Source organism: Ostrinia nubilalis, chromosome Z, assembly GCF_963855985.1.
Source record: "Ostrinia nubilalis chromosome Z, ilOstNubi1.1, whole genome shotgun sequence".
NCBI lineage: Eukaryota > Metazoa > Arthropoda > Insecta > Lepidoptera > Crambidae > Ostrinia > Ostrinia nubilalis.
The window spans coordinates 27,055,929-27,161,034 of NC_087119.1; the positions used below are offsets into that span (position 1 = coordinate 27,055,929).

The 105,106-nt window shown below is 39.5% G+C and overlaps 4 protein-coding genes and 2 long non-coding RNA genes across 7 annotated transcripts; 4 read left to right on the forward strand and 2 right to left on the reverse strand.

Annotated features, from left to right (window-relative positions):
• The first annotated feature begins 2,327 nt into the window (after positions 1-2,327).
• Positions 2,328-72,370, forward strand: LOC135086969 (uncharacterized). Of its 2 annotated transcripts, none has more exons than XM_063981816.1 (4): positions 2,328-2,610; positions 64,354-64,442; positions 69,878-70,131; positions 71,227-72,370. In XM_063981816.1, the coding sequence occupies exons 1-4, from the start codon at positions 2,423-2,425 to the stop codon at positions 71,407-71,409; spliced, it is 714 nt and encodes a 237-aa protein (XP_063837886.1). In that variant the 5' UTR covers positions 2,328-2,422; the 3' UTR covers positions 71,410-72,370. The 2 variants fall into 2 exon arrangements, with proteins under 2 accessions (XP_063837886.1, XP_063837887.1); XM_063981817.1 differs by having other exon boundaries at positions 2,329-2,610; positions 69,878-70,065.
• Positions 19,026-20,590, forward strand: LOC135086980 (uncharacterized). The gene is made up of 2 exons (XR_010260652.1): positions 19,026-20,171; positions 20,260-20,590. It is a non-coding gene; the product is annotated as an uncharacterized LOC135086980 (long non-coding RNA).
• On the reverse strand, positions 20,578-22,552 carry LOC135086959 (uncharacterized). The gene is made up of 3 exons (XM_063981796.1): positions 22,066-22,552; positions 21,646-21,851; positions 20,578-21,518 (listed from the first exon to the last, which is right to left on the reverse strand). The coding sequence occupies exons 1-3, from the start codon at positions 22,395-22,397 to the stop codon at positions 20,614-20,616; spliced, it is 1,443 nt and encodes a 480-aa protein (XP_063837866.1). The 5' UTR covers positions 22,398-22,552; the 3' UTR covers positions 20,578-20,613.
• A 1,313-nt stretch (positions 72,371-73,683) lies between the features above and the next one.
• On the forward strand, positions 73,684-77,550 carry LOC135087069 (heparanase-like). Its single transcript, XM_063981913.1, has one exon. It carries the CDS (start codon positions 73,746-73,748, stop codon positions 75,285-75,287), a length of 1,542 nt encoding a protein of 513 aa, XP_063837983.1. The 5' UTR covers positions 73,684-73,745; the 3' UTR covers positions 75,288-77,550.
• Positions 77,551-86,561: 9,011 nt separating this feature from the next.
• On the forward strand, positions 86,562-88,471 carry LOC135086539 (uncharacterized). Its single transcript, XR_010260518.1, has 2 exons — positions 86,562-87,285; positions 88,263-88,471. It is a non-coding gene; the product is annotated as an uncharacterized LOC135086539 (long non-coding RNA).
• Positions 88,472-88,699: 228 nt separating this feature from the next.
• Positions 88,700-104,217, reverse strand: LOC135086538 (locomotion-related protein Hikaru genki). Its single transcript, XM_063981273.1, has 10 exons — positions 103,995-104,217; positions 101,877-101,968; positions 101,665-101,767; positions 101,130-101,218; positions 99,387-99,546; positions 96,858-97,031; positions 95,777-95,911; positions 95,007-95,150; positions 92,217-92,426; positions 88,700-89,204 (listed from the first exon to the last, which is right to left on the reverse strand). The coding sequence occupies exons 1-10, from the start codon at positions 104,077-104,079 to the stop codon at positions 88,945-88,947; spliced, it is 1,452 nt and encodes a 483-aa protein (XP_063837343.1). The 5' UTR covers positions 104,080-104,217; the 3' UTR covers positions 88,700-88,944.
• Positions 104,218-105,106: the final 889 nt, after the last annotated feature.

Here is a 105,106-nt window from a genome sequence, read left to right on the forward strand (position 1 = left end):
CACCACAACCAGCCCACCTGACGAAACCACTCGGCCGGTTTCGTCAGTTAAACTTGATTTTACAGAAAACTGTTGCGTAATTAATATTTAACTGTGTATTTTTTTACAGGTAGTGTACTTGTTTACACCTAGGTTCAACCCAACCCATGATTTAAAGGATAATTGTTCTATGATCTGAGATTTTGATAGAACGCTTTGCAGTGGAAAGTAAGCTTCATTGTTTTATAGGCTGTTTTTGGCGTAACAAAACCACCCTGTAAGTTAAGAATGCTGCCAGTTAAAACTTGAGTTAGGCTCGAATCAACACGTGGCTTTACTGAAAAGATCGGTCGGAAAAGGATCGGTGTTTCAGAGAGGTAATCGATCCAGCTAGGGGATTTCTTAGAACTTTGTCCAATCGATTGCGATGACTATTCCGTGAAATGAAATAGCACTCAAAGATTGGTTTGGAACATCAATTATAATCTTGAATTTATAATAGTTCTTGGATATTCATTAATTTTTGTTTCGACCTATGCCGTCTAATTCTGGAAGAATGTCCATGGATTTCCACAACAATGGTAGGTAGTTACTGCGTTGCCAGGTGTTCTCGACACCTTCACCAGATCGTCGGACCACTTAGTAGGAGGCCTGCTTACTCTACGTTTTCCGGTTGGACTCGTCACTCGAGAACTTTTCTGCATGAACCTTTAAGATCTATTTCAATAAAATTGTTTGTTATTGTTTGTTTAAAGTTTTATAGTCGGCGTGGAAGTGAAGTGTATTCTGTGGCTCACAGTCAAAGCTATTGTATGATGTTATATAAGATCAATATTTGAGTCAGAGCGTAATAAATATTTATTTAAATGGTTTTATTAGCAAATAGCAAGTCTGCGCGGACGCAGGTCTTAGGTCATCGTGACGTCATCGCGGAAGCCTCGCTTTCCAAATCGAAAGCGAGTGGCGAATCGAATATGCCCATGGCTATATTTAGACGTTTGTTTCCTCGTACATCCACTTGCGAAAGAGCCTGTTTATAATCACTTCCTCGGACTCGTTTAGATTTTTCCTTGGGATTCTATCTCAAAGTATTGCATGAGTAAAACGATACAAGCATTAGGTAAAACTTCACGGCTATAGACATTACCTACTGTAATTGCGTTCTGCGGAGCGGTCTTTCTTTGCCCTTTTAGGCCATAACATACCTAACCGGTATTTTCTTATTTTCCTACAAAATGTAAACAAGTGAACTTCAGCCGAACATTAATCAACCCACAAACACCTTTTAGCCACAAAAAAAGTACTATTGAGTTTTTTTCTTTCTTTAAATAAAAAATAGGTTTAATTTCAATAGCTTATCAGGGCCTAAGTATTTCTAATAGGCAAAAGCCGTGGAGAGTGGTTAAGGTCAGCGTGGCCTTTACCCGCCCAGAGTCTGCAACTGGAACTAAATTAATTAAATTTAAACGCGTAGAATAAATGGGAGAATGTTTATATTCTTTCCCACAAGAACAACTTGATGAAACAAGAGCTGGTAATGCTTCATTATCATTATAAACAAAGTCATGCGTCAGCTAGTAAGTAATAGACCTCGGTAAATAAGAATTTAGAATACAGACTTACATTAACAAACCATCGTGTGTTCTACCCCTAATATTCTATTTTATCCAAAACTATTCGTCACCATCATCATCAGCCTAATTGAATTCTTCAGGCAGATTCACCGCACTGCTGGCTGGATATAGTAGGTCGGTATAGGTCATCTACAATACTGCAATCTGCACGTCACTGGGCGCATCCTCATCTGCCTACTCAACAAAACGTAACTTGTAAGTTCTGTGGTAAAAACTTACATTTCATGGCAACTTACCTACCTTCTTTCCCCAACATCATGAATCCAAACTTAAAAGTTCAAAGTTTATGTTGATATTTAGGTATAACTTGCGATTACAAGTTATAGTGAGTGAGTTTTTGTAACCTATTATAACCTAACACGTCAAACTTTTTGATACTGCTACCAACTAGGTACGATAGTAGATAAAACGCCTTGCTCTTTTTTCTTAGGATATATTTCGTATTAATTATACTAATTGTCAAGTTACGGATACTCAATGCAAATTGTCATGTCGAATTTAATAAATTATTTTTAAGTTAGCAAGTTTCAGCAAAAGTGGAACACTCCTCGGGCTAACGTCATCGTCGCGTGGCATCGTGAGGAAGCGACGCGGCACTCGCTCGCCCGCGGAGCAGCCGCAAGCCCTGCCGTCTCGCTCCGATGTACCTCCGCCGCGACGCGCGAGCAAGACGGAGCACCACGCTGACAACGCAAACTTTACTCGAATTCCAAGTTGGCGATCCGACACAACCCGTTCAGTCGTTCCCCGGCACCGGCACTGAGCGTCCGCGTTTTCCTCTCCCAAAACTAACTTTTCGTAAGTTCGACATGACGTTACGTTGCGTCCTCGCGGTGTTGGCGCTGGCCTGCTCCGCGCTCGCGGGCCAGGAGGTCACCGAACTCAAGGTGGACGTGGTCAGCGTGCCCGAGGGCTGCACCACCAAGTCCAAGCACGGCGACATGCTGACCATGCACTACACCGGCACCCTGGACGACGGCCACAAGTTCGACTCCAGGTAAGTGCACATTCGCAGCTTCCTCAGCGAGTTGCAACTCTATGCTGGCGGGCGAAAACCTCTTTTACCGTGTGAGAGCTGCAAAGATATTTATCTGTGGCCGGTAGTCTTAAAACTTAAAAAACTGCGAGAAACTTGAGCTGAGTTTTCCATGAAGTTGTTAATTTAAGTAGGGCATGCTACGTGCATATTTCAACAGGTGCGCATTATTTTGGATTGGGCTCGGTCGTGCCTTGAGGTTCCTTAACCTCATGATTTCTAAATATATCGTTGTTTTGCCACGTTAGTGGAATCAGTTGACACGGTTTGTTGTGGAGATGAGCGTGAGCCGTGAGCGCGCGGGTCTCGGAGGATTCCGGCACAATTCCGGTTTCTCGCGAATATCGTGGATGCGTGAATGAATGACTTGTGAATTTAATTGTTGACTTAGCATTCGACACCGCGTCCGCTTGACCTGATTCACGTAGGTGGACGACGACATTCAGTTTGCTTATCAAGACAGAACTGATTTTAACCGAATCATCAATCATTTCTTTCGTACATAAAGACATTTCTTACGATGATTCCTTACTAACGTGAAGTAAATTCCAATTGGTTTTACAAGAATTTAAAGAAGAAACTGCGGAGTATTTTTTTGTTACTAATCACCATGCTTAAGGCTAAGCTTTAATGAATTATTCTACAAGCGAATAATTAAATGCACTCTTTTACGAGTATTTGTTTCTCGGATGAATAACTTACAAACTGATACCTACCGAAGTAAGGTAGGTTGTTTAAATGCACTTAAATTAAATGTAAAACGATAACACAACATGATACCTATAACCAATTTATTGATGACCGACAAAATATTTTTTTTAAAGTGATCATCATATCGTAACTTCCAAGGGATTTGCATTGTCTCTAATCCATGTGAACGGGTTTCTAATTGGAAAAGGTTCTTTAAAGGTTAATCGCCTCCAAACATATAATAGACATTGAATTATTTCTGCAGTTTTGGAAATTAAACACACTACCTGCAAAATGCTTTAAAAAATACTCAGTAACTAAATACGTTTCAAAGTAAAACCTTTTGCAAGAGATATAAAAGACATCAAAAGTTCAATGCAGCGTAGTCATAATCAAACAAAACTGATAAAAAAATAAAATTATCTTAATGATGTTCCGTTTTAGCTCCGGGCACATCCTAATAGATAAAACAGTTCGCTGGCAATGTAATTAACGATATATTTACTGCAGCCGCATACAAAAATAACTTTTACAAATATGTTTTTCAGGAGTTGGTTTAGGAGATGTATTTTTGACACACACATGACGAATTCCAATTCTCGCTCACATCATTACTAATTCGCAGAATGTATTAATGATTAAGAAACATCCCACTAGAGCTGCGGACAACCTATGCCTTTTTACAAGCTTTTATTTAATTTATTGACCGCCTTCTTCGATCCCCTGGACAACTTGTGCTCTGCGGTTTTACAGAGCTTTATCAGCTTCGGAAAAATGATATTGTGATTCTAACCATAAATTATCAGAAGTACCTATAAATTGCTACATTGTTGAGTCTGTCATTCCTCCTCGGTCACTGTGTATGACTGTAGCCGTGGGTCAGCACGTCATGACCTGGGTCGCACTCGTACGTGTCATCTAAAATGCCAATTAGCTATAAATTCAAACAGCGGGAGCTATAAAATGTTTTCGTTATTGCCCGATAAAAATAAATATACATGCCAATACTGAATGACCTATTTAATAATAGCATTCAGCTTTCCATTCTATGAATTGATGACCAGCCGTTTGTATTTTAACAAAACATCAATCTTCAACGTGAATTGCTGTTCCATGGAAGTCGGGACCGTGTTCAATGCGCGGAACAAGATTCTTGTTCCATGTTTATTTTATCAAAAAACATTCGGTCGCCTCTGAAACCAAAGGAACTAAAATATTCCCAGTTCTGCGAATCGAGGGAAACAATTGGCCCAATGTCCCTACAAATGGTCACAATAAAATAGCTGCCTTCCCCTTTCCACGTGACGGAGACGACGGCAATTGGACCTTCGTCGGGTTTATTGTCGGATCGGAGAGGTGCGCGCTCCGCACAAACAATGATGTCATCGACGTAAACTGCCTTTTTGCTGCTGAGGTGAACGAAGAGTGTTTCATCCACCATCGTACACAATGCCTTCTCACGTCACACCTGTCAGTGATGCTAAACATAATGTTTATTCACTAGGTACTAGGTAATTCTATTGCAAATGACAAACACAGTTTCAAAAAGCATTAATGAAATATGCAAATCTCGCCATAAGAGCAAACTAACTTCGAGCTGGTATTTTAAACCATTTTGCTGAATCTTTTTCCAGATGTCGTCATAAAGTCCTTTTGAGGTGTCACATAAGGAATAGTTAGTTATATTAGCAGCTAGAACGGTTGGAATACGTCTCCATCATTTGCATTTTAAATCCAAATTTCTGCAACGAAGCAGTCACGTTTAGGTTTTATGAGAAGATAAAGATATCCCTCACCGCTAAGAGCAATGAACAGCCTGTCTCATAAATAATGGAATATTAATTTCATTTTATCAACTACTCAAAACTGCGGGAAAGTTGCCCTATCCCGAAAGTGGCCGGGACAAAGTGCGGGACGCAGGACAATGTAGGCGTCGGATAAATAAATTAATTTATTAAACCGAGCAGTTGTGAAGTTCCTCGCAAGAAACTGCAAAATTGGAGTTCATACATTCTGGGCGGCGTACACACGATTTTCGCGAGCGTGATTAGGCAATGAAAAGTTTCGTATAGCGCGGTGAAGTTTCGTTATTATTATGGGCTTGAGAATTTAACCTTTAATTGCCGGGCGCCTCGCACCTGCCGAGCCCTCTCCCTGCGGTTACCACTTTATCGTTCTTCTTCGCGCTCCGGCGAATATTTTTCTCCCTTCCACTCGCTGCTCCTAACCGTAAAATCTGACGCGATTTAAATAAATTAAACAGAGAAAGTATCATCTCGCTCGTAACACTTACACCATAAAGTTAAATTGTAAGCGAGCAGACGCTTCAAAGTCTATTGCGAAAAGATCTTAGACTCCGTTAAAAATGTATGTGATAAAGAAAAACTGAGCGTACCCGGCAGCCGTAATGACGGAACTGTGTTGCGATTAGAGGTGCGTCAAAAATTCAGCGCGTGTCATGAGGCGGCATGACCCGCGCGTGTGCACCGACCACGCGCTCGCGCCTGGTGAAGACAGCAGAGTGTACATTTCTGCTGCTACATAGCACCTATTTATTACTCGTACAACTATATCGTACATAAACTGTCACCGAGTGTTTAGCTTGATAGATTGATGATCATCGAAAGGCCTCAAAGGGGCGCAGCGCTCGCCCCATGTGACACGTGAACGGTGATGATGTGGTCGTGTTACGAAGTGACATGAAATTTTTCTCAAATTCCGAACTAGGTACGTAAGTAATGTTTGCATACCTACCTACTCGTACTTTCTAACTAGTGACAAGTCACGCATGCCACACGCCACGTCACGCCACGTGGGCAGACTTAGGCCATAAATATGCGGCACAGCGTTGCCGACATTTTTATTACACATTTGAAAGAAAAATAAACCAATGGGTTAATGTAAACATAACTGGTCGAATTTAAAGTTTAATAAAGTAGTAAGTAGTAAGATTCATATTCTGATTTGAAGTAGGTATTTTGTGGAAATTAACATAAAAATAAGTTCGCGTTAAAGAGAGTTTGTTTCTTTACTTGCCCCGCAATTGAACACACGATTCGGCGTAATTAAGTAGTTAATATTCATGCCCGCTCGGTCTGCACTTTCCGTTTTATAGTGATACAATGTTAATGTTGATAAAAATTCAAGTGTGTTGTCCGCGGGAGGGAGGGCCAAGTTCCACTTTCTACCAGATTATCATAATACAGGGCGGTTCATTTCTTATGAATGGCTGTCTGTCTAAATAAGATTGAAATCTTAAAGACTGCGTCACGTAAAAATATTGTATTTTTTGTGTTTTCTCTTGAGACCTAAGCTTGGTCTTTAGTCTCCAGAAATATTTAAAAAGTTTCTCTATCCATGAGGTTGTAGATCCTGGCTACACAGGAGTTGCAGTGGTGGGAACGAGAGGCGGGAATAGTCCCGTTATCCATGAGGTTGTATCCATCCTAAACACCCTGTACAGAGCGGGTGCTGCGGCCGTTACTGGCAATTCGGCAACTTTTAATTGTGCGGAACCGCCAGCGACACTAATTACCAACGTTTTTAGCTGCATTTAGAAACCCTGATGGGTAAATCGGAGTTTTTTACATTATAATTGCAGCTCGCGAAACTTTGCGACCAAACTACAGGGGATAATGGGCTACTTCCCACCACATGTCACTTGTAAAGCTCCAAATTTAGAAGCTATTCTTATTGTTTGTTCCTTTTCGCTCTATATCCGAGTGAAACAGTATTTTTATTGATTTAATGATATTATACATGCGAATGACATGAATGTTATTCTCATGATAAATGAAAGCATAACCAATCCAATCAAATGAAATTCTATGGGCATTTAATAATTCGAGCAGTAGGTACCAATATTATGGATGAATGAAAAAACTTCTCCAAAGTTAATTTACCAGGGTAATCCAATTCGTGATACACCTTGAATTTCCATTTTCCGCTGCGATGTCAAGAGCTGTCCAAGGCAGAGTGCATTATGCGAGTTGTCCGTAATCCCTGTGGCCGCGTCTCCCCTGCTCCTCGGATATCACAACTTACGGTAATCCTGTTAAACTTGCCCTGGGAGCTTGACTCACGACTAATTTTACTGATCAACCCTTTGCAATTGAAAATGCAGTTCAAAACTGTTTCAACCTCAGATCATTAGGATCTGAGGTTTCAACTTACTCGTAGTGTGATTGTGAGATAGGTACATCTCAATTTATTTATTTGTTAAAGTTACACGAAGATTTTTGCAACAATAAGTTATTTCCATTGAAAAACTAGGACAAACTCTCAGAACAGGTGTTCGGTCTCAGCCATTAGTGGTGAAAAGTAAGTTGCAAGATTTCCTACTCCTAACAACATTCTTTTGTTCGAGAGTCTAATTAATTTGTTGAAAACATTTATTCTAGGTAATTAGAAAACAATGGTATCGCTGTTCACGCGTAAGATTGAGGCGCCTCCACGAGCTTTGTAGCATTCGTTCAACAAAGTAGGTGCGTCCCGGCAGAAGTTTTGTTTCCACCTGGAAAGTTTCATTGCGATGTTAATGTTTGATGCGCCCGCGCAGGTGGAAGCTCCTGAAACCAAATTAGCCATTTATTAAGAAAATTTGTAAGGCTGAAGGTTCCTTTTGAACAGTTAGATTTGTTATAAGTAATCATACATTTGATAAACAATTCGTTTTTTTTAACCTCAGAACATTGAAAGTAACATCAAAGTAGGTATTGACTATTTACGATTCAGACTTCGATCATTACCATATTATACCTACCATACCATATTAAAAAATGAAATCACAAGTCAAGTATCACTACATAGTATAAAGCAAAGTTGCTTTCCGCTGTATGCTTATATCTTGAAAATTACGCAATGGATTTTGATGCGGTTTTAAATAGATAGAGTGAATCAAGAGGAAGGTTTATCAATTAGCATAGCCCGTGCGAAGCCGGGGCGGGTCACTAGTTTCAGTATAAATTCAGAAACAGAGCTTTTGAAGACATGAAAAATTTTGTAGAGATAGATCGTGACGACGGATCCTTTTTATGTCGTTCGAAGCCGCGGGCATAAGCTAGTTAGCCGATAAGTCCGCCCAACTAAGCTCAGTTGATGACATTAGCGTCACGAGTTAACGCCAGCGGTCGCTGACTGGCGCTGACACCGCGCAGACAGCGCTGCTTGCTGCGCTAGTTAGCGGGTTCAGCTGATCCATCATCCAATCAGCCAATTACCGCGAAACGGTTCGGGTTCGAATCCCACATGGGACCCAGTGTCACTGTAAATTTATTTTTAATCACACGTGTGTGGTGTGGAGATTGAATATGGTTGTTCAGCCATGGATTCCTCTTAGTTTGGGACTTTGATTATTTACTTGGACTTCGCTATGAAACAGGCGATACTTTTTTAGTTTGAGTATGGAAGTAGAGTGCGAAAATGATTTATTTATTCTATTTTATTCCAAAATAGTTAGTTATTTCATGGCTTATGTATGGGCAGCCTTTTGAACCGACTTCAGAAAAAGGAGGTTCACTACACATGGGCGGTACCTACTTGTAACTTGAACGTGCGCACACGCATTGTCAGTCGGTCGGCGCTTGACATCGTTTGAGGGGAAAGTCGACTACGTTTGGGTTTCTAAACGCCTCTTAAACGTACATGCGATTTGCAATCTAAACTCATCGACAACCTTCTACTCATTTGATGACATAAAATTTCATTTAACAATTAAATATTTTGAAAGTTTTATGTGAATATGGTCAAGACTTTAGATGGGACATCGATATTTCCCATTTAGAATATTAATAACTGTTAACTCAAATTAAGCATACAGATGATGTCATAAGTGCCACTTGTGGTCTAAACTGAATAAATACTTTTGATTTTGATTTTGATTTTGTCAAAGCAAATAATGTGACTCAGAAAGACATATTTGACAATCAATTACATCAGACAACATCGTCACAATATAGAAAGTGTCTGTCCCCAAAAGTTTCATTAAAATCCTTTATGGACAACGTCAGCCTATGAGCCTCTATCAAGCGTGTCTCACATTTTTGAAGCAAAGGTTTTACGCCCGTTAGGTAAAGAAGCAAAAAATCCATCACCTACGAGACTCTTTATGCAGTAACAGTGACGAGGCCTGTGTACGCTCTTTAGATTGATTACTTTGAGAAGGTTCAATCTCGTTATTAACTACTAACTAGAGTGTTCAATTTGATACCCTATCAAAAACGATTACCCGATCACACACGAGGAGCGCAGTTGCCCTAACTCTCATTTAAGTTGGGCGAGAGCTCGCACCTCGATGCATCATCGCTAGTTATTAAAACATTATAATGTTGCTGGAGGGGTTCAAGTTTTTAGTTAAGTTTTGACTTACGCGGTGCTGGTAGAGTGACGTTTAAAGTTAGGAACGCAGTCATGCGTTCCCCCGTCTTTGCCCGCTTCTTACTGTCATGGTCATCATGGCATGTAAAAATCTAGATTATGAAAGTCGTAGACACTGCTAACAACACAAAATGTCCATGAAACCTAGTTATACTTGAGTGCTACATCTATCCCTGGGACTACGTATCGAAGCTGTAGAGGTCAACCTCCCCCAGGGCTCAAATAGCACCGATCAAGCTAACGAGCTGGCTGATTGTCGCGCGTTTGGCGCAGCCCTGCCTTAACAACTCGCATCGACTTGGGATCGCATAGTTTAAACTTCGCGAGTTATCTAAATAATAACTTCGCGTAAAACAACTTTAGTTTTAGCGTAACGCTATTCAAAAGGCGTGAGGCTGGATTCACACTCGTAACACGTGTAGGGGAATTTGTGAATTTCATATTTTGAGCTAACCCTTTAGACCTAATTTACAGGTCAAAATCGGACCCAGGGCCACCGCGTCGTAATAGCAAAATATTTTTGTTTATTTTTCCCGATTTGGCTAGAATATGTAAACGGAATCTTAACGAATAATATTGAGATGACACGTCAATATCATAATGGCCGACGATAGAGAAAGAGGAAAATTGAACTACATAGAACCTACCAAGTAGGCAATATTCTAAATACTTTTACAAAAATTTGGTATGAGACAATATAATGTATAAAAGCTTTGATACAAAATACAATTATGTATCACCACGTCTACGGCCAAATTGGCAAAATAATTAAAACGACGCGACACGCGATGCGGTTTTCAAAAAAGCTCATAGCAAAATGTTGTGCAGGTACTTATTGCGAAAGTTGAACATACCTGCGACTGTCATCTGTGCAACTTGTTTGTTAGATCTCTACTGAAATTATTTCAATTTGTGTTGTAACTCCCGGCTTTTGAGTTCGGCGGCAAAAGTGAACTGCGTTAATGGGAAATTGTTGACAACTTTAGTTTATTAAATATATTTGCTGTTCATTTTAACACCGAAAAAGGCTCCTCAGTTTAGATAGCGAATAATAGAATTGAGAGCATACCTAATCCAAAGGTATTCCCGAATATAGAGCGGCCATTTTGTTCCAATCACATTGTAACGCGGTGCAAGGCAAGTCCACACAGTACAGTCTAGGGGCGTTTTCCATTAGCAATTTTGATTACTTTGTATTTGTGTTGTCGAATCGACGGATAGAAATTTAATGAGGAATCCCACAGTCCCAGTCTGAAAGAAAATGAAGCTCCAATCTAATCTGTGGGTCTCCGAAAATCGACTAGTAATTAATTGGCGAGGCGGACTGTACCGGCTTTGGTCAAATAATGTGTTGATTTAATGGATTCTCTTTGGGGAGACAGTTCCCACGAACAGTGATTGGATAATGTTTTTGATAACCAAAATTATAAAGTACGAGTACTATATTGATAATTAAATATCCAGTGGGCTTACCGTAATAAAAGTCAAAGCCATATTAAATGCTTGCCTTAAAACTTGACTGCCATGACCGTTTAATAACGTTATTAATACCTACTCTACTTGGTAAAATTAATAGTTTCTATTTTGGCCTGTCAAATTAATAATTCGGAGAGTGGATCGATAAGATCTATTTGAGGTCATTAATTGATTTATTGACTGAAAAACGATTTTTCATTAAGTACCTACTACTTTTTCTGGCATCTTCGATTCTTACGTTAATTATCGTACCGCAAAGCCATACATTGTACCAATTATTTCACGTTATCAATTCGAACAAGCCACAGCTCTTAATTAATCTGAGAACACGCAGCCAATAAAGGATTTACATTTCGCAAAAGTATCCGCATTTTATTCAAAAATCATATTCGAGAATGCAACAAGGAAGCGCATAAAGGTTCGCGGAAATTTTGGTTTGATCCAACGGTTGGTGGGTTCCTTGTTTTTATCTTGGCATTGATCGTGTGTCGCAAGCTGGCCTATTGTCTGGGACAAAGGCTCCCAGGTGTTTATTAAGGCCGGTGAATTGCGGCTTATCTGATATGCAGCGACGGCGCCGCACAATTGATTCGGCTGGACTTTCAATCTTTGTCTTAGCGATCCCATCTTGCCAGGACACGACCTCGTGATTACAAACCGCAAACCTCGCATTCACATGTTTGCAACCAGTTTCGCGACACTAGGTATTAACCATTGTACGACTAATGCTGACTTCTAAAAGTTCTAAACGACACGAGATCTCGAGGACCGAGGCTCTAGGCTTTCTGTCATAGTCAATTAGAGTTAGAGTTAGGTAATTAGCTACTCTACTACTTTTACTACTTTCTTTTCAGGATCATAACAACCGATGCATTTAAGCTGACCCAAGTATTTTAAAATCTTCAATCGAATTGTGTACATGCTGGGAATGCTCAATGAGAGCCAGAGCAAGTCTGTCGAAAAACTATTAACTATTCTGACAGAGACTTGTCACGTAAGCGAAGCACAGCAAACACACTTACAGAGTTGTAGCGTCAGGCAGCTCAGTGCGCAACCTCAAGTTCTGAAAGGGCAATATAAAGCTAGTCGGTTGGACATGCGAGTTCTGTACTGTAACAGTCTAATTTAGCCACTCATCTCACTTGATACTATGATCTGCTTAATGAATACATCTACCATCCCAAGATTATCGTTACGTTCGACCGAATTCAGCAATTCTTGATATTTGCCAAGTCCCGTGTCCAAAGTACTCTGGGGTTTTTAAATATGTATAATATTACGTCAAATAAAAGTGGCTCGAGTCTCGAATAGTTGAATACGTCGGGTAAAAGCCTAAGAGAAATGAAACTTATCTCTTTTTATAGCAAGTCTGATCGCCAAGTCAACTTTTAACAAAATAATTTATTTGTTGCGTCAACCTGTCTGGACGTCAGACCAATTCTTGTGATAAAAAATTTAAAGCTATTATAAAAAATTTTAAGATTGCCACTTAAAATCAAATTCTTATAGATGTTTTATTGAAATACTCTAATTAATTAATATCTAAGTAAGGCTACTCGTACTTACATTCAATCCACAATTCACAGACGTGTTTCGTTAAAAAATAGGAAACATTTCACCCATTTTTATTAGCATGGCGTGGAGGGGAGGGAAATTGGGAAGTCTCGAGAATGTGGGCGAAGTCGCGGGGGTCACTAGTTAATAATTTATTTAAGAGCGGGTTCCTTGCGGCGGGTCTTCGGCGTTATTTTTCGCACCGCACGAAAATCGCATAATAATTTTGACGGCAAGTCCATGAGTGCTACGGATCTTTGATCCTGAAATCGTTTTTGATTATGAATCATTCACAAATCATTTGCTGTTACTGGATTAGGTATCGTTTTTTAAGTAGAAAAGAAAATCTATTTTTCCTTATCCTCCGGTTTACGTGGGTCTAAAGCTTTCCGTGCCTGGCTCACGACTATCATAATAAATTAAAACATAACCTGCCAAGCCACGTCAACTTTTTTCAGGACGTTCAGATCACCTGTCTCTTAATTTCCCGCCTAAAACCCAGTAAATGTCGCCCGCAGAAAGTTTAAAAACGCTACGGCAACGAATGACATTAGCACACGTCCCCCGCCAGCCTGTTAGAGCGTAATCGCTTGGTCACGCGTCGCCCGCGGATTGCCGCGGATCGTCTATGCTCGACTTGCTAACACGCCGCCTTTAACTCGGCGATTTGCGATGATTATAGTACTAGACGTATTTTTGAATAAAAATAATGTTTATTAATTGATTTCTAATACTCCCCAATTAATACGGCTTGTGTGTAGCACAACTCTACATTTTCTAAGACCAAAAACGCGTTGCTAGGTTTCTTTTAAAATGGCACGGCTTTTAACGATCCTAAAGATTATTTTAGGAACGATACAAAACTCGCACAGGTGCAAGATACTTATTTACAAAACTTTTAATGCAGCTCTGAAATTAATAGAACCAGCCTTTGTAATTTAATAGTGTTTAATAAATAAATAAGTAAAACTATTATATTTATCCTGATTTAAAAGCTGTTTAACATGAAATTATTTGCTGTTCTTTGATTGTTGAAATAACATTGATGCTACAGTGCAAATACTGTTAACCAAACAAATGATTTCCGTTTTCAGAATTCAATTTGCCTTTATCGGCTTAAATAGGTATGATTATGCAAGTAGTATTGATAGCATGAATAAAAAATACTTCTGTAATACCGTAATAGCAGCTATCTTCGATAATTGGCGCGGGGACAATGCATCAGTTAATAATTAACATTGTGCAAGCCTCGCCCGCGGCGCCGCTCGCGACGGTGCAGCGCCGTCCCTCGAGGAAACTGTTTATTTCTGGAAAATGGCACAAATATTGCAGCTAGACGAAGCAAAATATTTGCAGAAATTCATAAAAATTGAGACTTAAGCAGTTTTTCATTCCAATTATTCTTCAAGAGGCAACTTCCATGTCAATAGCATGTAATTTCTAAAACCAGTCCAACATTTCTAGAGACTCTCCAAAACCCCTTCAGTCAGGACGTCTGTTTCAGGAGTAAATAAGTTATTGAAAATGTTTGTGCAATATTTTATATCCGTCTCTACAATGATTACAAAAAGCTCAGCTTTTCCTCTTATGTTTAAGCTGGCCCGTTTTTATATGAAATGAAAATAAAAGCTTTTAAAAGCTCGCGTCACCGTAGCAAAGTTATTTTTAAGTCACGTCGTGCGGATATGGGAACGTATAATCTTATATTCAACTAGTGGGAGAACTGAATTTCCGACATATTCCCGCGACTAGCGAACACCTAGCTAGTTGAATTTTTAGCTAAATTGTCCACTCTGACTCACATTCACCTCAGGCGGGCTTTCAGAGACAATAAAAACATTTTAAACTCACTTTTAGCCCTCGGGATGATAAGAAATGCACTGGCAAAAACCAGGCAGTTTTAAAACGCTTCAACGCGCTCAATTTTGAGCATATCTGGTTTAATTATATTAGCAAGCAGTTAAAAGTGAGGTTAATATGATGACCTGATAATCGATTGACTTTCAATTGTCTTTGCCCATTCGAAACCAATATAATTTATTACGGATCCTCTTTGATTGGTTTGAAGAGAGCGCATTAGAGAACTTTCTTTTTTTTCGTACCAGCTACTTCAAATTTAATGTTCATAAGAATTTTAACATGGCCGGTATGGCCGCACGAAATTAGAAATTAGATTAGCCTCTTGGTGGTCTTCATAAAGCCTCCAGCTAGGAACTTTACCATACCACCCAAAGCTTGTAATCTTTCTTACTCGTATAATCGATATAACCAAATACCTGTATTATTTATCCACCACCATAAGGTGGATAGATACAGGTCACTTACAAAGATTGGTAGGTAAAAAGGTTTTCCTGCATTTGCTAATCCATCATGCCTAGGTCTCAGAGCTTTTACTCCGTCAATAAAAACCAATTAAGCCTCTCGTCCCTCTCACTCACATTTAAATGGTATACGTGAGTAAGAAAGAGCCGACGTCGAATTCATTCGCGTAGTAGGCACCCTGAACGGCAGGCAAAGGTCATCCGCATAACCGATCGACGAAAAAGAAAGTGTATTGTGTACTGCCGAGTGAAAGTGCGGCATCGCGACCCAGCGGCGGGCAATTAGCACTGATCCTCACACGTGATACGTGCGCCCTCTAAACTTACTTTTCGTCTGATCCATTTCGTTGAGCTAAGCTCGCTTCGATTCTTCAGTAAGCTATTCCAAAGTAGAAGTAACAAAACGGTTTAAAACTTGCCCTTGCATAGATGTATTTGCATATTTTGAAACATAGAGCTATAGAGAACTAGGCACTTGCATTCAAACTAAGAAACTCCCACACAGATGAATGACAATTCATTAACAAAATGCGAGTAATAATTAAAAATCTTAATCAGTTCCAGACAGGTTCCAGATATTGAACTTAGCTAATTAAAATGAAAATCCAACCCTCACATCCCACAATACGGCATCAGAATCCAAAGGCAAACAGATTAATACGTGCCTCCATATTTGTTAAAAGGAAACATATGATTTTCTAATCAGCCGGTCGGGATGTCACAACGAAGCCGCGGGCGGTAATTAACGGAAAAACCCGCCTCAAAGGCTAGTCTAGCTCCACGCCCAGACATGTGCCAACAACAATATTTTGGTTGGTAAACGAATAATCAGTTTCAAGCTTAGACTGAGTAGCACCGCCTTACTTTACCCGTAACTACCATAACTTTTGTTAAATCTAAGGTAAGCTGTGGTAAGATGGTGCAACCCAGTCTTACTTACGTGATACTTAAGTAAATCAAGATTGTATGAAAATTGCCATTTCTCAAATAAAATATCATAAATTCTTGATTGTCGATAATTAAACATTGAATAAATCAAATCAAACATACTTTAATTTTATCTATTTATTTTAGGGTCTATGTTTGAAACTATAGATTGTGTAAGACCTTATGTACAACATGGAATGCAATAAAGATATTGACTATTGACTATCATTCAGCATATCACTGTCAAATGATAACAATACGTTTCATTCAATGTTTAATGAAATGCAACTCGATTCGAAACGGACACTGGAAGATGTTTCGGGCAGTTCGCCCCCAGTTCTTACAGCGTTGTCGGTACTCGTCCGGCTCGCATCGCCGGCTGTTCACCGTAATGGGATTGCGGAGATTGCAGACGCACAAAGGCAACGAACAAACAAAACACAATGCTCCAATTTGACAGATTTGACAGTTCCATTTGTTTTACAGGAACCGAACAAAGCTTTCAGACGGTTGTTGTTTCCAATGAAATTGCAATTAAAAATGCAAGCTGCTTTGAACAGGTAACCGCTTATAAGGGATTTTGATCCTAGAATACGAGTACAATAGTTTTGTATAACTAAATTATATTTTTCTTTCACACCAAACGTACCTAATTCGATGTCGGTCTCTCATAGAAAAAGCTCGGTTAGCGTCATTCAACTGTGAATAAGTGAAAACTGTTTTTATGTTTTATTCAGTGATGTAGTTAAGTGCACAAAACTTACGCAGGTATATTGGCGAAGCAAAGATTATCCGCACGCCTCTGGCGGCGAAATTTAGAAACTCTCTAAGAACGACACTTTGTTTGTTTATTTGTTGAGGTTATGTTAGATTATTCAGATGGATCACGATTATTTAAAGAAACCTGTTGCTAATAAAAGCAGAAATACGAAATATTGTTGCGTTCCTCAATGTAGTACTTACGGAGATACGGGAATAAGTTTTCATTTATTCCCAAAAGACAAAATAATGAAGAAAAAATGGAAGACTGCTTTAAGAATAGGCAAGCCAATTTCACCATCAATGAGAGTTTGTTCTCATCATTTTCAAACTTCAAACTTTTTTCCGGGCAGTAAGTATTAGGGATGTTGCGAATATTCGCATCCGCATCCGCATATGCGGAACATTCGCATTGATTTTGACATTCGCATCCGCATCCGCATCCGCATAAATCGACGAGGATCTGATGCGGATGCGGATTTGTAGCAGGTCGCGACAAGAAAGAAAGGGGCAGTCCCGGCGAGTGGCGCGCGTCAACCGAATGTGTTGATTGACCAATAGGAAAGCAATGATTTTTGTTTTTGGACCTCAGTGAATCGGTGACGGTGGCGCGTCTTGCTATTGTTTTGTTGTAATTACTAGTGAGTAGTTGTGACAAGTGACAAGAACTGAAGCGTACGTTTGATTTTATTGTGGTTTTTGTTAAGAACTGAACTAACTGTATTGTTTAACGTAATACGTAATACCTTCATTCGTATTACGAACCTTAAGTAAAGTTTTATTTACTATTTGGATAAGCGAACTATGCCAACACCTACGCAAAGTGAAATTTGGACGTATTTCAAACCTGTGGACAACGACCGGTAGAAATCGCAATGTAAAATATGTAACAAAACATATTCGCGAAAGGGCCGAACAACATCGTCATTAATAAATCATTTGAAATCAATGCACGCTAAGGAGTTTGCTTTGTTTGAAAAAGCAAATAACGAAAAGCTACAGAAAATAAAAAATGATGCCGGTAAGTTATATTTTATGCAATATTTTTTTTTGTTAAGTCGGGCGTTTATTATTGTCTGACATCGCTGATTTATCCTTATGATATTATAGTAGTTTTGGGTAATTATATAGGTAGCTATTTAAAAACTTGTAATTTCTTTAAAATAAGGGCCGTTCCTACGAGTTGCGTAAAACTGAATTTTGAATCCAAAATCTTAGATTTGTCATATGAACTAAAATTTAGCTAAAAGTGTAGTTTAAGACAGTTTTTCAAATTTAATTATTAAGTTATGTAATAATTACTAAAAGTAATTCATTCTCTACTTTATTATTAAACTAGCGGCCGCCCGCGACTTCGTACGCGTGGACCTCGTTTTACCCCCCCTTCATCTATCTTACGCGGTTCAGATTTTTTCATACAAATGTTTTTTCCCGCTAACTCCCGTTTCCGTGGGAATTTTGCAATATCCTGTTGTAACTAAGCTTTAAGTTTACTAAGGTACCTGCATGCCAAATTTCAAGCGTCTATCTTACGCGGTTTAGATTTTTCATACAAATGTTTTTTCCCGCTAACTCCCGTTCCCGTGGGAATTTTGCAATATCCTGTTGTAACTAAGCTTTAAGTTTACTAAGGTACCTGCATGCCAAAATTCAAGCGTCTAACTTAAGCGGTTTAGATTTTTCATACAAATGTTTTTTCCCGCTAACTCCCGTTCCCGTGGGAATTTTGCAATATCCTGTTGTAACTAAGCTTCAAGTTTACTGAGGTACCTGCATGCCAAATTTCAAGCGTCTAACTGAAGCGGTTTAGATTTTTCATACAAAAGGATTTTCCCGCTGATTCCCGTTCCCGTGGGAATTCCTAAGTATCCTATAACCTGCCCAGGAGTATGAAAAATAATTGTACCAAGTTTCGTTAAAATCCGTCGAGTAGTTTTTGTTTCTATAAGGAACATACAGACAGACAGACAGACAGACAGACAAAAATTTTACTGATTGCATTTTTGGCATCAGTATCGATCACTAATCACCCCCTGATAGTTATTTTGAAAATATATTTCATGTACAGAATTGACCTCTCTACAGATTTATTATAAGTATAGATAAAAAATGATAAATAAGGCTGTGTTTCTTTCTCTACTAAGCCAACACTTAAGTTTTTTGTACAGATCCGCATCCGCATCCGCATCCGCGGATGTGAGCCTCTTAAAATCCGCATCCGCATCCGCATCCGCGGATGTGGAAAAAAGTGGAGCCGCAACATCCCTAGTAAGTATATTTATGTTTTCTTTATTTCATTTTACATAAATTATATTTATAAGTTATTCATTTAGTTTACGCCAAGGCGAGTTTCTCGTCAGATAACGAGATTATTTTATTGTTCCAGATTCTAAAAGGCAGAAGTTGTTTCCTTATGCCGTACCGTCTCAGAATATTCCTAAAATAAGCTCTGATAAAGAAGTACCATTAGTGCAAATAAAAAAAACAATTGCTCGAGAAAATAGGGCTGTTATTAGACACAGGAAAATAGTGGAATCAAATAAAGAGGTTGGACTTGCTATGGAGAATGAAAAAACTAAATTTGAGGATAATAATATAACTGATAACAACAGTCATCATCATGTCAAGACTTCATCGACACAAGTCAATTTAGTGGATTACAGAAATTATCGTCCCCGAGAAGATTGGAGTTTAGCTGACATTCTTTGTGACAAAGAACCTTTGGAAAAGTGCACTCAAATAAATTTTCTTCCTATGTGGGAAGAGGATAGATCAGCTTTAAAGCAATTAACCCTCTCAGATTTACTTAGTAGTGATATGTATTTATTTACTTTTACGGGTATTCATTCAATAGAACTTTTAGAAACATTGGTGACTTGTGTTAGTGAATTGGCCTTAGATGCTCCAACAAATAAGAAAATGTTATCTGTAAGAGACAGAGTTATTTTGACAATGGTAAAAATTAAACAAAATATGTCATTTAGAGCCATTGGTGTTTTGTTTGGTATAAACAGGCAGACATGTTCTAATTATTTTAATAATATGTGCCCCATGCTGAGTAGAGTACTCAAAGTTATTATTCCTTGGCCTGATATCGAAATGATCCGTAGCAACCTACCTAAATCATTCCAAAAATATAAAAATACAAGAATAATATTCGACTGTGCTGAAACTGTGATTGAAAAATGTAAATGTTTAAAATGTAGAATATTGACATACTCTCAATATAAAAAAAACAATACAGCCAAGTTTAATATTGGAATAACTCCTTCTGGACTTATAACTGAAATAAGTGCATCTTATGGTGGTCGAGCATCAGATAAACATATTGTAAATAAATCAGGAATCTTAAATAAATGCGAGTTTAATGATGGAGTGATGGTGGATAAAGGATACAGGATTGAATCCGAGTGTAATGAAGTTAGTTAAAGATATTAATTGAATAGTTAGTACAAATGACATTTGATTAATTATGCAATGTATTTACATATTAATGTTCTTGTTACAGCGTCTGCTTCAGCTTGTCAGGCCTCCTTTCTTGAGTCAGAAAAAGCAGATGACCAAAGAAGATGCAATCCGCACTGCAGAGATTGCACGGGCAAGAGTGCATGTTGAGAGAGTGATACAGAGATTACGACAATATAAACTTCTATGTGGACCATTACCATGGTCACTGGCGTCTTATTTTGATGATATATTAATTATTGTTGGTGGTCTTACAAATTTGGGTCCACCAATTATTCACATTGATAAATTTATGTAGTTATTATATAATCGGAAGGGAATTTTGTAAGAGTGGCAATAAATTTTTACAGTGAATAAATAATTTAGTACACAGAGTTGTATTTATTTTTATTCAAATTCAGTCATAATTTGATCCATAGTCGTTAACTATTCTAGGAAGAAATTTCTCAAAATAAACATTAACAAGACATACACAAATTTCCAAAATATGATTTTCATCAAATGAAACTCTTCTTACAGCTAAATCTTTTCCTATTTCAGAGTAAACTAAATAATCACAATTTGTAATACCTGACAATAACATGCCTACTTGCATTTGAGTATAATGCTGAGTATTTTTTTTCAAATTTTGATTTTTATCTAATATAGGAATTGCATTCATTTCTATCAGTTCATCTGCAGTTAAACGAGTTCCTTCCTTTAATGTCTTAATCTCAATATTTGTAAGAAAATTTCCATCTTTATCCATGGCAGTACCGTCTAGACTTGCAGAAAGCCATGGTAATTCTGGTCGAACCAGCAATCCAGACTCTAAAATCATGCAGCTATAACGCTCTGCATATAAATCTCTTGCGACTGCTTCACAGCGAAGGCCTCTGATAGTATCTTCATTCCCAAGAAAATTACTGTGAAAAACCTCTTGATATCTTTTATCCCAATCAGCATTTTTATTAGAATAATAAGTAAACTGGGCTCTCGCTTTGGAGGCTGTTAGTCTTACTTTTCTAGCTTTATGCCAAAAAGGAGTACCCTGCTCAGCATTGATTATTTCTGTACTTTGGTCTAATGATACAGCTACATATCTGTTGTAAAATTCAAATTCATTTACTTTACATGTCTTCAACTTTTCTTCAGTCAGTTTTCTTAATATATTTATTACCCGCCACGAATTAAAAGTCAATAGTTTTTCAGGAAATTTTGTCTTGTCTACACTTCTACTAATTACCCTTTCACCATTATCAACAACTCCATCACCTCTTCGCATTAGACTTGTAAATAAAGAATATTCACTGTTTGGTGCGCCTGAAATAAACAGCATAATTTTAGAAACTTCATTTTTGTTTGTAACTGTCCATTCAATCTGAAAATATAATTTTATGAAATTGATGTTTTCCAGGTAGGTGCCATATTATGCTTTACAAGTATTTACTCTGTATTAACTTCATTCTCCAACGACTTTCCATCTCTTCAGTGACTTCTGGCATTGTTTTCACATAGATGTCCCTCTGTCCTTTCACATGGCACATTTCAGACAAAGATTTTGCTTCATATTCCTTCAATGCTGTAGTTTTAAGTGTACCCCATTGTTTCTCAATGTCCGTACAACTCAGGTCCTCCAGATCTGCCTCCTCAGTTCTGAAAAAGATAAAAATAGCTAATCATTTACAATTATGGTCTAGTACTTATATAGGTAAGTACTTTACATTATCTATTACCTGACTGTAAAATTGTTACAGACAGACAGTCAGAGTAAATTAGGTACCTACTTTAACATTATTTTATAGAATTCATAGTGCATATGGATGAGGATGGACAAATGGATATAAAAGTAATTGACCAATTTACAAACCTTGAGAGATAAAGCATAACAGCTAATATGTGTTTACATTTCTCTGAAGCTCCAGCAGGACAATCGCAGACCTTTGTGACTTCTTGTTCATTATCACCAACTAATCTATTTCCATATTCTTGAGATACATCTATCCACAGTTTTATAATGGCTGGATGTTTGGAATTTAATCCCGACGTTCGTAGTACCAGTGCTTGTACATGAATTACGTTATTATTTTTCTCTTTTTTTCCAACCGAAATCACCATTCCACTCCGTAATAATTCTTCACCAGAACGCATTGGTTTTGTGTATCCTGCAGACGCATTAATTACATCGACTATTGACAACATAATTATTGTCTTAAACAGCAAAATGCCACGTAAATCTTATTTGTATTTATTATTTATGTTTTTCCCTGACGTTAATTGTAACGAAAACTGTCAAAGTGTCGTTCTTAGACAGCTTCACAATTTTGACACTAGAGGCGCTAGTTAGAATCTTTGCATCGCCAATAGGTAGGTACTCTATAGGATCTGTCCACACTCAAGCAAAAATCTATTCTCAAGAAATCAAGGCTTAAATATATAGAAACTGAAGCAATTACGACGTGTCCTTATAAAGCTCGGCGTGTTCGAGTGTACAATGTACGTCGGCAAGTTTAAAAAACATTCAAGCAATTTATTTACCGCTTTCGCATTTATTTCCCTGGTGTTTTCATTTGTTTTTTGTCATTTACTATTCCATCGCAGTTCTCAAAGTTAAACACGGCGCTGGAAGTGTTTTAATGTGAATAAAAATATTCACGCTTCCGCGGACCTAAAAACTTTTAACTGGTCCAGTTAAATCGCCGCTGTGCAGTTACAAGAGATAGGTATTTGCTTTAAATTGCAAAAAAAATCAGTACTATTGTTGATTGTCTCTGTCTCTAAGATGTATACTTAATTGTTCAATAAATAATATCTGACGATGCACACACGCACGCCACGTGGTCGCAGTATAAATCAATCTTCGCCAGTCGGATAATAAAAACTTATTCTCGCTTTCATTTATTACTTGTTAGTTTAGAAACGTTTCGCTCCGCGATAATGTTATCAGCGACGTGGCGCGGCCGGGCTGGCTGCGCTTGCGCCGATAAACATATTAGGCGACTTTATTGTGGCTCACTTACGCGTGTCCAATGAAACCGATGCGTAACTGTATTAACTTTCCGTTAGCCCTTCTTAAGTGATATTTTTATTTAGTTGCAATGCCGTGTGCATTTTGTTTCACGCTGTACAAAACAAGTACTTACGGCACGTCTATATTCGTCAAACGATTAAGTTCATCATCATCATCTCAGCCATAGGACGTCCACTGCTGAACATAGGCCTCCCCCAATGTTTTCCAATTTGATCGATTGGTAGCAGCCTGCGTCCAGCGCTTCCCTGCTACCATTATGATGTCGTTGGTCCACCTTGTGGGTGCCTCCATGCCTCTACATATGTGTCGGACCTTATATTATTGCTACAGCTATGTTAGGCTCTATCTAAATAATGCAATTAACAGAGCTAGATGAGTGCAGTTTGTCAAATCTGACGTCACATTGCTATCAACCAAGTCAAGTGGTAGACTATACCTTAGTACCTATAACATAATTATCATTGTATGGTTAAGAATTTTAAAGTTTTCTGTTAAATGCCTTTCCATTTTCATAGGTATTTATTTACTTTCCTGTAGTTCTTAGAAAATCGTGTTTGGAAATAGAAACACCATTTTTTTGCTGTTTTACGAGACCACCGTGCACAAATTGATAAATGACGTTTCAGATAAGGCTTCAGTCTTTAATTGAAAATTATTACTCAATCAATTAGCAATTATTTTCGTTTGCATGCCTTAATCAAACGTGGTTTCTGTGAAAAAATTTTGCTCTTTATTTATGTGATTATTTGAATATTTTAACATTTTGTATCCAAGACATCGTTAAATATCATTTGGCAGGACGATTAACGTCTGAACTAGGAAAATCTTGTCAGTTTTCCACCAGACCGTGTTGAATCTGTACATAAGTGTCGAAAGTTCGAGATGTTACGGAATATACAGTGCGAGTCAAGATACCTTAAAAATTTAAATATAAAATAGTCACCATCTTTATAATATTATGTGAACGTTTCGCACGTCATTGAAATGTAGGTAGGCATAGCAATCACAACAAAAGATAGTAAAATTATTAAAATTGATTAACGATATCACGATAAAGCCAGATAGCGTACCTAGCAATAAATAACACAGGTACCAAGTACCAAGCAATCTATTTGTCAGTGCGAGCGACGGAGGAAGTCTGGCCCAAGGCGCAAATGTAATTACTTGTCGGCGCTGATTCTTTTTGCTGCAACTCCTTATTGAATGACTGGTTATGATGTTTCTATTTTTTAAACCTTTAAAAGATGAAGTCGGGTTGCATCGAACTGGCGCTCTACAAATAAAAGAAGTAGTACGTGTACCTTCAAAACGTGTCTAACAGAACAAGATAATTAAATAATGTGTCAGAACAAACAATGTGAAAAACTTGGAAAGGATTTAGGAAATTTTAGGTGTTTTCTTGTACTTAATTCGAAGACAGTATTCTACATTAGTATGTCCACTGCTGGATTACGACTACACATGACGTTCACTTTCGTTCTTGGGGTAGCCTAAAGTAGTTAATATTATATAATTTAAGAAATCTTATCTCGTTCTGCATAGTAGCAACAAAATTGATTGTTTGTTCACGAGAAATTATTACTTTTGGTCCGTTATCAAGTTATTGAGTAACTTATTAAGTTATCGCCAGCGATAAGCGAGAAAACGTGGCGTTTTCGACACAGCGAGATAAAGGCTAAGGTCAGAACGATTGTCTTTACGTGGATGTCATTTGACCACGTGTACCTACCGGCGTTATCTACAATTGATTACCTATTGACTTAATTACACTTGTAATATCGGTTTTACCTGCTGTAATCAGTTCCACTGCTGCTTTAAATGTTATTTAGTTTTTGTGAGTTTTCCTTTGATGCTTCATTACTTTGTCTGTAGTAGCTGTACGGCTTTGAATATTTTTTCCATTTACTTATTCATTTAATTAGGCTTTTTTATTTTAACTGTAAGGCGCGTCGTTGTACCAACAATGTAATTAATTTTGTTAAGCTTAATCAATAGTTTGTTTATTTGTATTGGAAACTGCTTTAACTTGAGTGATATAGATTTTATTTTAGACAATAAAGTGTTGCATGTGAATTTATTGAATTTATTAATAATTAGTGTCGTCATTGCTTGAAATGTAATGCATGTAGATCGTAGCGATCATTGCGAGGTGGTCCTCACTGAAGCGTCTACCAAAAAGCATACAAAAGCACAAAATAAAATTGTACCTACTGTACGCTGAGCGAGGCCAAGCGAACGTGCTGCGCGCTGTGTGACCTGAACCGAGACTGAGACGGTGCTTTTTGCTAGATGCTGAGCGGATCCAGCCCCGCAAGTGAGTACCACCAACCCTCGGGACGATCGGTCATCAGGCGCGCCCACGCCATGCACGATGGAAGGGTTTAATAGGTAGCCTTAAAACGGCTTTCAACTGACGAACTAACTTTCTTCGAAAATACTGACGAAAATAAACTTCGAAGTCCTCCTATTTTCTTCTGAATAATTTCGTTGCGGGTCCAATGACAGTTTAACTTTCCCCCGGGACAAACTTGACCTTCACTGGTTGGGTTTTTATTGGCGGTCAAGCTGTAGATCCTGGCCACGCAGGAGTTGAAGCGGCGGGGACGAGAGGTGGGAATAGTCCCGTTTGACGATAATACAAACATAAGTAACTGTAGCCAATATATTTTCTTGTGAACACTTAAATACACACCACAAGAATGAATATTATTGACTTGATGGGTTTGAAGGTCAGTACCAAATAAAAAGACAATTCTTACTTTATTATAACTGCAACAACTGGTCAGTACTTCAAGGCTGTCCATTCTTTTCCGGAAACCGAACTGTCACGAATCTGATGTTTTATCATTTGCCATAATTATTTAATTAGTAAAGACTAGAGGACATAGTTAGAGCACAGCTCTTTGAGTGGGCAGCTTTAAACAATTCATTTTAAATACATTTAAAATAAATTCAATTCTATAAAAAATATTGTTCAGCTTTTTGATAAAACATTCTAGTCCGGACTCGTGGATTCGGAATTTAATTTGATAATTTGCATTTAGTAGGTATATTGTTTTGCATGTAAACGAACGTGTCAGCCTGTCAAATACAGCCTATCGTCTATTTTGAATGAACCTCTATGCTTTGTGGCACTTCTGATTCAGTTGCAAAATAGTTACAGCGTGGACTACACAAATATTTTGAATTTTAACTGGAAATATTTTGAAACATTTTGAATTTGAATTTGAAGCTTAACTGCAAAGTGAAATGTACCAAGTCTATGTCTGCATAAAGCGTCCGTCAAGTCTACTGCGAACCTCCCAGAGACTGCTGGGGTTATCCTGGATATACCCAACAATTAATGTAAAGTAAATAAATGCTGTAGTATTTACTGGGGAGAAATGTAAGCACGAAACCTACTCGATACTTCTGTGCACTTAACATCAGTGTAGGTTATCGCAGTTGTCTAAGCAGTAAAAAATGCAACCCTCCTTACAATCCCGTTGAAGCGAAAAGCACTCAAGCGAAACAAAAACAACAAAAAAAGTCTAAAGAATACGATTAATCATACGGATGGTAGTTACGAGGTAATAAAGGAACATTACAATTAGGTATAGTGGATTTCGTATTAGATATATTGCTTTTGAAATGTCTACCGTCGGATTTAAATTCGCCATAAAAATTCCAGTACCCAACTTAATTGTGTATTGATTTTCGAAAGAATTAGTCAGAATCAATCGGCTATTCCTAGCGACTTCTGCAATAGTTATACAGTTCAACATGAAATTTTAAATACAGACCCGTCATCCCGCGAGGTAATTAAGCGCTACCTGGAAGAGGATACAATTTAAATCCATCAGATTGATAAAATTAATTCCAAAAATAAATCCCATCCATTGCCAGTGGTTACTGCTCAATCGAATTTTCGCTTCACTGTAAAACTCGACGGGCTGTCAATAAAATGTCAGCAACATTTTGTTTGCTTTAAATCCTGTAGAGTTACAATCTATAGATCCGATTAGTGCAACTGGCTTAACTCCTAGTCTGAATACCGCGGAAATCTGTTCCGACTACCAAAATGGCCGACGTTCTGTATCATTTTTCAGATTGGAACATAGAGCCGCGAGTTGTGCTTTGACGATTATGTGCGGTTGCATTGACACTCTATCGTTGCTGGGCAGTTGGGCACCAGGGCTGCTGGTTGTGTCCATAGTTAATAGAATTTGAATTCCTGAAAATTTTGAGTTTTTCAGTGACTGCCATTCCGTCTCTCTACATTTTTTGTAATCTCATAGATCACTGACAATAATTCTTACTTTTATTGTAGCTTGTGGCGTAACATTGTATAATTGTCCTTTTCTTATTAATAGCTCTCAAATGGACATTGTAGAGTAGCCGTGTTAACAGTTGTACGTGGAAAAAGGGTGGAAATAGGATGTTTCCCTTCCCATCCAAGTTCGCTTAAAACTTTTGTAGCGCCTGTTTACAGCATAATAGAGGCAGTGGTGGGGCTGGGGACCTCGCGAGACCACTACTGCAGCTAGCTTCATACATTTCTATTTAGGGAAGGATTGTAAAGACGATTTTATTCATGAGCTAAATATTTTTAGGTACCTACCTACTAAGTAAAAGCTCGTAATGCTGCTGATTAAACGTATATAAAATCCTAATAAATACAGAAAACCTCACAATCTTTCTGACAATTTATAGCTTTCCACAGACGTTAAAGAAACAAACTCAAAACGTATGCGTTTTAGGGGCATTCGTCAGGTCTACCTCCGTCCGTCAGGCGGCTCAATCCTGTCCGGCAATAAAATAAAATTGTCCGGAGTCCGGACGTTTGTTTATAGGGGGCGCCACCGGTTTACGGCGCCTTAATATTTAATATTGAAAAAAGCGATGGATGCGGTATCGGCCGCGACGCGGTCGGCTCCTCCGCCGATTGCCTCTTAGCGCGGATTCTGGAGGGATTTTAAATTTCGAATGTTTGCAGCTACGTGAATTACATAAAAATAACGGTAACCTTCAGATACCCTGCCTGTTTTCTAGTCGGGGAGAAATGTTATTCTTTGATGTACACCTTCGTCAATTAGTCTATCGTTGAAAAATCATAATGGCTCCTTATGAACGTCACATACTCGTACCTTACAGAGGTTTTATACTTATTTGCTTATTATTCCTGCGCTTCGATACAAAGATTTGAGATGTTTAACACCAAACCATCTAAATTCTAAACTTCACCCTATCCCTGGGTGTGCAGCACAAGCGACATGTTAAAAATTCGCAAGTAACAAACGTTTGTTTATTATGTAGCGTGCAGTTGTCGTGTTGTCGTGCGGCCGCCATAAAACCGTAGATTCAATTGCAGCTGGAAGGCCCTCCCTGGGAGCCGCGGTACGGACAATGGCCGGCACGGACGGACGGATTACTTTGTTATATGTTATGTGATTTGCGTATGAGGCTGTGACAAGCCTGCGTAAAAGCCTTTGAGATTTTTACGGGACGTTTTGTGGCCGAAATGGCTCTATGTTATTTTGGCGTCTATGGTCCGTAGCTAATAGCTAATAACACGATGATGTGACGAGTTTTAGTCACACAATTCACCAACGAAGAATTCCAGACTAATTTGCTTCCTTATTATAGTTTGCGTAGGCATACACCTCTGGCATATACACATTTACAAAATCCTATCAAAATATTTGACTACTTCGGTGTTGAAGCATAACTTTTTGAGCGTTCTTTTTAAGACAATGCTGTTACGACTAGGCGTTTCGTTCTAGTGGAAATTACGAATCACGAAAACACTATCTTGAGGTTGTTATGTAGAGATTCTCGTACAATGGCTTTGTTGTTATAACGACAAAGATCTGCAGCGAAGGTGAAATAGACAACGGTTAATTAAATATTTTAAACCGCAGTTAATTAGATAAAAGTACCTAGTAAAAATTTGCAATTTAATTTTGTAACCGAGATGAACTTCTTTATAGCAAATTTTCTTCAGATGAAAAGCAAAGGAAATAAAAATAGTATGCAGGAGGAGATCGACTTGCTTCGTTACGTGCGATGCGGCTAGGGTTGCCAGATGGAAACTTACCAAATCCGGGACAATGAGGATCAGTACTGTTGTAGAAAATTCAATCAAACTAGTATCTACGTTAATCTTTAAGACATAAGAAAGATATATCTTTTTGAATTATCCAAATCGGACCATTACTTACGAAGATATTAAGTAATAAACATAGGCCGTTTTTGCCGCTAAAAGACAACGTACGCAGGGCCGCGTGACGTCATTATATCCGAATCGAGCGCAGCCGGCGTACTATTGGGATGGAAAATATTTTTTTCCAGCTAAACTATCAGTTTTAGAAAAAAACTTTTGATAACATTTATTCATCAAAATAAAGTAACTTATCGACCAGTAATTTTTAAAAATAAAAATTGTGAAAAATAGTCCAAAAACCACATTTTTATAGGATTCGATGGAATGTGGAGACGCGGTTGGGGTGAGTGTAACTTTATGATTGTTTGTATTGAACATAATAATACATAATATGAGTGCTAATACCCAGTTTCTGGCCTAAGCGGGGGATAAGTCATACCCAGCTTATAGCCTGGGGGGAGGGGCAAGCCTTACCCAGCTTCTGGCCTTGGTAAGAGGGGGGGAGAGGCAAGTCATACCCAGTTTCTGGCCTGGGGGGGGGGGGGGGGGTTTAGTCATACCCAGCTTCTGGCCGAGGGGGAGTCATACCTAGCTTATGCTTATGGACTGGGGGGAGGGGCTAGCCTTACCCAGCTGGTCTGGGGAGAGGGGGGGGGGGGTCAAGTCATAACCAGTTTCTGGTTCTGGCCTAGGGGGGGTAAGTCATACCCAGCTTCTGGCCTAGGGGGAGTCATACCCAGCTTATGCTTATGGCCTGGGGGGAGGGGCAAGCCTTACCCAGCTTCTGGCTTGGGGGGGGGGGGGGGGGTAAATCATACCCGACTTCTGGCCGAGGGGGAAGTCATGCCCAGCTTATGACCTGGGGAGATCTTCATAGCAATGTCTTGTAGCCTAGGCAGAGTGTATTTGCCTCAGCTATACTTATTGTTACAAGTAATTAAATAATATTTATACATTTTTATATTTTACTTGGACAAAGATGTGACTATAACCGCCTCTGTGGTCTAGTGGTAAGACCACCTGTTTCAGACGCAGAGGTCCCGGGTTCGATTCCCAGTGGGGGCAGATTTTTCTGTTCGGTTTGGTTGGTGGTAGGGCTTGTTCTAAGTCCGCCTGGCTAGCTACCACCATCTTATCTAAGTCTGTCGCCATAACAACAATGTTAACAGCATTGTTGTGTTCCGGCAGTTGGAGGTAAGATAGCCAGTTCCTCTGTGATTGAGGATTCCGGGTGAAGCTCGCTTCCACCTTCGGCCAGATCATCACTTACCATCAGGTGAGATACAGGCCAAGAGCTTCCTCGTTGCGGATAAAAAAAAAAAAAAAAAAAAAACTCTAACAACACTTATGAACACTTTATTTGAATAAATCGCCAAATATACCACCGCGGAGACCCTAATCGCGTCTCCGCGTTCCATTGAATCGTATGAGCGTATGGATTTTTTGCGATATTTTTCACAATATCTATTTTAAAAAATTACCTATCGATAGCTTACTTTATTTAGATGAATAAATGTCATAACAAGTTTTTCTCTAAAACTGATAGTTTGGCTGGAAAAAAATATTTTCTATCCACGCAGTACGCCAGCAGCGTTCGGATCGGATATAGTGACGTCATCGGTCCCGCGCCGGGCGGTCAGTGAACTTTTTTAGTAATTTGGCCATAACTTCGTCAATTTTTGTCGTAGAACAAAAATTTTTGGACTGTAAATTAAGGATTTCTTAGACCTATAAATCTGCATTCACAGTTAAAAATCGAAATGATCCTCATTCTACTAGGACAATGGTGTCGGGTCTTGCCCATAGTTAACAATATCTTGGTTTCCATTATTTTCAAATGATTTTATTTGTACCTATTTTAAAAGAAAAATGCCATTTATTTTCAAATACATACTTTTAATAGGTAATGTACGTCAACGTACTTAGTTGGACTCACAGGCAGGCCAGCCGTGTTATTTGTTATTACTTATTAGTTTATTAAGACACGAAACTAGTAGATTTTCGGAAATCCGGGACAGTAAGGTCTAATTACTGGACATGGGACAAGACGCAAAATTCCGGGACAATCCCGGATTTCCCGGCCATCTGGCAACCCTAGATGCGGCACCAGTGTCACATGTTAGTATTCAAGATATCTAGCCGAGGACTTGGCAAAACTAAAGGCCTATTTATAGTACACTCCATAAAAGATATTTCATGTCTTTTCCACCATCCAAATAGACTTCGCGATGCCTATATCGGCTGTCTCCATGGTTTAATTAATATCAGATTGCTGACTCATCAATGCTATTGACATTTGAATTTTCCGCTCATAGCAAAGTTCAGAAAGTGCACATTTGCTTACCGCTTCTGTTTAAATAACGAAAAAGCCTGAGACTAATTTTAGATGGACGGACGGACGTGGACGGATGGCTCTTAATCGAATTGTCTGACTATTTTTATTTAGAGGAAATGCTGAGAATAATATTGACTTTTAAATTTATTGTCAACTGTTGTGGCTGGTCGGGTGATAATAGACTGAAAGCTAATGACGAGCACAACTAAAAAAGTTAAACTATTACACACTTTTGTAAGCAGATACAAAATTTCATCAAGAGTTTTGAAGCCATTTTCGGGTTGAGATGCTCAACTCTTTCTTGTGCTCGTGTCTCGCAGCCGCCCACCGCACGTAGGCCTGAATTATTAACGCGTGCCATCCAAGAACTTGAATCGACAGAATTAAAACTTACCAAGCTGTTTCATATTTCACCCACTTACGATGTTTTTCAGACGCCGTAGGGCCGCGGCGCGCGGTGCCCTTGCTATAACCGTTACGGGATGTTTGAAAGTTTAAAACATGCCGTCAAGTGCTGTATTGGAGGCTTTTGTCTAACTCTCCTCTTCTAAGCTAAGACGCACATTTCTTTCGCCACTTCTTTTCAACGCCTGTTAATCTTTGGGACGTGTATAAGTAACCATGAGTCTTGTTCAAGTCTCATACTTTTGTAAAATAAACAACAACGAGACACTTGTCATTGGATAAGGTCATAGCCATTCGTTTTGTTGAGAGAAAGGTAGGTGAACATCTACGACATACGTGTTCAAACGCGGTACTCTAAAAGGAACTAACCGGACCCAGCTGAGAACGGAGACCCACATTCGACTCCATAATTAACACAATTAACAGCAAGTTCATTTAAACTTTCGAAACAAATTAAAGATAACATTAGAACCGTGTCATCACGCTTCAAGAACTCGGCGGAGTTTGCATCCCGACGTGTAATAAGTTGATTCCGAACTTGAAGAACTATTATACGAAATAACCCCGCCCAGAGGGGCCGTAAATACAGCATTTGCATATCTACGGCCGGCTGAATGCGTAACGTGTTATATTTCACGCTCCGATATGTTAAATGCAAGGATGTAATACGTGCCCGACATTACTCTCGCGCATCGCGGCTTAAAAGTGTATCGATAAAGTTCTGCAGCCGTTTCTTTGGAGCTCATCTCATAACAGTTCGTCTTCGCTCCAGGGTTGTGCCCCGCTCGTAGGGCGTGTTCACGGTGCGGCGGGCCGTGCGCGGGGCGTGCGGATTGTATGAGGGACGAGCTGGTCCATGCGTGGAGCTCTTATAGCAAGCAAACGCCCCGAGCTATCAATGATATTTTACCAGCACCGAGCAAGGTCAAAAGAAAGTCGTAGTTATTGCAATCAGTACAAAATAAACTAATAAATATCGCGGAATTAACTTGCTATTTTGACTAAACTACTTAAAAAAGAACAGCGGTAATTACACTTTACTGACTGCAACTAAATGTAAATTCAAGTAATATTAAAAGCTCGTTCTTATGTTATACAAGTAGGGTATCGCTACAACGAATTCCACCACAGCGCAAGTTAATGCTTTTAATGGACTCTAAATCGACAACGAATACAATCTCGATCCCATCGGTGTCAATTCGCCTCAAACAAAGCGGCGGCAGACGAGCAATAAAAAGCTTCAGCTCAGTCAATTACGGTGGGGAAATCAGGCACCGTAAAAACCGTACCACATGTGTAAACATGAAAAACCGGCGATTGTCAGCCGGCCACATGTGCCCGTGAATAAAACACGGCGCAGCTACCACGCAAACCGATAGTTTGAACCGCTCTATTCATCTCGTTCACACTTTGCAACATTATCACTGGGCGAGGGAGACAGATGAAACGAGGATGCATAGAAATGGTTTTCCAGGGTAGCGTTACTGGAAAGACTATCTCCGGCTTTACAGCGCGATTGGTCCCGATCCCTTCACGATTTTATTTCCAAGTTACGCTCTGCGGGCTCAAGTCTTTTTAGCCGAGTTACTTTTTAAGACTAGGCTCTGAAATTAGTAAAGTGACCGATGACATTCAGCGGCTTTTTTGACAATATACGACAAAATTAAAGTTTCTTAAGACATTATTAGAGGAATAACGACTGACGTCTGATTTAGTGGTTAGTGATTACAAGTTTTAATTATGATCTCTATTGTATCAGAAACAATTTAATTATTATTACGACTAGGTACTAACTTGGCTTAAAAGCTTGGTTAGTTGGTTGGTGAGTGGCTCAAAACTTTTTAGATTTCTAGAAAAATAACCTCAGCACCGTAGAATAGATATTCAAAGAAGGTTTACTCAATTTTCCGCGTGCCTCGGCTGAAGCACGGACGAAGGGCCCGCGCAAGGAGCCACAACCGCGTAAATAATTGAGGGCCCTTCGGAAGACGTCGCGGTGCGTTTGTGCTGGGCTGCTTTAACACGACAAATTAAGAACGATCGTGTTTATATCATACCGTGCCCGCGAATTCGTAGGTATGCGTGAAAATATGTAGTTTGAATAATAATTTCTGCTTTTGCAACATTGCCTATCCAACACAAAAATAATGTCTCAAATCGGACCATAGTTCCTGAGATAAGCGCGTTCAAGCAAACAAACGAACTCTTCAGCTTTATAATATATTAGTAAGTATAGATCTAAGGATATCTATTCGAAGAGCAAGATGTAAGGCTAGAGTTGTTTAATAGATATTATCGTTACAGTTTTAGTTCTTTGTTCGCTGTTTAGTCTGGGTTATTTACAGCTTGGAGTATTATTATTTAAATTGTAGTTACAACCAGAAACCAATCGTCTCGACCCCGCTTTGACTTGTTTACTTAAGTCTGTTAAAATTAATAAAAGATAATGTAGAGCTTAAGGTTGAAGGAATTTTTAATTCCCATTTAACAATGTATTGCAATATGTTGTGGAAATCTTTGGGATAGGCTTTTGTCCAGCAGTGGACGTCATTTGGCTGAAACAAACGGATGTATTTCAATGTTTCACATAATTTTATTACGTAACATAAACATCCCTTCCGGCACTTCGCGTTCGAAAATAAAAGTCGTGTACGACACTGTCCGGTGTCGACCCCTTTCTTCGTCCGTCCGGAGTCCGCGAGATAAACTCCTTAAACTCGTCGTGGCATATTCAAATATTCCTTTATCTCGGGAAATCTTGCCTGTATTTCTTGTTTATGTCACAATATTTTTATTTTAAGCTGAAGTGGGTACTTTTAGTCTGTACCAGTGACCAGGCATTCTGGAAATATTCAAGGCGCTTTGAAAGTAATAAACTGGCTCGCCTCGGCATAGCATTTGACTTTATGAAACAGTTTTTTTAAATTTCAAAAGGACGCTGGGCTGTCGCAAGACAAATTAAATAGTGTCATAATAAACATTTTGAGGCTGACACGCAGGAGATTTAAAAAATCCGCTGGATTACTTTGTCGAGATTTTACAATTAAGAAAAGACCTTGTCAGTCTTTTAGTTTGTACAAGAATTACTGAGAACCACTTTTGATCAACTCGAAAATGTATTTTATTTAATATTTATTCAAAACTTTAATCTCCACTTGCGGTTTCAGATTTTGGCAACACTATTTTCAAATTATATTAAAAAAAGCTAGGTCATGACGGCTGAAGATCGACTCGATCTGTTTTTGTCGAGATTACAGTACCTAAAGCGAAATTGTGTTCGATGATTTGATATTACAGAATTAATCTGCACATGCTGACTATTAGATCGTCAGTCAATTGGATATCAGCATGCATTTGATGGCTCTGGCGAGTAGTCTCGGCTCTGCTTACACTGAGCACTATCATTTCACCGACAGATTAGTTAAACCGTTAATAGCGTGCTTTCTGTGCCTGTTCAGACACAACTAATGCGAATATGTATTCAGGTTTAGAGTGAATTCGACCGTGCAAATAATATTTGTTAACCCGCTGGCGCCTCGGTGTATTATTTGGTCAGAGTTAATGTAAGTGCTAGTGATAGTCCATGGTCAAACACGAAAAACATTATTGATGAATCGAGCTTTGCAATGTGCAATCATTTTTAATTAAAGGTTTGTTTCCACAAAGGAATGGGGAAATCAAATGTTCCCCGCTACACCGTCCTGTAGGTGGGGTTAATAAATACGCACATTCCGTGTCCTATACGGGTTTCTTAAAGAGGCAAATATTTCAAACACACGTAACGCAGCAGACATTTTTTCAGTGCCGTAACCCCACTAAGTTAACATAAGCCCCGCATGACAAATGTACCAGATGAACGGTTATTTTGTACTGTTTATTTTTCGTGTTTTTTACAAAAACACAGCCACTTTACGGGGATAAAAAGATATATGTTTTCAGAACGCAGGCGTGTTTTCAAATGACTGCAGGTAATTCATGCCGGCGGGGCGCGCTCTGAATGCTTTGCTTGGCGTATAATTTAAAATAAGAACAAATTTTAATAAAATTTAAAGAGCTGGATACCAGCTGTGTGGCGCTGAAAGAAAAGCTTTGTTAAGGTTTAACTTTTTATCACTTGAGTGAGATACACTATTGTTATTAGAACGAGTTAACGTTTTAATTCTAAGCGTGCGTAAATAACTAGGTAATGAGCTAATACACATCGACTATCATAAAATTTAACACTTTTTAATAACCCCTTTTCACGTTCATCCAACATCCTAACGTATGAAATTTCCGTAACCGAAGATACGAGTAGTTCTGAAAAAGTCGAGTTGGCTGTCGGCTAGTCTCAACTCACTGAAACTATTTTAATGCGGTTTAGGCAAGGCGAAGCTTGTCTGATATCATATTTTAATCCGCAGATGCCTCTGGAACATGCTCTGCGCTAGACATTGGAATTTATGCTTTTTCCGGCGCAAGAAACGAAACAACTTTAGGTACTATAACATAACATACTAAAATAAAAAAGCCCTATTTATTTAACTATCGTGCTGCAACTGCATTACTCAAATTTGAATTTCAGTTACCTATCTCTACATAGTTCAGTTTTGATGTGCTTTGGTTTATTATACGTGATGTCAACCACTAAGTATGTTTGAGAATAGTGTAGTCTTTCTGTAAGTGTAAGTGGAGAATTTTAGCTACAGAGAAAAGCTAAGATAAACAAAGGTTTTACCTCTAATATTAGCGGCAGGTACCTCTTTGACGGTAGCCGATTGCGGATCTGCGAGCCCCGCGCTGGAAGCGTAAAGTTTTTATAGTGGTGATAGCCCCAAGTTTTGGCCGATGAATGTTTAATACAAATTTTATGCCGGTCGCGGCGGGAGTGACTGGGTTAATAAATGGCGCTGCAGTCTCCGTCGGGCCTCGGGCCGCGTCATGCACCGACACTCGGATACTTTGCAAGAAATTACAGGTGCCCGCGGTGCGTGTTTTGTAAATGTGTTTAGGTGGTTTTGTCAAATATGTTTTGTGGAAATTAAGTAAAATGAGGTCCTAAGATTGTTGATAATACTTTTTATAGAGATGCCTAAAGTAACCATCCACCATGACTATAAAATTTTGTTTATCAAGTCTATTCAAAATCAACCTAGGTAAACTAAAACACCCTCAAATAATGACTTGCCTGTAGTTATTCTTTATTTATAACACATATTTAACCGTTACCTTAAAATTAAATAGTGTCTTAAATCCTCTTGAGGTTTGTCCAGACACTATTGAATCAAAACATGAAATATTTTCCGCCATTGAATGCGTCGCACTGGTTGTTTCGTCGCATACTATTCGCTAAGCGGATTACTCGTTACCACGAAAACTGTACTTCCTAAGCTTATTTCGTGCTTCCAATAACTGAGTGTACCAGCAAAGAGCGGGGAAAAAACGTATTTTCCCATTCGACCACTCTTCCCCGCAAACTACCTCCTCGGGCTTCGCACAATTTCCACTCTAATTAAAAACCAGATGAAACTTACTTGCACAAAGTAGGTAGATGTTGATTGATCGGACCTTTCTTGGTACTTAAATAATGTCTGCACTTTTTCTTGCGATAAACTAGCACATTAAATAATTTTTTCATAGAAAGGAACTACTCGTATATCTGTTTCGAAAGTTGAAAAGACCATTTTTAAAAGCGGAGGCTTTGATCATCTGGCCAGACGCAGCCTACTTGAAACCTTACTTCCAATTACTGCTGATGATGATGAATTGATACATGTTGATGATCCTAAATAAATACAAAACAGCATAAGGCAAGGTGCCGAGTGCGGGCCCGCTACTGTTGGGTCCTTAAGCGCCCTAATAGACTTTTGTCTTGTAATTCGATTAACAAGGCCTTCGTAAGAGCCTTTTTCAACGACTAATATGTTGATTTTTATATTGATAAACACGTAACCAGGAGATAACCTAGTTATCTCCTCTAGAAACCTAATTTCCGATGGCGCCGCGGTTCGTCGGAAACTGAATAAATGTCGCAGGAGCAACCGTTTAAATTTTCTATTACGTGGTGGTTCTCCAGCAAAAAAACTAACTCACTTAGAGAATCTTAGTCAAAGCTTTGCAACAGTATAAAATTGTTAACAAATCTCACTCTTATCTTCCAACTATTCTTGATATTTTAGAAGTAGCGAATAGGTTTTGAACGAATGATTAAATCGTTTCAATTGAATAGCACCTACTTACGCATTGATTCGATGACAAAGAGTGTATCTTTCTAGCTACTATCCTACTAATATTAAATGCGAAAGTTTGGATGTCTAGATATTTGTTACTCTTTCACGCAGAAACTACTGAACGGATTTTGATGAAATTTTACAGTATGATTGTTTATAACCCAGATTAACATAGATATAGGTTATAATGTATGACGATCTGTGACAAACTAAATTTCACGCGGGTGAAGCCGCGGGCAAAAGCTAGTTAAGTTATAAAGGCTCAATAAAATATAAATCTTTCGTTTCGTCTTGGGAAGACCATTGAAAGTCGCCATCGCTGTCACAATGGTTATTAACTCATTGAAAGGATTTCGTAGAACGTTAAATATTGGAAAATAAGAGGCATGTTCAAGAGATTATCTGCTATCGTAATATATATAATATGAACTAGCTTATGAAAACCTGTGATATTGATAGATTGGCCTCCCCAGTAAATAAAGGGCAACACGCCTTGTGTACTTACAGCGAGCCATTTGTTATGATGCAGCGCCAGGCTGTATCGGATTTGATCCCGCGATCAATAATGTTCGGGACCCATATCAAACAGGGCCTAAGCCGCTCCACCATGCATGCTGCTAAGAAATTAGATGCCAACATAAAGGAAATGTGAAACTAGCTTGAGGCATTCAACATTTTCGCGGCGTAAAAATGTTCTTTCAAATCCAACGCGAAGCGCATTTCGAATTACCTACTCGTATTTCTGAGACATTTTGTTAGGTACAAATCATCCCTATACTCATATCATAGCTATAATACATTGCCCACAGTTTTCAAATCTGATTCAATTGATGATCTCAGTATAAACCACTGTAATACGATACCTGTAATAAAATACTTCACGAATAATATTTTGATCACTTCTATCCAATTATTTATCAGCCGGCATTGTTCTATCCATCAAATCTGTTGTCTCGAAATGTTTTGTAAATACATCTCTGAAACAACATCTAAACAGTGAATATAAACAAACTTGTTTACATATTGTTTGTAGACTTTCTTCGAGGGTTTCAAGAATCGCGCTTGTTTTGTGTTGTATTTTTATGAAGCTGCAATCGTAATATCCAATTAGGCAATTTGATATTTCTTATTTAGGGAATGATACTCATTGTAAGTGGTTTTTACGAAACTGAAAAATATTTCCATGAATCTTTTATTAGTTCTCGGCAACAATTCGCACAATATAACGATGACGGAAAGCTTTTAGCGTACAACGAGAATAGTCTGCCTCATAATTTTGTTAGATACCTCTGTCTTTTAAAATTGATAAATCAATAATGTCTGGAGCTGATATTTTAAAGATACATCAAAGGGAAATAACAAATCCTTTACGCAAGATGTTTTAGTCATTTCGCTTTCGCCATATTGCGTTCCGCGGAGGACACTCTACAAAGCGATTTGCGGGCTATTGGCCGCTTTGTAAAATGTAAAGGTGCACTCCGATGCGCCTTTGTCGCGTAACGTCTTTAGCTCGGACGGTGGCCGATGGAAAAATGAGGACGGCTCAGGGGCCCTTAGAGATACGAGCATGAAAGAGGGCTGAGGAAACTAATCTGTCTGGCCCCGAAAAACATCTGTTGAATGGGCCCCAGCCTGTATATTTTCTGATCCTTTCTCGAACGTTAAACCTCCGCTAGATTTACCTTACAGTGACAAACCAAACACCACGCGAGTGAAGCGGCGAGCAATATGAAAAGAGATGAGATTTTTCTCTGCAAACTGAATTCACGTCGAAGCCTTCGCCATCTCACTTAAGATAATGAAAACGCATCGCTTTATTTGAAAGAATATAAAAGCAAGTAAGGTCACATTGAAGAAAGGATAGGACAAGGAAACATTAATTTGATTTGAGTTGGTAAATTGTCATTTAATCTTTTACTTTGTGCTGGCTACCGTCATTTCGACCGGTTCAACTTACGAGTAATATGATGTAAATAGCTTACTGACGCGATTTGCAAACATGAATATTGATACATTATGTTCGTTGTATTCAGGCGTAGGTAGCGATGAGCAGGCTATACAAATTTGGAAGTCCTTTAGTTGGCACAATCATTACCGGGTCGCAATTCGCTTTACAAATAGAAAACTAACTGCATTCCATGAAGACTGTAATCCCGGTAATCCGGTGCGCCCACGCTAATTCCTCATTTCCCCTCAACTTGCAGCCGAATATGTCCGATTTGAATACCATGCGATGAACAGAATGGTTTGTAAAGGGATGGTATTTTCCGGGAATATTGAAGAGCTCGATTTATTGTGCAAGTATGAGCCGCGGACTGCGCTACGAATTGCGGGCGAAATACCTACTCAGTGTTAAATACCGTCTATTATTAGAGGCGAACTCTATTCATTTGGAACTTTAATAGTGAGTAAGGTATGAATGGATCTTTAGTACACATCTATTGTATCATAATTTTACTAAGGTACTTATTTCGAGTCTAACAAACATGATTCTTTTATGAAAAAACTAACTTTCTTATAACTACATTATTCCATATCCATACTGGTTGTGATAACTTTTAAGAACCATCCTGTTTGCTCATCACGGGAACTACGTAGTTCAGCCGGGAAGAATGAGTATACATTGAACGCATCGTTTTGTGTAACAGGCGTGAAATAAACTCGTCTATCGGAAACGAAGTTTGAAATCAGTTTGCTGGTTCCGGAAACAATTTGCGGGGTTTTAATAGTGCGGACGCGGCGCGGGCGTCATGGGCCGGGACTCGCCACCTCACAATACAGGCGAATATAATACCTACCAATTTGTAAGTTACACGTAAGATCCCTAGCCAAGCATTAAGAGATAAAACGTATCTAATTATCAGTTTGAACGGACTCGAACAATCTAAAATTAGCCGAACTTAACAAAATACTCGGCCTACAAAAATCCAGCAAAAATCTTGTTTGACCACTTAAAGTGGGTTAGATTATATTTCTAACAATATCAAAACTTACCAGGTATTCTATTTCGAATATTTTCCGATAAAATCATTAATTTACAAACACATGCAAACCATTTTCAATTCCCTTTTTATTATTCTGTGTGTCAATCAAACCGTGCTTCAAAGGAAGGTGTGTTGCCCAGAATATAGTATTTCCCCGTGTTTTCCGAGTCGGAATCGTAAAAATAAGACTTTAAAGCAACAACGTCCTTGCCTCTGGGGGGGCTATTACCATTTATTATTTTAACACTCGCAAGCTACAATTCAATTTACAGGCTGACAGTGTCGCGTCAGGCGGGTGGCCGCCGAAACGTCTCATAACCGGGAAAACTGGAAAAACAGGGAGTGTTTGTAGCCATAAATATTAAATTTGGCGCGTTCTGCCGTCTTCTCGGCTACCACATCTGGTTTCTGCACTAACCGCGCCGTTAAAAATTCAGCGCGACGTTATCGCCGGCCTGTCTTTGTCGCGATCGGGCTTGTTTTTAATTTGCGCGGGTTTCAGCGCTCGGTGTTCACGTTCAGTGTTCGCAGAAATACAAATAGTTTTTGAGCGCTTATATCACTGCTCTTTGCACTGAATCCACATTCGAAAGTTCAACCTCTGTTATTTGTTTTGCCTTTCGCATGTTATCGAATGTTTTAAAAACATTGCAAGAGCGATATATTTTTTTATTTTGGTGAAAATCGTGGATTTACTTGCAGTTTCCAAAGTAGGTTCGCAACAAAGCGTTCCGAGCGCAGCATTGATGAGTCTCCTATTATTTGTATTTATTGATTAACGAATTAATTCATTTCACACCGAACTTCGTTAATTGACGGGTATTTATTCACGGCTTTACACTGTTTCATTGTCACATTTTGTTTGTTGCATGTATTTTGATTCATTTAATTAATGAATCGAATAAATGCGAAATGTTAATCCTTTCGAATAATTTGTGTGTAAACTGATGATAACTAAATAATGAGATACTTAATAGAATATTTAAGACTGTGCGTCGAGAAAGCAGTTTCAAAGTGCAGCATCGTGTTATAAAACAAAAGCTCTTAATAAGCTTTTGAAAACTTAAGACAGCTTATCTGATCTTACGTGCTATAATTAGTTGTTCTAATGAAGACGAATTCAATGCCTCTTTGTATTTCTTTCTAGAATGTTTTCGTTATTATTGGTTTCGATATCTCGAGGGTCGCAAGTTACGATTGCAGTTTGCGGGTCGCCGCGGCTGCAGACGCGCAAGTTTGCTCCGAGTTCGTTGACGATCTTCCAGCGATACTTATTCCCTACACTTTATTTTTGTTCTCAACTTGCACAAACTAATAATTCTATCTGAACGGATTAAACTTTAATGGCGGTTTCGACGCGTCGACGAAAGGACGCGGGATGATGCAGAGGTATGCTTTCTGGGAATGAGGGCTATCGTTTTTATACTTAACAGTTGGCACCTCTGGCGATTGACAGGACCTTACTCTACAGTGGTGCCATCTTGATGAGTGCAAATACGATAGTCCTCCTACCACTTTAGCGCTCACAAGTTGGCGCCACTGTCTTCGCTACTAGCAAGTGACAGGACCTTACTCTACAGTGGCGCTAACTGGTGAGCGCTAAAACGATAGCCATCGTTGCTTTAGCATCGACATTGTGTTGCATATTGAAATATTTCCATTTGTTCATCGGCTATTATTATAATGGACTCTGCAACGTGTTATTTACGTAACACGAACCAAACATTTGCGTTAAAATGCAAACAGTTTTCCAGTGATTATTATACATATTATATTTTTTTGGTAAGCTTTCTCGATCATATTGTGTACTTAACTGTTGGTCATCAATAACCCCGTGTCAGGGCATATGAAGCAACTTTCAATATGGACGGACGGTGAGGCCATCCTGGGCTGCTGATTGATATTTATGGCCAGCCCAGCAGCGCCCCCGCGCGGTGCAATCTTGTAAAAATTGACATGCTAAGGTGGCTTAGTGATATACAGCGCGAGGGCCTGAACAATATTGTGTGTGGTTTGCGGATTTTGGGGACCGTCTATAGCAATGAGAAATCACCAAAATTACAATGTTTTCACTTTTGCTCTGTTTGGTGAGGGTGTGTATTCAGTTCGTGTGACAAATCCAGTTAGATCTGATTGTTGGCTTTTTACGTAAATTGTAATGTACGATCATGGACCTATAAAAAAAGGCGGACGGAACTCGCGCTACAACAAAACTGTGACTCAAAATTTTGGCGTTTGTCTATTGTGTGAGTGAATTTAGGGATGCCATGTTAGCCAAAACATTTTACCCATTTTTTTAAGAAAAACATAGATCGGCAGATGTTACTTGGAAATGTAGACAGAATTATTCCGTGCCATTTTAAAAGGATGAAAGGTGAATGCGTTGAGGTAGGCGCGAAATTTTCAATGTTCAAATTTTCTTACATTGTTTGCAAGTCAGTGTGTCAGGGTATGTAGTTATGTACATAATGTTGATCAAAAATGATTCACGCAGTTACAAATTACGAATCTTGTGTACATTATAATCATAATCTTATGCATCATCAATATGTTATTATTATCTCTGATAGATTTTTTTTAACATACAACCTGACACTGACTTGAAATCAATGTAAGAAAATTTGAATTTTGCAGTTCCACATTTTTGGGAAGGATCAAATTTGCCTATGAAAATACATCCCATTAAAACACAATTATTATGATAAATTATTTTATTTCCATAGTATGCGTAATAAATAACTAAAAAGTCCTAAAATTATTATTAATTTCCCATATTTCGGGTAATTTTCCCACGTAAATAACTGAGAACACTGGTCTTTGACGTATTATTTTTTCGAGTGAATGACGTTTGATTTCAATTAATTTCAATATTTTAATGTCGGGAAATAAGTGATTGGATTATTATTTTGCCTGTGAAATGTGATTCCTTAATTTTTGTTTGTTCGAACAGAACGGTTTTTACACAATTTCATCACACAAGACATGTCGTATTCGTGTTGTTTTTTCGCTGCTTAAATGTGTCAACTGTGTGAAGTTTGCACTCGAAGTGGTGTATCAGGGTGTGAATGTGTGCGTGCCGGCCTGTACGTACAGGCAAGCTGGTGTATCCTAATGTCACAGTATTTTGTTGATGAGAATCCGTCCGACTTTTTTTATAGGTCCATGTGTACGATGTCAAGTGGTTTCGCACTGGTTTTTCTTCGTGAATCTAACTCTATAGTATGATCTTTTCTTCAGCATAGCAGTTGCAGCTAGCTATACCCGTTACCCAATTTGTCATTTGTAAAACACTTTTTATTCAGGTAGGTACTTAGTTCCTTATTAAATGGAAGAGGAAGATATAAACTAGCCCTCAACTATCCGGGTATCGGTGCATGAGCCCGCGCGTATCGGCCATAAAGACAGCCGCGAGGCGTTGCGTGAATTTTTCACGCCCTCCTCACGGGCCAAGTATTTAATAAAACATATGACTGTCTGACATTTCGTCACATAAAATGTTACAGTTAACATTTTATTGGCATAAGCTCTGTTTACTGGCGTCGTAAATATACCCTCGGATATTTATTGTCATCATAGACGGCTTGCCCGCGCCGATAGACAGTAGCTAGTTCATAAATAACATATTATATTCTGTCGAAACCGAGTTCTGACTCAATAGTCTCGATATAAGGACATCTGCGGACTATTTGGTGGTAGTTATTACAGACAGCAATAATTTTTCAAAAATTTGACGCGGTCTCTAAAGGCACTGAAAAAAAGTTGCTTTTTATTTATGTTCTTGTAGGTTATAGTTTGTTCTATGTGCGACTAGTATTAAAAAGCTTCATAAAAAGCGTTTATATAATCGGCCCGTATGCCTTTGAAATCATCATTTTAAAGCTCTAACCGGGTATTCGATTGAACTTTTTAATCAACGCCTACAAACATGCAAATATTGCCGTTATAGTGCCGTTCCAATACTTCCTGAACCGACAAAGAGCTTTTTGGATTCACGGTTTCATTACATGAAACGCGAGCGGTGGTCCGGCAAATACCGCAAATGCAATAGCCTTCCAACAGGTGCCGCCATTGGTGAGGGAAGGCACCACCGCAAATAGAAGGTTTTTGTGGCACCACCATCAAAGCCATCGATGGTGGAAGTGGAACTAAGCCGCACTAATGCACCCGATTGCAATCCGGGGCATTGACGAGTTGCTATTCGCTTTGGATTACCAAATGCCAGTTCAGGTTTACAAATAGACGCAAAAGCCTCCAACATACACCTGCCATGATGGTTTTGAAACTCGCTAAAATAATTTATCATTCAATGTTTAATATCAGAAATGTCAATTGTTTTGCAGATTATTAATAGCCTCGTTTTAGGTAAAATGATTTAACACAACTTACTCCATTAAATCTATATTATTATTCATTGTACATGTTAAAGTCCATAAAATAAGTTTATGTCAGTCATAACAAACTACCTGCCTACCTGCCTAACCACTTGCTACTTAGTACCTAATTAATATTAATAATACTGGTATGTTTAAAATCAATATCAAGCCAAAAACTAATTATTATCAGTATTAACGTAAGCCTATTCGTAAATTATAAATTTAGATCATTAATGTAAATCTGTGAATGCATGGATGTATTCTATGAACGACTGGAGCGTAGAAGCGACATCAATATGCATTTATTTATGACATTTTGTAGCAAAACTTTGGGTCCGTGGCCGAGTCCCCCAGTGTTCGACGCACCCGTGGTCGACGCCCCCGGTCAGTTGAATTCGATTTGAAGCAATTTTTAATCAAATGTACAGTCAGGCACAAAAATGTTTATAAACGAATAAATATTTATTAGGCCAGTAGAATTAAACACAAAAATGAATCTAATGAAATGAAAATAATTCCTACAAAAGTTATTTGTTTCTTACTACTGCTGGTTTTGGGTTAAAATTTTGCTCCCAGATTGTATAAATAGCGTCAAACATGCATAGTTTAGTATAATAATTCGCTTGTGAAACTTTTTTCGTTGACTGTACTTAGTGCAAAAGCCAAAAAAAAAATATTTTATTAAATTAATTTAAATCGGGGGCGTCCACCACGGGTGCGTCGAACACTGGGGGACTCGGCCACGGACCCAAAACTTTATCTAGTATTACAAGTTACAACTGCTTAAGATGCCACAATATTTTCCATGTGCCTTTTGCCATCGCGAAGTAGTGTTCGATGACGTTAAAAACGCTACATTTTCTTACTTCTAGTAAAGACTACAACTCTAGTTTTAAAACAAGAAGCGTGCGTTTGAAATGACTGAATGAGCGACAAGGATTAAACTTTAAAAAGGCAAAAAATAAATGCATTGTGAGGCATTTCGACAGTTTGTAAGCTTCAGTCGCCTCGAAATACAAATTAAACGCAATTTCGTTAAATTAGTAGCTCTAATGACTATTGATCCTTCTTACAAACAAATACATAATTATGAAGTACAGCTTTTCAGGCATTTTATCATTCTGCTCTCCAAATGAGCTTATAATTATTTTAAACTTTCGCTTATCGACTGCTCTTTTGACATGACATTATAAAAGGTCGTGGGTTCGATTTCTATCTGAGGCAGCAAGTTTCGTGACCAAGCGTGAGTCATACAATGTCATATAAAACAAACATAGAGAAGGACTTTCCAAATGTCGCAAGTAACCAACCAACTTTCGCCGAAATGTCGCTGCAACTCTCATTTATTCGAATTGCTTCTCTGAAAACAATGAATGTTACATTACCTGTTTGGATAGTTTCAACTTTCAATTTGTATTCTAGGAAAGTGATATTATCCTACTATTACAAAATATAATAACCAACATTATAATGGTGTACATAACCCGCTATCATTGAGTCAATATTTTCTAAAATAGGTAGTAACCTATTATCCAAGCGTCATAAGCCTTAATAATTTAAAAATGAATGAACACCACAGAAATTCAACTTCGACGAAAATTAAATTAAAAAAAATCCATCCTAATTTAATTTTTACGGTTTCAAATGTGGGCTAGGTGTTCTAGTTAAAAATAAAATCAATAATAAATAAAAGAAAATCATAATGACACTTAATAATTATGTATGTCATTATGATTTTTTAATTTCTGAGATGATATTTTCGACACCTTTTTATTAAGTTCTGGAATTGATATGACTAAGTGCACTATCTTAGCACAACACATCTGATATTTTGCAGCAATCTTTCATACAAAATGTATCTGCCTACTGAACCCTAACTACTTAACTAGCATTAATAACAATAACAGCCCGTATTCCTGTTGCAGCGATCGGTTTCATGGAATCCCGACAATCCCGGGGTTTTAATTAGAATCTTCTTGCGACCGGTTAGCAACTTCCTTCCACTTCTGCAATAAAACAAACACTAAATTAGTTTTAACTTGTGGTAAAATAATATCATATATCATGTTATCATACTTAAAATGACATTAACTAGGTATTATATTTGGTTCCCATACATACGCTCCATCATAATAATATACATACGAGTATTATGTATGGTAAATGCTTCACAATTAGAATTACAAGCGAACTAATTAGTCACAACTCCTTTTGTCACTCGATATGTCAATTCCGCACCAATTAGTAGGGGAGACCTAGGAGAGTTGTGACAATTTTTACTTTAGGGGCCATATCTCGCTCAAAAAACATTCCACGGCTATAAATCATACAAATGAATGTAGCGCCGTTCCTTCTGTTTTCAAAACAATCACCAAAGTTAATTAAAGTATTAGGGTTTCTAAGAAAATCACCAAAATCTTAGACCACTCCCTCTGTCACAACTCTCCTAGCACCGAGGTAAGTTGTGACAGGTACCGAGGTGAGTTGTGACAGCATTGTATTTCATCTATTAGATATAAAAAATACCATAATAAGTACTCAATCAAATATGATTTTTTAGCAAAAAAGTACTTTAATCATCCTTTAGTACCAGTTAAAACAAATAGTTATAGGATGTCGTTACACAGATTGAGCCACATTTCTCCAGCTTTCTTTTTTCTCCCACGACGCTGGATTTTTTTATTATATTTTTTAGCTAATATTATAGTCACTTAATACCTATAGTATTTTCTTTCTCTTCTATAAAAATAAAATAGTCGCGGTGGTATAATCCATAAACGGAGCTTCGCCTTCTGGGTTTACTTGATAAGCCTCTTTCTTCTTAATATATCTTGACAAGTTTAGATTGTAAGAGGTCGCAGCATATCTTAAACTTTAACCCTTTAACCTAATCATTTCATAAGCTAGGTCCTAGATTTCGACTTTAGCAAGCAGTTCCTCTATATGACTTTCATGTATAGTTATTAGGCATTCTGAATCAAAAAAGTAACAGCATGCAATTTTACAAATTATGAACCTGCTAACACACAAAAAAACATCTAAAACATCGTGGAAATGGCCCATCAGAAAAATTAAGTAAGCTAGGAGAGTTGTGACAGCCTGTCACAACTCTCCTAGGTGTTTAAAATGACGACTTGGTTCGAATAATAATTTTTATTTTCTAAACACGATGCGCACACAAAAGATCAGTGCTACATTTTGAGACCTGAATAACCATGCAACTTGAGAAAAAATAACACAACAGTTCACATATACTAAAACATGATATAAATTGAAATAAAATTCTGTAGAAAAACTTACTTTTCGCATTTTTTTGTACACAGACGTCATATTTACGTAACCGTGCCTCATGCGCCGCCCGCAGGTACTTAGTCAAGAAGAGCGTCTTAAAAGCGACAAACAAGCGTTTTTACCAGCTTCCTAACTATATTAAGTAAGGAGAAATCGCCCTTGTCACAACTCACCTCTGTCACAACTCTCCTAGGTCTCCCCTACTACATATTGGATTACGAATCAAAACACTCGTCTACAGATGTAGCTATACGATTTTGAAATCTGAAATAGGTACGTTGTTTTAGATTATCCTGTTGCCACGTTCGCAAAAGTATCAAGGACAAACAATCGTAGGACTGACTGAAAGGTGATGTCATTGCCACCGCGGACTGAAACGTTTAAGCCACTACTAGCTCAGACAACCGGCGCATTTGCGGTGCGATGTGACCACGGCGTGACGTATTATTACACAATTGACTGTCGTGTCTTCGCCGCGAGAATTGGTCGCTCGCTACCACAACGCTTGCAGCGGTCATTTGATAAGAAAGTCAGGCCGACCTGGCTGTGTGCCAAAGGCTTTAATTTTTCAAAATTGTGAAACAACACGGTTTCTTCATTTTCTTTTGTAGTAAACTGAAAACACATTGGAATCCTAGTACTAAATAAATTGCTGAACCATAATGAAATCCTCGTGTCTTCATTATGTTTAATGAGTAAATACTAATCGAAAATTATTCCACCAAATGTTCAAAGAAGCAGGTGAAGATCTCAGTACAGATAAGTAACAATTACCACGGTTCTATTTCTGTAGCAAAGTGCGTGTCACGATACGCAGGTGTCGTCACCCACGTGGTGACCTTTGATGTTGGAGGTGCAAAGGTGGCTTGAACCGGTTCCTGTAACAAAGAGGTTTAAATACGTCACTTCGATAGTTCAGTATTCTTCGACAACTATTGTGAAAAGTTATGAGTTTTAAGCAAAACGTAAACAAGAGTGTTTACATCATTAACAGCACTGCATTTTCGCAGCCCTAAATGACTGCATATTGCCCCAATAACTTAGTAGTAGGTCTGTCGTATGAGACACATTGGAAGATTTGCTTGCTTTGAAGTACAGTCCTCTATCTGTCGCTCACGTATCACCTAATTGGTAATTTGGGCTTTAATCTGGAGCCCCGACGGCATTCAAACCCAATATGATTGAACTTGGTGCATTATTTGTTGGATTTCAATTATTTCCGTCTATTGCACCAGAGCCAACAATCGACCGTGTGGTATGTAAATTGAACGCAGCGATTGGTTTTAGTGTGATACACCTAGTCGTATTACTATTACACGAATTTCAGTAGCATGAACCATCCGAGTGGAATTCAATGGGGGATGAAATGTTTATTTATTATTTATTTATTTAATTAAAATGCAAGTGAGCTTACAGATAGATCCAAAGCGCTCACATTGCCAATTTGAAATTACATTTAATGTTAGTAAGTACTTATATGTATATTATGTTACCGCACATTGAAAAGCTTTAGGCTCACATTTTGTTGTTTGAGTGTTAGTTTGCAAACAAGTTTACCCTAGCACATAGCGCACAGCCCCAATTATAGAGCAGTACTGAATCAATGAACAAATAATAAGCCTATTTGAAACAAATAATCCTGCATTGAAACTTAAATACAGCCATACAAAAGCAAATATGTATAGTGTCCCTCGTTTAAATATGTGCAATGTGTGATTAGCCTATAAATTTATTGATATGAACTCAATTATTAGCATTTCCCAGAGCGCGTGGACGGCTGACGAGCGCGCTCGGGCCCAATGTTCACATAAGCCGATTAGCAGGCTTTTCAGCATTTAATTTGATCATTCGTATCTTTAATAGTTGATAATATTACTGCTTATACCGAATTTGATAGATGTATTTGAACCTTTGATGTGGTTCGTCATGCATATTTAACATTATACCTAAATGTTTGTTAACTACTTCTAAAAACTCACAATTTTTTTGGTAAAAATTTGCTATGTTTCGTTTTGTCATAAATAGCAATTGTATTATGTCTAACATGACCACTGTTCGGTATTTCAGGCGGAAATGCTTGCAATACAAATGGCCTGCAAACACATTGTTGACCACCATCTCTCGGACGTACTAATTCTTTCCGACAGCAAGTCTGGCCTTACAGAGCTGCAAAATGGCAGCAGTCACAACCAATTTGCTGTCAGAATACACAAAAGTCTACACCAAGCCCGTTCATCTGGCCAAATCGTCGAATTCGCGTGGATTAAGGCCCACGCTGGATTCGACGGCAATGAGGAAGCAGATTCGATAGCTAAGGCCGCTGGAAGACTGCAAAAAACGCCTGACTTTCAAGCAGTACCCATCAGCCTCGTAAAACACCAAAACAGGCAAAAATGCAAAGAGTCGGCTGAAACTTTATAAATGGACCCGAACACCTGTGTCCATACCCGATCTCTCCTGCCAACTTTTGACACCTTGCAGCAGTTCTTAAAGATCATTCGGCCGGACTTTGCCATCACCCAATTGCTAACCAACCATGGTTACCACAAGGCATACCTAAACCGTTTCCATATCGTCGCAGATGACCGCTGTCCCTGCGACGACCAAATCCCGCAAACCTGGGAACACCTACTTACTCAGTGCCCTAGATTCACCACACAAAGATTCGCACACGAAACCACTTCCCGCTTGGTAAGAATAAACCCCTATAATCTCGAAGAAATTACCAGTAAAGAAGACACAACAAAAAGCTTTAAAGTCTACGTATCATACATTGTTAGCAGTCTAAAAGATTTTAACAAAACTTAAACAATCATACAGTTCTAATATCAATCATTGCCTTGCAATTGGAGTACTCCACTAGCTCCAATTGCAAGTGCATTCCAATAGCACTTAGTTACAAAAAAAAAAATCATTATAACGATCAAGTTTTTCCCGTACATCCTCTGAAGCCTTTTTTACTCACTTTGAATAATTTCGCTACTCTTGGTTTAAATATAAGAAAGCCATCGCCGCCATGATACGTGCATACGTATGAGATGTGCAAGAGTGCGTGTCTCGGCAATCGAAAGGTCGTTTACCAGTGAAAGTGGACCCGGCGGGTCCGGCGCAGGCGCAGGCCCATTGCGCAGCCAATTATGCAACGAACACTATGCTAAACGAATAATCTCTGACGTCTGAACAGGTTCTGAGTGATCCTGTAAAAACATACCCATTACCCACTGTCTTTGAGAAAGTATTAAAAAATCCTTGGACATTTTACACTGCGCTTCTAGTCCCAAACTAAGCAAAGCTTGTACCTACATGGGTACTGAAGTATACGAGAGAAAGGAAACACGTCTATTGTGTGCACGGTTTATTTTAGACTGGCGTTACATTTCGGGTCTTACACTTTTTAACTGACAACTAGTTATCTTAAACTACCTACATACACTACAATCCTTCACCCTTATTTATCGTTAATTAACATTTTTTTTACGAACTAAATTTATAACTACATTTCTATGTACGTACGTACGCATAAGTTACCTTAATAATAATGATAAGTATACAAACAATAAAAACTACAATTTATATTTTGGAGGGTTGAGCCTACACTGTCGTATCGGTCGGGACTGGGGCGGCTCGGGCGCAGGCGGGCTGGGCGGTGGGGTGGTGCTGGTGGTTCTCGCTGGTTCTTGGCTTGGCGGGCGCGTCTCCTCTGGACCGGCTTCATTCATAGTGGTACTGGGAATAGATAGCCTGTTCTCATCCTGTTTATCTGACAGGGGTGAGTTAGGACAAATGAGTGAACTCCTTGACCTACGTTTGAGCTGATCAATATGTCTATGGTTCTCTCTCCCTAACCCATCTAGTACCTTATAGTCGGTACCTCCTATTTTCTGCGATACCTCCCCTGGTAACCATCGCGTCGTACCTTGATAGTTCCTATACCATACTTCCTCCCCCGCGTGCAATTCTCGATTATCTCCTGGCTGTCCCCTACTCTCTGCCTGACGCGCCTGCACTATACTGACTCTGTTCTCGACGTTAGGTCTTAGGATATCTAATTTGGTCCGGAGTCGCCTACCTAACATGAGCGCCGCAGGACTTTCTCCTGTGGTGCAGTGTTCCGTGTTACGGTAGTGTAATAAGAAAGTATTCAAAAATAAGTGAACGTCGAGATTTAGTCTTATCGCCTTCTTAATAACTTTTTTAATCGTGCGAACCGCATTCTCGGCAGCACCGTTCGAAGCCGGGTGATAGGGGGCAGTAAAAAAATGAGCGATACCACAACCTCGCAAAAATTCTGAAAATTCTTTGCTTGTAAAAGGGGGCCCATTGTCCGAAACTAACTGCTTGGGAAGTCCCCATCGCGCGAATAACTCCGAAAGTTTATGAATAGTACTCGTAGCCGCAGTGCTCGGTACCTGGAACACTTCTAGCCATTTGGTTTTAGCATCTATAATTACTAGGTAGGTTTTATTAAAAATAGGTCCCAAAAAGTCTACGTGCAACCGCGACCACGGAGCGGCGGGCCAGGGCCAGGGGCTGGGCGCGTGGCGCGGCGGCGCGTCCGCCTCCGCCGCGCACGCCGGGCAGGCGCGGCACAGCGCCTCCACCGCCTCGTCGATCCCCGGCCACCAGACGTAACTTCGAGCTGTCGCTTTTGTTTTTACTATTCCCATGTGGGATTCGTGTAATTGTAATAATACTTTACTCCTACAATTTTCAGGTATGACTACCCTGTGACCCCACATTATACAACCTAATTCCTCATAAATCTCATTTCTGCGATTAAAATATGGTTGTAAGTTTTTAATCTCGGAATTACTAGGCCAGCCGTCTCTTATGTAACTGAGTACCCGACCTAACATAGCATCGCGCTGCGTTTGTTTTTTCAACTCATTATAATCTAGTAACATCTCATTTTGCGCAAAATGTAAATAAGTTTGTTCAGGTAATTCCAAGCAATCGCTCGTATTGGGTAATTTTAATGAAACGGGGAGCCGAGACAGGCCATCTGCTCCATTGTCTTTAGAGCTAACAAATTCTATGTCGTATGTATAAGCCGCTAATTTAATCGCCCAACGCTGTAACCGGCTTGCCGCCATTTGCGGTATGCCATTTTTAGGGCCGAATATACTGACCAAGGGTTTGTGATCGGTTCGTAAAACAAATCGTCTACCGTATAAATACTGATGCAACTTTCCTAAACAAAACACAATCGCAAGCGCCTCGCGATCTATTTGCGAATAATTTTTCTCTGCGTCAGTGAGCGCGCGGGACACATAGATAACGGGCCGCTCCCGCCCCGCGCCCGCGCCCCCCGCCCCGCCATCAGCTGTGCTCGCAGACCGCTGCGTCAGCACGCCGCCTATGCCGCGGGCGCTTGCATCGCATGTTAAATATAAAGGCTGTTCCGGGTCATAATGAGTTAAAACTTCAGCACTGCTTAAAATTGACTTAATATGTAAAAATGATATTTCTTGTTCTTTGTTCCATCTCCATGGCACATTTTTTTTTAGTAGTGTGTACAGAGGTGCTAGAACAAAGCTAAGATTTTTAACGAACTTCGCATAAAAATTAACTAAACCTAAAAAGGATCGTAATTCTGAAACATCTCGGGGACGAGGGATTTTTTTAATAGCTTCTACTTTTTCAGGATCTACTTTTATTCCCTCTTTTGAAATTAAGTATCCCAAGTATTTAACCTCATCTACCATGAATGAGCATTTACTTCTTTTTAACCTCATTCCATGACTATGTAACCTTTGAAGTACTTTACTCAGAGTAGCCAAATGTTCCCTGTCCCCTCCCCCTGTCGCAATTATTACGTCATCTAAAAATATTTCTACGTTCGGAATATCTCCTAGAAGGTTATACATAATGCGCTGAAAAATTCCCGGGCTTGAAGATAAGCCATAAACTAGCCTATTGTATTTGAATAGCCCCCTGTGTGTGTTGATTACAGTGAGTTCATTCGAGCTATCTAACTCAACCTGATTGTAGGCTTGGGAGAGGTCAATTTTGGAAAACATTTTCGCCCCTTTGAGACCAACCAGGAGGTCCTCGATACGCGGTAAGGGGAACCTATCAACCAACAAAACTGGATTTAATGTTATTTTGTAATCAGCACAAATTCGGAGTCCACCATCCGCCTTCCTCACCGGTACTAAAGGCGTGGCCCAGTCCGAGTGGTCCACGGGCTCGATGACGCCCGCCGCCAGCATCTGGTCCAGCTCGGCGTCCACGCGCGCCCGCAGCGCGTAGGGCAGCGCGCGCGGCCGGCAGAACACCGGCGCCGCGCCCGAGCGCACGCGCAGCGTCGCCTTGCACCCGGTGAACCGACCCAGTCCCTCCGAGAATAACTCCTTATACCTATCGAGTAACGATGACAAACTATTATTATTACTGTCTTTAATACAATTGTTATTCGAAACCTGATATTTATGAAACGGTGGAATGGAGATATTTAATTCGCTAAGCCAATATCGCCCTAATAGGGACGTCGTCCCTCCTTTTATTACAAATAATTCTAATCTTTTACAAACATTATTATATTTAACTTGCGGTTTGATAGTACCTAACGGTTTAATCTTACTGCCATCGTAGAACTTGAGTATGGTTTTACATGGTTCTATAGGATTAATCTTGAAATATTTATGGTATGTAATTTCACTTATACACGATATGGCTGATCCCGTATCGACTTCCATCACTATATTGTGTCCATCAATAAGTAAAGACAGGCTCACCGGTTTATATCCGTTCAAGTTCAGCTGGAATAATTCCTCTTCTGCTTGCGTCAGCCGCTCATCCGCGGCGTCCTCACCGGCAGAGTCCTCGGTGAATTCCGTTACGTGATGCATCCCTCGCTTGAAATCGCCCTGGCTACCCCGCTCCGGGCACACCCGCCGCAAATGCCCGCGACGCCGACATCTACTGCAGATGAATTCCTTGTAACGGCAATTTTCGTGGCGATGGTCTTGTCCGCCACATGCGCCGCACGCCGCATCCGACGGGCCTCCGCGTGCCGCCGGCCCCGGTGGTTGCGCGCGCCACCCCGCTCCGCGCCACGTGTCCGAGGGGCCCCCGTGCGCCGGCGCTGCCGGTGGCGGTGCGCGCCACCCCGCTTTCCCGCCGCGCCCACGCGAGAATGACCTCATCGCGTGCACCTCGGCCGCCGTTGACATCCCTGCCGCCTTATTCCCAAATTCCACCACGGCTGCGTCTCTCTCCGCCGCTTCTAATGCCGATGCCAATTTTACCGCTCCTTGGTATTTTAAATCGTCCTCCGCGAACAGGCGTTGTCGAATAATGTCACTGCGTAATCCACATACGAACTGATCTCGTAAATTGTCCTCTAGGCTGGCCGAAAAATCGCAAAATCTTGATAACTTCTTCAGTTCTGATACGTACTGCGCAACGGATTCTTCATCTTTTTGCCTCCTTTGTCTAAAGCGATATCTTTCCGCCATGACAGATGGTTTCGGTTGTAAATGTTCACGCAATAATTTCACTATTTCTTCATATGTTTTCTGAGCCGGTTTTTCTGGGCTGGTTAGATTACTCAGGAGCTCATAGGTTTCGTCCCCCATGACCGCAATTAACGTTGGCCGCCACATGGTTTTGTCGACCTTGTTGACCTCTAAATACATCTCTAACCGCTCCACGTACAAAGTCCAATTACCACCGTCGACTTTAAATTCGCCGATTTTGCCGATTGACGCCATTCCGACAGAACTAAATCTTGCACCGACACCGATAATAATTATTAATATTTAAAATCCTCGTTCGCCACTGAAGTATACGAGAGAAAGGAAACACGTCTATTGTGTGCACGGTTTATTTTAGACTGGCGTTACATTTCGGGTCTTACACTTTTTAACTGACAACTAGTTATCTTAAACTACCTACATACACTACAGGTACTAGACAACTGATATAAACATACTTACTCGTAAATACTTTTTTTTGTAAATACATACAAATTATACATAGAAAACACCCAGTCCAATACAAAGAAATATGTTCATGCACACAAATGTTTGTACTGTGCGGGAATCGACCCCGCTACCTCCGGAATAGTAGTCCGTTTCGAACCATTACACCAAACGGCCGACGAAAGAAAAGATTCTAAACTTTTTATACCTACCTTGTCAGGAAAATGTTTGAAATGACAGCTAGAGGGTTTTAGGCTCTACCTGCAAAAGGCGTTTAAACATGTCGCGATCGGATTAACTTCAGCTACCTTATAAGCTTTTGCAATAAAGCAATGACTGACGTTGAGATCACAGATCCTTCTGCAGATTGTTAATTTTCTCTATCAAATTGCTTGCTTATTACGAAATCAAACTAGGTACTGAAAATAAATTGAATGATTAGATTCCATTCGATCACAAACTTCGATTTACAGCATCAAATTATTCTTAACTCAATACATTTTTAATTGAATTTTATTACAAAAATAATAATGAAGTTGCTGGCGAGTTGCTATTAATCTGAAAAATCCCCAAAGCCATCTAGGTATTTAATGTACAACCGAAGATTCAGTAGGTTCTGTTGCAAAACTTTACACAAATTAGACCATTGAATTAATTAAAGTACCTTTTAAATAGGCCTGCGCAATGCACAACGCACATAGGTCTCAGGTAGCTCTTGAGAACTTCCTGCCTTAACGGCCATCAGTTTTACGTAGTCTAGGTACCTAGGTAGCAAGCTGAAGTGGCAATGGGCAGGGCACATAGTACGCAGAACTGACGGCCGATGGGGCAGAAAGGTTCTGGAATGGATGCCGCGTACCGGAAAACGCAGCGTGGGACGTCCACCTACAAGGTGGACCGACGACATCGTAAAGGTACCGGGGAAGCGCTGGACGCAGGCCGCTACCAATCGATCAACATGGAAAGCATTGGGGGAGGCCTATGTTCAGCAGTGGACGTCCTATGGCTGAAATGATGATGATGAGGTACCGCCCACTACCTTTTAAGATTAACTCTGAATACAATAGCGAATAGCTGGCTTCTTACTGGCTAGCTTCGGAAATTCGAAATTGTTTTTTCCCCATTTCGTAGCCAGCTACGAAAAGCTACGAAATGGTCAAAAGGGAGAATATACCAAACTATGTGTATCTCACGGATTAAATAACTAGGTACTTCGTTCGTTCGTTTCAGCCGAAAGACGTCCACTGCTGGACACAGGCTTCCCCCAAGGATTTCCACAAAGACCGGTCCTGCGCCGATCGTATCCAGGCACCTCCCGCGACCCTCACCAGATCGTCGGTCCACCTAGTGGGAGGCCTGCCCACGCTACGTCTTCCGGCTCGTTGTCACCACTCAAGAACTTTCCTGCCCCAGCGGAATAACTACTTCTTTTATTAAAAACAATATTCAAGCAGTCTTTGAAGTAAGCTGCTGCTTCTTCTTTGATTGTGGTATTTATTGGAGGAGTGTCATTTCCGAGGCTTCGCAACAGGTCGGGTGCACTCCCCCGGAGACTCCGCAGATACAAAGTGGAAGTGCCCGAGAAATGATTGCTTTGGTCCATTCAATGAGAAGCCATGCTGAGCTCACTATAAGTGAACTATATTGATATAAAAGTCTAAATTCGAACTAGTTAGTGTGAGGAGGTATGGTTTCCCTACGGTTACAAGACGTGTAGATTAATTTAGTTTAACATAAAAATAAAATAAGTGGTTTTTGTACGAATTTTGAAACTACACGGTACTCAATGAATACCTAAAATTATTGATCAAATCAATTACAGAACTTACGAAATATGACTTTACATTCCAAAATTATAATATGATCAGTCTAATAATAACATTATCTGCGCTACACCTTGAATTAAATTAGACGAACATTAAGTAACGATTCGGCTAAGTAATTGCACAAAGAACCCTTACAACCAAGATATGATAAAATAGCAAAAAACTTTGGTAGAGTACCGCTCTATCAGCAATATTGCTTCCCGATACAGCGTACTTTTACAAACCCTACGCCCTTTGCTCTACAGCCGCCGTACGCAGCTAAAGTGGCGCCGTATTCATTTGGCAAAAAGCTTCCACGCCACGCGGAAATGTGTGATTTTAATATTTACGGATCAGATAACTTTGATGGTATTAAAAAGTTCCAGGGATATATTAATGAACTGATCCTGATTTCGCATTACATTTTAAACTAATATTACTTAACAACATATGGAGTTAAAAATTGTTCAATAAACAACGTCAAAACCATTACAGTATTAAATAGAATGTGAAAATGCAAATTCTGTCGTCTGTTGATAACTTTCTTCAAGATTACATGTGTGATTGTGATCTAAGAGTTTCGCAAGGATGCTCTACGCGCATATTAAGAATAAGAATAAGAATAAGAATAAGAATAAGAATAAGAATACTTTATTCAGCATAGAAAAATAAAATAAAAATACAGTACATATAACATTAAACTACAAGCTATGCTGAAGAGGCGTCCGCTCAGCTATATTCACGACATAACAAGCGCCATGTCGAGAAGCTGGTTTTCAGCGGAAACCAACACGATGAAGATTGCGGATTGCGCACCCTCTTGACCGGGACCATATTGAGGCTACCAGTCAAGAAGGCGCGCAACAGGGGGCGTTATGGACGGTGATCACAAAAAAGAGAGAGAAAAAAAAACAAAACAAAAAAAGAAAACAATATTAACACAAAACTAAACAGAATCAAAAACTAAATTAACTAAAAACTAATGTATTAAGAAATGCCACACCCGAGACACTAACAGGGGGAATTAACCGCTGACCCGCTGACGCAACAGCCGCGGGAGTGCGCCGGCGCACCGCGCAGTGGCTGCAAAGTAAATCTCAATAAAATGCTAACATCTAAAGTCCTGCTCTGCAAATATGTTTTAAACACAATATGTAGATAGTTGACCCGCTAAAATTCACAATAATTACAGATTGCAAAATAAGAATATCCATAGTTACATTCAAATCTCTTCAAATTTCAAATTCTCAGACAGATTGCATAAATGCAGACGAGAATAATTTTGTGTCCGTGAGAGTCGGACGCTGCGTGCGACCTGCTTCTTGCGAAATTGCTACTCTGTGGTTGATGTTTAGGGTGTTAAACTGGTGTTAAAGAGCTGGAATCTAAAAAGAGAAGTTTAAAATGCAGCAGTCGTGTAGAAGTTTTAGTAGGCAGAAGTGTTCCGCCTCCACTATTAAAGTGTATATCGGTCCTGCACATTTAGAGAAATCATAGTGTATAGGACATTGTAGTTAGGCTTTTTTCCGTCGGTAAATGCTTTGTTTTCAACACTAATACCAAATCGAATCTTAAGGCATTTAGTATTAGCTTCTAATTCAAATAGGGCTGCCTCTTTGCTAAGAAGTGACTTTCAGTTAAAGTAGAGTATTTTGTATACATACTTAATTACTTAGATCTGTTACATTGAATCCTTGGTACACCATTCCTATTCTCGAAGTCAAATTAGAAGCTAAGACTCTTCCTCCAGCTTATAAATCTTTATAAAAAACCTTGTGAAACTCATTTATTTTGCAAAATAGGCTTTTAAAGAGCACTTTTACACTTCTTACTTAGTGCAAGTTCACTTCATCCCAGGACAATTATAATTAACTAGCTGACCCGGCGAACTTTGTTCCGCCTTTTAATGGCAATAAATAAGCAGACTTTTTTTATTTCGAACGGGATAAAAAGTATCCTATGTCCTTCTCCTGGCTCTAAACTACCTCCCTGACAATTTTCAGCTAAATCGGTTCAGCCGTTCTTGAGTTATAAGTGGTGTAACTAACACGACTTTCTTTTATATATATAGATGTGCAGCAGCATTGTGCCCTTAACTTCGTGGAAATCACTTTCCTGAGTCCTCATTAATACAATTCAAGCTAGCAACCCTGCAAAAACCACAGCGAGCTATTCCGACCTTCTTGCAAGACATTGCGAACAATGATACAGGTTATAGAAGCAAATTAGGATGAGCATGTTTATTTTGGACAAGATTTAAATAAATTTTTAAACAGAATAGACTGTAGTGTATTCTTAACTTAAACAACATCCAGGATTTTTGTCATGCATGGAGGATTTTTCAATAGTGCGGTACTTTTCCGAGACGTGAATCATTTTCAAACACAACGAATGAAAAAGTAGGAATTCATAAAATCAAAACTTTTAGAACTCGCAAAAAATGTATTTTTATTTGTGGCGGCCGAACCGAAATGGAATAGCGAAAATACGAGCTTGTACCTAGTTAGTTTTGGGTTTTAGTTTTATGATTAAACAAAGTAGGTAACGGGTTTTTTTAAATTTGAATAGCTAACGTGGTTGATGTTAGTTTGTGTTACAATATTGGCAAGATATTTGTTAATAATATGTTCCTTATAGATTGTATCATACTATTGCAAGGATCTTGATTCTTAAGTCGCGATCCCGTCTCGCCGAGACTGTTCCTCAATGTACCTATATTAAATTCCTGGATACATGTTGGAACGCAGTTGGAATTATGGAGCATGCTGTATATTATCAGGGCGGTGCGGTGGGACTTGCGTTACTTGGAGACGAACTCAGTATTTAAATGTCAGAAACGATTTTACAATCTACCAACTGGACGTTTTTAAAATTATTGGTAGAGGATTTTCTTCAGCAGTGGACGTCTTGGGGATGAAATTTTGGTGATGATGATGTCACACATTTGAAATCGTTTAGGAAATATCGGCTGAAGAAGTCTAGCATTGTAAAGGTAAAAAATCAAAATTCAATATATTTTTTATACAGTTGATAAATAAAACGGATGATATATTGGTACATAAAAGCCATCTAAACCATGTTTTGGATTGAATGCTAATTCCTTTTATTCACAAAATTCAAACATTTCCCCTCTATTTCAAAATGATAAGGCATCACTAGCCTCGCACACAGTTTATTCAAACCGTTTTGCAAATTGATCGTTCAATACAAAAATAATAGAGTTAGCCAAGTCACAAATTAACTGGCGTTTTGGAAAATATTTATAAACTAGCGGCCGCCCGCGACTTCGTACGCGTGGATCCCGTTTTACCCCTTCATCTATCTTACGCGGTATAGATTTTTTCATACAAATGTTTTTTCCCGCTAACTCCCGTTCCCGTGGGAAATTTGCAATACCCTGTTGTAACTAAGCTTTAAGTTTACTAAGGTACCTGCATGCCAAATTTCAAGTGTCTAACTTAAGCGGTTTAGATTTTTCATACAAAAGGATTTTCCCGCTAATTCCCGTTCCCGTGGGAATTTCGGGAATTCCTTTCTTAGTGCACCTCTACGGTACCTAAGCTACGTCCCTTCCAAATTTCAAGTGCCTACGTTTAGCCGTTTAGGCTGTGCGTTGATATGTCAGTCAGTCAGTCATTTTCTCCTTTTATATATTTAGATGCTTTTTTACGCTATAGTGTAGTAAATTATCACGAGAATAATATTTTAACAATGTAGGTATCTGTAGCCTATTTACATTTAAAAAAAGAGTCTTGTAAAATAATAAATGTTTGTAGTCTGAAGATGAAGATGCATGAAAAGAGCGCATATTTAACTTTGTTAAGATGATGTAAACAAAAATTGTTAGTTTATATTTTCACACTCGTAATAGAAAGTTTTGATTAAATGCAAGTAGCTTTGAAGCTGTGCGACATGGAGCTTTGGAGCTGTTTGGTAGAGGTGCGATAATCGGGAAATTTGGAATAATATCGTGCCTGTTTTCTCGTAGCAGTCGTAGCGGGTGTAGCACTGAACGCGCGCCGTAGCTGTAGCAATCCCATCCCACTTCATGGTTACCTACGTATTGAGAACATCTCGTTCCAGCGATAATGCTTTGAACTATCGTATTCGTAGTACAATCGAGTGGGCTAGTATTAGATACATATACGTATGCTATCTGGAGTTTAGATTAATACCTGCTTGCCTGTTTGCAACAATTATGTTCAGAGCTCATTTATAATAGAAAGACGATGTCAAGGATGTACCTACTGATTAGGTTCTAATTAGAAAAGCATTCGAAACATCTAGCTATATGGAAGCATGGTCTCAGTCCACCCTGAAATAAAACTTTCCTCTGCCGTTCCACAACAACTGAAATAAAAGTAAAAATATTATAACCCTGTGCGACATTATAAAAATGCCTATGACTTAACATAAAATCGATACACAAACCGTCATAGTATAAAAACCGAGCATAGGAAACCGGAATGGGCCTTACATTACCGCGGCGGTCGTTGGCGCGTCGAACAAAGGCCTACAATAATAGTGTTGCCGGATTTATCAGATGCCCGGCCGGATATATGGCGGCACTAGCCGTTAAATATTATGCACCACGTTAATAACCGCCCAAGAATTAACCAGCGGTTTTAAATTTTGCGAAACGGCTGCGTTGACACGGCATAAATTCGAGTGCACATTGTAGCTTAGATAAAATAGCGTTTGCACTCACCTGGTTATCCGGGTCATCGCCTGTGTTCTAGCGGGAAAAACTTTATTTCTCGACCGGATTATAGTATCTGATCGGAAAAATCTTTATGCTTTGAAGGGAAGTACTCGTAAGACATGCATGAGACACCTTTTTGGTGGATGTGTCCTTTTAACTTGTACTCTGCAATCAAATCTAGGACAGTGGCCTAAAAACATTTATATTTTATGATCAATAAAACAAAATACTTAGTTACTCCCATAAAAACTTAATTAGCAATTTATCAACAATGCGTAAACTAACCTATCTGCTAATTGCTAGATGCGTTGCGTCACGTGACCTTTCCTTTCGCCAAAATGGCCGCTGCACATAATTGGGCCCAGCAGTCGTGTAATTGGATGCGCGTGGGCTGCGTTTGGGGTAATCCGGCGCACTAATTTTATAATTCCCATAATTTTGACACGATTTGGGCAGTTAGCTGCTGAGCGGGAAACGCTGACGGTTAACAGCTCGCTTGTTAGGTAATACTCCGAACCATTAGATTTGGAATAAACTTTTTTTTTACCTACCTTACACTAGCGTGTATGGGACTATTCCTACCGCTGCCGCTCCTGTGTAGCCAGGATCTACAGCTTGACCGCCAATAAAAACCCAACTAGTGAAACTTTTTTATAGGTCCATGGTGAAACTCAAGTTTGTCCCGGGGGAAAGTTACTGTCATTGGACCCGCAACGAAATTAATCAGAGTTAAGTGTTGATTAACTTCGTCATTACCTCAATGACAGTTTAACTTTAGCCAAACTTGGCCTTCGTTGGTTTAGTTTTTATTGGCAGTTTTGCTGTAGTAGATCTCAGTTACATAGGAGCTGCAGGTGGGAATAGTCCCGTACCTATTACAAGCGAATCGCGACTTAAACCATTACTTATTGTTAATTATAGAATGTTGTGTCTAACGTTGTTCTCTTTTGTTGCAGCTACGACCGCGACCAGCCCTTCACCTTCCAGATCGGCGTGGGGCAGGTTATCAAGGGCTGGGACCAGGGCCTGCTCGACATGTGTGTCGGTCAGTATCTTTGTTTTTAATTTCCTTTATCCACAACGAGGAAGCTCTCGGCCTGCATCACATCTGATGGAAAGCGACCTTCACTAATTGGGTTTTTATTGGCGGTCAAGCTGTTGATCCTGGCTACACAGGAGTTGCAGCGTTAGGAACGAGATGTGGGAATAGTCCCATTTGATGGAAAGGGATGAACAGGCTGCAGGTGGAAGCGTCTGCTTGCGTATAACCACAGTCAAATAGAAAACAGTAAAATATTTTTGCACTGACCGATTAAAGCAGTGGTTCTTAACCGGTGGTCCGCGGACCACTGGTGGTCCCTGGAGCCATTCCAAGTGGTCCGCGAAGACATCGTAATAAACAAGTGATGTGACGTGATGAGTCGAGTCAACACAATGCAAACGGCGCACAGTGGGCGAGAAATCGACCTCCCCTTTTATAAGATTTTGAAAAAAAAGTGGTCCTTCGTGACTTAAATACCGATTAGGTCAATCACTAAAAGCTATGATGCTATGTGTTATTTCATTATTTTTTTTAAATTGGAACATAATGCTCCTTGATATTGGAAAAAGCATCCTCTGACCGTATTGTAACAAACGCTATTTTATATCGCTCACTTGTTTTTAAGAGAACAGGTAGTTACTCTCTGAGAAGGAAACTTAATTCCAGGTCACAATGCGATGAGTTTCAGAAGAACCGCACTCGCGCACGTTTTACTGAAAATGCTCATATAATTAAGATTTAATCTAATCCATATTAAAGTCGTAATAAAGTTGCCTTAATAATACTAACCCCGGTTTCTGAAAAAAATCTAAGCCCTCAACCCAACATCACAACAAACCGTTAAAAACTTACCAAAATGTAGCAAACTTTCATATAATGAAACGTTACTCATTTTACATTCATTTGAAGTGGAACTCCGTGACACGTACCAAGTATAACTATTAACTACTCTTCCCTCATACTGTGCCCCGATGTTGTTATGTCCTGCTGCAAACACAAAGATGCCCCATTATAATATTATCATTTCTTCAGCTAAGTGCGCGATAGTGCTCCTCGAATGTCGTTCGCGAGTTCATTATAAACTGCTTGTGTCATCAGAGGTAACGAGGTCACTCTTTATTCTGTTCTTAAGTGTATTGTTATTCTCAGCTCGACTTCTTCTCTTTCATTGAGTGTTGTGCTAAATGCAGTAATGTACGCAGCTGCTGGGCATTTAATCAGCTTCATTACAGCAGCTCAAATCTATACTATCTGTAGGTACTAATATTAAATGCGAAAGTAACTCTGTCTGTCTGTCTGTCTTGCTTTCACGCCTAAGCCACTGAACCGATTTTGATGAAATTTGTCAAAGAGATAGTTTGAGTCCCGGGAAAGGACATAGGATAGTTTTTATCCCGGTTTTTGAAACAGGGATGCGCGCGATAAAGTTTTTCTGTGACAGACAAAATTCCACCACAGACGTTCTGAATCTCCCCACATACCTACATAGCCACAAGGTATGTAGGTATGTGGGGAGATTCAGAACGTCATTACCGAAGGAAGGAATGACAGTAATATTGTTGTCATTATTACTGTCTGATGATATCGCTCTCAGCTAGCTAAAGTCAATTTCGATTCCTCTTTACTGAAGTCAAAGTTCTGGCATACTCAAACCAAGCATTTTAAAATTATGTAACTTGTGAAATCAAAAAGTCGACATATCACGATCTGGAAGCTGGCTCAAGTACGAGGTACCAGTAAAACGACACGCGACAGGCAACAATTGCTTGCTGACGCACTAATGGCTTGCCGGAAGTCCAGTTAGGTACCTAGAAAAGCTTTTACCTACTTGAGATTTCTGCGTCTCACCTCGATCTCACCTGAAGTCGAGGCTTGTTACTTGGTTAAAAACATACAAATATCATTGAGCTAAAATGTGAGGTTTGTCCTAACTTCAAATAATATTGAAGAAAGTTTTTAATAAGGTTTGCTTGCGATGTGCGGGTTTATTTAAACAACTAACTTTTTAATAAACAGGTGGGTTGGTACTCCAGACAAAGAAGGCGTCTAGCAGCACTATTAAATCAATTTCCAAGTAATTCCTCGCATCATAGGAGGCGGTCTAATCCAAGATGGCCCGGACTCGTTGAATAAGGCCGGCAGAGGCTCGGCGCCCGGCTTTGTCCGCACACAGATACTAAGCGGCTTACTAATATTGTCCGTAACGACCTGCCGCTTTATAGGCTTTCTATCTTATTACAGATGACATGTAATAATTGTGTGGTCCTGGCTCGAAGATGCACTGTTGCCAGCGATACTAGCGAGTCTGTTGTCTGTTCGGCTATACTGCAACTTTTCTAGTTTTGCAAATGTGAAAGGAAATAAAAAAAAAAAAAAATAACACTTGAAAAAGAGCCTTTAGAGCCGAACATCTAAGAAAAGTAAATATTTAAATATTTTAGACCTGTTTCCCATTGAAATTTGATTATCCACAATCTTGGACACTCTGTATGTCTGTATAAGATGAGAATACGGCTGACTATTAATAAACTACAATATAATCAACGCTATAAGCATCTGATTGTCTATGTTCTGGCATTGTCTATTCACAAAAAACAAAAGAATAGAACTGATGTCTGATGCAGAGATGGCAGCTACTTCGTGCGTTGAACTTGCCGGAGTAGAAAGGTTTATTGTTAACTTTAACGTAGGCCTTATTATAGCGAGAAAAGCTTTGGGATAAGGTTACGTAGACGGATAATGGTTACCTACGATCTAGACAGGAGACAGAGGTTATACACTTATCATTTTATCTGTAGCTTTTCACATTTTCTTTTTCTAAACAACTGCAATTCGTCGATGATTGCAGACTTCAGCTCCTATTTTGTGCTTCAGTGTTGATTGCTTTTCAAAAATACTTAATTTGCCAAAACTCGCCATGGGCGTGTGGTGTTATAGGCAGTTCAATATTATGGTTGAAGTCAAAGTTCTGGCATACTCAAACCAAGCATTTTAAAATTATGTAACTTGTGAAATCAAAAAGTCGACATATCACGATCTGGAAGCTGGCTCAAGTACTAGGTACCAGTAAAACGACACGCGACAGGCAACAATTGCTTGCTGACGCACTAATGGCTTGCCGGAAGTCCAGTTAGGTACCTAGAAAAGCTTTTACCTACTTGAGATTTCTGCGTCTCACCTCGATCTCACCTGAAGTCGAGGCTTGTTACTTGGTTAAAAACATACAAATATCATTGAGCTAAAATGTGAGGTTTGTCCTAACTTCAAATAATATTGAAGAAAGTTTTTAATAAGGTTTGCTTGCGATGTGCGGGTTTATTTAAACAACTAACTTTTTAATAAACAGGTGGGTTGGTACTCCAGACAAAGAAGGCGTCTAGCAGCACTATTAAATCAATTTCCAAGTAATTCCTCGCATCATAGGAGGCGGTCTAATCCAAGATGGCCCGGACTCGTTGAATAAGGCCGGCAGAGGCTCGGCGCCCGGCTTTGTCCGCACACAGATACTAAGCGGCTTACTAATATTGTCCGTAACGACCTGCCGCTTTATAGGCTTTCTATCTTATTACAGATGACATGTAATAATTGTGTGGTCCTGGCTCGAAGATGCACTGTTGCCAGCGATACTAGCGAGTCTGTTGTCTGTTCGGCTATACTGCAACTTTTCTAGTTTTGCAAATGTGAAAGGAAATAAAAAAAAAAAAATAACACTTGAAAAAGAGCCTTTAGAGCCGAACATCTAAGAAAAGTAAATATTTAAATATTTTAGACCTGTTTCCCATTGAAATTTGATTATCCACAATCTTGGACACTCTGTATGTCTGTATAAGATGAGAATACGGCTGACTATTAATAAACTACAATATAATCAACGCTATAAGCATCTGATTGTCTATGTTCTGGCATTGTCTATTCACAAAAAACAAAAGAATAGAACTGATGTCTGATGCAGAGATGGCAGCTACTTCGTGCGTTGAACTTGCCGGAGTAGAAAGGTTTATTGTTAACTTTAACGTAGGCCTTATTATAGCGAGAAAAGCTTTGGGATAAGGTTACGTAGACGGATAATGGTTACCTACGATCTAGACAGGAGACAGAGGTTATACACTTATCATTTTATCTGTAGCTTTTCACATTTTCTTTTTCTAAACAACTGCAATTCGTCGATGATTGCAGACTTCAGCTCCTATTTTGTGCTTCAGTGTTGATTGCTTTTCAAAAATACTTAATTTGCCAAAACTCGCCATGGGCGTGTGGTGTTATAGGCAGTTCAATATTATGGTTGAAATAATTAAATAACTATTAGGTAGTTATTATAACTAACTAATGAATCAAATCAACTAGAATTAATAAAAAATATTTTTGCTTGACCGAAATATTTACTTTCTACATCGGAATAAAACTTAGCCCGCTTCTTATGGCATGGATAGACCAATTAAATCTCTTGTACGAGTACAGTCGTAACATTCGTTTGTTCGCGTAAATATTGTACTAAACTGCGTAATGGTTTTTATATGGTTTTCACTCTAATTTAGTCAGTTTCTTCCGAAAGTTGTAATGCACATTATGCATGTGGAAAGTAGAGAAACCTTACGAAACTAGCTGTGGGTCTGTGTTACTTTTATGTAACTTAATTAAAATGTGTACTTAAGTAAAGTTATTAAATAAAACTGATATACAAGAGACGTTTTGATTGAATCTGAATCTCTGAATATCGAAGATCTACTTTAAATTTAAACGACTTCGTCGCTTACGAACGAAGTCACGGACAGTTACAAAAAAAGCAAAAATGAGACAAAATCATAAGCAGCCTAAGTTGTTTATAAATAGTTTCCCGACATAAAGTGCTTACTTAGGTGTCCCCAACAAAACCTTTGTTACCCTTGATTTTCCACAATAACTTTTTTCTCACTTTTGTTGATAAAATACTTATGTCAAAGTAGAAACGTTCGTAAATCCTAATCCTGTACTTATGAATATATTCTCTGCGTAATAAAAATAAATAATGTGTGAATGAAAGTTAACACATTGGTAGAGACGTAAGCTGCTAGGTAGGATAAGGCTGCAGCCACATGGTGAACTATTATTATTTTATAGTCCTACAAATAATAGGATGCTATTGTTTAAATACCACTCGTTATCCACTGGACTATTTCACACGTAGGTAACTCATTTTAGGCAGAGGGATTAACTCATTTAAATAAAAAGAAACACGAAAAACTCTTGCTACATTAAATAAAACTTACATAAAACTCATTTATTTTTGCAAATAGGCTTTTAAAAAGCACTTTTGCACGTCCCTACCCAGTGGTACCCGAAGCAGTCTTCGGGACAATAAATGGGCCAGTGCTGAGAAGAAGCAGCGCAAGAAACTCAGTCATCATTTGTTTCTTAACTGACTTTTTTAGTTTTCTAACTCCTTCCCTTTCACGTTCCAGGCGAGAAGCGTAAGCTGACCATCCCCTCGTCTCTTGGCTACGGCGAGCGCGGAGCCGGCAACGTGATCCCGCCCCACGCCACCCTGCACTTTGAGGTGGAACTCATCAACATCGGCGACTCGCCGCCCACCACCAACGTCTTCAAGGAGATCGACGCCGACAAAGACAACCTCCTGTCCCGCGAAGAAGTGAGTATTGAGCTGGCATTCCAAGCTATGGACTCGGACGGGGACAAAGAGCTGTCGAGAGAAGAGGTTAGTTGTCAGGTGGTGGTCCGCCTTGGATGGGTCTTCGCTTCGGTCTGCTAAGGAGGAGGTGTTGCATGCAACTGCGTCAGTCGCGGTGGACCAGCGCACAGAGAAATAACTTCAAGGTTCAGCCAAACCAAGTGCGATGGCGATGGCGATCTGTAGAATTTAGTAAGATTGCCAACGCCATCGCAATCGCGCACGCGGGCTACAAACTCGTGGCGGAACCTTTAGGTTTTCATTCTTCTACTATCTTTGGTAATACAAACTCGTATACTTACTATGTTTTCTTCTGTTAATCCACCTACTTCAACTTAGACTATTATAACTCTAACTTTGCTACCAAGCAGTGTATAATTGCTTTACGTAGGTAGCTACTTTTACTTATGAAGCTGTTCCTCTGTCTTATCTACACTACCGACCAAAAAATAGGAGCCGAAGACGACTTTTCTTTATAGAAATGACACACAGCGCCGGAAGTAGTCTCCGCCCGATCACCAGTTTCCGCTTTCTGCAGGCACCTTGGCAGCAAGTTTGTGGAGGAGCGGGACAGGCAACGTGTGACTATCGCCTTATTTGCAGATCTTGTACATCCTTTAAAGATCAACAATGGTGGCTGTCTCTCAGCCTTTCTCAAAACTATTGGCATCCAGCACGTATCTGTTGTAAAATAACTACCTAATAATTAAAATAGTCCCTGCTATTCTATTGTGTACATAATATTTTCTTTTCTTTCAATGCTAATTGTCACGCAATAAACGCCATACCAACTTTTCTTTATTCTAACAAAGAAAGCATGCAATCCTTCCGCAATTAACGTAATTCAATTAGTATTATTACTACATTTCAAGTGCATCACTTTAATTAATTATTTATTAAAACTTTTAATTGAAATTGTATCTCATAGAATTAATTAATAAAACAAACAATAGCTGCCGTTCCCAGGAACATTAATGAATAGAAAGCCGATCCGCGACGTCGTATTACACAAGTTTCTGTTACACCTTTGTCTCTTCCGATGATAGTGAAGTCTGGAATAAACGGTGGAGTTACAAAACGCCTTCTTCGGTGTATCTTATCATTTGTTTGTCTTGTTCTCAGGTAAGCGAGTACCTGAAGAAGCAAATGGTGCCTTCGGATGGTGCTGAGATCAGCGAGGACATCAAGCAAATGCTCGAAAGCCACGACAAGCTCGTCGAGGAAATCTTCCAACACGAGGACAAGGACAAAAACGGCTTCATCAGCCACGAGGAGTTCTCAGGCCCTAAACACGACGAACTCTAAATAAACGCTAAATAACTTCAATCCCCATTACGTTATTCTTTAAAACTATTAAAGCGAACATGACACTTGTCTATGGTTCACAATGTAATCACATGGACCCAATCTTTGTACTTATTTATTAAAAAATCATGTCAGATTCGCTTTAAAATAGTTTTAAGTTGTTTTTTACAAGACTTTTGAGAATGCGAGTTAGAAATTATTATTTTAATAATTGTTTGTAGGTATATCTGTCTTCTCTAAATTGTTACAATACACTCATTCACGTTAAGTGACAACTTTGTTTTTATCAGCGTATGAGAGTTTTTGTTGAGTCTTTTGTACTTAGTTTACGTTGTTGGTGTATCTACGAATTTGTTATTTAGGTACATATTATTATTACGATTAGATAGTAACACTAATGCATTATTCAAGCATAATATATGTAATTATATCTCCTTACTCGGTGCTAAGTGACTTTCGTAGCACGATATTTTAAGAAATCGTCAATTAGGTACTGACTATTGACATTGTAAATTCGTATTTCTAACTGAATAGCCTGTTCTGATCTGCTACCTACCTACATATCCAAGACTTTGGTATCCACCTGAAGGCTTTCATCGAAGGTATATTAAGTAAGGGATGATAGAATTTTACTGTTTACATAGCAGAAGAACTGCGTATTTACTGTAGTAGAAATATTCTAATGTGACCAAACGTTTCAAACTTTTCGTATAATAATGTAGTGAGTACATTCATGTAGATCATAAGATCTTTGTATTAACTACTATTTATGTTTCATCACGTTGAGTAAGTAGATTTGAAAGTACGCTATATAATAGTCACTAATAGTATATTAATCAACCATATGTATACACAATATCTATGTGTTGTGAGTTCCAATATGCATCGTTTTTATTATGTGTAACATTATTCCATGTTCATTCCGCCGTATTTAATAAATAAACTTATTTATATCAATAAATCTTTGATTTATAATTTCCTCACCATAAAAATATTAAGTATAGGTACCTAATAATTTAAATTAATGGGTTTTTGTTATCTACCTACATGGAGTTTATTCATACTTACGAGTAGATAAATTGACTACTATCGTCGGCCGTTTGGTGTATTGGTTCGTAACGCACTTTTAAGCCAAGAGGTCGCAGGTTCGTTTCCCTCACAGTAGAAACATTTGTGTGGATGTACACATTTGTTTGTATTAGACTAGGTATTTTCTATCTATATTAAGTATGAATTTACAAAAAAAAGTATTTATGTATGTTTAATCCGTCGTCTATTACCCATAGTACAAGCTTTGCTATAAAGACGCAATGCAATGCACAAGGATATTTATTTATTTAAATACAAACAATAACTAACATAACTTAGTAAGGAATGAACAGAATCTTTACCAGACCAAGATTGTTCTGATTCCGATATATTATTATTTTTCTATCATAATTTCAGCCACAGGACGTCCACAAATGAACATAAAATATGTACTAGGTATGCCTCCAGCGTCTGCTACCTTTGCTAGCTCCTACTAATGAATAGAGTTGTTCCGAAAATGCTTAACCGATTATGAAGTAACTGTCGCTTCCTTATGTTATTTTGCGAATATTATTCCGAAATCCGCAATTTAAAATAGATGACCGTTCAAAATTGTAAACGGTCGATATTGGGTCGTTCTAAGATATAATAATTATCATTGAATGAACTCATTATAATTTTGTAGGTATCTTGAAAATAGTGAAGTAGTAGGCAGCCAAATGTAACTAGTTGGTAGGTAACTTCAAATTCTCTAAAGAAGACCGCGTCAGGCAAGTGAGGTGAAAAACTCAAGGGATTAGGGGGAATATTGTCAATCATTTAAATTTTTATTACGAGTAAGTAAGTATACACAATCAGTCATCCATTTGAAAGAAAGAAACATTTTTTATTTAGTCCAAAGACTACAGCATCACTTTAATTTGAACCAACATGGCCGCCACTCAGCTCAGCATGTGTTATGCTCTTGGTTAGAACCTAAAACATAACGCTGGTATTCTGTGGCAGCCTTAATTAAATTAAATTTAGAATTCGGTCTTTTTTTCCCAACGGTTTTTAGTGGCATGAATGAGGCATGAATTCGGACCACAGATATTTACGATTCGGACACTGACTTTACTTTGACAGTGGTGACAATGACATTGACACCTCTCTTTTGTCTATGGATTTTGACATCTAAGCTCATTCATTCATTCGTTCTTATTTACGTCACGTCACGGACTGACACCTTGTCAGTCACTCAAAAAAGTTTGTTTAGTTTCCGTTCTGTCGTCCACCATAATGTGTTTCGCTTTGTGAAATTAGAAAAAATGCTGTCCAACAAACGTCTCGTCGCTGTTTGCGCGATTGCCTTCTGCTGCAACGTAGCTGTGCTGGTGCTCTTCGTCAGCTACAACGCCTATGAAAGATGTTATGTCACAATAGACGAGCAACAAGAGGTAACAGCGGTTCTCCCTACCGACTTTCTCAGCATCGGAATTGATACATCTCAAGTAGAAGATTTCGACAGACTAGATTTTTTAAATAAACGCTTTGTAGAACTAGCCTCCGAGTTGTCTCCGGCTCGCATGCGCCTCGGCGGGACTATGTCCGACAGACTCATATTTAGCACCTTGCCAGAAACTATCAGCTGCGAACACTGCCACGACGGAAACCAGACCGGCCACGCCTGTGGCGCACTGAAAAAACTTTGCAAACACAAATTCTTGCCATTCTTCATTTTGACTGGTCAAAAATGGGACGAAATTAACTCCTTCTGTTCCAAAACTCATATCAAATTATTGTTCACCCTCAATGTGCTCCTGCGCGACCACCACGCCTGGGACGAGCGCAACGCTCGCGCCCTGCTCGCCCACTCCCACCGGCGGCACTACAAGATAGACTGGCAGCTGGGTAACGAACCAAATTCATTCCCACATGTTTATAACACCACCATTACCCCCAAATCTTTAGCCAAAGATTTCAAGAAACTACGAAAACTTTTGAATGAAACTGGGTATGGTAACTCATTACTGGTGGGCCCTGACACTACTCGTCCTCAAGAGAAGCGCCCAGAATGCCTCAAGTACATGGTAGATTTTTTGGGAAATGGTTCCAATTACATTAATGTCCGTTCCTGGCATCAATATTATTTAAACAGTAGAACTGCCAAATTAGAAGATTTTTGGGATCCAGACACATTTGATTTGTTGGATGAGCAAATAAAGACTATGAAGTCACATACCAAGAACTATGATCATATGCCGATGTGGCTCACTGAAACTAGCAGTTCCTACGGAGGCGGTGCTCCGGGCCTGTCCAACTCCTTTGCTGGCTCTCCCTTGTGGCTGGACAAGCTGGGGCTCTCTGCAAAATATAACATCACCACTGTGGTACGGCAAAGTTTTTATGGTGGAAACTATAGTTTGATTGACACAGAATTGGAACCTCTGCCTGATTGGTGGGTGAGTGTTTTGTACAAGAGACTTGTCGGAAGCAAAGTCCTGCATATTGACTGTCAGTGCTCTCGATTCCAGAGGATGTATGCTCATTGTGCAAATAGAAGATACACAAATGACACATCGGCTATAACTGTTTATGCTGTAAATTTAGTGATGGCTAAAGCTCGTTTTCTTATCAATGGGACAGCTATTCATGGCAAAGATTTGCTAATTGACGAATACATTATCAGTGCCCCTTCAAACAACAGAAGAACGAAAACTGTGCTACTAAATGGCTGGCCGTTGTACTATGAATCATCGTTGCCTGACTTGCAGCCACGCCACCTCAAGTATGGCAACCACATTTCTATGCCTCCGTACTCCATTGGCTTCTGGGTCATCAAGAACACATCCATAAAAGTTTGTATGTAAAACTCCATTAATTTTAAGTACCTACCTACTTAGCTACATTGGTTTTACTTAACATTGTACATAATATATTTTATGTACTGTTCAAAGAAAATACCCTATAGATGTTGCAGTTTTATATATTTACAGGTAATTGTACCACTTATATATTTTTAAGAGTGTGAGGAGCACCTGCATTCTCATTGTAGTTTCACATGATCTCAACATTATTAGTATGAGCGTATTGACCAGCCCAGTGCTTAAAAATGTAATATAGCCATTACAATACAGGGTACATTGTAATTTAACACATTTCTAAACACATTAGGAGTAAAATCTGTACTTTTTCTTCACTACTTCTATAAATAATGTGATAAATTACAATACCTCCTGTATGTTTTAGTTAAATCTTTAATTTTAATTATTCTGTTAGAATCAAAAATCTCATGTTTAGTCTACATTCCAAGTCTACCTATTATAGTTCAATTGATTTTTTATTAATTAAAATGAAAACAATTGATTAAAGCCTTTTATTAAAGGCTAATTAATTTATAGACATTTCCGGAAACGTTTCATCATCAATATTAGCGTTTGTGATATTGATTGGGTTGCAAAAGAAAAAAATATTTTGTCCTAAGATACATAAGTGAAAAAACATAACTCTACGAAGTTGATCACTTATTCTGTTATTATTGCATTAATGTTTACATGTTCAGATTTTACTAAATATTAATTACAGAGAAATAATATTTACTAGATGTCGTTTATTAAAGTTATCTCTTGCAAGTCCTCAATTGCCAGCCTTGTCCGCTAGTCAAGGAGTGCATCTGACATTGAACTGTCTCAGCATGATAAATGGCTCCAATTGCATGTATATTTGCAGAATTGGCGCGTTAACGCCAATCACATGCGCCCGTACGGCGGACATTGTAATGCATTTGAGTGGCCACTGCATCTATATGATCACAAGTGCCTTTATAACACTTCCTTCAATAGATGGCAATAAAGTGTGATAAACATTCTAATTTAAACTATATACCTACCTTTATAGTTCTTATACATGTACTTGAATGTAACTAAGGTCGATGATTGAACTGGGCAATATAGATGTAATCAATATTATTACAATTGCGAAGCGAAGCTTTCTAATCGATTTCTATGTCGTATTAGTCGCTGCTTAGGCCGTTGTTTTGTAAACATTTCTTTTTGTAAATGTTTACTGTGGAACGTCGATGTGTTTACGTCCATGACATACAGATTAGCTTGTTGTCCCTGCGTACACTTACGTGCGTAACTTACCTATGTAGAGACCCTCCGAATAAATCGATAATATGAGAAAATGAGAAGGTATTTCCAAGTTTATGAGGAATTTTGTTATTTCAATCGAGCATTTCATTATGATTTAAAACGTAAATTCCGTAAATAAGCATTAGATAGACTAGACCTCGGGCCGAAGTGCAATTGAATACTTATGCCAATTAATGTCGTCTTTCTAATTGCTATGAAATAATTTAATTTTTATTATACATGTTTGAGGTTTAGCCTTAATAAAGTAGGAATTAGATTAAGCTTTCTTTTAAAGGCAATGTAAGATGTTCTGTACGGCTAGCACGAAAAACTTTCGAGTTCGAATCGTTTGCGTATTTGAATCGCCATCAAAAGATTTAGTACGAAAGCTACAATAGCGCCCTTGTGAACGTGTCGTAAAGTGAACTTACTATGAGAAATGGTTGCACAAAACTTATTTTGAGAATCAAAATTGTCACGTTATCGTTTAATTTGAAGGTTGAGTATCGAATTTTGTCGAATACGCAAACGATTCGAAGACGAAAGTTATTAATGCTAGAGGTACTGTTTTAAAATATCGTCATGCTTCTACCAGTGTAAAGATACGTATTTACGTAGAGATAGTTGTAAAGTTGTGTACCCAGCTGATAATATTCTTCACCGGGCAAGTTTATCTCAATGTCAATTCCTTGTCGGATGGCCTTGGCTAACGAGCGAATGTGTGCGAAATATTCTGCTGAAATTGTCTACTTAAGCTAAAACATGAGGCTATTATGTCAGTCACTGCCATTTTCAATCTTATGCTACTTCCAAAGAGTATGTTTTGGATCATGTCGATCTTTCATAACGCTCGTTGGAACCAATATATGTAATGAAAACCTTATTTCCTTATTATGAACCTGTGTTTTAGAACGTTTATAAATATATTTTTCTATAATATGTATGTGTACCTAAATGTTAATGTGTTATAATATTATGTTTGTCAGTCATGTCTTCATAATATACCGCCCTTCCATATCGGACTAGACTGAAGCAGCACCTCTAGCACGAAACACTTTCGACTTGGAATCGTTTGCGTTTTTCGTGCTAGAGGTACAGGGCGAAGCTGCCATCGACAGCTGATCAATTGACTGGTGGCTAGATAATGTGCCACCAAAGCATGAAGGTCTTGCGTTTGACTTGTTCCACCTTGTTCGTTGAAAGTGCCGATTCATACTAGACTATTTTCTTGAACATTTAATTGCAGAAGCTCTACATTATGGTCGCGTCTTCACTGTCATTGGTAACGTTTGTCAATTTATGCACGAGGTTTTGTGTTTGAGGGTCTATTGTTGTAGCCCCAGGTGAATGGCTTATGGAAGTTAGTAAAATATATGTTTAGTTTCATACGAATTATCTAATCTTATTATGTAAATGCAAACGCCTACTTATGCTTTCATACTTAAATTCTAAAATATTGTAAAAATATAAAATGTAAGGTTTTCTAGAATTTTTATTATGCTATTTCAAATTGTTTCATTGTGAGAATGCGTACAATCCTGTTGTGAATATGTGGTGCCTAAATGTAAGACTGATTAGAGTAACTTATTGTATTTCCTGGAATACCCTCATAAACGCTTCACACACGTGGGTTGTATCCATTTTTTTTATTGTAGACAATATGAACGCACATTCCGATTACTACATTTTATTATTTTTATTGTTACATTGCCGTGAATTCTGATCCCTATATGAAAATACTGGCCGATGAATAGCCGATGGGTATTCTGGGAAAAATCTTGTTTTCTAGGCCAAAGTTCAACCAGAGGCAGTTAATACAAAACATTCGGTATCAGTGAACAGGTCATTAAAAATGTTTTGCATTGTATTGGTCACTTCTTCTATCGCGGGTCTGAAGTCTACTGAGGTCACAACCTGGTGTTTTCCTCTGTGAATTGAACCCAGAACTCGGAGTAGAGTCTTACAATCCAACCACTGGGCCATAGAAGTATGAGCCCTCTCTAGTAATAATAGCACTTGATAAACGATCGTTTAAAGTTAACTGTCGCTTGTTACACTCATGCCTAACTGTGCCTATTTAGCTTTTTATATACGTAATTTATATAATTAATTACCGTATTTACATTTAATATGTACCTATTTACTTTTCAAATAATTTATTGTTATTATTTTGTCGTGATTGTTCATAAACGAGTTTTACATTTTGTCTAAATAATTAGCTGAATGATAAGTATAACAATATTATTAATTTAAACAAAAAAATATATTGTTCAAACAAATATACCTACGCAGACTTCACAGTGAAGGAAGGAAGCTAAACAAAATAATATCACACGATAATATGTATTTTAGACTGCGTATTGTAGTTGCATTATGGTTTCCTTCATGAATTACTTGGTAATGACTTCAATTGAAACAATGTAAATATAATACTTCATACATTGTTCAGGATAAGGATGTATTTAAAAAACACAGCTACTTTTTATGCCATTCTAAATGTAATACATAAGTAAATGGAGCAGTATTGTTTACTATTGAATCAAAGTATCACAGCAGCATGACATTAATAGGTTTATTAAAACTTTTCGTAGACTTTTATGAAGTCTGTTTAATTAATGAAGTACGTAATTTAATTTAGAATTATTTTTGTTTGTAGTATGATTGTGTTTTCTACAAAATCAATTTGTAAATTGCGTCATCTATGCTATAAAAGTGGATATAAAACCTATTATATTATTTCTTAGAGCAAATGTTTTAAATATAGGAAATGAATAAGACTGCTCCGATGAACATTGTGTAAACAACTGATATTTTAACATCGGTAATGTTAAATGTAGAGTGACTTCATTAGGTTGTCTACGTCATCCTTTGTGTTGTGCTGCTGCTGCGGCCGTGATGACGAGAACAGATGTTCGATGTCACGTGTAATATGTATAATCTATAGGTCACGTAACCATGCATTTTATGAAAATATATTGGCAAGAACAGCAAATAATCATTTAGATTTTGTGTATGTTGGAAGAAGTCTTGTATAAGATTCTGAAAGATCAATAAATTAGTTCACACCTAATGAAGTTTAAGAAAAATAATTTATTTAATTATGTGACTATTCTGTAGGATTACATCAACATATGTATTTCTGAAAGTTGTTTCTAAGTTTGTTTACATATTTAATCGTTAACTAGCTAATTTTGTTAGGCGTCCGGGGACGACCCCGTATATTGTTATTTTAGCCTGATCGGCCGAGCCTAACGCAGTGTTTGATCTTAAACCAATTTTACAAAAATACGCCATAGGCAAAACTATCTACGATACTGTGCGCCTTTATGATGAAAATGCCTTATTTAAAGAGTTAAATTAAGAAACTGCAATAAACTTGTGCTATCGTCGCACTAACAATGTCATACGATAAGAAAAGTGATGACTAATACAAATAAGAAGTATTTGTACCTACATAAATAAGTATTTTTAATTTAATACAGCTATAAAAATATTTAAATTAATGAGATTGTTATGATTGCCTGTAACATATAAATGAAGTTGAATATAACGGCTTTCTATAATATAAGAGACCATTGAACTTATTAATAAGGCAAGCCTATTGTTTCATTGTTTGTAGCCACTCGTTAATTAGAATATTATCATATTAAAATTCAATATTGAAGTTCTTTAATAAATTGTAAGGCTGGTCTGCATTAAGAATTGTCTGCTTAATATACAGGGTGACAGGTAAAGCGATACATTCCTTGAAAGGGGTTAAAGTAGAGCTTATTTGCAGTCATTTAAGTCATATGACACCATGTCCGAAACTTGTTCATTTCCAAGTTATACAAGATTTAAGTATTTTTTAAAAAATCTCCAGTTTTTATGTTAAAATGTACCCTTGTAATGAAGAATACGGAATAATGTTAACTTTTTTGTTGTATTCGTATAGCTAAATAATAAGATTGACATTTTAAATTAAAATTTGCAAGAAAGAATCGTCATTACTCAAGTAAAAGCTAAAAAACCATGTATTATTTTGCAAAAAAAATATGTTTTAGGTAATTAAACGAAGAATTTCCAAGAAAAAATGTATGGAATGTTGTGTACAAATTACAGAATTTAGTTCCTTGATTCATTAGCTATTCAAAAAGGTACAGGTGTTTAACAAACACTACATAATTATTTTTTTATTTGAATTTAAACGTCGAGTAAGGTACTTTCATAAAAAAATTAATAAATAAAAAAGTCACACTAACAACTATTCTTGGGTCTCAATAAATGAAAAACTTAGTATTTTAATAATAATTGTATCACCTAATTTTATTTAGGTACATTATTTTAAGTCCTGCTCAAACTGTGAGCCCCGTCTTCTAATACAAGCTCGTAGTCTGTTTCTCACTTCTGTTTTTGTGACTCTTGTTGTCAAACTTTGCTGAATATCTTGAGGTGCCCTCTGAATGCGCTCACGAAGCTTTCACACACACAGCACACTTTCGGCTCAGTGTACGCCAATGGATGGATCAACAATATCCACTTCGTTGGATTGGGCGCGGTGGACCCATTCCTTGGCCAGCCAGAAGTCCGGATCTGACCCCTTGCGATTTTTATTTATGGGGTCACATGAAGTATCTCTTGTATGTAGCCCCCGTAAACAACGAGCAAGAGCTTCGTGAGCGCATTTAGAGGGCAGCTCAAGATATTCAGCAGTTTGACAACAAGAGTCACAAAAACAAAAGTGAGAAACAGACTACGAGCTTGTATTAGAAGACGGGGCTCACAGTTTGAGCAGGACTTAAAATAATGTACCTAGATAAAATTAGGTGATACAATTATTATTAAAATACTAAGTTTTTCATTTATTGAGACCCAATAACAGTTGTTAGTGTGACTTTTTTATTTATTTATTTTTTTATGAAAGTATCTTACTAGACGTTTAAATTCAAATAAAAAAATAATTAAGTAGTGTTTGTTAAACACCTGTACCTTTTTGAATAGCTAATGAATCAAGGAACTAAATTCTGTAATTTGTACACAACATTCCATACATTTTTTCTTGGAAATTCTTCGTTTAATTACCTAAAACATATTTTTTTTTGCAAAATAATACATGGTTTTTTAGCTTTTACTTGAGTAATGACGATTCTTTCTTGCAAATTTTAATTTAAAATGTCAATCTTATTATTTAGCTATACGAATACAACAAAAAAGTTAACATTATTCCGTATTCTTCATTACAAGGGTACATTTTAACATAAAAACTGGAGATTTTTTTAAAAATACTTAAATCTTGAATAACTTGGAAATGAACAAGTTTCGGACATGGTGTCATATGACTTAAATGACTGCAAATAAGCTCTACTTTAACCCCTTTCAAGGAATGTATCGCTTTACCTGTCACCCTGTATTATAAAGTTTATAACATGGTTTTTGCGTAGAGCGAATAGATACGAGGCTTGTCTACATGATAATGTCGTTTCCATGTTTTCGAATAATATACATGCCTTCATAATGGGATGATAATAATGTGGACTAAAAATCTTGACCGTCCCGTATTCGAAAAGTACGTTTTATAGAAGAAAATACAAAAGAAAAAGAGAAGTAGTACGTAGTAGCAAAAACAATCCAGCGTTTCGTGTAAGCAGGTGTGTCTATTCTTTTCATGAAATAGCAGATGCGATCCAGCCTTACAATACAATAACTTCACGCCTGTAACTTGTTAGAGCGCCTGGGGTGTAACATGGAAAGTCGGCGTATTCTTTGAAGATCTCAAGTTAATAGAGGTTAATTGTTTTAAATGATCAATCAAGGATATGCCCATTTTCCTGATAAAAATATGTATAGTTTGTAACGTATGATATTTACATAACGTGTCTTTTCAGTGCCTAAATGGAAAAATATTTTGTCTAAATTATGCGATACTTATAAGAGTATTAGGGCAATTTGCAAAAAAAGAAAGACTATGAATTTCAAATACCTGCCTGTTATTGTTAACTAACTTGTTGAATATGTACTATATTTTTTACAGTTATCCTCTCCAGGGGGACAGTTATCATAATATTACTCACTCTCGCCGCTGTTTGATGTTTAATTACTACTACAAATTACAATAACTCAGGTATGAGTTACAAATGTAAAAATGTTAGTGGGTTCGAATCAGAGATTCATAAGACTGAAGCTTCTATTTGAAAATAATAATGTCAGTCCAAAAGATATCCCAACCACACGCGTTACTTACTACCTACTAATACAATATTTATATTCTCTGCAAGTCAGATTCGATGCAGTGTCGCTTACCAGGGGATCGGAGAAAATTTGATTTTTAAAGTTGTGTATTTATTTATGTACAGCCCGAAGTACACTAAGCTAAACAATGGCATCTTATTCAGTAGTGATAGGGGCGATTTTACAACAGAAATGTACAATATGTGCTGTCGTTTGTACATACAAGTGGGGTCTTTCATGGACACAATTTAGATGAAATCTACCTACATTGTATGCGAAGTAGCTGAATCGAACCTACTCGAACATTTTACAAAATATCGCCTTAAGTTATCGAAAGAGAAGACGAAATGTATAATAAGATTTTAATATAATTATCTATTGATCTGCGAAAATATATTTATATTTGTAAAATGTCAAAAATGTGTGTTTGACAAAATGGCCTAAATAAATGTTAGCGTTAAGACCGCCTAAATCGCGTTGTTCCATATTTGTAACGTTTTATAACTGCAGAGTATTTAAATAAATAGTGCTAAATTAAAATTGTGTTTATTATCAATCCCTGTCCTTAGATTAATAGTTGAATGTTATATTGTTTATGACTTCAATGAAACGCAAAAGTTGATAAGCTTAATCAATTTAATCAACATCTCTAACATACAATAACACTAGTTTGGCAGCAAATGTGAGATTGTCTTAAATACTAATAACATTTAACTAATAGGATAAATACTGGCAAATCACAACATTAACAGATGGTTTAATAACCTAATTAGTAACAAGAGCTTAAGAGGAATGTCTGGTTAATTAAACCTATTATACTATGGTTTTATTGCACATCACGCTTATTATATTCTACACCTACACTTACATACTAAAACAAATTGCATCTTCACCCAACCCCGATTTACAACTGTAGCTTGTTATATACGTAATTTATATAATTAATTACCGTATTTACATTTAATATGTACCTATTTACTTTTCAAATAATTTATTGTTATTATTTTGTCGTGATTGTTCATACGAGTTTTACATTTTGTCTAAATAATTAGCTGAATGATAAGTATAACAATATTATTAATTTAAACAAAAAAAATATATTGTTCAAACAAATATACCTACGCAGACTTCACAGTGAAGGAAGGAAGCTAAACAAAATAATATCACACGATAATATGTATTTTAGACTGCGTATTGTAGTTGCATTATGGTTTCCTTCATGAATTACTTGGTAATGACTTCGATTGAAACAATGTAAATATAATACTTCATACATTGTTCAGGATAAGGATGTATTTAAAACACAGCTACTTTTTATGCTATTCTAAATGTAATACATAAGTAAATGGAGCAGTATTGTTTACTATTGAATCAAAGTATCACAGCAGCATGATATTAATAGGTTTATTAAAACTTTTCGTAGACTTTTATGAAGTCTGTTTAATTAATGAAGTACGTAATTTAATTTAGAATTATTTTTGTTTGTAGTATGATTGTGTTTTCTACAAAATCAATTTGTAAATTGCGTCATCTATGCTATAAAAGTGGATATAAAACCTATTATATTATTTCTTAGAGCAAATGTTTTAAATATAGGAAATGAATAAGACTGCTCCGATGAACATTGTGTAAACAACTGATATTTTAACATCGGTAATGTTAAATGTAGAGTGACTTCATTAGGTTGTCTACGTCATCCTTTGTGTTGTGCTGCTGCTGCGGCCGTGATGACGAGAACAGATGTTCGATGTCACGTGTAATATGTATAATCTATAGGTCACGTAACCATGCATTTTATGAAAATATATTGGCAAGAACAGCAAATAATCATTTAGATTTTGTGTATGTTGGAAGAAGTCTTGTATAAGATTCTGAAAGATCAATAAATTAGTTCACACCTAATGAAGTTTAAGAAAAATAATTTATTTAATTATGTGACTATTCTGTAGGATTACATCAACATATGTATTTCTGAAAGTTGTTTCTAAGTTTGTTTACATATTTAATCGTTAACTAGCTAATTTTGTTAGGCGTCCGGGGACGACCCCGTATATTGTTATTTTAGCCTGATCGGCCGAGCCTAACGCAGTGTTTGATCTTAAACCAATTTTACAAAAATACGCCATAGGCAAAACTATCTACGATACTGTGCGCCTTTATGATGAAAATGCCTTATTTAAAGAGTTAAATTAAGAAACTGCAATAAACTTGTGCTATCGTCGCACTAACAATGTCATACGATAAGAAAAGTGATGACTAATACAAATAAGAAGTATTTGTACCTACATAAATAAGTATTTTTAATTTAATACAGCTACAAAAATATTTAAATTAATGAGATTGTTATGATTGCCTGTAACATATAAATGAAGTTGAATATAACGGCTTTCTATAATATAAGAGACCATTGAACTTATTAATAAGGCAAGCCTATTGTTTCATTGTTTGTAGCCACTCGTTAATTAGAATATTATCATATTAAAATTCAATATTGAAGTTCTTTAATAAATTGTAAGGCTGGTCTGCATTAAGAATTGTCTGCTTAATATATTATAAAGTTTATAACATGGTTTTTGCGTAGAGCGAATAGATACGAGGCTTGTCTACATGATAATGTCGTTTCCATGTTTTCGAATAATATACATGCCTTGTTAGAGCGCCTGGGGTGTAACATGGAAAGTCGGCGTATTCTTTGAAGATCTCAAGTTAATAGAGGTTAATTGTTTTAAATGATCAATCAAGGATATGCCCATTTTCCTGATAAAAATATGTATAGTTTGTAACGTATGATATTTACATAACGTGTCTTTTCAGTGCCTGAATGGAAAAATATTTTGTCTAAATTATGCGATACTTATAAGAGTATTAGGGCAATTTGCAAAAAAAGAAAGACTATGAATTTCAAATACCTGCCTGTTATTGTTAACTAACTTGTTGAATATGTACTATATTTTTTACAGTTATCCTCTCCAGGGGGACAGTTATCATAATATTACTCACTCTCGCCGCTGTTTGATGTTTAATTACTACTACAAATTACAATAACTCAGGTATGAGTTACAAATGTAAAAATGTTAGTGGGTTCGAATCAGAGATTCATAAGACTGAAGCTTCTATTTGAAAATAATAATGTCAGTCCAAAAGATATCCCAACCACACGCGTTACTTACTACCTACTAATACAATATTTATATTCTCTGCAAGTCAGATTCGATGCAGTGTCGCTTACCAGGGGATCGGAGAAAATTTGATTTTTAAAGTTGTGTATTTATTTATGTACAGCCCGAAGTACACTAAGCTAAACAATGGCATCTTATTCAGTTGTGATAGGGGCGATTTTACAACAGAAATGAACAATATGTGCTGTCGTTTGTACATTCAAGTGGGGTCTTTCATGGACACAATTTAGATTGAAAAACTGACCCTCTGCAGATTTTTGAAATCTACATTGTATGCGAAGTAGCTGGATCGAACCTACTCGAACATTTTATAAAATATCGCCTAATATCGAAAGAGAAGACGAAATGTATAAGATTTTAATAAAATTATCTATTGATCTGCTAAAATATATTTATATTTGTAAAATGTCAAAAATGTATGTTTGACAAAATAAGGCCTAAATAAATGTTAGCGTTAAGACCGCCTAAATCGCGTTGTTCCATATTTGTAATGTTTTATAACTGCAGAGTATTTAAATAAATAGTGCTAAATTAAAATTGTGTTTATTATCAATCCCTGTCCTTAGATTAATAGTTGAATGTTATATTGTTTATGACTTCAATGAAACGCAAAAGTTGATAAGCTTAATCAATTTAATCAACATCTCTAACATACAATAACACTAGTTTGGCAGCAAATGTGAGATTGTCTTAAATACTAATAACATTTAACTAATAGGATAAATACTGGCAAATCACAACAATAACAGATGGTTTAATAACCTAATTAGTAACAAGAGGAATGTCTGGTTAATTAAACCTTATTATACTATGGTTTTATTGCACATCACGCTTATTATATTCTACACTTATACTAAAACAAATTGCATCTTCACCCAACCTCCAATTTGAGAATCGATGGAAAAAATATAATTTAAATGTACCTAGGTACATACATGCTTGAATTACAACTGTAGTAGAGAGTAATAGCAGAGATTCAATATTCATTTATTTATTTATTTCATGACTAGAAGATTTAACACTGTGTTTAACAGGAGAATCTAAAGCTAGGAATGAGGCGTTACATAGTACATAATAGATACAAAATTGAACCAGGGACTGTATTGATATTTCCATTTTTATTATATTAAAATGAAATTCATTTATTCTAGAAGATTTAGCTAAATAACCGTTTGAGGTATATTCACTGAATGGGATTAAAATATAGACCAAAACGAAAAGACGGTGAAGTTTTTTTTAAATCCTTCAAGAATTGGAACTGAAAAACATAGTAGGTGCTGTGACCCGTTCTAGTTTCAACCACAATGGTTCTGGTACACTAGCGCGAAAAGACACTAGCGTGAACGGACGTTAACCTTTAACTATGGACGTCGGGTCTCAGAGGCCCACCCCCCTTTCCGATTTCTCGGTTTAAACACCTTCCCGCCACGTGCTGCTCTCGACCATCTCAGTAGCTTCAGTTTTAGCTGTGTTTGGACCGAGGAGGCATAAAATCGCGTCTTCCGGCACTTATTACGTGAGTAATAACCATCCAAAATTTTGTCCGGGCCTGGGAGTCCCGATGACTATAATTTCCATACAAACATACTTGTATGGATGTGACTTATCAACTATTTTTTTTAATATATATTATTATAATATTAAGTAAATGCTCTAGTTTAAGAATACTTAATGGCAGAAAGTATCTGAGTACATCAGCTATATTATTAGCCCAACTATCTAAAGAACATTTCAGGAGTAAGGTATTACTTGTAGACGATTCTTCTTTTGAGTTTAGATGTCTTAGAATTCACCATTGCTGCAGATTCCGATTCTGAATGGTGTACATTTTGCCTACTAAAGCTCTCAAAGAAAGATAACACATGCCTGTAGAGATAATTTGTTTTTAGTGCTCTAGGCCACTGTGTATAATTTTAGTAACTTTAACCCTTGTCAAAATTTTTAATTTATATCCTTCAGAAATTTTGTTCATGTTTTTATGTTACATGGTTATTAATTAGCAAGGAAAAAAAGATTACTTTCATTTATTAATAATCGACTGTAATCAAGGAGCCTATATGTGATGGCAAGTCAATTAACACTGATAATTGTCTAAGTTTTAAAAAAATTGCAATTTAAATTTAAATTTGCAAAAAAGTAATTAAATGATGGTTAAAATTTGATTACATTTAGCACTAAATCCTTTATTAATAGTTATTAGATATATATCAACTCTTTAATAAATTCAAATTAATTCAGATATGAAAATAAGAAGAATTTTTGATAGGGGTCTGTGAGACCCGACGTCCATGGGAGTGTGATTATTTTTTCACGTCCATAGTTAAAGGTTAACGCGAAAGACATTTGCGCGAACGGATGTTAGAGCGAAAGACATTTGCGCGAAAAGACATGAGCGTGAAAGACACTAGCGCGAAGGACATTTGCGCGAAAACAGTTTTCGCGTTACTAATGGTAATTTTCAATGTAAAAAGAAAGTATAACAACACCACATTCGTTCAGGAAGTGGTTACGCCGCTCGCCGCTAGATGGCGCTAGCACTTTGAGCGACGATTTTCTGCACCGCGATGTCTAGATTATTTTTCTTTCTAGAACCATCTAGCGGTGAGCGGCGTAACCACTTCCTGAACGAATGTGGTTTTCGCGCAAATGTCCTTCGCGCTCATGTCTTTTAATTTTCAAATCAAATAATTTATTGTGCATAAATTTGGGTACGTTCGCGCTCATGTCTTTTCGCGTAAGTGTCCATGTGCGCTTTCTTTCGCGCTAGTGTCTTTTCGCGCAAGTGTCCATGCGCGCAAATGGCTTTTCGCGCTGTCTTTCGCGCAAGTGTCCCGATACGAAACATCTAAATATTTGTTATCCGCAACTTTGGGGCTCTGTAACTTCTTTATTTGTAGATATATTTTCATGATTCTTTCAAAATTATTATTGGTTTTACTTATTTTTTCAAGTTTTATAATAGAAAAAAATTGGAAACTTCTCCATTATGTTTTAAAGGAACGTTACCTTCACTCCTCGACATGTATCAGCGTGGTGTTCTCGATGTAGATGGTGTCTGTCTTCCGGACCTCGGAGGGGGGCAGGCAGAAGGGGGGCGGGTGGGACCAGAAGCCGTTCTCTGTGCACACGACTGAGGACTCTCCAAGAAGCTGCAGCGCCTCGTCACAGGCGTATATCATTAGGTCGCCCACGGTGTACTTGCCGTTGGAAGACGGTTCTGTGAGGATGCGTCCGTTCTCCGGTACCAGAGGGTCCGGGCAGTATATGGCTGTAACAACAGTAACGTTTTAAAACTTGGAGGCGACAATTGCTCAATAATAGTTAGTGTTTTGAAACTTGAAGGCGTCAATATACCAATGGTGTCGGTGTCGGAATGCCAATTCAAGATTCATATAACTAGCTGTGTCCGCGGCACTCGTACGTGTGAATATCGTTTGACAAAAATGGCGGAAGTAAGCACTATAGTCTTTCAGTTAAGATGATATCTTGTGTAAGTTGTGCGTAGCTATCAATCTATTGCTGTCTACGAATCATATGGAGTGACGAGGTGGGTGGAGAGGCGCGCAAAGCCTCCCGTCCTACTCGAGTCCGTCCGAAACATCTTTCCTCTCTGCCTTTCCACCGAAGCTGAACGAAGAGGATACGACGAAATCTGATTGGTTATTCAAAAATCTCTCGTCTCTGCTCTTCATCGCCTTGGTGGGAACCCGGCTTTAGGCGGTTATCACACTGCGCCGCGCTCCGTCGCGGAGCGCAGGGCGACAGATTTAATAATTGTATGCAAGTACCTCAGTTTGTATGGAAAACACGCGCGGCACTTCACACTGACAACGCGTCCGCGCGCGTGATTTTTTATATGAAATAACCGCCTTAGTGTAGTGCACTCACGCGTGCAGTGCGGCGTGTCGCCGGACCAGGTGCCGTCGGGCTCGCACTCGAGCCCGGGCGCGCCCACGAGCCGGTAGCCCGGCGGTACTCACGGGTGCAGTGCGGCGTGTCGCCGGACCAGGTGCCGTCGGGCTCGCACTCGAGCCCGGGCGCGCCCACGAGCCGGTAGCCCGGCGGTACTCACGGGTGCAGTGCGGCGTGTCGCCGGACCAGGTGCCGTCGGGCTCGCACTCGAGCCCGGGCGCGCCCACGAGCCGGTAGCCCGGCGGTACTCACGGGTGCAGTGCGGCGTGTCGCCGGACCAGGTGCCGTCGGGCTCGCACTCGAGCCCGGGCGCGCCCACGAGCCGGTAGCCCGGCGGTACTCACGGGTGCAGTGCGGCGTGTCGCCGGACCAGGTGCCGTCGGGCTCGCACTCGAGCCCGGGCGCGCCCACGAGCCGGTAGCCCGGCGGTACTCACGGGTGCAGTGCGGCGTGTCGCCGGACCAGGTGCCGTCGGGCTCGCACTCGAGCCCGGGCGCGCCCACGAGCCGGTAGCCCGGCGGTACTCACGGGTGCAGTGCGGCGTGTCGCCGGACCAGGTGCCGTCGGGCTCGCACTCGAGCCCGGGCGCGCCCACGAGCCGGTAGCCCGGCGGTACTCACGGGTGCAGTGCGGCGTGTCGCCGGACCAGGTGCCGTCGGGCTCGCACTCGAGCCCGGGCGCGCCCACGAGCCGGTAGCCCGGCGGTACTCACGGGTGCAGTGCGGCGTGTCGCCGGACCAGGTGCCGTCGGGCTCGCACTCGAGCCCGGGCGCGCCCACGAGCCGGTAGCCCGGCGGTACTCACGGGTGCAGTGCGGCGTGTCGCCGGACCAGGTGCCGTCGGGCTCGCACTCGAGCCCGGGCGCGCCCACGAGCCGGTAGCCCGGCGGTACTCACGGGTGCAGTGCGGCGTGTCGCCGGACCAGGTGCCGTCGGGCTCGCACTCGAGCCCGGGCGCGCCCACGAGCCGGTAGCCCGGCGGTACTCACGGGTGCAGTGCGGCGTGTCGCCGGACCAGGTGCCGTCGGGCTCGCACTCGAGCCCGGGCGCGCCCACGAGCCGGTAGCCCGGCGGTACTCACGGGTGCAGTGCGGCGTGTCGCCGGACCAGGTGCCGTCGGGCTCGCACTCGAGCCCGGGCGCGCCCACGAGCCGGTAGCCCGGCGGTACTCACGGGTGCAGTGCGGCGTGTCGCCGGACCAGGTGCCGTCGGGCTCGCACTCGAGCCCGGGCGCGCCCACGAGCCGGTAGCCCGGCGGTACTCACGGGTGCAGTGCGGCGTGTCGCCGGACCAGGTGCCGTCGGGCTCGCACTCGAGCCCGGGCGCGCCCACGAGCCGGTAGCCCGGCGGTACTCACGGGTGCAGTGCGGCGTGTCGCCGGACCAGGTGCCGTCGGGCTCGCACTCGAGCCCGGGCGCGCCCACGAGCCGGTAGCCCGGCGGTACTCACGGGTGCAGTGCGGCGTGTCGCCGGACCAGGTGCCGTCGGGCTCGCACTCGAGCCCGGGCGCGCCCACGAGCCGGTAGCCCGGCGGTACTCACGGGTGCAGTGCGGCGTGTCGCCGGACCAGGTGCCGTCGGGCTCGCACTCGAGCCCGGGCGCGCCCACGAGCCGGTAGCCCGGCGGTACTCACGGGTGCAGTGCGGCGTGTCGCCGGACCAGGTGCCGTCGGGCTCGCACTCGAGCCCGGGCGCGCCCACGAGCCGGTAGCCCGGCGGTACTCACGGGTGCAGTGCGGCGTGTCGCCGGACCAGGTGCCGTCGGGCTCGCACTCGAGCCCGGGCGCGCCCACGAGCCGGTAGCCCGGCGGTACTCACGGGTGCAGTGCGGCGTGTCGCCGGACCAGGTGCCGTCGGGCTCGCACTCGAGCCCGGGCGCGCCCACGAGCCGGTAGCCCGGCGGTACTCACGGGTGCAGTGCGGCGTGTCGCCGGACCAGGTGCCGTCGGGCTCGCACTCGAGCCCGGGCGCGCCCACGAGCCGGTAGCCCGGCGGTACTCACGGGTGCAGTGCGGCGTGTCGCCGGACCAGGTGCCGTCGGGCTCGCACTCGAGCCCGGGCGCGCCCACGAGCCGGTAGCCCGGCGGTACTCACGGGTGCAGTGCGGCGTGTCGCCGGACCAGGTGCCGTCGGGCTCGCACTCGAGCCCGGGCGCGCCCACGAGCCGGTGGCCCGGCGGTACTCACGGGTGCAGTGCGGCGTGTCGCCGGACCAGGTGCCGTCGGGCTCGCACTCGAGCCCGGGCGCGCCCACGAGCCGGTAGCCCGGCGGTACTCACGGGTGCAGTGCGGCGTGTCGCCGGACCAGGTGCCGTCGGGCTCGCACTCGAGCCCGGGCGCGCCCACGAGCCGGTGGCCCGGCGGTACTCACGGGTGCAGTGCGGCGTGTCGCCGGACCAGGTGCCGTCGGGCTCGCACTCGAGCCCGGGCGCGCCCACGAGCCGGTAGCCCCAGGCGCACGCGAACACGGCGCGCCCGCCGGCCGCGGCGCTGTACTCGAGCGCGCGCAGCTGAGGGCCGGGCGCGCGCAGCGGCGGGCACGACGTCTCCGCGCACGTGGGCGGCGGCGCCGACCAGCGCCCTGGAAACGAGAAGGTGTAAGAACGAACGTATTTAAAAGAACGCTTAAGGACTGGCTACTAGCCAAATGTTTTTATGACCTCAATGAATATTTTAATGACAAGTAAACTACTGTAAAATTGACATGTAAATGATATTAAATCCAATTAATGTAATAATTTATGACTACTATAATATTATACGTCCGAAATCAATTAATAATTTTAATGACAAGTAAACAACTGTAAAATTGACATGTAAATGATATTAAATCCAATTAATGTAATAATTTATACTACCAAATATTGTACGTCCGAAATGGACAATTCTGTTGATACCTTGACATGCATGTATTATTTTTAACAACCAATGTACTTACACAGAAAAGACAATAAATGATTATCTTATCTTATCTTAAGGCCCAGAACAGACGGTGAAACGAAACTGCAACTGCTAGTTACTTTTGAGTTGCATCTAAGGGCTATATTTCACCGGGACACCATGGCTGCGCAACCAGTCGCCGGCTACCAACAAAATGTATACAGCTCTATAGAGAGTTACTCACCTGGTGTCCGTTTGGTTGCGCAAAGCTCTATACATTTTGTTGGTAGCGGCGACTGGTTGCGCCGCCATGGTGTCCCAGTGAAAATAGCCCTAAGTTTCTGCCATAGCGTCCGTTGAAAACCACACATGACGCGACCAGTTTGAAACTTTCAGTTTCATTCATCAGAGTCATCACAAAGTTGCAGTTTCGTTTCAGTTACGTTTCACCGTCTGTTCTGGACCTAACAAATCAGCAACATCATCACCAGCTTCTCGACATGACGTTTGTGATTTATGTCACGATTTTTGCTGAGAGGGCGCCTATTTAGCATGTTTTTATGTTATTCTTGTCTACTCTTGCTTTGTCCGCTACATTGTGCTGAATAAAGATTTTCTTATTCTTATCATTTGTGGTCCAATGGTAAGACCACCTCTGGTTCGAATCCCAGTGAACCAGTGTGGCACAGTCTCGGCGAATTTAGGAGGCAGCGCCGACCAGCGCCCTGGAAGGGAGGTATGCCTTCAAGGTGAAACAAGTAAAGCTTCTCACAATTGCGAATTGTCAATCATCTATGGTCTAATAGTAACCTAACTCTAGTTTGATTCCCAGCAGGGACAGTGGTGGGCACGACATCTTGACGCACTTAGGAAGCGGCGCCGATCAGCATCCTTCAAGGGAAGAAGTATGCTAGTGCCTTCATCACTTTGAGGTTGGACAGATGAGGCTTTTTCGTTCGTTCATTTTAACGCCCTTAACGCAGACCAGCGCCCGGGAAGGTAGGACGTTTGTTGGTGCCCTCGAGGCTAGACTAATGAGGCTTCTCAGGCGAATCATCAACATTACCTGTAAGCATAGCTGGGCATTAACTCGTTAATCCGTTAATCGTTAATTAACGAAGTTAACATTTCTATTAACGGATTAACTTTTAAGTTAACTTTTAAAAATGTTAACGGACTCGTTAACTTCCGTTAAATTATCCTAAGTCCGTTAATCGTTAATCCAGTACCTGCTATTTACCAAAAAGATACAGCAGGCACGCTGAAAAACGCATTCTGACAAGTACGTTCGGGCTTACAGAACTTCTAGAACCCAAAACAACAGTTTTTGTAACCAGATCACTAACGCAACGATATAAAAATTGCATTTTTTTTTTGTTTATTTACAACTGCATTTAAGACCAGTTCTTCTCAACCGATTGAGCTGAAATTTGGTATACTCATGTAAGTACGATGACAATGCAATGTTATGGTACCATTGAGCTGGTCTGATGATGGAGTCAGGAGGTGGTCATAGAAACTCCTAAATGAAACGGCGGAATCGCATCGAATTTGGGTTCGTTGGATTTGTGTTTTCGAGCACTTTAGTACTAGATGATGTCCAGGGTCCAGATGATGGAGTCAGGAGGTGGCCATAGGAATTCCTAAACGAAACGGTGGAAACTTATCGAGTTTGGGTTTGTTGGATTTGCCTTTTCGAGCACTTTGGTGCGAAATTGTATAGTAATTGTACCAAGGCTCTGAGATTGAGTTGAGATACAATATAATTTAAAAACAAGTTTTTATTATTCTGAAAGGCAGTTGTACTAAAACGAAAAAAATAATTGTACTCATGCAAGGTTCAAATAATATAATTTCGAAAGCTTGTAGCGCAAACATAAAAGAGGAATAAATTCCATGCGCGATACAAGCTTTCGAAATTATTTGAACCTTGCATACAATTATTTTTTTCGTTTTATTATCACGTGTTAACGGATTAACGATTAACGTTAACTTGCGTTAAATCTTCCGAAATGTAACGTTTTAACGTTTAACGAAGTTAATTTTTTTAGTAACGGTTTAACGATTAACGAAGTTAACTATTTGATTAACGGTGCCCAGCTATGCCTGTAAGTCAAGACTACCTTGACTGGACTACCAGGACAAACTTGACCTTCACTGGTTGGATTTTTATTGGCAATTAGCTGTAGATCCTGGCTACACAGAAGTTGTAGCAGTGGGGCCGAGAGATGGAAATAGTCCTATAAACTCTATGGCACCCCAGAACAGCAACTGGACCTACCGTCTCCCATACAGATGAGCACGGGGTCCCCATCCAGGTGATACCCCGGCTGACAGCTGAAGTGCACCGTGTGTCCCAGGCGGTTGCCTTGCGCAAACTGGCGAATGTTCGCCGAAGTGCTCTCTATGGGCGGACACGTCACACCTGGAAAAAGAAGCAACTTGGTATAGGTATTTGTGATCTAGTAAACTTCAACCATCGACGTATTAATTGGATTTAATACGGTACTGTACTGGATAGCTACGACAAACTTCACAGGCTGGGTTTTTGTTGGCGGCTAGCTGTGTGGACGCGAGAGCAAAGGAATGTCCCGTAAGATAAGTTCCAGCCGAATGTTGTGGTTCAGTTTCCACGCAGTTATTCCTAATTTCTTCTAAATTGATGTGATATCCCTTAAACTATAATCTGTCCCCCCATTAGTGCTAACATCCGGAATATGCAAATTGCATTCGTGTTGATATGCTGCATATTTACCTTCATAAAAAATGGTGAAGGTGTCGAGTAACCAGGTTTTCAAAAAGAGGCCATGACGTCCCGGCAAACGTAACGTAATACTTCTACCTGCTCAAAAGACCAACAACCTCAAGAAGATGGAATGTAACAGCTGGATGAAATCTTCGTGCTTTTGTGTTCCTTGATGATAGCTTATTCAGTCCAGCAGTGGCAGTCATAGGCTAAATGATGAGGACGACTTATGTCCTGTGGACTACCATGGATGTACGAGGTTCAGACGATATTTCAGACGCTAGGCAGAAGGAGTAAGGACTCACTAACAACTTTAATGAGCACGGTGTTGGTGTGCTGTCCTGGCGCCGTGCACGTGTACTGGTCGCTGTGTCGCGCGGACATCTTGGTCAGCGTCAGCCGATAGTGCGTCTCTGTCTCGCCCTCGTCCGTCGACCAGCCTGCAAGCGAGACGGAAAGACCCAAGTTAGTTTTTCAGGGCATTCGAATCGCACTTAGCCTCTCGATTTGTGATTTATCTTCCTAGTCCGACCAACCAAGATCTGCTAGAAAGCAAGCAGCCAATCTAGGCCGCTACAGGCCTGTTGCAGCGACGCTGGTGATTGTAGAATTTGAGCCCGTTGATCTGCTACGTTTCTGCACTCCATGAGCACGTGCTGCGGTGTTTCTTCTGCCTCCATGTATCCTCTGCTGCTATGTACAGTGGACTGTTTGTAACACCTATGTTGTATAGATGCTTGTCTAACATACAATGTCCGGTTATAACACCTAAGACCTTGCGGACGCTGCCCCTGTTTAGCTTGATGAGACTGCGGGAAAACTTTCTCGATACATCCGGAACTGCATCTTTTGTTTTACGATCCCTTTCTGGCCAGCTCATCTGTGCGTAGATAACTACGTACTTGGATAACCAAGGAGTTTCTGTGCCCTTTGATCCTCTGCAGGGTAACGCCATTTGTGTCTGAAAAGATTTGGAGCGGACGGAAACACTATTACAGAGAGTATCTCATAATGAGTGGCAGAAGAAAATAATGAATTGAGCATGTCGTGGCTTACGTTGGGGGATCATTAGTGCAACAGTGGGCGTTTCGTCTGAGAAGGAAAGAGTACTAAGAGTAACGTCTCACCGGCGAGCGCGCACGGGGACACTTGGGTCACATGGGGACTGACCGGCGGTGTGGGTCACGTGGGGCACTGACCGGCGGTGTGGGCCACGTGGGGCACTGACCGGCGGTATGGGTCACGTGGGGCACTGACCGGCGGTGTGGTGTGCGAGCGCCTGCGTCCAGCTCCAGTCCGGGTCGCCGAGCGCGCGCGGGGTCACGCAGTCAGGCTGTGGGTCACGTGGGGCACTGACCGGCGGTGTGGGTCACGCGGGGCACTGACCGGCGGTGTGGTGTCCGAGCGCCTGCGTCCAGCTCCAGTCCGGGTCGCCGAGCGCGCGCGGGGTCACGCAGTCGAGCCGGACGCTGCTGTCCGGGAACACGTACAGCGCGCCGGACGGCTGCACCACCGCCGACCCGCCCGCCACCGAGTACTGGATCGACGGCGGCGCGTCGCCTGCAACGCAAAATGACGCCCATCACAACTAGGTATGGATTTTTATTGGTGGTCGTTGTAGATTCTGGCTATAACTAGGTATGAACTAGCGCTCCGTTTGACGATATGCTCCGTCAACGAAACAACACTTCCAGCGCAGCGAGCGACAGAACGCAGTAGCAGCAGCTGAATGAAATAAGGTCTTTGACTGACCTCATGGCAAGCGCCTGGAAACGAGCAGCACTGCAATTGGTCCGATGGTTACGGAAATTTACTCATAGTTACCTTAGTACAATTATAGTGGACTTCTTTCGGTCTACTAATTCACTAAACTCTCTACAAATTAGCAGATTTGTGGAGGAGTGCCCACGGGGATTGTGGAGGCGTCTGCCACATATATTTATATATTTCCCTTAGTTACATCTTACGATATCCACAGGGAGAAGAGTAAGTATGGTCCTATCCATATCCGGTACCACTCTGCTACTTGGTCGGTTTGAATTGATTACCACTAACAAAACAGCAAACTGGTGATAATCGTGGTGCACTATTCGCTGGGTGCGAAGTACTAGGTGGGGGTAACATAATCGATCGCAGCGCTCATGGTGGTCAAAAGTAGAAATAATGTAAGCTCTGTCATCAGATGTATCTGTCAATGGCAAAGCGATTCTATATAATACATTTTAATATCATTAATTAATCGCATGAATAGGGTCCTACTGGGAACTTAAATAAAAGAGTGGACTGTTTTGCGATAGGGCTGGTTTAATAGCCGTTTACAATTTGGAAATAACTAGACTATACAACGTGGTAGTACAAAAATGAGTCACAGTAGTTGTTGTGCACAGATGTTTGCCTTATGATGAGAGCGTGAATTATTGAACTCTGCCCTTGTTTTGTTCTTAATTCTTCTACATCTCGGACTTTTCCAGCCAATACCAACAACTTTCCTTTAAATACGGTTTGTGGTTGGAATTTGATATTGTAAAACTCACAAACCCGGTCTTCAAAACAATACTCATTTCGATCTGAAAACGATATTTAATTTATTACTAGTGATACAGGAACATTTAAATATATTTACTGTTATATAATGAAACCGTTAATGTAGCTTTTTCTTTTTGTTTTACTGTAAAACTACAACTATAAATAAAGTAAACAAACCCTGACACAATCAAAATTAAACACACTTTTTGGACTTACCTCATTTGATTTGAATGACCAAAATTATTTCAAAACCTTTTTTCCACCCAAATCGTGGTATCACAACAATTTATTAGTTGAAAATATTTGTTATTTTTTCATTTCGATATTTTTTCACAAATATACGACCTAAATGTCAATGTGACAGAGCCCACAAAGTTGTGGACGCTAGTTGGCGCTGTAATCGTGCACAGAGCCAATACTACTCGGCAGCTGGCTATTTTCCAGTTGGAACTGTAATAATCACCGGTGAAGTTGGTGATAAGCATGGTGAGCACTATTCTACTGTGCTGAAACCTAGCTATTTGCCAGTTTGGATTGATTACGAGGAAATCATCATCATCATCATTTCATCAGCCACAGGACGTCCACTGCTGAACATAGGTCCCGAGATAGGCCGGTTGTTAGCGGCCTGCATCCAGTGCCTTTCTGGTCGTCTGTCCTGTCCATCTTGTAGGCAAGTAATATTAACTGCTGGTACTATACTACTCCACAGGGAACCTAGCTATTTGCCGGTTGGAAACTTTAAAACTTTGTATTTTTATGTCTTTTATTTTACTTTTTTAATTTGACGATTTGTTAGTACTATCAGGCCTATTCATCTCCGCGAGTTTACATCGAAAACAAAACACGCACGATGGCCCACCTACAGGATACTATTCGACAAGGCCTCACATACGAGCGAACATTGACTCACGCGCGCGTATTCTTGTGTATGATGGAAGAAAATAAAGAAAATGGTGTACTAAATACTGTGCAGTATTTAACTGCCTAAATAATAATAAAAGCACAGAATGCACTTTTTTAAGTTGCCTCAAGACACTGAGAGGTAAATAAGTAGTCAATATTATTCATGATAATAATTTATGCTAAATCATGTATTTCCTCCGCCATTTTCCGCAGTTTGGCACCTCACGTCACATCATTTTACCGAAGTCAGCCCTATAGCTTCGGCGCAGTGCCGATCACTGACGTTTGTCAACAAAATGGTGCTTGACTCTTGAGACAGGCTAAATTACACCATATTGTTAATAACATTGAGCATACATTTTTTTAAATACCTTCGCGAAGTAAAACTTCTGTACGTAGTACTTATTATTATTCTGTGGTACTATTTAAATAGTATATGCAAATAAAGACTTTGGCTTTGACTTTGTACTAGGTAATAATGACCGGTGAAGTTGGTGACGAGCGTGGTGGGCACGCAGTCTGGCGCGCGCGGCGCCCACTCGCCGTTGTCGCAGCGCAGCGCGCCGTCGCCGCGCAGCTTGTACAGCCCGAAGTGCCGGCAGCGCGCCGTCAGCACCGACCCGTGCGGGAACCGCGTGTCCTTCTGCGAACACACGGGAACTACACTCGTTCTCATTCCTTTGTTTTTTAAAGCGAAGCTTGAGAATAGCCAGGCCTGTTCATCGCCCCGAGTATTCAGGCGTCGAAAACAAAACACGCGCGGCGTACACGCCGAAGGATTCATGGGCGAGTATCGATAGTTTTATCCACGAAGACGCGCCCCACCGCTTTTTGGTCGAGGGGAACGCGGGGAGTTTGATCCGAGCAATTCGTGCGTCATTATTGTGTAGTGTGCGTGTGCCGTCGGGGATAATTATCTAATTGCAACGCTGTTATCACACACACACACACTACAATGACCCTCGGAAAGCTCGGATCTAACTAGATCGTGGATGAAACAATATATTCATCCATTATAAAAAAAATATTCGCTATGGAAAGAAGGAAACATACGCGTGTGGTGCGCTAGTTGGCGACACAATAGCTTCTTGTAGCAATCAACCCTATCGCATAGTCACAGTACCTACCGATCATTGACATATGTAAACGAAACGGTGCTCGACTCTGAGACAAGCTAAATTACACCATATCGTTGACATAATTGAGTAGACATTTTTTAAAATATCATCGCGGAGAAAACTTCTGTACGTACCTACTTACATATTATTTTGTAGAATAGCTGGGTTTACACAGAACGATAGACAACATTTTATTCTCTTTCTCTTTTGAAAAGCCTGAAAGTGGGCAAGTGTAGAACACTTTAGTCTCGTGTGGTAACAAGCTACAAGTGAATATTGTCATACTACGTAAAATCAGCCACACTCCGCGGAGACGTTTGTGGCCAGTTACTTTAACTTGACTACGATGGTGTGCCTATGAAGGTAACAAAATAGTAAATACTGTTAAGCGTACGGCCTAATATGATCAATATTTTTTGTATAATAACAAATCACAATAAGATGGGTAACCATCATCATTTTAGCCACAGGATGCTGATGTGCCCTCAGTGGCGAAAAAACGCAAGTTCATCGCCATCAACCAAAAGAAGATGAAGATCATAGGCCTCCCACAAACGACGACAGTAAAAATGACAAAAGAAAAACAATTAATAAATGCCATGCCAAATAAACGATCGCACATTCAAGCACACTACTGCACACTAAAAACTTTCGCATTGCGTTATTATCATACAGCACATTGCAGCGCAATACTTTTTCTATGTGGCAGACATAATAGGTGTAACAGGAGAACAAAAAAACACAAGTGAATAAAAGTGAATCTGCACAAGTCCAACAGGATAGAAACTATAAATAGAAAATGTTATTGAGAATAGACAAATCTAGTATAACTGGTATAACGAAAAACAAAAATAATAATAAAAATAAAAATAAAAAAAGCAAAAAATCTTAAAACATTCACATAACAAAAAAAATCAAGATTCGCATTGCATTTCAGTGGCTAGATAAAAACGTAAATGTGACAAACATAATACTAAATTACCAATACTACTAAGCTAGCTTACAAACAAAAAAAAAAGAACACCAAAAACAGGAAAAGCAGTACTAGGCATCCATAGATGAAAAGATTATTTTTTTTCAACTAACTAAAACCACATGGTTTACTTACATCAATAGAGGAATTTTTGAAGGATACTGCTAGCAAAGGGTGCTCATTGCGGTACAAACACTCGCGCAGTATGGGCTGGAACCGGCCGTCTGTAATGAATGTAATGTGGAATTAATAATAAACATTACATTCAACGTTTAGTAAATTAAAAGTTTAATTGACTTTATGAGCGTCAGGGCTCCTGCACACGACGCCGCCACCGCGCCGCCGCCGCGCCGTCGCCGCGCCGTCGCCGCGCCGCTACACTGTTTATACGTGCTGCGTGAACACCGCAGCCGCGCCGTGGGCGAAATTATGCTTTGATGGCGCGGTGGCGGCGCGGCGGCGGTTTTACTCGGTGCGTATGAACAATGCAAAGGCGCGGCGACGGCGTGGCGGCAGCGCGGTAGCGGCGTCGTGTGCAGGAGCGCTCAGAGTAGGTTATTAAATGCAATAAATAAGGCAGTACAGGCACTACAATACAATGTACCCTAGATGGAGAGCCCTTTATGCACTGATGGCAGCACAAGTGAATTTGAAGAATTTTAGTGATTACCTGGAGTAGACGAGCAGAGTGGCCCGACCCAGTTTCCATCGATGCATTTAATTTTGCATATCAACCTCTCATTTAGTGGACCTATTAGACCTGGAAACTTCACCTGGAACCAAGGACAACACTTGTAGGTCAACATAGCATCAGTGCATCTTACATTTAGGTACTTATTTTTGAACCTCAAAATAACCTGTTAATTTTTTTAAGAGACTTACTTCAGATATTTTTGAGAAGTCCGACCTGAATCGAGTGACATCCAGGTTATCGTCCAGACTGGTGACATCAGGCAACGAACACTTGAACTCTTCTGAAATTAAAATAAATAGGATAATAAGATTTGATGATCCCCCAGAGAACCAACAAGTTCGCATGGACATGTGTGCTAGCTCTCAATTAGATATTTCGGTCAGTATACTCGCGCGTTCGTTTCAAAAACCGGGATAAAAATTATATTATTGTCCTTTCAAGGGATTCAAACTATTTTTATGCCAAATTTTATCAAAATCGGTTCAGTTTTTTAAGCGTGAAAACGAGACAGACAGTTACTTTCGCATTTTTAATTATTAGTAAGGATAAGGATTTACTTGGTACTAAATTGGCAGACGAGTTAACCTTGCCACTGACACTATTGATTAACCAATCATTTACTGAAGGTACTTTCCCATCATTACTTAAAAAAACAATTATCAAACCAATTTACAAAAAAAATGAAAAAACCAATCCATCAAATTACCGTCCAATAGCCCTTTTGCCCACATGCTCAAAAATATTTGAAAAAGCGATCTGTGATAGAGTTACAAAATTTTGCGAAAAATACGATATATTTGACAATAGCCAAAACGGTTTCCGCAAAAACCGCTCTACAACACTGGCAGTGTATAAATATACCCAAGAAATAGTCAAAACCTTAGATGCAAAACAATATGGCGTCGGAATCCTACTCGATATGACCAAAGCGTATGACCGAGTACAACATAATATACTACTATCTAAACTATACGAAATTGGCATTCGCGGTTCAGCACACTCATGGTTCAAGTCATATCTAAAGGATAGGGAACAGTATGTCGAAATAGAACAGTTTGATAATGAAACCCAAAAAATTTTACAAGTCCGATCTGATAAAAAAACAGTTAATGCATCAATACCGCAAGGCAGTGTAGTAGGGTGTCTCTTATTTTTGATATACATTAACGACCTCCCCAAGATCATGGAGGAGCCGTGTGTTCTGTTTGCAGATGATATTTCTCTATTAACGACTTGCCGAAATAACATTAATATAAAAGATAAATTAGATAAATTATTTAATAAAATATCAAATTGGATGAGAGCACATAATCTAGAAATCAATTTTGAAAAAACGAAACTAATGACCTTTAACCCACATCAAAAGACACCACTTACTCTTAACTATAATTTTAATAACATTAATATGGAACAAGTAAAAGATTTTAGTCTACTCGGTTTAACTATAGATACAAATTTGCATTGGAAGATACACATACAAAAAATTAAGTCCAAATTATCAAGCTTCGCGTTCGCTCTCCGAGAGGTTAAGAAGACAACAGATTTAGAGACTGCACTTGTAACTTATTACGCATACGGTTACGCTTGGTTAAGTTACGGGGTTATTTTATGGGGCAATAGCACAGATGTTCGATCGTTATTTATAAAACAAAAAAAACTAATCCGTATATTAGCAAATATCAAGCCCAAAGTCAGTTGTAAACCTTATTTTCAAAAGAACAATATTCTACCCTTGCCTTGTATCTACATTTTAAATATTTGTAAATTTGTCCGCTCCCACTTTGAGTTTTTTACCAAACGCGAAGAATCATGTTCACAATATCATTTGAGAAATAAAAATAAATTAAAAATACCAACCATCCGCCTAAATTTATCTTCTTCAAGCACCTACAATATGGCCATAAAAATATATAACAAATTGCCCGATCATTTATTAAAAGAAAATAATAATAGTACATTCATAACAGGACTAAAAGAGCTATTAACTACGAAATGCTATTACACCATAAAAGAATATCTAGACGATAAAATTAATTAACGATGTACCTAACTAAATTATAACTTTCTATCTATAAAAAGAAGCCTCCTCTCCTTAGATTTTAAGTTTGCAGCGCCCAACAGGGTCCTTAATGATCTCCAAATGTATGTAACACCTAAATGTACCTAAGGAAGCAATAAACATATTGAGTATTGAGTATTGAGTAAATAAACATTTTTCTTTCTTTCTCCAACGTGTTTTGGCAAAATTTTCTTCGTATTTCTAACTTATCAAGGAAGTAGGTAAATTAAACAAAATACCTACTTACCTTGCGAATATGTGATGTTTTCACCACCCTCACACGTAATTATTGGAATTATAGCGAGAAAAAGTAGGCAGCTAAACATTTTCATTATTGATTGTGATAATCAATGTAGGAAAAATCCTCCGGTATTTCTCAATCTAACTTAACTTTTCTAATAATACATTTTTATTCAATAGTTTTTCAAAACTGATTTAATTTAACATCCCCACCCCATTGAGGCCATTGAGAAAAACAACTGTCACTGTCAGCTGAGCTGAGCTTGGATCCAGTAGTGATGAGCGCCATTTATCGATATTGGTGATACTAGTACTATATCGGCCACAGTGTTAACTATCCATTTCTGTTTTTGCCGTGACCGGCAATGGGCAGCTAACACTGTTGCCGATGGTAGCTACTTAATTTAGTCAATTTAGTACATGCAACAAAAACAGAAAACATTTATGTGTACTATACTGATTAAAGCATCAAAAACATATTCCTTTAAGGTGTAAAAGCCGAAGGTAAGGAAAGGTAAGCCGAAGATGAGGGTCTTTCTGACTCTTGGGAACACTCGGATTAAGGATTGTGCCCCGATTGCGCTAAATATTTTCAACTACAACGCGACTACGACGAACAAAAATCACAAATTTGTATCGCGGTGTCACTTTGACAGCTAGTTCAAAGCTAGTGCTAGTCGAAACTCGAGCATGCAAACCCACTCAGGAGCTATGACCATAATTGCACCCCCCCCCCGTGACATGGTACGTTAGCTATTAAAAATGTATGTCCGGCTTTTAGGGTAAAATGTCCGGCCAAATGAAGCACAGAATAAGGTTTTTGTGTTTTTGGACCTGGCAACCCTAGTCGCGGCGATCTGTGCACGTGCCCGGTGCCGCGGCCGTGCCGGTGATCGGCCATCTCCATCACCACGACGGGATCTGCACGCGTTGGTTTGGCTGAAGCTTTAGCAATAGGGTATTTCGCCAAAAATGGTCAATTTTGCCTAATTTCCTTGGTACGAAATATATTTTTGTTCTTAACTATTTTTAGTTTCCCATTGTATTAAGTAACAAAAACTAAGCTAATATATCTAAAAGGGGTGTCATAATTCGTTTTAGAAACAAAGTTATAAGGTC

Coding starts and splice junctions, on each gene's coding strand:
- LOC135086969 (XM_063981816.1), top strand. CDS start 2,423: ATGACGTTACGTTGCGTCCTCGCGGTGTTGGCGCTGGCCTGCTCCGCG. Junction 64,443..69,877: donor CCTGCTCGACATGTGTGTCG/GTCAGTATCTTT, acceptor TTCACGTTCCAG/GCGAGAAGCGTAAGCTGACC. Junction 70,132..71,226: donor AAGAGCTGTCGAGAGAAGAG/GTTAGTTGTCAG, acceptor TCTTGTTCTCAG/GTAAGCGAGTACCTGAAGAA.
- LOC135086959 (XM_063981796.1), bottom strand. CDS start 22,397: ATGTTGTCAATAGTCGATGTAATTAATGCGTCTGCAGGATACACAAAA. Junction 21,852..22,065: donor GTTATGCTTTATCTCTCAAG/GTTTGTAAATTG, acceptor TATCTTTTTCAG/AACTGAGGAGGCAGATCTGG. Junction 21,519..21,645: donor GAGAATGAAGTTAATACAGA/GTAAATACTTGT, acceptor TGTTTATTTCAG/GCGCACCAAACAGTGAATAT.
- LOC135087069 (XM_063981913.1), top strand. CDS start 73,746: ATGCTGTCCAACAAACGTCTCGTCGCTGTTTGCGCGATTGCCTTCTGC.
- LOC135086538 (XM_063981273.1), bottom strand. CDS start 104,079: ATGAAAATGTTTAGCTGCCTACTTTTTCTCGCTATAATTCCAATAATT. Junction 101,219..101,664: donor ACTCTGCTCGTCTACTCCAG/GTAATCACTAAA, acceptor CATTCATTACAG/ACGGCCGGTTCCAGCCCATA. Junction 92,427..95,006: donor GCTCATCTGTATGGGAGACG/GTAGGTCCAGTT, acceptor TCTCGTTTCCAG/GGCGCTGGTCGGCGCCGCCG.